Consider the following 121,896-nt stretch of genomic DNA (forward strand, 5'->3'; position numbering starts at 1 on the left):
ATAGACTGTGTCATTCTCTGCTGGCGGTGTGAATGATGAGCCTTCAGGGAACTTCGGGCCAACGCGAGTAAAGTGCAAGGGTGGGAGAGTTTTTGGTGTGTCGACCTTCAGGCTACGCTGTTGTGACCTATTGATGGTAGGTAGCATTCGGTCCTTGCTGCTCTCGAACCCGGGCTTGACCTCCTGCACCATGATTCCTCCAGCACTGTTTACAATGTTGCTGCCGTGCACACTGGTAGTGGTTTTATTCAAGTTGTCCCACTCACAGTGGAATACAAGGTTGCCCTCTCCTGTCACAATTTGTGGTGTACGATAAGTTGAGACTTCATCCAGGACCTTGGCGAGAGCAGTTTCCAACTCCAAGGCGAAATCGTAGCTCTCAGAGTGTCCAAGCCTGTGTAGTATTGTGGTGAGCTGTTTGCTTCGGAACAGGTGCCTTACAGTCACACAGAGGAGAATGTGCTTTGGTAACTTCCATTTTCCATCTGACACTGCACGGCACAGATCTTGTCCAATGGAGAAGATCAGACGCTTCACCTTTTCTGTCTCGATGCCCTCCTTGCCAGTCATTAGCACGCTGAGAAAGCGGACAAGGTCTGGAGGTAGGATGTCTTCAGGATTGAGCTCCATGTCTTCAGCTGTTGGTGGCCATGGTTGGTCTTTACACTCTCTGAAAGCCTGTAGAATACCCTGGCGAAGTTGGAGGGCAACATTTTGGTTCTTGTTTGTGCTTCCGAGTGTGAATGCTCGTGCGAGAGCATTGGAAACTGTTATGTTTGAGCTGTGCACAAGCCAGAAAGAAATGACATCACATTTGTCATGATCAACCTTCGTGAAGTGGATATGCTCCTTGATTGGGTCATTCTGTAGGCGTTTCAGTAGTTTCTCTGACCGATAATTTGAGTTCTCATATCCATTCAGTTTCAGTTCCTCGACATAGAGCAAGCGCAAGGAAGAAAGCTGTAGAACTTTATTCTGCTGGATGACCTGGGTTTGAATGTGTTCCAGTACTGAGTTGAATGCCTTTTCATGGGCGGCTGACATGCAAGCCTGCTCCTTTGGTGCTTCGGCTCTGTGAATCGCACGCTCATAGTTGTAGAATGCTGTGCGGAAAGCTTTAAAACATGACGGATGGTGTTTGGCCTCACATGCAAAGAGGTCTTTGTTTTTCACCTTTCGATGGAGTCGATAGAGACCCATTTTCTCAGCCCGTGTTTCGATTTGCTCCCATGCATTTTCTTTGTTTTTAAAGGATGGGAAGGTTGTAGGCCTCTCAGTATTGCGATGAGCATCTTTGGTCTCAACTTTCTCACAAAATATACACTCTGGCGGGAAGATGGGTTCAGCAGAACCTCCTGGTTTACGAGGAGAGTGATGCCATGATGAGGTTGATGGCCCTGGTTCTGTATCATCTCCCAGACGATGAAAGTGGCGGACAAAGTGCTTATAACACTTGCTGTGATATCCTACTCTTTCTAGGTCATCAGGAAGAGTTGCCGGGATCTGATCACATACTGATTGCATACGACATGGGGAGTCATGCGGTTGGTTGAGACGTCTATCCCGGATCTTTTGAAGCAGTTGCAGTTTTTCTGAAGCAGATCCTTTAATTTTACGGAGGGGCGTGAAATCCCCATGATCAGACATGGATGGTACATGAAGGATGCATGTAGGAGGAGAGCTTTGGGCTGCAGGTTCTACACTCCGTTTTCTTTTGGGCATGCTTGCTGTCGATGTCTACCATCACTGTTAAATGACAAATAAGAAATCACGAATGATGTTAAAAGTGCCTGTGAAAGGAGGCTCTGAGTTTTCAGTGAGGTAACAGAGGTTCTGAGTCATGTTCTACACTAGGGTACTTTTTAGCTGACTAAACCATGTTTAGTGGCATCAAAAGTGCTAATAGCTAAAACATCTAAATTCTTCCACACTAACGTTAGCTATCTAGGCCAATGAAACATTGTGCTAAGTTACTGTAGCTAGCTCAGCTGTCGTGCCTCTTTCTGGTTCAATTCATATACAGAAGTCAACAGATATGTCTCATGTTTGGCATTAACAAAAGTTTAAGTTACACCGACATTAGGAACATACTGTACATAGATGAGGCTAGCTTTAACGTTAGCTAACATGGTGCTAGCTGGCTCAGCTGTTATTCTGCCTGTTTATGATTTCATGCAGAAACTGAAGTCAAGAGTGTGAGTAACATTATAGTTAGCATCTTACCTGGCTAGATTGGAGGATGAATACCAAGAACAACACACAGATGGAATGGAAGACTGAACTTTCAACTGAGGTATTCAATAACATCAACGTTACCAATTGATACGAGCGCGCGACATTACCAATTGATACGAGCGCGCGAGCGCGCATGTTACATGGATGGAAATGTAAAATGGCAGCTATAGCAGCACTAATTTGGATCTCTAGTCTGTCATTTCTGCACTGTGATTGGATAACATAAAAAAATATGTTTGGGAGTTAACAGCAGGAGTTGGTAGATTTTACGTGGGCTGGGTGAGAAACCTTTAAATAAGCAAGTGAAAATCTCTCGCAATACAAAGTCAATGGTGGGAAGAAAAGTTGAGTGGTACCAATGTTACTGCCAATGTCCCGCCCCTATGCAAGACTCAGGAGCATCTTGTTGACATTTAACCTTGAAAATACCTGGGTTTAGACCCCTTATGTACCATGTTAAGTTATCTGCAGTATTAACGTATCCTTATCATTTGTAAAACTGATTATTTTGTAATTACAGCATTAATATGCATACTAGTATACCATAGACACATGTAATCATGTTATGAATAGTTCTATCATGATCTATGCCCTTCAAAACATGGGTCTAGACACCTTCATTTTTCAATTATCTGCAATATTGGCTGAGATATGTCAAAAATCGTTTTTTTGATAATGGCAGCAGTAATTTGCATAAAAATGGTATGTGGGACATTTTTTCAACTTGGGGCCATAGCTAGTCATTTTCTACACATTTTTTCCAATCTAGAAACACTGATAAGAAGTATATCTCCGGGGGGTGCAGGGGGACCTAGTCTTCCTACTAGACTAGAGTCGGTTATTGGAAAGCTTGGAGTTGGTAAACAGATAAAGAGTGGGTTCTTGGAAAGCTTGGAGTTGGTAGGTGGATGAGGAATGGGTTATTGTAAAGCTTGGGATTGGTAGGTAGATGAGGAATGCGTAATTGGAAAGCTTGGAGTTGGTAAACAGATAAAGAGTGGGTTCTTGGAACGCTTGGAGTTCGTAGGTGGATGAGGAATGGGTTATTGGAAAGCTTGGAGTTGGTAGGTAGATGAGGAATGCGTAATTGGAAAGCTTGGAGTTGGTAAACAGATAAAGAGTGGGTTCTTGGAAAGTTTGGAGTTGGTAGGTAGATAAAGATTGGGTTCTTGGAAAGCTTGGAGTTGGTAGGTAGATAAAGATTGGGTTCTTGGAAAGCTTGGAGTTGGTAGGTAGATAAAGATTGGGTTCTTGGAAAGCTTGGAGTTGGTAGGTAGATAAAGATTGGGTTCTTGGAAAGCTTGGAGTTGGTAGGTAGATAAAGATTGGGTTCTTGGAAAGCTTGGAGTTGGTAGGTAGATAAAGATTGGGTTCTTGGAAAGCTTGGAGTTGGTAAACAGATAAAGAGTGGGTTCTTGGAACGCTTGGAGTTCGTAGGTGGATGAGGAATGGGTTATTGGAAAGCTTGGAGTTGGTAGGTAGATGAGGAATGCGTAATTGGAAAGCTTGGAGTTGGTAAACAGATAAAGAGTGGGTTCTTGGAAAGTTTGGAGTTGGTAGGTAGATAAAGATTGGGTTCTTGGAAAGCTTGGAGTTGGTAGGTAGATAAAGAGTGGGTTCTTGGAAAGCTTGGAGTTGGTAGGGAGATAAAGAGTGGGTTCAAGGAAAGCTTGGAGTTGGGAAACAGATAAAGAGTGCATTCTTGGAAAGCTTGGGGTTGGTAGGTAGATGAGGAATGGGTTATTGGTAAGCTTGGGGTTGGTAAACAGATAAAAAGTGGGTTATTGAAAGCTTGGAGTTGTTCGGAAGATGAGGAATGGGTTATTGCAAAGCTTGGGGTTGGTAAACAGATAAAGAGTGGGTTCTTGGAAAGCTTGGAGTTGGTAGGTCGATGAGGAATGGGTTATTGGAAAGCTTGGGGTTGGTAAACAGATAAAGAGTGGGTTCTTGGAAAGCTTGGAGTTGGTAGGTAGATGAGTGGGTTATTGGAAAGCTTGGGGTTGGTAGGAAGATGAGGAATGGGTTATTGGAAAGCTTGGAGTTGGTAGGTAGATGAGGAATGGGTTATTGGAAAGCTTGGGGTTGGTAGGTAGATGAGGAATGGGTTCTTGGAAAGCTTGGAGTTGGTAGACAGATAAAGAGTGAGTTCTTGGAAAGCTTGGAGTTGGTAGGTAGATGAGGAATGGGTTATTGGAATGCTTGGGGTTGGTAAACAGATATATAGTGGGTTATTGGAAAGCTTGGGGTTGGTAAACAGATAAAGAGTGGGTTATTGGAAAGCTTGGTGTTGGTAGGTAGATGAGTGGTTTATTGGAAATCTTGGGATTGGTAGGTAGATGAGTGGTTTATTGGAAATCTTGGGATTGGTTGTTAGATGAGGAGTGGTTTATTGGAAAGCTTGTAGTTGGTAGGTAGATGAGGAATGGGTTATTGGAAAGCTTGGTATTGGTAGGTAGCTGAGGAGTGGTTTATTGGAAATTTTGGGATTGGTAGGTAGTTGAGTAGTTTTTGGAAATTTTGGGATTGGTAGGTAGATGAGTGGTTTATTGGAAATCTTGGGATTGGTAGGTAGATGAGTGGTTTATTGGAAATTTTGGGATTGGTAGGTAGATGAGTGGTTTATTGGAAATCTTGGGATTGGTAGGTAGATGAGGATTGGTTTATTGGAAAGCTTGGAGTTGGTAGGTAGATGAGGAATGGGTTATCGCAAAGCTTGGGGTTGGTAGACAGATAAAGAGTGGGTTCTTGGAAAGCTTGGAGTTGGTAGGTCGATGAGGAATGGGTTATTGGAAAGCTTGGGATTGGTAGGTAGATGATGAATGGGTTATTGGAAAGCTTGGTATTGGTAGGTAGCTGAGGAGTGGTTTGTTGGAAATTTTGGGATTGGTTGGTAGATGAGGAGTGGTTTATTGGAAAGCTTCAAGTTGGTAGTAGATGAGGAGTGGGTTATTGGAAAGCTTCAAGTTGGTAGGTCGATGAGGAGTGGGTTATTGGAAAGCTTCAAGTTGGTAGGTAGATGATGAATGGGTTATTGGAAAGCTTGGTATTGGTAGGTAGATGATGAATGGGTTATTGGAAAGCTTGGTATTGGTAGGTAGCTGAGGAATGGTTTGTTGGAAATTTTGGGATTGGTTGGTAGATGAGGAGTGGTTTATTGGAAAGCTTCAAGTTGGTTGTAGATGAGGAGTGGGTTATTGGAAAGCTTCAAGTTGGTAGGTAGATGAGGAGTGGGTTATTGGAAAGCTTCAAGTTGGTAGGTAGATGATGAATGGGTTATTGCAAAGCTTGGCATTGGTAGGTAGATGATGAATGGGTTATTGGAAAGCTTCGGATTGGTTGGTAGACGAGGAGTGGGTTATTGGAAAGCTTCGGATTGGTTGGTAGAAGAGGAGTGGGTTATTGGAAAGTTTCAAGTTGGTAGGTAGATGAGTCGGTTATTGGAAAGCTTGGACTTGCTTGGTAGATGAGGAGTGGGTTATTGGAAAGCTTGGGGTTGGTAAACAGAGAAAGAGTGGGTTCTTGGAAAGCTTGGAGTTGGTAGGTAGATGAGTGGGTTATTGGAAAGCTTGTGGTTGGTAGGAAGATGAGGAATGGGTTCTTGGAAAGCTTGGGGTTGGTAGGTAGATGAGGAATGGGTTATTGGAAAGCTTGGGGTTGGTAGGTAGATGAGGAATGGGTTCTTGGAAAGCTTGGGGTTGGTAAACAGATATAGAGTGGGTTATTGGAAAGCTTGGGGTTGGTAAACAGATAAAGAGTGGGTTATTGGAAAGCTTGGGGTTGGTAGGTAGATGAGGAATGGGTTATTGGAAAGCTTGGGATTGGTAGGTAGATGATGAATGGGTTATTGGAACGCTTGGTATTGGTAGGTAGCTGAGGAATGGGTTATTGGAAAGCTTGGGGTTGGTAGGTAGATGAGGAATGGGTTATTGGAAAGCTTGGTATTTGTCGGTAGCTGAGGAGACGTTTATTGGAAATTTTGGGATTGGTTGGTAGATGAGTGGTTTATTGGAAATCTTGGGATTGGTTGGTAGATGAATGGTTTATTGGAAATCTTGGGATTGGTAGGTAGATGAGTGGTTTATTGGAAATCTTTGGATTGGTAGGTAGATGAATGGTTTATTGGAAATCTTTGGATTGGTAGGTAGATGAATGGTTTATTGGAAATCTTGGGATTGGTAGGTAGATGAGTGGTTTGTTGGAAATCTTGGGATTGGTTGGTAGATGAGGAGTGGTTTATTGGAAAGCTTGTAGTTGGTAGGTAGATGAGGAATGGGTTTTTGGAAAGCTTGGTATTGGTAGGTAGCTGAGGAGTGGTTTATTGGAAATTTTGGGATTGGTAGGTAGTTGAGTGGTTTATTGGAAATCTTGGGATTGGTAAGTAGATGAGTGGTTTATTGGAAATCTTGGGATTGGTAGGTAGATGAGTAGTTTATTGGAAATCTTGGGATTGGTAGGTAGATGAGTGGTTTATTGGAAATCTTGGGATTGGTAGGTAGATGAGTGGTTTATTGGAAATCTTGGGATTGGTTGGGAGATGAAGAGTGGTTTATTGGAAAGCTTGGAGTTGGTAGGTGGATGAGGAATGGGTTATTGCAAAGCTTGGGGTTGGTAGACAGATAAAGAGTGGGTTCTTGGAAAGCTTGGAGTTGGTAGGTCGATGAGGAATGGGTTATTGGAAAGCTTGGGATTGGTAGGTAGATGATGAATGGGTTATTGGAAAGCTTGGTATTGGTAGGTAGCTGAGGAGTGGTTTGTTGGAAATTTTGGGATTGGTTGGTAGATGAGGAGTGGTTTATTGGAAAGCTTCAAGTTGGTAGTAGATGAGGAGTGGGTTATTGGAAAGCTTCAAGTTGGTAGGTAGATGAGGAGTGGGTTATTGGAAAGCTTCAAGTTGGTAGGTAGATGATGAATGGGTTATGGGAAAGCTTGGTATTGGTAGGTAGATGATGAATGGGTTATTGGAAAGTTTCAAGTTGGTAGGTAGATGATGAATGGGTTATTGGAAAGCTTGGGATTGGTTGGTAGATGAGGAGTGGGTTATTGGAAAGCTTCAAGTTGGTAGGTAGATGATGAATGGGTTATTTGAAAGCTTGGGATTGGTTGGTAGATGAGGAGTGGGTTATTGGAAAGTTTCAAGTTGGTAGGTAGATGAGTCGGTTATTGGAAAGCTTGGAGTTGGTAGGTAGATGAGGAATGGGTTATTGGAACGCTTGGTATTGGTAGGTAGCTGAGGAATGGGTTATTGGAAAGCTTGGGGTTGGTAGGTAGATGAGGAATGGGTTATTGGAAAGCTTGGTATTTGTCGGTAGCTGAGGAGACGTTTATTGGAAATTTTGGGATTGGTAGGTAGATGAGTGGTTTATTGGAAATCTTTGGATTGGTAGGTAGATGAATGGTTTATTGGAAATCTTGGGATTGGTAGGTAGATGAGTGGTTTATTGGAAATCTTTGGATTGGTAGGTAGATGAATGGTTTATTGGAAATCTTGGGATTGGTAGGTAGATGAGTGGTTTGTTGGAAATCTTGGGATTGGTTGGTAGATGAGGAGTGGTTTATTGGAAAGCTTGTAGTTGGTAGGTAGATGAGGAATGGGTTTTTGGAAAGCTTGGTATTGGTAGGTAGCTGAGGAGTGGTTTATTGGAAATTTTGGGATTGGTAGGTAGTTGAGTGGTTTATTGGAAATCTTGGGATTGGTAAGTAGATGAGTGGTTTATTGGAAATCTTGGGATTGGTAGGTAGATGAGTAGTTTATTGGAAATCTTGGGATTGGTAGGTAGATGAGTGGTTTATTGGAAATCTTGGGATTGGTAGGTAGATGAGTGGTTTATTGGAAATCTTGGGATTGGTTGGGAGATGAAGAGTGGTTTATTGGAAAGCTTGGAGTTGGTAGGTGGATGAGGAATGGGTTATTGCAAAGCTTGGGGTTGGTAGACAGATAAAGAGTGGGTTCTTGGAAAGCTTGGAGTTGGTAGGTCGATGAGGAATGGGTTATTGGAAAGCTTGGGATTGGTAGGTAGATGATGAATGGGTTATTGGAAAGCTTGGTATTGGTAGGTAGCTGAGGAGTGGTTTGTTGGAAATTTTGGGATTGGTTGGTAGATGAGGAGTGGTTTATTGGAAAGCTTCAAGTTGGTAGTAGATGAGGAGTGGGTTATTGGAAAGCTTCAAGTTGGTAGGTAGATGAGGAGTGGGTTATTGGAAAGCTTCAAGTTGGTAGGTAGATGATGAATGGGTTATGGGAAAGCTTGGTATTGGTAGGTAGATGATGAATGGGTTATTGGAAAGTTTCAAGTTGGTAGGTAGATGATGAATGGGTTATTGGAAAGCTTGGGATTGGTTGGTAGATGAGGAGTGGGTTATTGGAAAGCTTCAAGTTGGTAGGTAGATGATGAATGGGTTATTTGAAAGCTTGGGATTGGTTGGTAGATGAGGAGTGGGTTATTGGAAAGTTTCAAGTTGGTAGGTAGATGAGTCGGTTATTGGAAAGCTTGGAGTTGGTAGGTAGATGAGGAATGGGTTATTGGAAAGCTTGGGATTGGTTGGTAGATGAGGAGTGGGTTATTGGAAAGTTTCAAGTTGGTAGGTAGATGAGTCGGTTATTGGAAAGCTTGGAGTTGGTTGGTAGATGAGGAGTGGGTCATTTGAAAGTTTCAAGTTGGTAGGTAGATGAGTCGGTTATTGGAAAGCTTGGGATTGGTAAGTAGATGAGGAATGGGTTATTGGAAAGCTTGGAGTTGGTAAGTAGATGAGGAATGGGTTATTGGAAAGCTTAGGATTGGTAAGTAGATGAGGAATGGGTTATTGGAAAGCTTGGGGTTGGTAGGTAGATGAGGAATGGGTTATTGGAAAGCTTGGGGTTGGTAGGTAGATGAGGAATGGGTTGTCGGAAAAATCAGAGTCTACGACAGCGTTCTCCAACTGAGTTTAATCTGAATCAATCTCAGGCAGCATCGAGGAAGAGATCAGCAATCATCTATCTATAATTCCAGTAATCTCTGTGTGTCTGTGTGTCTGTGTGTCTGTGTGTCTGTGTGTCTGTGTGTTTGTCTGTGACCGCTGTTTCTCGACAACCACGGGTCCGATATACTTTAAACTTGCCAGGTATATTGCTGGGGACCCGAGGATGTGCCTTTTCAAGGTTTTAAATTAATCGGACAAGTACTTACCGAGCTATGTCCAAAAAACGCTTCAACCAATCAGAGAGCAGCGAGCTATCACGTGTGCCGAACGTGGCGATCAGACTCTACCTCGGACGGCACATTTGAGAGCGTATTCATTTATTTCACGTTGGAAAACTATGTTGCCGTTAAACTATGTTTTAAAACGAATTCAAACTGCGATTAAATTAAAACGATTCATCGTAACTGCGACGATTTGCGAACTTCCGGTCCGGCAGCCAATCACAGAACGCTTTGTTGCGTAGGCGTGGCCGATGTGAGAACGAGCGGAGCTGAGCGCGTTACGAGTACGGTTCGTAATTCGATTTCTTCCGGAGAAAATAATAATTTCTCGATTTCATATGCGCATTATTTCTCCCAATTCAGTCAGAGCGAAGGGCGGAAGCGAAGAGCGTTGTTTTTTTTGTTTACGGGCGTACGGGCGGGGTAGAGCGTACGGGTAGCGTTTTTTTTTTTTTTGGCAAGGAACGGGCACCCACGTACGGGCAATGCCCTAGTCTATCTATAATTCCAGTAATCTCTGTGTGTTTGTTTGTACGTTTGTTTGTCTGTGACCGCTGTTTCTCGACAACCACGGGTCCGATATACTTTAAACTTGCCAGGTATATTGCTGGGGACCCGAGGATGTGCCTTTTCAAGGTTTCATATTAATCGGACAATTACTTACCGAGCTATGTCCAAAAAACGATTCAACCAATCAGAGAGCAGCGAGCTATCGCGTGTGCCGAACGTGGCGGACACACTCTGCCTCGGATGGCACATTTGAGAGCGTATTCATTTATTTCACGTTTGCAAACTATGTTGGCGCTATGTTGGCGTTAAACGATGTTTTAAAACTAATAAAAACCATTTCATCTAAATAGAGGGGGGGGGGGGGGATTGTCACTGTACTCGCAAGCCGTTCGCCGTTCGCTTTGGCGTTGCGAATGGACCAACACATTTCATGGACCAAACCATTTCATGTAAAGCGTTCGCCGTTCGCTTTGGCGTTGCGAATGAACCAAAACATTTCATGAACCAAACCATTTCATGTAAATAGAGGGGGGGATATAATTTTAGATATAGATATAGTACGGGCATGCCCTAGTGGTGTCAATAACACGACGGGCATACGAGAAGGTGGTGATATGATATACAAGCAAACAAGCAACACGCAGTGGAATTCCACTTACCATTCCAAGTATGCATGGGAATGCCACAAGATAAATGTCATAGGACTGCCCTCCGCTCTCAGCGGACAAGTTCTTTTAATAGCCATGTAGTGGACAGAAGTTGTCATCGCACCTGGGGTTATAACTTGGATGACAATTTTACTACATGGGTTATTGGAAAGTTTGGGCTTGGTAGGTAGATGAGGAATGGGTTATTTGAAAGCTTGGGATTGGTACGTAGATGAGGAATGGGTTATTGGAAAGCTTGGGATTGGTAGGTAGATGAGTGGTTTATTGGAAATCTTGGGATTGGTAGGTAGATGAGGAGTGGTTTATTGGAAAGCTTGGGATTGGTAGGTGGACAAGGAGTGGGTTATTGGAAAGCTTGGAGTTGGTATGTAGATGAGTGGTTTATTGGAAAGCTTGGGGTTGGTAGGTAGATGAGTGGGTTATTGGAAAGCTTGGGATTGCTAGGTGGACACGGAGTGGTTTATTGGAAAGCTTGGGGTTGGTAGGTAGATGAGTGGGTTATTGGAAAGCTTGGGATTGCTAGGTGGACAAGGAGTGGGTTATTGGAAAGCTTGGGGTTGGTATGTGCATGAGGAGTGGTTTATTGGAAAGCTTGGGGTTGGTAGGTAGATGAGTGGGTTATTGGAGAGCTTGGAGTTGGTAGTTGGACAAGGAGTGGGTTATTGGAAAGCTTGGAGTTGGTAGGTGGACAAGGAGTGGGTTATTGGAAAGCTTGGAGTTGGTAGGTGGACAAGGAGTGGGTTATTGGAAAGCTTTGGGTTGGTAGGTAGATGAGGAGTTGGTTATTGGAAAGCTTGGATTTGGTAGGTAGACAAGGATTGGGTTATTCGAAAGCTTGGAGTTGGTAGGTTGACAAGGAGTGGTTTATTGGAAAGCTTGGGGTTGGTAGGTAGATGAGGAATGTGCTTGAAGAGAAACGATGATATGCATACCTCTCCACCTGGCATTACCAAGGTATGTGTGAAACAGAGCCAGCAACCCATCTGTGATGAAATCTTTAACTCGTACCTGATTGTGATTTCCTGTCATTTGGCAAAAGGGTTGTGTGGAAGTCCCAAAGCAGCAAATTTTCAGGATGTAGTTCACTGAAGTCCATGCCCTGATTGAGTCTGGAGAGGTCCCAATGAGACACCATGATGTGGGATATCAGAAGTAAATCTCAGACTTGGCGGAACCAGATTGGTGAAGGAGAGATGAACGACTTTATGATGGTTTTAATCACACCCCCAACACTCCCCCCAACTGCAGGTATTGCTAACAAAACGTAAAATTATCCAAAGTGGGGAAGCTGCCTAAGACCGCGGCACACAGTTACCTACTATTTTCGAAACACGCAGTGGGATCATCATATCGCCCACAACCTAAATACGAGGGATGATCAGTTTGTTTGTGGCCCAACCTACTTAGAGACATGGTAGGATGATGAAAGTTGTAGAGTATAAAGATCTAACCTTGCTATTATTGTATGTCTTGCCAATTCCATATTTCTTCTCACAGATGTTCCAGAGCATGGACTCAAAGTAGGAAACCCCCTTAAATTCAGTGAAAATGGAGACTTCCGAATATATGAATGAATGATCGTTTTTAAGGCCATTTTCCCCGGTTAGCCTTGCGGGCCCCATGACAATCATGGTTCCCTGTTTGAGGAAATGTTTTTATGGCCGGATGCCCTTCCTGATGCCAACCCTTAGTCGCCTCTTACGATGCGCAGGGATACGGTGTACCTATTCTAAACCAGGGTACACACCAGGATCACTTCCGAGCTATGATGAAATACCTGCACAAGAAAGCGCTTGCCTCGCAAACAAATACACACTGATATGGCAGTGGCATTCGGGGATGGTGATCCTTTATATTCCATAGTAAAGAACTGGCAGCTGGGTAGCTGAGTTTAAGTGTGGCAGGGAACAAGCACCGAAGATGAACACTGATTAGGTTGTCATGTTGAGGTGGCAATACCAGAAATGGTGGACCAGGTGCACGAGGTAGCACCGACGAGCATCCATCAGGTACATAGTTCAATCAATCCTCACCGACAAAAATTGGGCACGGCAAAGGTGTCAGCATGGTGGGTTCCCCGAATGCTGACAGTGGACGTGAAAGGAGCTTTTCTGGACATTTCCTGTGAGCTGCTTCACCGAGCTGTTAGCTCGACTTCCTCCAGCAGATTGTCACACTGGTTGAAACATGGATTTACCACTTTGGTCCTGAGATGACGCAACAGAGCATGCGGTGGAAATACGCAGGGTCCCCAGTCCCTCAAACCCATCGAAAATTCAAGAGGACATCATCAGCTGGAAAGGTTGTGGCCACTGTGTTTTGGGATTGTGACGGTATGATCATGGTACACTTCTAGAACAGGGAATACGATTAACGAGGACTATGATTCTGATGCACCGCAGCGGTTGTGTGATGGAATTGACCAAAAGAGGGAAACTGACCTGAGGTGTGCTACTTCTTCAGCCGAACACCTCACCACACAGCCCAACTTCCGGCGCTACTGGTGCTATCTGTGGGTATGAACTTCTGCCATATGTGGCATATACCCACCCTACTCACCAGATCTACCCCGTCCAACTCCTATTTGTTCCATCACTTCAAATACGCTCTGTGGGGGAACAGATATGAGAACGAGAACGACACTCAGTAGAGCGCATACCTCCACCAGGTTGAACAGTTTAAATGTTGTACCCCACTGATAGGCCAGATCTGGATCCAGACCTGAACCAATATCGAATGAAACTGGATCTGGACGTGAACCAAAATCTAACGGATCTGGATCCAGACCTGAACCAAAATCTAACGGATCTGGATCCAGACCTCAACCAAAATCTAACGGATCTGGATCCAGACCTGAACCAAAATGTAACGGATCTGGATCCAGACCTGAACCAAAATCTAACGGATCTGGATCCAGACCTCAACCAAAATCTAACGGATCTGGATCCAGACCTGAACCAAAATCTAAAGGATCTGGATCCAGACCTGAACCAAAATCTAACGGATCTGGATCCAGACCTGAACCAAAATCTAACGGATCTGGATCCAGACCTCAACCAAAATCTAACGGATCTGGATCCAGACCTGAACCAAAATGTAACGGATCTGGATCCAGACCTGAACCAAAATCTAACGGATCTGGATCCAGACCTGAACCAAAATCTAACGGATCTGGATCTGGACCTGAACCAAAATCTAAAGGATCTGGATTCAGACCTGAACCAAAATCTAACGGATCTGGATCCAGACCTGAACCAAAATCTAAAGGATCTGGATCCAGACCTGAACCAAAATCGAACGGATCTGGATCCAGACCTGAACCAAAATCTAAAGGATCTGGATCCAGACCTGAACCAAAATCTAACGGATCTGGATCCAGACCTGAACCAAAATGTAACGGATCTGGATCCGGACCTGAACCAAAATCTAAAGGATCTGGATCCAGACCTGAACCAAAATCTAACGGATCTGGATCCAGACCTGAACCAAAATCTAACGGATCTGGATCCAGACCTGAACCAAAATCTAACGGATCTGGATCCAGACCTGAACCAAAATCTAATCGGCTTGTTTTTGTTAGTTACCCAACTCATCCACCAAGTTTCGTCTTAATCCATCCACATGTTTTTTTCATTCTTGTCATTGACAAGAAAGTCGTTTCATGCTTGTCATTCAGCCAGTGAAGGACATATTATTTATTCCCGTTTCAAGTTATTATTTGCAGAATCAAACTCAAACTGGAGAAGACGTAAATACAGGAACAGTGATGCTGTCCATTTATTTTCTTTGTCGTTCGCTGCTTAACGCCATGTCAATATAGTTAGTGTCAGTGTCTTTTAGAAAAAAAAATTAAATCGATAAAGTGTTTGTATCGGCTTCTGTGTAGGAATTTTTTCCGTATCGTTTGTTGGTGTTATTGATGCCATCGATTTACATTTTGAAGCGCCGTCTGTAGAATCGAGAGTATTTTGGTAAGGAGGAAGAAGAAGTTACATACCGTGGATGCCGTAAGGATTCGCACGTGGATTTCACATGGCTCCCACCAAGCGGTGAGTGATCGCGATCCCGTGCGCTGTGGGCGTTTAGAACTATTGTGCACAACGGCCGAGTGGAGACTCGATGGTGTTTTAAAGGAAAGATCCTTTTGGAAAATGTCCGTGTATATATGACGAGGTTTATCCCGACGCTAGACTCGTGTCTCGGCCGCATTCTTCTTCTTCTTCTTCTTTTCTTCTTGTTCTTTTCCTGAACCGAATCCTCGATGTTTACATTGAACTTCCTGCTGCCGAAATTAAATCTGAGAATATAATTTCCTTTTCTACCTCTCCAAGATCGAGGCTCATGAAAGAGCAAGGTGACAGTCGGTGTGGGGTAACTGTTGACCATAATTGGAAACCTCCACGCATCCATGGCTGGCGGACCTCCTCTCTCGTCGTCGGCAACGTGTGGCCCTGAATGGGTTTCTCTCATCTCCTCTTCCTGTTCAGGCTGCAGTCCCCCCAGGCAGTGTTCTGGGCCCTGTGCTTTTTCCCCCAAGTCCTTCCTTGGCACAGCGAAATTCCAATCCAACTACAACTACAAGGCTTTCATCCACAACTTGGAGTACTGCTCCCCCCTCTAGACTGGCACCCCTGCCTCACACCCAGCTCAGCTTGTCGGCTTGGAAACTAAGGCCTTGAGGCTCACTGGAATATCCCACAATAACGCTGAGTCTATGGTCCAATCACTTTCCCATCACAGACAGGTCTGTTGTCTGTCTTCTCTCGTCTCCTTTCTGCTCTTTTGCACCCACAGCTCTTTTCTTGCCGCCCCCCCCCCCCCCCCCCCACACACACACACACACACACACACACACACACACACACACACACGGCACGTGTCATCCGTTTCTAACACATTTCTGGTGATATTCCCAATGTTCTGAATCGCTGCACACATCCACACATTTGTTCCTCTTCTCTCTCACCGCACCTGTGGACTCAATATCTCAATTTGTTAAGTTCCATCCCTTACAGAACATCCGGGGAGATTTGGGGTCATGGGGCATATTAAAATTGCCGATGGATTTATGGACATAATAAGTAGATGACCCTTGTGGGGAAATGTTTTTGTGTGTCATTTATTTTTCTATTCTAATTGTATTCCTTTTGTCACCCCCCTCCTCCCCCCAAGGTTAGCCGAACTCAGTGTGGAGGAATTCTTCGCTTTAGAAGGTTCATCAAATGATGAAGGGAGAGCAGACGGAGAAGATGTAATTCCAGGAAGTAGGCAAAGAATCCGTGCAATCTCCACAAAGAGATTGAAAAATGAGAGGTGAAAACATGTGCACATCTTTGATCTTGTATGTGTACTATAACAACATGTACACTATAACAACATGTACACTATAACAACATGTACACTATAACAACATGTACACTATAACAACATGTACACTATAACAACATGTACCCTCTTTTATGCCAGCACTTGATGTTGTTGCACATGTTTATTTGAGCATTTTGTATGTATACTATAACATGTACACTATAACAACATGTACCCTCTTTTATGCCAGCACTTGATGTTGTTGCACATGTTTATTTGAGCATTTTGTTTGTGTACTATAACATGTACACTATAACAACATGCACACTCTTTTATGCCAGCACTTGATGTTGTTGCACATGTTTATTTGAGCATTTTGTTTGCGAGTAAGAGATTTTGGTAAAGTCTGTGGTGTGGGTATAATATATTGTTACAGACGTGGCTTGGATGTTATTTACCGAGCGGTTTTATGGTATGACCACGTCTGCACAAGTTACCCGATTGTGCCCGAACGTTGACTAGTCGCGCGATGCTGGCTCAATAAGAAAAAGAAGACACCCGGCTGGATTACAATAACACAATACGACACCAATGTTTCAATTCTCAAGACCTCCGGAGGAGATTATATTCGTACGGAAAGGTCAGATTACAGGGGCTAGAGGTATAATCACAGAAAGACAGGCACTTAGACACACTCTTATATTAACCCCGGACAGACGACAGACAAACGGGACAACGGCTGACTCACACGGGGGTTGATGGCAGGAAAGCGGGTATCGATGGCTCCAGGTCCTCCTGGGCTCGGGGCAGGGTACAGTACGGTCCGGTCCGGTCCAAAGATGCGGGGAGGTATCGTCGCGCTGGGGGTGGCGGTGGCTTCTCTCTCCAAGCTGAGGCGCATCTGTCGTCACATCCGGCGCGGGGCCGCGTATATCCGGCGGGGAGTGACACGCCCTCGGCTCGTTAGCGCCGCCCCAGATGGAATCGGCACGTTGCTTCTCATTGGGTGCGTGGGGGGGTTACTGGCTCCGCCCCTGACGAGGAGCTGACAGCCAGCCCCTTCGGGGTAACGCCGTGGAGCGCATGGTCATGGCGGGTAACCGAGCCGGTGTGAGGACGCACACTCCCCGCCCCTCTGTTGTTGTAGTCGTAGTTGTAGTTGTAATTGTTGTTGTAGTTGTTGTTATTGTTGTTATTTGGGGAAGAAGATGGGAGGAGGTATGGGAAAGGTCCTAAACTCACTACTGATGCCATATAATCACATTCTGGTGCAACGAAGAGTCATAATTAATGGAAACGAGGCCTTAACTGACATAGAATAAGAATAACTAGGAAGATGTCCGAAAGTTGTCTACGTGTGGTGCGGTGGACCTGGGCACGACATTTAATGGGGGAATAAGGGGAAGGTCGGCTCTACTGATTGTTGTTTACATGCAATGGGACTAGGGAATGGGGGATTGGGGAAAGTTGGGGAGTATTGGAGAAAATAGGGGAATATTTACAAGCGGATATGGAGGCCAAATTCCATATTCGCAACATTGCACCCTTCTCTACCCTCGGGGCGTCCCGACCCGATAAATTTTTACCTACTTTAGTGTGGCACGCAATGTAGTTCCCTCTACTATTAACTCTACCCTGAGTGCGACAGTTTTACAGATATTCACAAATGAGTAAATATGTCCCCCTGCGACGTTGCACCCTTCTCCTCACAGAAACACACCCACAGGATAACCGAATCCGGAAAGAATTCTCAAACTAAACATACAGCCGGTAGGGAGCATTATTTACAAGATTACGCTGCTATTTACACTACGATCCAGGACCTGTTTTTGGAGGAACACATGCAGATGTTATGCATAGAGAGAGCGCGCTTGCCAGCATCGATACACCAACCCACGAGTGCTCTGTGGCCGACGGCCTTTAATAACGTGCAGAGCACCCTTTCCCAGCATCAAAAGCACCACCCCACCACCAATCGGTGCAGTCACCATTGTTCATTGGAATAAAAATAAATTCGACAACCCCTAACCCTGCAGGTGTCTCTTGCTCTTCTTGTGGTGCACTTGGTGTTAACTAAAAGTGGTTCACCTGTATGGCATAGGTGCCACGTTGACCCATAGGTCCATCCCCGGGTGGTGCTTGGCCGCAAACGAACTGCGGTCCATTGTGGGTGGCCACAAACATTGCGGTCCATATGGTGTATCGATCCCGGCAGCAAACAGCGAAAGTGCAGGCCCACAACTGCGCAGCCAGCACCTCTCTCTCCTCTCTCTCTACCCCAAAGCCAGATCCTCGGAGGTGGGAGACAAAAGAAGAACCAAGTGAGTAAGGTGGTAAGGGCGCAAAAGTGCACGCAATATAAGGTAATGCACACTGGGGGCACATGGGAACCAGGTGAGACAGGTACGTTCCTATCGTACGCCCCCCCCCACCAGGTAACCTACATGGCCCCTCCCTTACCCTTTACTGTATCCACACAACACAACACTACCCATAAACATCTACTTTACAAATCAACAAACATCCCTACTGTCTTCCCCGTTCCTCCCATATACCAAATTCGTCTTCTCTCCCTCCTAACCAATCAAATTTGCCATTTTCAACTCTCATCAAAATTTGCCATCTCCAACTCAACATCAAAATTTGCCATCACCAATTCATCATCAGTCCCTCCTAGGGAGGGAGAGATGGAATCACCCCAATGTCTCATCCACGTCGTGATGCGTCTCACAAATCCTCACAGCAATCTCATTTCCTGCACAAAACAAAGAAAACACAGGTGTGGAGTCATCATCATCACCACAGGTAAGTGGCTGCGTATGGTGCGACAGGTTCATCAATCCTAACTATCTCCTAAATGACTTTAACAACTTTACACTACCCGGGGTCTTTCTCCGGCCAAACCATTGGCCCTCTTACACTATGGGTTCTAAAAACCAATTCCCATTGGCCAAACTGTGGTGCTCTTCAATTTGGGGTCTCACTCCCCCGATTCATCTCCCGGTGCCCTCGTACAATTTCTGGGCTGCGACGTGTACCTCTCCCAGTGGGTCTACCCACCTGCACACCTCCACCACTGCAGTTGCCTCCGAGCTTACCTGCTCCTTACCCTAACCTAACTACCAGGGGAAGGCCCTCTGGCTCTCTCCCCACTCCGTGCCCTCTCTGGCACTGGGCTGCCCGATCCACACCCGGGATCCTCAGGCACCCACTCACAACTACCGGCTCCCAGAGCCCACCTGCGGCCTCACCTGGCCGACATCCTCACAGTGGTGGAGTGCCCAACCAACTACACACACTAACAGGCTACACGCCCAGCCATTTCCACAACACTAATGCACCCATTCACAACACCATTCTGCAACCGCACCACAAATGCCAATATCCAACCACAATTTACCTGCACCCTCTACCTAACACTTACACTACCCGCCCCGGGTGCTCGTGAAAGGGGTCCACTCTTCCCCCATCCACACCTTCGCACCATGCACACCACTCCGTACCACTCACTCCAACTCTCTCCACACACCTGTACCTGCACACCTGTGCTCTCACACCTGGTGCCACCTGCACCCTTCTCTCCCCAAGCGCATTCGCGCTGATCCACACACTCACTACTCATACACTGCTCCACACACCTGTCCAGTTGCACACCTGTGCAATCACACCTGTTCAATTCTCACAAACACGGCATCATCTCAGCTAACTACTCCCTTCTGAAACTTGCGCTTCCCAGTCGTCCCTTTAAACTATTGCGCTCCCTCGTCATTATCATCCATACTAATCTCCCTGCGTCCCCACTACAGGTATCAGTCACTAACTAATCTTAACGTTACCTAATGTCATCTTCTAGATCCCTACACACAATATCCTAACCCACCCGGGCTAGTTTTCACTGCCATACACCCCATAATCTATTGCTCCTTTGCCCCCCACATGGGAAGGATGGTGGATTTGCCATCCCACCACATCGGGGGTCTCTCACTACCAATTTCGCACATCAAATTTCAACAAATTAAAAATTTGCCAATCTGCCAATCACTGTACCATTACCAATCATCACTCTGCCAATCCTTTGCCAATCATCAAATTTTGTTTTTCTCTAATTTTGGGTCTAATACACTAACCTCATCACCCAGTCTACTCACTAATACCTCTTGGTGCGCCAATCCCTGTCCAAAGCCCGGCTTCGTAAAGCCAAGCAGTGGATGCTGGTTGTTTTGTGCCAGCGGCTGGATGCGTCCGGCACTCGGTGCAGGGACGGGGGCTTACCTGGGCCGAGATCCCACGCATCACCTCGGCGTGGAACCATCCAATGTCCCGATCTCGACCTGCCGGCACGTCTCAACAAAACGTGGTCGCCATGACGACCCTTTCTATCGGGCCGCCCGCTCCGCCTAGTGGAGCACGGACGCGGCCGTTCAAAGCGAGGCCCAGCACGCACCGAGGGCCCGATTCGGCTATAAGTCGTTCTCAACTCTACCCCATCTAACGTCGATGCTTCACCTGGACGCTTACACCCCGCAGCCCGTTCCTTGCTCACACATCCAGCCGTGCCCATGCTCCTCGTACCTTTCCTTACACACCCAGGTACACCCATTCCACTCACAGCCTTGGTCACACACCTGACCACCGAACACTTTGGCACACATTCGTTGGTCGCACACCTCACCAAAACACCTCTTCGCGCCCCCTCCTCAGTCACCTCCTCTGTGACAATCACAGGTGTGCTCTCATTCGCACACCCAACCACGTGCCTCACCACTAATTCCAGCGTGCATTCCCACTCACGCTCTACCATTCCAGGTGTGCATCCTTCCATCCCAGGTGTACATCCTCGCTCACCTGTCACAACTAACTCACTCTCCTTGTCACTCTCAATACTCTCACCACCACTCTTGACAACGCACTCACCCTTACTCTTGACAGCGCACTCTTTCCTCATGCACCTGTCCGTTACACACCTTTCTCGCGCACACTCTCCCGTTACACCCTCTGTAACACTCACCACAGGTGTGCATTCTTCCTTACTTCTGACAGCGCACTCTTTCCTCATGCACCTGTCCGTTACACACCTCTCTCGCGCACACCCTTGCGCACACTCTCCCGTCACACCCTCTGTAACACTTACCACACCGCGCTTCCATGTGCTCCCTCGCACACGCGCTACGACCGACTCACTCTCGCCAGCACCCTCACTCCTTGGCACACACTTTTTCCTCACACACCCCAGAGTCGGACTTTCTTGCACACCTCCTTTTTCGCACACCAGACCTGTCGCACACTTCACCAACGGCCTCTCACGAACACCCGGGTCTATCTCGACCCCCAAGCTTCTTAAATCCCCTGGCGCATCATACGCACGACCATATTGGTCACCACTTACACCGGGTCCTCTTCCTCTTCGCTTCTCCTCCATCACCTGCGAATCCCTCATCCGGTTAATGAGCACATCATCACGATCCAAACACAGACTTTGGACCAATTCTTTTATCTCCTCTTTTATCTCTTTCTTATCCCCTCTCCGTCGCTTCTTAATTTCGCTCATCCCTTCTTCCACTTCTTCTAATTTGTGCTTCACCTCTTTTATTCCCCGGTACGTCTCCTCAAGCTCATCCTCTAAGGCTACCTTGACCGTTTCCAGGTGCGTCCTCACCTGCCGGTCCTTCGTCTCCATTACCTCTATCACCTCGTCCAACCTCGTTGTCAGTCCCTCACGTACCATCTGACATTCCCTCTTTGTCGCTATCAAGTCGTTTTTTATGTCGTTTTGTGTCGCTTTTAAACCTCCTAATACTGCAGTGTTCCTTTGAACCTGCTCCGTTAGTCCTTTTTGTCCCTCCGTCAGCTGTTCCACCTCCTGCGTCAGGTCCTCTATGCCCCCTTGTAACTTTACAGTCCCCTTTCTCACCTCCTTTTCCATGTGCTCCTTACAGTGCCTCACCTCCTCGCGCACTCCTCCGACCTCCTCACTCACTCCTCTTCTGATCTCCTCTCCCATCACTTGCATCTCCTGCCCAGATGCCACCCTCATCTGCTCCATTTCCTCCCTGTGAGCATCCAGTTTGGTTTCTACCCCCATTCTGACCCCCTCTATCTGCTGCTCCATTTGTTTAACTTCCCTTTCCGCTTGGTCCCTCATGTCCCTCAATTTGCCTTCCATACTGTTTTCTAACCCCTCTAACCCATTTTTCACTCCCTCTATCTGATTCTCCTGGGCAGCCATTCTATTTTCTACCCCCGTTAACCCATGTTTCACCTCTTTTATCCCGTTGTCTAACCCCTCAAAATTATTGTCTAACTTCCCAATTTTCTTGTCTAACTCCTCAAAATTATTGTCTAACTTCTCACCGGTACCCCTCGCTTCGTCCCTCATTACCCCCAATTGCTCACTCCGAGCCCTCGCTTCGTCCCTCATTACCCCCATTTGGTTTCCCAAGTCATTCCTCAGGTCTTCACTTGTCTGGACCATGAGCGCCTTTATTTGTTCCATAAATAGGCCCCAATCCATCGGCGGCGCTGCTACGGTCGTGGGCGCGGTGACCAGCGAGGCGCCATTTTGTGCGTTTGCTACCCCCGCTGTTTCGCTCTCCTCACGTGTCTCAATTTGGTCCTGGACCGACCCTGCTTCACTCTCCCCTACCGGACCCCAGCCGTCTTGATCCGCCATAGCGCGACTTTCAAAATTCGGTTTTTTATTTTATTTTCGTAAAACAAATTCAAATTTCGCCGTTATAATTTCGCGCGGGAAACGCGCTCCGAATCGATTCTACTTGTTACCAATTTGGGCCTAATAAATTTAGTCCCGGGTTCGAATTCCACTCCTCGACACCAATTGTTACAGACGTGGCTTGGATGTTATTTACCGAGCGGTTTTATGGTATGACCACGTCTGCACAAGTTACCCGATTGTGCCCGAACGTTGACTAGTCGCGCGATGCTGGCTCAATAAGAAAAAGAAGACACCCGGCTGGATTACAATAACACAATACGACACCAATGTTTCAATTCTCAAGACCTCCGGAGGAGATTATATTCGTACGGAAAGGTCAGATTACAGGGGCTAGAGGTATAATCACAGAAAGACAGGCACTTAGACACACTCTTATATTAACCCCGGACAGACGACAGACAAACGGGACAACGGCTGACTCACACGGGGGTTGATGGCAGGAAAGCGGGTATCGATGGCTCCAGGTCCTCCTGGGCTCGGGGCAGGGTACAGTACGGTCCGGTCCGGTCCAAAGATGCGGGGAGGTATCGTCGCGCTGGGGGTGGCGGTGGCTTCTCTCTCCAAGCTGAGGCGCATCTGTCGTCACATCCGGCGCGGGGCCGCGTATATCCGGCGGGGAGTGACACGCCCTCGGCTCGTTAGCGCCGCCCCAGATGGAATCGGCACGTTGCTTCTCATTGGGTGCGTGGGGGGGTTACTGGCTCCGCCCCTGACGAGGAGCTGACAGCCAGCCCCTTCGGGGTAACGCCGTGGAGCGCATGGTCATGGCGGGTAACCGAGCCGGTGTGAGGACGCACACTCCCCGCCCCTCTGTTGTTGTAGTCGTAGTTGTAGTTGTAATTGTTGTTGTAGTTGTTATTGTTGTTGTTTGGGGAAGAAGATGGGAGGAGGTATGGGAAAGGTCCTAAACTCACTACTGATGCCATATAATCACATTCTGGTGCAACGAAGAGTCATAATTAATGGAAACGAGGCCTTAACTGACATAGAATAAGAATAACTAGGAAGATGTCCGAAAGTTGTCTACGTGTGGTGCGGTGGACCTGGGCACGACATTTAATGGGGGAATAAGGGGAAGGTCGGCTCTACTGATTGTTGTTTACATGCAATGGGACTAGGGAATGGGGGATTGGGGAAAGTTGGGGAGTATTGGAGAAAATAGGGGAATATTTACAAGCGGATATGGAGGCCAAATTCCATATTCGCAACAATATTTTGACGGTTTTCTCCTGTTTAAGCCACCAAAGGTGTTATGTGTGGGGTTTGTGAGGAGTGGTAGTGGAGTGGCTTAGTTTGAATCCAGATGGGTGTGCGAGAGTGGGATGTGAGTGTTTGTGAGTGCCAGCATAAGGCATTCTGTAACTTTGGATAGTGTAACCGACGTTTTTAAGTACAGTGAGGTGTTTTGAATTAGGCAGCGATAGGTATTTTCGACAGGTATTCTGAATTGGACATTTGAAAAAGGATAATAACAAGTCCCTAGTCCTCCCGTAGGGAGCAGGTACGGGTGCTTCTGGTGTTAATAGTGCAAATTGTTTACTTGTTTGTTTGGTGAGTTCCTTCAGTTTTTGACCAAACTCGACTAAATCTGGCGAGTGTACTCAGGTTAGTAGGGGTGACTTTGAGGGTCAGAATCATGGTCTTTTATAATGTGGAGGTTGGGGGAAGGTGGTGGTTGTGGTGGTGCTGGTGGTGAGGGTTCAAACTCTCATTGAAAGTCATGAGGGTATAATGTGCAGTTGTAGTAATTTGCTTTCAGTTACCGGGAGCTTAAACCACAATATCAAATGCATGAAATGTGTCAATTTGAAGTGCACGTTAATCTTTAATGTATATATATATCCCTCATCCTATGGTGTACAGTTGCTTATCATGATGCTTGCCCCTCTATTCAGTGTTGTAATATCTCCCTTTGTCCTTTAATCTGATATAAACAGGGGTATTTTGAGGAAAAAGAATAAGAAGAAGGATGGTACCAAATCATCTTTGTCGGTTCCATCAAAACGTCGTACAAAGGAAGAAGAGGGTGATGAGGGTGAGGCACGTGAACATGCCAAGCAATTGGAGCAGCTGAAGTCCTCCGACCCCGAGTTCTACAACTTCCTGCAGAAGAACGACAGTACTTTGCTGGACTTTGGTCCTGAGGAGGGTGCGGATGACTCCGATGACAGTGAATCTGGGGTCCACAAGCCCCCTGAGCAGCTCGAGGTAGTTTGGAACCTGTGAAATATGTTTGTACTCGTTCTGATTATTTCCCTTTCGTAATACGGATCACACACCCGAAAATTTGGTGAAAACACTTCCGTCATCGGTGCTGTTATCGTCTTTGGTTTGATCCACGATGGATCCCATTTCGCAGGAGCCGAGTGACTCTGAAAACGATGACGTGAATGAGGAAGAGAAGCCAAAGGTGTCCCAGAAATCGCAGATCATCGTCACGACGACTCGGGTGGACCGGTGGAGGAGTGCTGCCATGGTCTGTTTGATTTTCTTTGCAAAGCCACTCTGAACGGAAGAGGCGATCGTTCTTAAAACATCCGGTTTTTTAATACAAAATTCTGTTTCATGTTGTTCGTGTGGTGTCCTGAAGCCCAAAGGCCCCCCCTTGGTTGTCCCACAGGATATGTATTCTGACCACGTCTTACGTAACCTCTTAATTATACATGTTTTTAAATCTTCATTCTCCTCCGTTATTGAAGATTTTTAAAAGTGTTACCAAAAATTTTGACTTTAAAATGATGTTTAGGAAATAAATAAATAACCCCTCGTGTGTTTTCATAATTGTCTGAGTGGACTGTCTAGTTCGTTAGGATTGATCAGGCCTTCTACAGCTCTATGACATTACTTTGCACACCCTCCAAAGTTAGAGTGCCTAATAACTGCACTCACATCCCATGCACTCTCCCAGCTCAGAATCAAACTAAACCACTCCAGTCCATCTCTCCTCACAAACCCCACACGAAACAGATTGTTTCAACATTAGAAAACCATCAAAAAACACTTCTCACGACAACAGACATGAACAAAAACGTGTCACGCCATCCCGAATCTCTTGCCCGCAAGGAAATACTCGATACAAACATGCACAACAACACCAAGTGCTGGCTGGCCGACTACTCGTCATCCAGACAGTGATGCGTAACTTTTAATGGCAGGTCATCAGTCATCACGCACACGATACTTTCTTAACGGAATCCCTCAAGGCTCGGTCCTCTCTCCCACGCTCTTTAATCTGTACATTCACGGCATTCCAAACTCACCCAAGAACATACAGTACAAATAGCCTCATATACGGACAACATAACCATTGCCTCTACCCAGAGCGACATCAATACTACCACAGCACAACTTCAACCCTTCGTCAGCACCCGACAAACCTGGCTCATCATCAACCGACTAAAGGTTGCCCCGAAAAATCAAAAATTAAGATTACATCACGATGACATCCTTCAAAACATCCACCCACCGATCAACGACAACTACAAAACAAGCATCCGTAAATACATCACCATAAACTTGGCATCCTGGGCCCAAATCAGCAACCTGGGCACAAATCAGCATCCTGGGCACAAATCAGCAACCTGGAACCAAATCGTCAACCTGGACCCAAATCATCAACCTGGACCCAAATCATCAACCTGGACCCAAATCATCAACCTGGACCCAAATCAGGAACCTGGGCCCAAATCGGCATCCTGGGCCCAAATCGGCATCCTGGGCCCAAATCGGCAACCTGGGCACAAATCGGCATCCTGGGCCCAAATCGGCATCCTGGGCCCAAATCGGCATCCTGGGCCCCAAATCGGCATCCTGGGCACAAATTGGCATCCTGGGCCCAAATCGGCATCCTGGGCCCAAATCGGCATCCTGGGCCCAAATCGGCATCCTGGGCCCCAAATCGGCATCCTGGGCCCAAATCGGCATCCTGGGCCCAAATCGGCATCCTGGGCCCCAAATCGGCATCCTGGGCCCAAATCGGCATCCTGGGCACAAATCGGCAACCTGGGCACAAATCGGCATCCTGGGCCCAAATCGGCAACCTGGGCACAAATCGGCATCCTGGGCACAAATCGGCATCCTGGGCACAAATCGGCATCCTGGGCACAAATCGGCATCCTGGGCACAAATCGGCATCCTGGGCCCAAATCGGCAACCTGGGCCCAAATCGGCAACCTGGGCACAAATCAGCAACCTTGGCACAAATCATCAACCTGGACCCAAATCAACAACCTTGGACCAAACAATATCTTGGGCACTAAACCTCCACCCATCGACGATACAGAGAAATTCTCCCCAAGTCTGATCATGTTCACCTTTCACATCTCCGCTGTGGACACCACCCACAGCTTTTACAATACAAACATAGACTTGATGACACCTGCAACCTCTGCCAGGCCGCACCACACACAATAAAACACATTATGCATGACTGCGCGTGTCTCCATGATGGCAACAGCACAAATTATTCGATGTGAGGGATCTCTGGGTCGCTCCCAGGAGACTGGTCGGCTATGTTTGTGCCGCGGGCCTCTTCGAGCAGCCTGATTGTGGCGAAACGACGACAACGGCACAATCTAAATAAACGTGCAATTTACAAGGAAATGTGGACAGGGGAGGAGTCCATTTTGCCAATCGTGCCTTTATCCACATCCTATTCATTTAATATAGCGGGTTATTCATCGATCACATTCATTCACACATCGTCATCGTCTATTTTATTCATCGTCTATCACACCAATCGTTTGCCTCTTTTTAATTAATTGCACTACCACAATTTTTTGTCTGATTAATTTTCAAAAAATGCAAATCTGGAATGTTGAGGTTTACATGATATTGCATCTTGGAGGTCCGTGGATGGTACAAAACGTACTCAAAAAGAAATTGGTCAACTCTAAATATTTATTTATTTTTGTGCCAAAACGATGACCAAAGTTTTATTTATTTATTTATTTATTTAAATGTCATTTGAAATTATTTTGAAGAATGGAAAGTTCTAGTTCTATAACTTTTCAAAGCAAATTTTGCATGCACGTCCAGGTGGGCCTCACACAAGCGTTGCTACATGACGTGGTTGGCGCATTTGGCGCCGCCGTGGCGAATACACAGGACGACGAGGATGCTAAATTGGCCTCCAGGTTCAAGGTCGAGGGTAGCTCAGGTGAGTCAGGGGGTGGGGGGGGATTTTTAAAATTATTTTATCTACCCACGTGTTTTGAGACTCGTCGAAAGGCAGATTACCTTTTTGATATAAAAACAATCCAGTAGGGAACATTTAATAGCTTTACAGAAAGATTTTGAACACGAGCTCCGACACCGTGGGTGCTGTCTTGCACATGGAGGATATGATGACATTCGCTTTGAATACATGTTGTTGATGTTCATGATTAGGTTTGGTCTTGTAATGAACAGTCACAACGACTGATCAGTTTGAAAGTTTGTTAAGCCGTGACTCACGAGGCGTGGATCCATGATTTTAGGGTGGGGGGGGGGGGGGGGGGGGGTGCGTGCAAAAAATGTAATTGCACTGAAAAGTATAATTTTGCCAAGTAGAGCAAGGGGAACATTTGTTTTGTGTGTGTTTTATTTTATTTTATTTTTTTGTCCGGAATTCTAAAAACTATTCTAAATATAGACGAAGAATGCTCAATGCTATAAGAATGCTTTACTATGTCTCTCCGAAAAGACCGACTGGAAAACCCTCCCATCTACTTTCTCAGTAATCCTCTCCAAGAAGTTCTGTCGCTCAAGCTTTTGGGTCTCACTGTCTGCCATGATTTTTCTTGGGAAAACCACATTTCCAAGCTGGTCTCCAAAGCCAGTCGCCGACTGGGCATCCTCCTTCATGCGAAGTCCTTCCTTGGCACACCTGAGCTCCTCACCACATACAAGGCTTTCATCCGCAGCTCAATGGAATACTGTTCCCCCCTCTGGGCTGGTGCTCCTGCCTCACACCTAGCTCGGCTTCACGCTGTTGAAACCAAAGCTTTCAGAATCATTGGAATCTCCCGCCATGAAGCTATCTCCGAGGGCCTTTCACTTACTCACCGCAGGCAGGTTGGTGGTCTTTCTGTCTTTTACCGACTCCTCTCCGGCCTTGCTCCCCCAGCTCTCTGTGCTCTGTCCCCCAAATATTCCTAAAGGTCGCACAAGATCTGCCAGCAACCCTCTTATGGTTAAGCTGCTGTTACGTGCTCCTCCCCAAACCCTGGTCACGGTGTACCTCCGAGCCCCGAGAGCAGTCACGGCAGAAAGACGTGTTATTCTGTGTCAAAGATCAATGGTGAAACCACACCAATTGTTACCAACAAACAAATATTGTATTAAGGTCTGCTCCTGCCTCACACCTTGCTCGGCTTCACGCTGTTGAGGCCAAAGCTTTCAGAATCATTGGAATCTCCTGCGATGTAGTCAACACCGAGGGCCTTTCACTCACTCACCGCAGGCAGGTTGGTGGTCTTTCTGTCTTCTACCGACTCCTCTCCGGCCTTGCTCCCTCAGCTCTCTCTGTGCTCTGTCCCCCCCAATATTCCTTCAGGTCGCACAAGATCTGCCTGCAACCCTCTTATGGTTAAACTGCCAAAGTCTAGGCTCTCTGCTCACCTTCACTCTTTCATTCCCCTTTTCTCCCGCCTGTGGAACAAACTCCCCCACTCCCTTCAATCCCACTCCTCCCTCCAGGTCTTTAAAACAGCTGTTCACCACCATCTCTTATCTTCCCCCATCGAAAACCTTGATCTTTTCTACCCCCGGTAATTCACCCCAGAGTCCTTGCAGTGTTCATATGTTTTAATCCTCTCCCACCTCTCCCCAAGTCCTCCCGATGTCCCTGCTCTCAAATGTTGTGTTTGTGTCCTTCCCCCTCTTCCCCCTCTCTTTTGTGTCCTTCCCCCTCTCTCCCCATCTTGTCTGCCGCTCCCCTTGTTTTTTGTGTTTTGTGTGTCGGTTTGTCTTTTTGTGTGATTAATGTTAGCTTTCACGAGCCTCAATCTTGTATACAAAAAAAAAAAAAAAAAAAAGGTCACACAAGAATAACAACACAAAAACAATAGTAATCAATTGTACAACCAATATATATTTCCTATGATGGTACCATCAGGTTCGTACAATATAACTCACTGTGCTCCAAGTGAGCGAAAAGAAGAACATTCCCAATGTCTCTATTCCCAGCTTCAAGCCAAAGTTGATTCCTGTTTCAAGCCAAAGTCGATCCGCTCCAGCGATCGTCAGAACAATGTACAATCGAGACCAGAATCCCGTTCGGTTGGCAGTTACCCTGCCAAAGATGGGCGAAGGTGTCCTCGAGAAGCGACGGGGAAATCACACCTTCAGGTATGGACGCCCGACGGCTCCCAATCGGCGAACCGCAGACCTCCCACTCAAAAGCCACGTTACACACACACACACACACACACACCAGATCCACGTCTGAATGCGGTGACGATGATTAAAGCGAGGCGAAAAACCTTGAGCGATGCGCAAAGCGCGCGAGTCAAAATGGCTGACGGCCCGTTCTCGAGGCGTAACGGCACGACGATGATTCTCCTCAGAATCAACCGCAAAACCTGACACGCAGGTTGATCTGTCACAGCGATAACAACTCTGTCGCAGGAATCCCTTGCCTGGGAAACCCAAAGTTCACTCCTGCCTCTCGTTCGCCAATCGTTCGCTCCAGACCTCGAAGCAGCTCGGCTTTCTTGTTGAACTCACTCGCTCCGCCTTCTCTTCCTCCTCTTCTTCTTCGTCGTCGTCCGGTTCCGGTTTCATTTTAAAACATTGACTTTTTTACCTTTTGAAAATAGTAACCTCTATTTCCCTTAAACGACAACAATAATAGTACATGGAATCAAAAATGCTTACAGTTGATGAAAACCACAACAATGGAAGTGACGAATCCGTAACACTGCCAAAATCTAGGCTCTCTGCTCACCTTCACTCTTTCATTCCTCTTTTCTCCCGCCTCTGGAACAAACTCCCTCACTCTCTTCAATCCCACTCCGCCCTCCAGGTCTTTAAAACAGCTGTTCACCGCCATCTCCTATCTTCCCCCATCCAAAACCTTGATCTTTTCTACCCCCGCTAATTCACCCCAGATCCACTTTTTTTGAAATTCCAACTTCTTTCCTGGAAGTCCTTGCAGTGTCCACATGTTTTATACCTCTCCCACCTCCCCCCAAGCCCTCTCCCTCCCACAGTTCTCTCGATGTCCCTGCTCTCAAAAGTTGTTTGTGTCCTTCCCCCTCTCTCCCAATCTTGTCTACCGCTCCCCTTATTTTGTGTTTTATGTGTCGGTTTGACTTTTTGTGTGATTAATGTTAGCTCTTTCACGAGCCTCGATCTTTTATACAAAAAAATATATATATATATAGTGGAACCTTGACTTACGAGTTTAATTCGTTCCGTGACCGAGCTCGTAACTCAAATTGCTCGTATCTCAAATCAAATTTCCCCATTAAAATGCATTGAAATGCTATTAATCCGTTCCAGCCCGCCAAAAACCACACCAATTTTTTTTTAAATATACAGTATATATAAAAATATCTCGCGCTTTATATTTCACCTGTATGCAGCATACAAGTTGGCAGGATGGCCTGGACTGGAGGTACGCACACTTGACTCTAAAGTCTAAACTGTCCAGCCTGGGTTTGAATCCCGACCCAGCTATAACCTGTCATGGGTGAATCACAGGCAGGGTGATTCATCAATGTGTGTACCGCTAAACTGGGCGCCCCGTTTGCGTCCCATTAGTTGTTGGATGTTAAGGATCTCACCGTGTTTTCCACAAAGAGAAGGCGAGCTATCGCCGGCACTCTGAACAAGTTGTGGCATGGCATGAACATGAAAACATGAACATGAACATGAAATGTTCGACATGAACATGAAATTTTCCGAAATAACCAAAATGCGAAAACTAAAATGCATCGCTATACGACAGAGATACGTACTGTACTTGAACGGCAAGATAACCACGTGACCAGAACCTACCTGGCGGCGTAAACTCGAAATAACCAAAATGCGAAAACTAAAATGCATCGCTATACGACAGAGATACGTACTGTACTTGAACGGCAAGATAACCACGTGACCAGAACCTACCTGGCGGCGTAAACTCGAAATAACCAAAATGCGAAAACTAAAATGCATCGCTATACGACAGAGATACGTACTGTACTTGAACGGCAAGATAACCACGTGACCAGAACCCACCTGGCGGCGTGAACTCGAAATAACCAAAATGCGAAAAAAAAAATGCAGCGCTATACGACAGAGATACGTACTTGAACGGCAAGATAACCACGTGACCGGGTGGCGAAAGCTCGTAACTCGGATCTCGGCTCGCATCTCAAAGCAATAAACCGCCCGAGCGACGGCTCGTATCTCGAAAAACTCGTAAGTTGGGGCACTCGTAAGTCAAGGTTCCACTGTATATATATATATAGATATATACTCTTGAAAATAAGTAAGTAAAACTTTTAAAAATGAATGAAAAAATCATCTATTTTAATTATTGTCTCCTCGTAGAAATCCAATTGAATGAAAAGCAGGTCTTGCATATCGTTAAATAAATGAGATGATCAAAACAAATCGATGTGTCTGATGTATTGAACAAGGTTTGACAAGGAAGTGACTTATTTTGTGTGGGAAATACATGGAAGGATATACTCAAAGTTTGTTTATTTCAAATGAAAGGTTTAAATTGTCTCGTTGTAATTGTGGAAAGGTCAAAGGGTTGAAAGGTATCAATGGATCTAAAGGATGGAAATGGTCTCAAGTGTCTGAAGTGTCTTAAAAGGTTGAAGAGGTTTAAAGGGTGTAATTTAAGGTTTAAAGGGTGGGAAATGGCTCAAAGGATCTTAAAACGTCTAAAAATGATCTCAATGTCAAATGGGTCTACAGGGTATTAAAAGGTCTGGATGGTTGAAAAGAGTCCAAGGGTCTTTGTGGTTCTCAAGGGTCTAAAATGATCTAAAGGGTCTTCAAGGTCTGAGAGCTCTAAAGGATGTATCAGGGGCTTCGGGTTATAAAGGTTCTTATGGGTATAAAGGGTCTTAGGGATCCTTGGAGGTCTTGGGGATCTTAAAAGGTCTGAGGGAAGGGGGAAGGGGTCTTAAGAATCTTGGGGATCTTAAAGGGTGTTAGGGTTCTCGAGGATCTTAAGGGTGTTATCGGTCTTAAAGGGTGTTCGGGTTCTAATGGGTCTTAGGAGTCTTAAGGGTCTGCGTGGTCTTAATCGGTCTTATAGGTGGAAAGGGTCTTAGGATTCTGAAGGGTCGAATGTAATTCATACAATACTTGTGTTCTGTGTGGACAGACAAACAAATGGAGCAAAACGTAACACCCTCTCCTCTGACTAGGGTAACAAGGAACTTGTTTGTTAAATCTGGTTCATCCACCCAAAGTGTCACTTGTTATGAAGTATTTAGTATCAAAAAACTGTCTTGTATTTGCTATTTTGTGCACACTCAGCCACGGTTCTAATACAACATGCATTTTAAAGGCCATTTTCCCTGCTAGAGCAGGGGTTAGCCCTACGGTCCCCATGACAATCTTCTCCATTTTGCCCTATTTTCTGCATCTCCCCTTGTTAACCCCCTTGCCCGCATTTCTTCTTCGACCATCTTCAGCCAAGTCTTTCTCGGTCTTCCCCGTCCTCTACTTCCTTCCACATTCATTTCCATCACTCTTCTCAACCAGTTACTTTCATCCTTCCTCAACACATGACCAAACCATCTCAACCTGTTCCTCTTCACAGCATCAATCACAGTCTCTCTTCCCATCATCTTTCGCAATTCATCATTTGTCTTCCTCTCTCTCAACGATACTCCGCACATCCGTCGAACCATTCGCATTTCCACCCTTTCCAACCTTCGTTGCTGCTCTACGTTCATTACCCATGTCTCGCTCCCATAAATCATAACACTTCTCACACATGCAGCATACACCTTTCCCTTCAGCTTCAACGACACTCACCTCCTCGTCAGCACGCCACTCAGTTCCCGAAACTTCTTCCATGCACATCTCACTCCAGCAACCGTTGCCGAGTCTGATCCACCTTCTCCATTCAGCATGTCTCCTAGGTAACAAAATGTTTTCACACCTTCCAGCTTGACGCCGTCTCCAAGATGCAACTCAACATTTCCTCCATCTGCAGCTCCCTCTGTGCACACCTTACACTTGAATGTAGCTGCCACACTGGTTAATGACCCTCTCAAACCACTGCATTTTTGATGAACCCACTCAGCGCACATTGTACATTGAATTGAGTTCACTCCGACACCCTTCCTGCACAAAGCACATGGCCACTTCCCAGTTCTTTCCACCTCACCACATGCTTTACCACTTGCCATCACCTTTGTTTTTCCGATATTCACCTTCAGACCTTTCGTCTCCATACATTCCTTCCACTTGTTCATCTTCTCCTTCAGTCCATCCATACTTTCTGCAATCAACACCAGATCATCTGCATACAACAACTCCCAGGGTAAACCCTCCTTTACGTTCCGAGCCAGCACCTCCATCACAGCTACAAATAGTAGTGGACTTAGTACCGACCCCTGATGTACTCCCACTTTCACCTCAAACTCACCACTGTTCCCGTCCTTCGTCCTTACAGCTGTGCGCGCTCTTTTGTACATTGCCATCACTACTCTGATCAACCATTCCTCCACTCCTAAATTCCTCAATGCCCATGTCAATACTTCACGTGGAACCCTATCGAATGCTTTCTCCAGATCAACAAACACAAGAAACAACTTCTTCCTCTGCTCCATGTACTTCTCCTGCAACTGCCTCACAATAAAAAGCGTGTCTGTCGTTCCTCTTCCTGGCATAAATCCAAACTGCATTTCGTCAATCTTCACTTTCTTCCTGATCCTCCTCTCCAACACCCTTTCCAATACCTTCATTCCATGCTCCAATAACTTTATCGCTCGATACGAGCCACAGTCCAGAGGGTCACCTTTCCCCTTGTATAGAGGGATGAGGGTACTCAGTTCCCAATCCACTGGAATGCGGCCTTCTTTCACCACCAGATTGCAGATCTCTGTCATTCTCTTCACACCCCAATTTCCCGCTGCCTTCAACATATCTCCCACAACTCCCGTCGGCCCTCCCGCTTTTCTACTCTTCATTGCTTTAATCGCTTCAACTTCCTTCTCGGTTATCTTCTCTGCCGGTCCTAAAACTGGGTTACTCTCTATGTTGCCATCCCATTCATTCTCTGCATTCAACAGTATTTCCATATATCTCTTCCATCTTCCTTTAATTCCATCTGGGTCCACAACGATTTGTCCCACTTCATCCTTCAAGCAACTCACCCCCATCACATCACACCTCTCTCTCGCTATCTGCTTTGCAATCCTGAATACCGCTCTCTGACCCTCTTCCAAATCCAAGCGTTCTCCGAACATTTTCCTGCATGCCTCCTGCGCCTTTGCTCCCTCTTTCTTTGCAGCCTTCTTGGCTGCCTTATAACTTTCATGCTCTGCTGTTTCTGCTCCCGTACCCTTCGCCTTCTGCCACTCCTTGAACTCCTTCCTCTTCTCGTCAATCCTCTTTCCAACTTCATCATCCCACCACCATGTTTCCGAGTGCCTCGGTGGTCCTTTTGTCCATCCACATCTCACCAACGGCTCCCAACAGACTATCTTTCATTGACATCCAACCACTTTCAAGCTCAACCACATCATCATCTACCATACTCAGCCTCTCTTTTAATGCCTCCCTCACTGTCACCTCTTTCAACCTCTTTCAACTGTTCTAATAACCTGTTGTAATTGAAATGCGTGGTTTTGTAACCTCGTTCAACTTTTGCTTTGTACCCACTCGTGTACTCGAGACTGGGGTGCGGACGCCGCTGAGTATTTGTCTTTTTTTGATTTTATGTACCAATATCGATGATCAAAATTACCTTCTCCATCGGACGAGATTGATGTATTCTCTTGTGGTTTGGTTATTGTTGCAGAAAGAAAATAACAGGTAGTTAGGATTAGTGAATCGAGACAACTTCTTATTGATCGGTGGTCTGCACTTAATCTGTCGGATATTAAGGTTGTATGTGACATGTTTTGGCGAGGCCTACGGGCTCAATAATCTTAAGGTAATTTGATGTCTAATGTAACCAAATGTTTGTGTCTTAAATGTGTTTCATGTCCAAGAGATGATTAATGTTTTATAATTTTTGTAGTCTCGTCATTCCGTGCCTGTCTGTGTGTCTGTGCATGTTGTTATCAAGGCCAAACTTTGATGATCTGTACTCCTTATAAAGGAGGTTTGTCTGTGTCTGTCCTGCCACTTCATGTATAAAAGTGAAATTGTAGATTTGTTTTTATGGCGTAGCCCGTTGGGCAATGCCATCTAGAACAGTCTTTGGCTGTCTGTATGTGTGTATGTATGTTTGTCGGCTCTTCCGCTGGCTTTTTTCGGGTTTATTCCCTTTAAAATTCATTTTCTCTGCAACCGTTGGTCTGATTCACATGGAATTTTCACCATAGGAGCTGCTCTTCCTGTCTATTAAAAAAGAAGATAATCATGACATCCATAGGTCACATGGTATGGGTGGCATCTTAGAACACCGAAAAACTTTGCACCTCTTTCTCCAAAACCGCTCCATGGAAAAAATTGAAAGCTGGCTTGTAAAGTACTCCCCATGGGGAATAAGATATGCTAATGATGATGTCATAGGTGCCTCCAATATGACGTCATGAATCGACAAGTATAACTTGATCTTGATCCGTTTGGTATGAAATTTCTCCAGCAGGGGATGCGGTTGTTAGACGATCTGTCTTGTTTACATTTTTTGTCTGTTACTTGCAGAAATCGAAGATTTTTCAAGGATATTGGTTGGTCGTGTGCGTGATTCTGTCTGTCTGTCTGACGTCTGTCTGTTTGTCTGTATGTCAGTCGCCTACCTGTCACAATTTTCAACCGATCTTCACGAAACTTCACCAAATGATGGAGTTGGTCATATGTAAGAAGCCCATTGTTTTTGGGGTCAACATAGGCCAAAGATCACCAAATTTATCAAATTTCTAAAATCCTCAATTTTCATCTGATTGACTTGAAATTTGAAGAGGATTTGCATATATAGTCACTGAATTCAACCACCAATTTTATTTGGTGAATTCGACCACCAATTTTATTTTAGGTCAACTTAGGCAAAAACGTCAACATAGGGCAAATTTCTAAAATACTAAATTTTCATCCGATTGACTTGAAATTTCACAGGATTTGCATATCTGGTCATTGAATTCAACCACCAATTATTTTTGAGGTCATCATAGGCCAACAACCTATTTTAGGGATTTCGCAAGTATTGTGCTATGCACGACATATACACAAAGAATTAAGTTAAGCACCCCCCCCCGTTTTTTTACAACCTCGCACATTACAAGTTTGTTGTCGTCAAAACAGTGTAATATACCCATGATATTGCTATATTTTCTGGAGAAGTGATATTATGGTCACATAAAAACATAACAATCATGCCGTTTTCAATATTTTATTCTGAATAATTTAAGGTGAAATTTTTTGGGAATTTTAGGCATATTTGCACCTCAATTTAAGTATGGAGCTATAGGTCCATCACGGACAGTGTGGATGACGTTTATGTTTTCTAACGTACAGTCATTGTTCTGAGAAGACCTCTAGCGATCTTTGCGTCAATAACGTGTGTAGGACCCACGTGATCGGATCACTGACTCAACCCTACGTCTCATAGACCCTGTGTATCTGCATTTCATCAATGGATAATTGCTAATGTCATACCAATCATTATTTGATCTCACATACCTTAGAATATATGCCAATGTATACATATACACAAAGAATATATATTAGGGGGTGCTTACCTTAATTCGTTGTGTAGGGGTGCTTAACTTAATTCTTTGTGTATATTTCTTGTTTATTTATTTATTTGTTTATATATACTTCAAAAACTACTGAACCAAAACCAACCAAATGTTGCTTGAGGGTACCCCAAGGAAGCAGATGGAGATGACCCCGGGCAAATGTTCAGGTGAATCGAACAAAATGTTTGTGAAGTTCAACCTGTTACCTTTTTGATGAAATCCGTCTGGGAAATAAAAAAAATGCCGAGTAATTAATAATGGTAATTACACAGGCTAACCTTTACTATATCCAAAGCGTTACCGACCTACTCTACATGTTTTATTCTTTGTAAAATTCTCGATACAGAACGTCGGTTCTGCCGAAGCAGTTTGTGGGCTGGGGTTACAATCCCCGACGGGTCGTCCCTCCAACACAGGAAGTCAGAGGTGGAATTAGTAATTTTTTCATGGTTCCGGTGATGACTCGCCTCTCTTGGCGAAGTATACCGTGGGATCTTTAACGTCCACCAACTAATGATGGCAGACGGGGGACGCCAGTTTCTCGTCCATCCAATGGACGGCACACACGATGATGAATCGCCCTTCCTGTGAATCACCGGGGGTGGCGGGGGAGGGATTATTTTACAGCAATTTTTCCTGTGAGTAGTTCATGTTGTTATTCTAATTTTGAAGCAAATTGAACTTTAACCGAATATTTTTATATTCTCTCCCTGCGCAGTGTTCAACTCCCTCATTCTCTTCTGCCTGCGAGATTTCCAGCCCACCCTTGATGCGTTGCTGAGGTTCAAGACTGAAGGCCATCGTACCAAGTTTGTTTTGGCTTTGCAATCCACAACATTTGAATCCATTTTGACGCACTTTTTAAATTTGGCTGAGGCCGAGCGAAGCAAGGTCGAGGTCTTTATTCCTGATGTGTGAAACACCCTGCAACCCACGCCTGCAGAAAACGGCCTTTTTGGAATGCCGGCTGCATTTTTCATCCAATCAGCATGTAACTTTGTTTAAAAAAATTCTTCATGGGTAGGTGCTCTTTTGTTGACAGTTTCGTGTCTATTGTTCATGAAGAAAATAAATTAAAAAGCGAATCAAGGTGAAAAGGTGAGGGCCTCATCCGACGTTCCACGACATGGTCAAGGATGGTTGTGGACACCTATTACTAGTTTATAGAAAGAGAAAAAATGTTTTTGGGGGGAGCCGGAGGTGGGGGGAAGGGGGCATGGGTGCTTGTTGCTGAAATGTTTGTGACATCTATCCAAAAGAGTGAGTTGTACCATTATGCAACGTGTACTGTGAATCGGTGTGACATTGTCATGACCGCCCCAACATGTGCCATTGATTGCTCTTACAATGGATATGGGGATTTTAACAAAATCAAAATCTGTTTCAATTTTTTCCCTTAAAATAAGACGATGGACGATTATCATGAACAGCGATGGTATCATTAAACATGGAAGAATTGTATGAACAGCTCTGGTTTTCAAATCCAATTTACTGTTCCATTGGTAATTATAAAGAATTACTCTTGTGTTGCGTTTTTCTGTTCGAGATAAGTTGTGTTTTACAGTTTGATTTTCATTCTTTTTGGGTTTTCATCCAATTTTCTGTGCCAAACCGCACAAAGTTGTGTTGAATTTGTGTCCCCTTTAAAGTCCAACCTAGTCGTCTATGCCTCAGCTCCTTGGCTTCATCTTTCTCTGTTTTGACTCCAAATACTGACATGCTTATCAGAACCTTCCCCACTCAGCTTCCGCCTCGTCTCACCCACTCGCAGCTTCTCCCTTGTTCCGCCCCCTTTCACGCCACTCCTCTCCCCGCTGCCCGACACCCTTCCGGGTTCCCCTCACACCCCACACCCATCAGGATTCCTCCCCACCCCGACCCTCCCGGCTCCCGCACCCTCCACTAAAATATTTGTAATATTCTTGTACTGTAGTACCCCGGCATTTGTGGGAGATACGTTCCTGAAAAATGCCATGAATGTAGATTCGCGAATGTCGGGGCATTGTTTCAATGGGAAAAAGGGGGATGGAAAGGTTCCTGGTAGTTCATGATTCATAAGAGAATTTTTTTTTTAATCCCATGAAAAACCACGAATACATGAAGCACAGGGCCGTGAATGTATTAAGTATCTCACATTTCATGAACCGCGAATGTCGAATCCACGAATGTCGGGGTTTTACAGTACATTATTTGTATAAAAGTATTTAAACTCTTACCTGCAATTTGTTGATTTGCTGCAGGCTCGTACTACCCTCGTCCACCACGCGTTGGAAAGGAGTCCGGCACGACGTTCGCACCTACCTGGGTGATGTGCTTCAGGTGAGCCCATTCACGGAGGAGAGAGTCTGTTGGTCCTGATTTGCTGTTTCTCCGAGCACTAAAATGATTTTTTGCTTTCTACTAATTTGTGGAGACGTCACTTGGTTTTGAATGTACGACAGTAAATGGTGATTTGTCCGTAGTTGAAGCAAGAGCTTTATCGTTATTTGCTTCGAGATTTCATCAGCACGTGATCTGGTCTCCTCAGCTCTTGGCGGCGCTGTCGGAGGGCACGGTGGTTTGTGCCGTCTTGCGACACATCCGCCAGCTCGTGCCGTACTTCCTGTGCTTCCCAAAGATTTCACGGCAGTTACTGAAGGTATGCTGGAAAGCGGAACTATTGTTGGTTTGGGAGGAACAACAGTCCGATAAAAGGTATCGTGAATATCCACCATGTTCATACCTGCGCTGGGTGTCATATGGCTTCGTACAAGGAAGGGGATTTTAAACTTTAAATGGAGTTTACGAGCATCTCACACAATGCACAATGCAACATTTAAACAACGAGAACGGCACTCGGTAGAGCACATACCTCTGCCAGGTTGAACAGTTTACGTTTAGTATCCCACTGATAGGCCGGATCTGGATCCGGACCTGAACCAAAATCAAATCGGCTTGTTCTTGTCACCTACCCAACTCGTCCACCAAGATTCTTCATAATCCGTCCGTAACTTTTTGAGATATCGTCCTATATATTGTTTTTAGCCCCATCACTTGATGGTGAAGAATCACTAAAATTTGTTGGATCTGGATCTGGATTCGGGTCTTCGCTGAAATCAAATCAATTTGTCCTTGTCGCGCACCAAACCTGTCCACCAAGTTTCGTCTGAATCCGTCCATAACCTTTTGAGATATCCTGCTCGCAAACAGACGGGGTGAAGCACAACCTCCGTCTACCTTTGGTGATGCGGGTAATGACATTGATTTGTTTATTAACATGCACACAACATGTTTAAATAACACAACGAGCACTCGTGTTCCACTTTAGTTTATCTTTGAATAATTTGGGCAGGTGGATCCGTGAATAGTAACCAGGTAAGGTGTTTGAGTCTCATCGCTAATCGTAGCCGAGACCCTATTAGTTGGACCGAATTTATCTTGGGGACGATAATTGTGTATGGATGGTGCATGTGGGGGGGGAGGTGAAGGGGGTTGAATATTTTTTGTTGTATTTCTCTCCATTGCATCAGCATGGCTTGTCGCACCTGTGGGCAATTCTGATACTGTTGACTGTTTTGTTCAATGTGGTTTTATTTATTTTTCAGCACATGGTGAGGGTATGGAGTGAAGGTGCCGACACGGCGAGGGTCGTCGCCTTCCTGGTGCTAAATAGAGTCTGCCGGGAGCGACAGGACCTGTACCTTGCTTCCATTATCAAGGTAGCACCTCGTGTGTGCGAGTTTCTTTGCCTTAAGAGAGAGTACCTTTCTCATTGCTCCTGAGTTTGGGTGTTATCGGGTCCTTTGGAGGTGATCCAGGTATAGAGAAAACGGATCCACAAAGCAGGTCCATTGTTCATCGAATTCGATTTCTTTCCAAAGCTAAAATGGAATTGTACACCACTCCTTTCCTATTCCATCTGCAGGTGCCGCATGATGTCATCGCCGGGCTCTGAAGGGGGCCTGGCGATGACGCGCGCTGAAAGGGAGTACTCTGTTTTCACTCCGGTTTCTTGTTTTTTTCTCGTTTGTCCAGACGATATCTCAGCCATCCTTTGAGCTAGGAAGTTGATATTTGGGCACAATAGTGAGTACATGACGGTATTTTTTATGTTTTGATTGATCGATTATTGTACACTTTTCACTCCCAACACCGTCTCCATGTGCTGCACGGCGGCACCCTGGCCAAGCCACGCACTGGAGAAACAACAACAACAACAACAGGCATTTTAAGGCCATTTTCCCTGCAAGAGCGGGGGTCAGCCTTGCGGTCCCCATGACAATCTACTCCATTTTGCCATATTTTCTGCAGCTCTCCTTGTTAACCCCCTTGCCCGCATTTCTTCTTCCACCACCTTTAGCCAAGTCTTTCTCGGTCTTCCCCGTCCTCCACTTCCTTCTTCATTCATTTCCATCACTCTTCTCCACCAGTCACTTTCATCCTTCCTCAACACATGATCAAACCATCTCAAACTGTTTCTCTTCACAGCATCCATCACAGGCTCTATTCCCATCATCTTTCGCAATTCATCATTTGTCTTCCTCTCTCTCAACGATACTCCACACATCCACCGAACCATTCGCGTCTCCACCCTTTCCAGCCTTCGCTGCTGCTCTACGTTCATTACCCATGTCTCGCTCCCATAAATCATAACACTTCTCACACATGCAGCATACACCTTTCCCTTCAGCTTCAACGACGCTCGCCTCCTCGTCAGCACGCCACTCAGTTCCCGAAACTTCTTCCATGCACATCTCACTCTTGCAACCGTTGCCGAGTCTGATCCACCTTCTCCATTCAGCATGCCTCTTAGGTAGCAAAACTTTTTCACACCTTCCAGCTTCACGCCATCTCCAAGATCCAACTCAACATTTCCTCCATCTGCAGCTGCTTCTGTGCACACCTTACACTTGAATGTAGCTGCTACACTGGTTAATGACACGCCATCTCCAAGATCCAACTCAACATTTCCTCCATCTGCAGCTGCTTCTGTGCACACCTTACACTTGAATGTAGCTGCTACACTGGTTAATGACCCTCTCAAACCACTACATTTTTGATGAACCCACTCAGTGCACATTGTACATCGAATGGAGTTCACTCCGACACCCTTCCTGCACACAGCGCACGGCCACTTCCCAGTTCTTTCCACCTCACCACATGCTTTACCACTTGCCATCACCTTCAACTTTCCGATATTCACCTTCAGACCTTTTGTCTCCATACATTCCTTCCACTTGCTCAACTTCTCCTTCAGTCCATCCATACTTTCTGCAATCAACACCAGATCATCTGCATACAACAACTCCCACGGCAAACCCTCCTTTACATTCTGAGCCAGCACCTCCATCACAGCTACAAATAGTAGTGGACTTAGTACCGACCCCTGATGCACTCCCACCTTCACCTCAAACTCACCACTGTTCCCGTACTTCGTCCTTACAGCTGTGCGCGCTCTTTTGTACATTGCATCACCACTCTGATCAACCATTCCTCCACTCCTAACTTCCTCAATGCCCATGTCACTACTTCACATGGAACCCTATCGAATGCTTTCTCCAGATCAACAAACCTAAGAAACAACTTCTTCCTCTTCTCCATGTACTTCTCCTGCAACTGCCTTACAATAAAAAGCGCGTCTGTCGTTCCTCTTCCTGGCATCAATCCAAACTGCATTTCGTCGATCTTCACTTTCTTCCTTATCCTCCTCTCCAACACCCTTTCCAATACCTTCATTCCATGCTCCAATAACTTGATCGCTCGGTACGAGCCACAGTCCAGAGGGCCACCCTTCCCCTTGTGTAGAGGGACGAGGGTACTCAGTTCCCAAACCACTGGAATGCGGCCTTCTTTCACCGCCAGATTACAGATATCTGTCATTCTCTTCACACCCCAACTTCCCGCTGCCTTCAACATATCTCCCACAACTCCCGTCGGCCCTCCCGCTTTTCCACTCTTCATTGCTTTTATCGCTTCCTCAACTTCCTTCTCGGTTATCTTCTCTGCCGGTCCTAAAACTGGGTTGCTTTCGATGTTGCCGTCCCATTCATTCTCTGTATTCAACAGCATTTCCATATATCTCTTCCATCTTCCTTTAATTCCATCTGGGTCCACAACGATTTGTCCCACTTCATCCTTCAAGCAACTCACCCCCATCACATCACACCTCTCTTTCGCTATCTGCTTTGCAATCCTGAATACCACTCCCTGACCCTCTTCCGACCTTCCACGCACTGGAGGATGTTTATTTATTTATTTATTTAGCAGGTGTTAACAGACTGACAGCAGGATGGAGGGAATCAGCTGATCAAATTTGCACAAAAGTATGAGAAAGAGTAACGCGAAGGAAAATTTAGGAGGTAGGAGGTCAACAATTATAGAAAAGGTCACGAGTGGGTTTTGTAGAACCCATGGTGTTGTGATTAGGCAGCAGCTTTTAAGGTTTCTAGGCAAGAGTACGAGGCCCCACAAGTTGACAAATATGAGGTAAAGTGGGGTGAAGCAATGGCGAGTGCACTTCAAGCTTGGATATGCGGTTGGGGTAGAGGGGGGAGTAACTGTCTTTGGTTTCGGCAAGAGTACGTGTTACTTGACAGCTGGGGATGGATGGAATGAAGAATTGGTTGAATGATCCAGTCTTAGATAATTTGAGAGTAAGAGACAAAGGGGTCACCAACCTTCCTGCATTGGCCCAGAAGAAGACCCTGGCCTCCTGCTAAAAGATTCAAATATTTCAGATTGTTGGAATCCACCATCACCAGGGTGATAAGAGGGGGAAGCACCAGGCCAGAGCAGGGAACTGCACTTTTTGGCAGTTACAATGAAGGCCTTGTTGTACACTGTTGTTGACATTATTATGATTAGTTATCAACTTGTACTGAAGAGCTTGATGGTGATCATAACTCCTCTATCCTCGTTCTGCCCCCAGATCATGTACTTGGGATACGTGCGGAATGTCAAGTTCACCTCCCCAGATTCTATGCCCGTCATTGGCTTCATGCAGCGCTCATTCGCTGAGGTTTGTGGGTTGAACCCCAACGCTGCGTACCCACACGCGTTTCTCTACATCCGCCAGCTCGCCATCCACCTGCGCAACGCCACCGTCGTGCGCAAACGGGTAAGGTGTGCGTGCACACACCCATTAACGACGTTCTCCCTTTATCTGTCGCCATGTATCAGGTGACCCAATGTCCTTTATCTGCCTGGAGTAGCACATGACATGGAAATTTCACCCCTTGGTGAAACACTGCCTGGCAGTTATGGGACAGCGATAGCTAATAAAGTACCATACACAAACTTGATGGTGAGGCTAACCCCCGCTCTAGCGGGGAAAATGGCCTTAAAACGATCATTCATTCATTCATTCATTCACACAAACTACCTTTCATCCAGGTAGCTGTTTCATTGAACAAGTGAGTGATCAATAAATGGTTAAGTCCACCTGTCCTCCAATTCTATATCGTGTGAGTACGTAAACTTGGTAATCTTGTATGCAGGTAAATGTGAGGCATAGGGTCGTAGTGAGAGCACAGTGTGACTGATCGTGGATCACCTGTGTACAGGAAAATCTCCAGGCGGTGTACAACTGGCAGTTCATACATTGTTTGGAACTCTGGAGCCGTGTCCTCAGCGCTCTGTACGAACAGGTGGCGCTGCAACCTCTCGTGTACCCTCTGGTGCAAGTGATCTGTGGCACGGTAAGGTAAGGAAACTGTTGGGTTTGGGGGATGGGAGCCATGATTGGGGCCTGTGTGTCTGTGAATGTTCATTTTGGCATTTAAATTGTATCAATCACTTCATCCCACTGACGTCTGACGTTATTAGGCCTTCCCCCACTCAGCGGTGACAGGGTTTTGTGTGTGTGTGTGTGTGTGTGTGTGTGTGTGTGTGTGTGTGTGTGTGTGTGTGTGTGTGTGTGTGTGTGTGTGTGTGTGTGTGTGTGTGTGTGTGTGTGTGTCTGTGTGTGTCTTTGTCTGTGTGTGTCTTTGTCTGTGTGTGTCTTTGTCTGTGTGTGTCTTTGTCTGTGTGTGTCTTTGTCTGTGTGTGTCTTTGTCTGTGTGTGTGTGTGTCTTTGTGTGTGTGTGTGTGTCTTTGTCTTTGTCTGTGTGTGTGTGTCTTTGTCTTTGTCTGTGTGTGTGTGTGTGTGTGTCTTTGTGTGTGTGTGTCTTTGTGTGTGTGTGTGTGTGTCTTTGTGTGTGTGTGTGTGTCTTTGTCTGTGTGTGTCTTTGTCTGTGTGTGTCTGTGTCTGTGTCTGTGTCTGTGTGTGTGTGTGTGTGTGTGTGTGTGTGTCTGTCTGTCTGTCCAGTCCATAACTTGTTTTTTACCATTTGAGCCTTTGTCATCAAATGTTCATCGAAGCTTTATGGGAACGTGGAAAAGACAAATTAATAATTTGGTCAAATGGTCAGCGTCATATGAAATAGTAAATTTTCATCCACATGACCTGAAATTTTAAGAATTAGCATATTGGGTCACCAACCCAAATCTAGAAGCCGATTGTTTTTGAGGTAAAAAGGTCAAGGTCGCCTAAAACCGTATTATTATTATTATTATTATTTTATTTTTTTTGTATTTTCTTTTCGCTGTTTTCGTCATGTTTAGTATACGGTATAAGTCTGAATACTAAGCGGACGTGGACGACCTTTCCATTTTCAGCTTTATTTTCTGAGATTTGGACTCCCGAAAGAGCTGAATGAATGAAGGATGAGGCCAACACACCAATGAGGGAAGAGACAGATGATGTACCGCAAAGAATGGAAATAAAGGCATGATACGTCAGGGCAGGTGGACAGGGAAAGAGAAGAGGACAATAAGCAGATGAAGGATGTGGAGTGGAGATCAGGAGCGTCAATGGTTATGTTTCAATTTAGCCCCCGGTCGAGTTCTCTCAAATAATTTTAAAATGCCGTGTGCTGCTTCCTTTCTCGACGCTCAGCATTTCGGTGAAGGAGGATGGAGCATGGACGACTGGACGTACAACGATATGTTGGCACTCCGTGGAGCGGTGGGGTATAGATTTCTTTCCAGATTCCATTTGTGCACCTTGAGTGCTCTGGGAAGTTACTTCCCCCAAAATTAACGGCTCGTCTCGGATTAAAAGAAAAAAAATCAACTCCAATGAGCCTTAGTCCATGCAGAATCAAGAATGGGGGGCAAAGGAGAAATGGAGGGAATATAAAACGATAGGAATAAGAGAAGCTAATGGATAACCACCTTAACTTTACTAACCTAATAATATAACCTTAACCTAACCCCCACCTTAACTTAACCCCCACCTTAGGATAATAACCCTAACCCCCACCTTAACTTTACTTGTTATTGGTATTTCTCCATTACCCAAGCAGGAGTACGACACCAAAAGGTTATCAAATAGGCCTGCCTAGCGATGGTTTCATTAAAATACGAAATTGATACTTTTCCTCCATTTTTGGGGATTTTAAATCGTATTGTGCTAATGCAATAATTATTTTGTTTCCTTTTTATCGATTCCCATTGGCTTGTCTGACTACGACGTCAATATCCATGCTGCTTTTGATGCACACGTCTGTGTGCCTCCACTTGGACATCCATTTGTGTGTGTCGTAGGCTCATACCCACGGCCCGGTACTACCCACTGCGCTTCCACTGTGTCCGTGCCCTAAACCTGCTCACTGCAAGTACCGGGATCTTCATTCCTACTCTACCCTTCCTCATGGAGGTATCCCATAATCCTCATCTCCTGTGTATCTGAGTTGTCTCCATCTCTTTTCCAGCGGTCCGATACCCCATTATTTTAATTGCCTTTATAATTCAACTCTATTACTTTGAGGACTGAGTGATGAAGGCCATTTTGGGCACCATGTGCACACACCCCTTACCCTTCCCCTGTACCCAAAGGTTTTTGAGGATACGGATTTTAACAGGCGTCCGAGTCGCGTCTCTGTTCGGCCCATCAACTTCTCCGTCACTCTCAAGCTATCCAAGGCGAACCTTCAGGAGAAAGCCTTCCGGGTGAGATTTTGTGTACCTCGGCATTCTCACGCTGCTGTTTATTGGAGGACGTATCCATGAGGTCGGGTCCGATTTGATAATCTGAGTGATTTGCTTTGTTTTAGTTGTTTGTTTGCTTATTGAGAACCAGGAAAGTGATGTTGATCCCCTTTTGTAACCAAAGTAAATGGCTCGGTGTACGCGTCAAGGCCGGTCCGCATGTACATTAGGATCGTGTATTTAATTAATTTATTTAAGGATGAACGTATTCTCGATTATTGTGCATTAAATGTTTTATGGCTTGTCCTTCATCAAGGATGGACTGCTCGATCAATTGTATGATCTCATCATGGAGTCTCTGATTCCTCACGCGTACTCAATCTCCTTCACCGAACTCATCCTGCCCATCACAATACAGGTAGTCCCACCCTTCTTTCGTGTCTACTTGTATTGTCCGTTTGTCAAACACTTGTCTACACCGGGATTAAAGTCTGCCTCGATGTAACCGACTCCATGACGTTCCAAAAGTCAATGCTATGTTGTTTGAGGGTCGGGCCCTCTATCCACTACTGCATCACCCGAAGAAACACCTCCGGGTTTCCTTGACCAGGACGGAATCCAAACCGGTAGCTTTCATCAAATGTGGTTTCTGCTCATCTGTGTTCGCACCTGCTTCATGCAGGGCTCGTGTTGGGCTGCAACACCGTCACAATGGGTGGCATGTCCTTTGCCTGGTTGATATTTATGTATTTTACATGTGACTACAAGAGCTTCGCATTGCTGTTGTTGCTGTTGTATAGCCCAGGACAGTTATCTCGAACAAGCCCGCAGCATGGAGACAGCCAATCGATCTCACAGAAGTGACCCAGAGATCCCCCACTTCCAGCATGGTGTACCCCCACCTTCACAAAGTCAGGGCCACGACAGAGCTACATAGAAAGAGAGGGAGGGCTGGTCCATGGGGACTGTTCGGCACTCTGACCGTGACCGTGCTGCCCCCATTAGGGAAGAACGAGGAAGGTTTGGCCCCCGACTTGCGTTGGAGGGTACAACCAACGTGCAAAGGTGTTACCCGATAGTTGTTGGTGGGGGTCGATTTTTGAAATGTGCACCCATTGTTTGGACAGTCGCCGGACCACACCCACATCTGTGGCTTAACTCCTCCCACCATTGTTCCCAGATGAAATGATGTAGCCGCCGTCTTGTTTCCTGCTGGGCCTAGCATTAGGCCTGTGCACCTCTGCTGATTCTACATTGCCCGGCTTTGCTGCATCAGATTTCCATTGGCTTTTTTTGGATGGAATGTTAAATTTTTAGTGAGCCCGTACGTGCCTCCCTTAAAAAAATTTGCGTGAGGTAATTTTTGAATGGCGCAATGTATGCGCGTTAAATGTGCATAACCGAATTGGCCATAACCAGATTTTAAGCCAATTCAGTCAGGCTTCATGGCAAATGCTGTACATGGAATGCCTTCGTACAGAGTTTTATGAAAAAAGGTTTATTACCACAGAGGGAGCAGAAGGGGCGGAAGAGAAAGAGACGACAAAACTGAGGAAAGAGATATAAAACCCTGACTGAACACACCCTGACGTTCTTGAGGGTCGAGCCAAGATCTACTGCAATCTATATCCCACAGAGGATAAATAGACCTTTCCTGACGCTCCTGCTCGGAGTGGCTGCACTATTTGCCCCACAAAGCCAGACCCAGCTGTCCGTCAGATTCGTAATTGATATTGAACCCAAACAATGAAGACCATCGGAGATGAATGTTATTAAATACCTTCGACAGCATAGATGAGGAAGTCGAGAGGACAGAGGTGGAAAAAAAAAATATATTGTTGCGGATATGGGATTTGCATCCATCCATATCCGCTTGTAAATATTCCCCTATTTCCTCAATACTTCCCAACTATCCCCAAACCCCCATTCCCTAGTCCCATTTTCTGTAAACAACACTCTGTAGACCCGACCTCCCCCTATTTCCCCCATTAAATGTCGCATCCAGGTCCACCGCATCTCACGTAGACAACTATAGGACATCTTGCTAGTTATTCTTAGTCTATGTCAGTTAAGGACTCGTTTCCATTAATTCTGACTTCGTTGCACCAGAATGTGATTGTATGGCACCGTTAGGAAGTTTAGGACCTCCCAATACCTCCCCGCAGCTCTTCCTCACGGTTCAGCAACAACAACAACAACAACAACAACGGCGGCGGCGCGGGGAGTGCGCGTCCTCACTCCGGCTTGGTTGGTAGGGGGTGTTGGGAGGGCACCAGGCCTTTCCAACGAGCCGCCATCGAACATGTGCTCGACGGGGTTACCAAGTAGGGGCTCGCTGTCAGCTCCTCGTCAAGGGCGGAGCCCGGTAACCCCCGCACCCAATAGAAGCGGCGGACCGATCCCATCTGGGGCGGAGCCAACGAGCCGAGGGCGTGTCACTCCCCGCTGAGCATGCGCAGGAAGAGGGAGGTGACGTCAAATGCGCGCTGAGCTTGGAGAGAGAAGGACGCCACCTCCGAGCGCTGTGACACCCCCCCGCATCTCTGGACTGGACCGTGCTTTATCCTGTCCCTGAGCCAAGGTGCACCTTGTGCTATCAACCGACCTGTCCTTCCCTGCCATCAATCCCTGTGTAAGTCAGTCTTGTTCCGTTTGTCTGTGGTCTGTCTGGGATAGATAAGATTGTATCTAAGTGCCTATCTCTTCTGTGTCTTTTACCTCACTCTACCTTGTAATCTACCCCTTTTCTCCACCACTAATTATATCCTCCTCCGGAGGTCTTGAGAACTGTACCCCTTGTGTCGTTTCATTTATCCCAGTCGTTGTGTCCTTTCCATCATTGATTTAGCGTACCGCGATTTGGCCAACGTTCGAGTGGAATTGGGTGAGTTGGGGGTAATCGGGTAAACTGTGCGAACACGGCGGCCATTCCGCTCGGTCAAGCAACATCTTGAGCCGTGTCCGTAACAATATATATATAATTGGTGCTGGGCGATAATCGTGCTTTAGATTTATTATCGCGATAACTGCTGCTCATGCTGTGGAATGTAAATCACACCTTGAACCCGGAGATTGACGGTGCATTGATTGTATTTAGCTTCTCTCAAAAATACACCTGTATTAAATGCAACTCTATAAAATAAAGCAGGTGATGTAATATGGAATGTGTATTCTCCAAGATGTCATTTAAATGGTAAAATCATGAAACGATAAACGGCGAAACAAAAACAACGATTCAAGGCGGCGGTGCTTCCGGTGTCGAAATCCCTGATCCGTTTGAGTTTGCTTCGTCTGTGCGCGAAGTTGAGCACTGAAGGCAAAATCATCTCAGGTATCGAGAAGGTGAGTGTACTCGGGGTGCGCAACTGCACTTTAGTCCGGTGAGCTTATGTAATTTCGCAGTGTGTGTAGGTAAGTCAGTGAGTGAGTGAGTGAGTCAGTCAATCAGTGAGTCTGTAAACACTTCAGTCATTATCGCTTGAACCAAACAAACGATTTCGCTTAAACTTTGCCACAATCTTCATATCTGATGCCTCATGAAGGGGGAGGGGGGTATTGACCAAACTCTGCGCTCATTAAGGGTGTCTACAGGGGGGAGGGATTTACCCCCCTACCCCCACCTCACCCTCTAAATAGGTATTTGCTCTCTTCTCCAAAACTGCACACACTATTTCAATGGAACCTCATCACAAACTTCATCGCCCATGATGTACCAAAGTATGTTCATTGTTCACGGCATTAAAAATATCGGGGTCTGTGGGGAGTTTGAGTGACTGTTGCTCTTGATCCAGGTGCGCTTCAGGACCCGCTGTCCTATTTTTGTCACGACATTGGATTGCTTGGCATTTATGTTTTATTCGCGATGTTCCACATCAAGGACGATATTTTAAATGTCTGAAGATGATCGTCTCCGACTTTCTCCACAAATGTCCCAATTGGCAAACAGCTTCCTCAGTGAGTTCCATTAGCAAGCAGCTTCCTCAGTGTGTTCCATTAGCAAGCAGCTTCCTCAGTGTGTTCCGTTAGCAAGCAGCTTCCTCAGTGTGTTCCGTTAGCAAGCAGCTTCCTCAGTGAGTTCCGTTAGCAAGCAGCTTCCTCGGTGAGTTCCGTTAGCAAGCAGCTTCCTCAGTGAGTTCCGTTAGCACGCAGCTTCCTCAGTGTGTTCCATTAGCAAGCAGCTTCCTCGGTGAGTTCCGTTAGCAAGCAGCTTCCTCAATGTGTTCCGTTAGCAAGCAGCTTCCTCAGTGAGTTCCGTTAGCAAGCAGCTTCCTCAGTGTGTTCCGTTAGCAAGCAGCTTCCTCAGTGTGTTCCGTCAGCAAGCAGCTTCCTCAGTGAGTTCCGTTAGCAAGCAGCTTCCTCGGTGTGTTCCGTTAGCAAGCAGCTTCCTCAGTGAGTTCCGTTAGCAAGCAGCTTCCTCGGTGAGTTCCGTTAGCACGCAGCTTCCTCAGTGTGTTCCATTAGCAAGCAGCTTCCTCGGTGAGTTCCGTTAGCAAGCAGCTTCCTCAGTGTGTTCCGTTAGCAAGCAGCTTCCTCAGTGAGTTCCGTTAGCATGCAGCTTCCTCAGTGTGTTCCTTTAGCAAGCAGCTTCCTCAGTGAGTTCCGTTAGCAAGCAGCTTCCTTAGTATGTAGTGTCGAAAGTTGTGCCCACAGTGCAGTCATTCTTGTTTTCCTTCGTTAAGTTGAATTTTAATGAATAGATGTTTTTATTTTGAAGTGAACAAGCATAACATTGTCACGTGTTCAATTTCACAAGCTGACCATGCTGCTCATTTTGAGGATAACTCTCTATTTCCTGTTTCATGGACGTTTCTCCAGTTTTGTTTCTCTGCTTCCTGCTCGTGTGCAGCTGCGAAGATTCCTTTCCAGCTGCAAGATTGGCAGGTACAAAAAGCAGGTTCGCCAGCTCCTGGAAAAGCTCGAGGAAAATTCGAATTTCCTGTCGCGCAGGCGGAATGGGCGGCTCGGGGATTCCCAGTCCATGGTGAGGGACGATCGGATGTCCAGGTGGTCCCGTCTGAACGTTTGTTGTACCTGGATACCTGGATATCTTGTGTATGTTTCTTGAATGCTGTAACGACTGCCTCGATCGCTTCCATTGGTGTCATTGTTTTGCAGCTTACTCACCTTGCTGTGTAATGTTTTGATCATTCCTTGCTTTTCCCTTTCATCCTTTCATTTTCCCATTGTCCTTCAGGATGCCTGGGAGGAGCAGATGAAGACCCAGAAAACACCACTCATGCGTTACTACGAGTTGTGGAGGAAACTTCGGGATCGTGAGATTCAACTGGAAATCAGTGGCAAAGAAAGGGTGAGCTGGGGGATTATGGGATGGGCGAGGATCCTCAGCCAGGATTTTATGTTTGGAATGGAGGTCGGAGTGGGGTGCATGAGGGTCTTGGCCTGGATGTATGGAGAGCAGTGGGTTGGCCGAACTCCCGGGGTGATCTGATCCAAGTGTGGTCTACACCTTGGTGGCGTCATCACATTGTTTTCATGTTTATTTATTTTCTCTCAAAGAACAAAACAAGGATTTTTCCAACATCATCATTGGCCTTGTGTTTTCCATCTTTACATTCCAAGGATGAATCCATTATTTTATGGATATGTACTGATAGGAAATAGTTCACCAATCATGCGCCTTTCGGGTTTTCGTTTCATACTTTATTGTCCGTTCGCAAAAAGTTCCACCAGGAATGACCCAGTATCAGATTTTGGGGAAAACCATTTTTTCCATTTTGGACCCACGTGATCGAAAGTCCCAATCCCTGGGGCATGGACCCTGTGATCAAATCCAAGAAAAGGTTAAATATCCAATCAACATTGGGGGACGCATGAAATATGTAACGTTTCATTTTAAAATGTGCCCATAATCGCATTTTTTGGTATTTGACCTTTGACCCCAGTGGGTGGGCCAAGTATGATACTGCTCTGGCATCCTCTTGCCATGTGATGATCACAACTGCCATGTTTGGTGAATTTTTGCCCAAACGTTTGAGGAGTTAGCGTGACAGACGGATGGAGCAGATTACAATATCCAGTTTTCCTTTGTTTTGTGCTCACCTTGTCTCGTTTGTGAGCGACATTTATGAAGTGACGTCATAACGACCTTTGCTAACACTCCCCTGCCCCCACTGTTAACCCATCCCCATCCCCCTCTTGCCTGTTTTCCCTTATATCCTCAATTTGTTCCCCTCTGCCATCCTCCTTTTTCCACCATCTTCCCACATTCCCAGCTTGATGACACAAGTATCCCCTCAATACGGAGGAAGCCCCAAAAAGCCGGGGAAAAGGAACGGAAAGAGTTCAGTGAGCTTTTCCCATCTGATGACGAACATGATGATGATGATGGTGATGATGATGATGATGACGTTGGCCTTGTACCGAAAGGTAAGTTGGGACTTTGTCACCTAAAGGTAGAAACTATCGACAGCTGCCTTGTTTGTATTTCCTGTTGTGAAGTGATGAAGAATCAACCACCGCACATGGGAAAAATAGTGAAACGCGATGTAACCACTCAGATGTGGTGGTGTGTGGAATACTTCCGGTTCCTTTGTCTCATTTCCGTCATTTTGAACATGATGCGATCGTGTAATTTCGTCGCACCTTCCTCTCCTGGTACTCATTTCCTTCTCCTTTTTAATGTTTTATTCGATATTTGTTTTTATTTTAATATATTTATTTCCTGCGGTCCTTTGTTCTTCCCGTACCAGACAAACGAAGGAAAGAAAGCGATGACGAGGAGGGATCACGTGATTCTTCCGATGGAAGTCTCACCGATGAGGAGGAAAATGAAGTGCTCGGTGAGTCTTGTTCACTACAAAGTTACATTTTGTAGATTTTCTATCAAATTCCGCATCCTTTTTATAAACTTGTAAGAAAGGAGCCTCAAAACGAACCTGGGTAACTTTAAAACATCGAGGGAACATTACGATGGGAGGGTTGGACGTACACACAAATACGCAATTATTTTGATTATTAGGAGTAAAATATAATTGGAATTTCAAAATCCCTCAGGACTTTCAACCAGTCACACCTGAATTGAAAGGAACATTTTTTAAACTGAAAAAACTACAAAACAAAACATCTGCTTTTATAATCGCAATCGGCATTAGGGTGCCGTGTTGCTATGGATGCTATCTTGGTTGCTAGGCAACTTTTCACGGTAAATGGTAACTGGTGTTCAAATCATAATTGGTCAAACAATATATCAGTTTTCTACTTCAAAATCCATCAACTAATCAATGTCGAATAATGGTCTATTTTGATTGGCTCTTGCCGGCCATGTTAGTGATTCTTCTCTTTGGTGAACCTGAATTAACCTGGTCCTTCGATGATGCATCTGAAGTTTTTGACTAATTGGTTCCGAAGTTCTGATGGTTTTTAGTTATTTGATTATTTTTATTTTGTAAATCCAAGATGGTCACCAAACCTTTAGCCCAGTGGGCTTGATTAGAGTTTATGAACGAGATGTTTTAACTTGTAATAACCGAGTATTGGTGTAGGGAACCCTGAAAGTCACGTGATAACTGAATAAATAATGTGGGATCATGTGATTAAATGTGGGCCCACAAAGAACAGGCTCCAGGTATCTGCTTTCTTGGAAGATCATAAAAACCAACGTTTGCCTCTGAGGTAAGAAATGCTGTGTTGTCCGAGACAAACTTCATCTCTGTTCTTGGTTTTCAGATGCTGCGACGAAGAAAGTAAAGGCCACGATTGATCAGGAAGAGCTTGCAGAGCTGGTGGTTGGAGGACGGGACAACGTAGAAAACCTCACGCTCTCGGATGATGAGGCATAGAAGGAAAATCAAAATGACTAATTGCAATTATACGACAAACATTTAATTAATAAACAAACTCCATGAACCTATTTAATGAGAGTTCGCTGCTCGAGAGGATAAACTTTTGTTCTCTTCGTTGATCCCACATCCATCCATTGACCGGTTACCTTTCAATTGTTAGTTTACTAAATCCCATAGAGGATGTAAAGTGAGTATACTCATGATAACATGATGGGTTCACACAAAGTAGGTTATCAAGAGCAAAGATTGTGGGTTCATCAGGTGGATTAACTCGTACCTGGAGGAAGAGGAGCACCCCCTTTACCTTGACCTTTTGTTGGGAGACGTTTGAGATTCCCAGATCCTGAGCATCATCTTCTATCGGTGTGAAATGAGATTCCCAATCTAAGCAATGTACTATATTATTGTTTTGTTTTATGGAATTAAATTTTTACTCCAAATCCGCCATTTTGGTAAATTTATTTATTTATTATAATTTGCAATGGTCCATCAATTGAGTTCGTACATTTGTTCCTCAAAGTATCAAATCCTTCCGAAGCACCTGAAGGTTTCATCTCAGGTATTTGTAAAACATCGGGAAATCGGGACCACCTTGGACTGGTCCATTTTGATGAACATGAAACAGCAATATTCCAAGGTTCAGGTACGAGTCCCAAAAACCATCAAACAACCAATCCAAACCCCCCAGTTCAAAACGAGTGAAGTAAATAAAAAAATACTTACTGTGGTTTAAATAAAATCACCTTTTGTTGAACATCCGTATGAAGGTCACCTTTACTTGGAGACCTAAATAAATAGTCCACAATAAATCAGATGTACCAGAACAGAGTTCAGCTTTCATGAGTCACGTTTAATGCAAAGTAACAGATTTTTTTTTTTAACAGGAAGTGAATACTATAAATGGATGAGGTATGTGTATCATGTTAATTTTTATGTATTTCAGCTGGAGCTGATGTGGAATGCGATCCACCACAATTGTTGTCATGGCCTCTTGACTTGATTACGATAATTAACAAATAATATGAAAGAATTCCCATGTTGTAACCACACACCATGTTAAGGTGTAGAGAGCAGATTAATGGGTCCTTCCATGGTATGGCATTTTAATTTCAAAATAAATAACAAAAACAATCATAATATTGGAACAAAGCACATATTAAATAATAATAATAACAATATCAGCATCATGAGGAGTTGTTCTTTCCAACTTCTTTCCTGGAAGTCCTTGCAGTGTCCACATGTTTTATACCTCTCCCATTTCCCCCCAAGCCCTCTCCCTCCCTCAGTTCTCCCGATATCCCTGCTCTCAAATGTTATGTTTGTGTCCTTCCCCCTCTCTCCCGATCTTATCTACCGCTCCCCTTATTTTTTGTGTTTTTTGTGTTGGTTTGACTTTTTGTGTGATTAATATTAGCTCTTTCATGAGCCTCGATCTTGTAAACCAAAAAAAGTGTTTTACAAACATTCTGCTCTACACAGTTTCACACGATCATTGCCTGAGTTCTTCTTCATCTCCTGGAAGTTACAAAATATCACCTTCATCAATCACCCATCCTTACTAATTAATTATATATATATAGTGTGAGAAAAGTTCACTTCCCCATCTCTGGAAGCTTAGGGAAGGATGCTTTGGTTTAAACTTCCACTTAGAATAAGTGAAATTGTAACATTTTGAAAATTACGAATTATTCTCACTCAGATCCAGGTGAAAATGATGTACTCTAGTTAAAAGTAGTTTTACTCTTACTTACAGTTTAAGTTAACCTTAGAATTACTGTAGGTAACTATATTGTGATTTATATATGCTGCAGTAAGGTTTGATGGTAACTGAAGTGATTACAGTTCTTATTACAGTGGTTTGTTCTTTATACCTTTGCGGTTCTTAATACCTAATACCAGATGATACACACGAGGAGAAACGGTTGTGGCACAAACGCATTTTCCAGGAACGTAACCCCCACGATATTTAAGGGTTCCCTGGTGTACAATATTTCACTTTCATGGAACTGATGAAGGTTTTATCAAAATATAATTATTCTCTAACTTACAAAATTCTCTTCATTGTCCCTCAACGACAACACCAACTCAAAGTTAGAAATTTGGTTAAATGTTCGTTGCATCATTTTCAAATTTCAAGCTGTTACTCTAGTCCTCTCTCTGTGCCACTTTCAGGACAAATTACTTTGAGAAGATTTGACCACCTGGTTCATCGTTAAGTGAATTCGTTATCGTTAAGTTATTGTTAATTGTTATTGTTATTTTGTTAATTGTTATTGTTATTGTTTATTGTTATTGTTAATTATTATTGTTAATTGTTATTGTTATTGTTGTTGTTAATTTTTTTGTTTGTTTGTTTGTTTGTTTTTTGTATACAAGATCGAGGCTCGTGAAAGAGCGAACATTAATCACACAGAAAGACAGACACACAAAACAAATAACATCGGGAGCGGTAGACAAGATGGGGAGAGAGGGGGAAGGACACAAACACAACATTTGAGAGCAGGGACCGAGAGACATGGAGACATCGAGAGAACTGTGGGAGGGAGAGGGCTTTGGGGGGGAGGCATGGGAAGGGGGTGGGGGGGTGGGAGAGGTATAAAACATATGGACACTGCCAAGACTTCCAGGAAAGAAGTTGGAATTTCAAACAAGGTGGATCTGGGGTGAATTAGTGGGGGTAGAAAAGATCAAGGTTTTGGATGGGGGAAGATAAGAGATGGTGGTGAACAGCTGTTTTGAAGACCTGGAGGGAGGAGTGTGATTGAAGTGAGTGTGGGAGTTTGTTCCAGAGGCGGGAGAAAAGAGGAATGAAAGAGTGAAGGTGAGCAGAGAGCCGAGATTTCGGCAGTTTAACCATCAGAGGGTGGCTGGCAGATCTTGTGCGACCTGTAGGAATATTTGGGGGACAGAGCACAGAGAGAGCTGGGGGAGCAAGGCCGGAGAGGAGTCGGTAGAAGACAGAAAGACCACCTACCTGCCTGCGGTGAGTGAGTGAAAGGCCCTCAGAGATAGCTTCATCGCGGGAGATTCCAATGATTCTGAAAGCTTTGGATTCAACAGCGTGAAGCCGAGCCAGGTGTGAGGCAGGAGCACCAGCCCATAGGGGAGAACAGTATTCCATTGAGCTGCGGATGAAAGCCTTGTATGTGGTGAGGAGCTCAGGTGTGCCTAGGAAGGACTTCGCACGACGGAGGATGCCCAGTCGGCGACTGGCTTTGGAGGCCAGCTTGGAAATGTGGTTTTCCCAAGAAAGATCATGGCAGATGGTGAGACCCAAAAGCTTGAGCGACAGAACTTCTTGGAGAGGATTGTTGAGAAAGTAGATGGGAGGGTTGTCCAGTCGATCTTTTCGGAGAGACATAGTAAGAGTGTGAGATTTGTCAGGATTGAAAGACAAGTTCCACATGTTTGACCAGTCTGTGATTTTGTCCAGGTCTTCAGAGAGTGAGGAGGCTGCAGACTGCCGATCTGAGGGAAGAGGAATGGAGCGGCAGAGAGTGGAGTCATCAGCAAAGAGATACAGAGGATTTTCCAGAGAGTCGGAGAGATCATTGATAAAGACCAGAAAAAGCACAGGGCCCATCACACTGCCTTGGGGAACTCCAGCCTGAACGGGAAGGGGAGATGAGAGAAATCCATTCAGGGCCACACGTTGACTACGACCAGAGAGGAAGTCCGCAAGCCATGCATGGAGATTTCCATGGATACCATAGGAGGAGAGTTTGGTGAGCAGAGCTGGGTGCCAGACCGTATCGAAGGCACGTGATATGTCAAGGGAGACAGCTCTGATTTCCTGTTTGGCATTGAGGACCTCCATCCATTGTTGAGACAGCAGAAGCAGCATGTCCAGAGTAGAGTGACCTGGTCTGAAACCAAATTGATGATCAGAGATCAAGCCATTGGAGAAGAGGAAAGATTTCATATCCGAAGCAATGATGGATTCCATGACTTTGCTGATAATTGGGAGCAGGCTGATTGGTCTGTAGTTGCAAGGATCTGTTTTTGCACCTTTTTTGTGTAAAGCGGTAATGCTTGCTGATTTCCAGGATGCTGGCAGATGACCTTGAGCAAAGGATTGGGTGAAAAGAACAGAGAGAGGGTGAGATAGAGCGGCAGAGCAGGATTTTAGGACCCGTGGGCTGATGCCATCTGGTCCAGTTGCAGAATCAGAGTCGAGGTTTGACAAAAACTCCTCCACCTTGTCAGGAGAGAAGGTCACAGAGTCCAGGAGCAGTTTGGTTCGACTGGGAAAGGTGGGAACAGAGAGAGATGGGTTTGGGACTAAGGATTTTCAGGCAAACACAGAGTTGAGGCATTCGGCTTTGTCACGTGCGATGTCAACTGTGTGGCCATTTGAGGTAAGGGAGGGGATGGAGGGGGAACAAACACCAGAAACGGATTTGACCAGACGCCACCAGGATTTGGAGGAAGGAAACAGGTTTGAGAGTTCATTCTTGAGTGAGGAGAGATAGTGCTTCCTGGCACTCCTGAGGGTAGACACACACTTGTTCCGAGCTTGGTGGAAGGAACTGAGATTTCCTTCAGTTGGATTAGCCTTCCAAGAGGCAAAGGCAAGTTGTTTCAGGGCAACTGCCTCACCACAAGATTCAGTGTACCATGGACGGGAGGAAGGGTAAGACAACTGAAGGCGAGATGGGATAAATCTGTGCATGAGAGAGATCAGTTTGCTTTGGAAGAATTCCCAGGAAGAATTGATGTCAGAGGCAGTGGAGATGGGAGACCAATCCAGACGATTGATGGCTGCTTGAAGACCGTCCCAGTCGGCCTGAGTGAAATGCCAGACTCGTCGACGCTGAGGAGGCTCTCTGAGAATGGCCAGAGAGATGTCCACTTTGACAAGCACATGATCAGAAGAACCGATTGGAGCAGAAGAAGAGCAGCAGACATTAGCAGGGAAGTTAGTCATAACCAAGTCTAGAAGAGAAGATACTCCATTGGCTGAGATCCGGGTCGGGAAATTGACAGATTGTGTCAATCCCAGTGAGTCACAGAAGTCCTTTGCTGAGGTGCCATGACTGGTGAGAGAGGAACCCACACCCAACCAGGTAGCATGATGACAATTGAAGTCACCACATATGAGGAAGAGAGAGTTGGGATGAGTGGATAGAAGTTGGTCCATGTTGTCAGACAGTGAAATGTAGATGGAGTCATCACTGTTTGGGGGACGGTACAGAACACATATGAACAAAAGGTGGGAGCGGAGAGGAAGCCGTAGCCAGAGGTACTCTTGGGGGTGAGGAGGAGAGAGGGCAGTGCAAGGAGAGTGAGGAAGAGAGTTTTTGATAAAGATAGCCACCCCACCACCAGGCCGAGGCTCAGGTCTATCATACCGGAGGAGGGAGTAACCAGGAAGAGATATTAAGGAATCAGAGACATCTTGAAGGAGGAAAGTCTCTGTTAAGCAGATCAAGTCTGGATTGTCAGAAGCAACCTGTATGGAGAGATCAGTCAGGTTTGAGCGAAGGCCCCGGATGTTTGAGGTCCATACCGTTAATGAAGAGAGAGGGGGAGCATCGGGTACAGGACAGGGGAGGGGAGGAGTAGGGTAAGATGAAGGATGAGAGGGGGAGGTAGGGAGAGCAGTTGTTAGTGTGTCAGCGATTGCAGAAGAGTTCCAAGAAAGGGAAGGATGAGGAGGATGAAAGGTTTGAAGGTGAAGGGATGAGGCACAGAGAGGGGTTGTTTGAGGGGGGGCAGAGGAAAGAAGAAGGTTGGGGGGGGTGTGGAGGTATGAGATAGAAGGGAGACGAAGTGGGGAGGAGGCAGCTTTGAGGAGGAGGGGGGAGGAGGGAGAATTGGAGAGGAATGGTATGGGGGGAGATTTGAATGGGAGGGGTTGGGGGGGAGTTTTGAAGGGGAGGAGTGAGGGGGGAGTTTAGGAGGGGAAGGGCAAGGGGGGAGTTCAGGAGTGGAAGGGCAAGGGGGGAGTTCAGGAGTGGAGGGGTAGGGGGGGAGTTTAAGAGTGGCGGGGCAAGGGGGGAGTTTAGGAGTGTAGGTGCAAGGGGAGGGATTTGGATGGGAGGGGCAAGAGGGGAGTTTAGAAAGTGGATGATTAATGAAAGACGAACATTGAAAACAAATTGGGTTTGTTGTGATTTTCAAGTTAGCAATCCGGTTCAGAATGATGGAGGAGGGATGGAATGAATGTGAATTTAGACCATGTAGTGAGGGAGATGTATAAGATATTGAATTTCTTTTTTTTGAGGTGGAATGAGTTGGAGAGGAAATTGAGAAAAGCCTTTTAAATAGGAAGAAAAACAGCGTGTTGTAAAATACCACTGAGTAAAACACTGAAGGGGAAAGGTTATACATATTTAAATAATATTTAAACAGAACCGTGAACAATCTTATGTGCACAAAAATACCAACGGGGGGAGAGCCGAGAGGGACCACCACGAGTCACGTGAAGGGCAAACGGTGGATGGCAAGGAGTTAATGGGGGCGGGGCGAACAGCACACCTGGACAGAAAATACAGGATGAGTCAACAGTACACGTGGAGAAAGGAAAATAAATGTTTTTGGTTTTTTTTGTTTTTGTTTGGTTTTTGGGGGTGGGGGAGGGGGGAGGTGGGGATTTAGAACGTTAGACAGAGTATTATGTTCGGGGTAGAAGGGAAAAAAACTAAGAGCCAAGCAAAACACGATTAAGATAACAAACACCGACGGGGGTACAACTACAAGGCCACACACGAGGAGCAGAACACGATTAAATAATTACAAGTTACAGGAAATTCAAACCAAAAGTAACTATAATCAAAAGAATAACGCATGGACGATAAAATAACGAGTTGAAATTTGACAATCTATCTGGGGAAATGGGGGAGAAACACGTGGTCGAAGAACGAACGAATAAGAATGAATAAACGAATGAGAACAGAGAAGGAAATGTTTTTTTTTTGGATTTTTTTGAGTTGTGATTTACACAAGGAAGAGGGCTATGGGGTGAAAAGATTGGGAAAACAGAGAACGAAAGTTATTGGATCACAAAAAACACGGACCGTTGAGAGAAAAACAAAGCCTCAAGGTTGTACAGTGTTCACTGTACAACTACAAGGCCTCAAAACACGACCTGAATTAACACGATTTTCAATACAGGTATGAAAGATTTGCACCGAAAATCTTCGTCGGGAGACGATATATACACCATAAAATAAATAGTTATAACGAAAATACAAATGGGAATAATTACTTAACTTCGATTTCGATGGATAGCATGGAGAGCTGAGAATAAACGAACCCTCGCCAGCAAGACCGGAAACGGAAGCCCAATTGTTAATTAATTGTTATTGTTAATTGTTAATTATTAATTGTTATTAATTTGTTATTAATTTTGTTATTAATTTTAATTATTAATTAATTATTAATTAATAATTATTAATTAATTATTAATTTTTAATTAATAATTATTTTTTAATTAATAATTAATAATTATTAATAATAATTTAATATTATTATTATTAATTATATATTAATATATTATAATTTAATATATAATAAATATATAATATATAATATATATATATATATATATATATATATATAATATATATATATATATATATATATATATATAATATATAATAAAATATATAATAAAATATATTAATAATATTATTTAATAATATTAATAATAATAATAATTAATAATAATAATTAATTAATTATTAATTATTAATTATTAATAATAATTAATTATTAATTATTAATTAAATTTGTTATTAATTTGTTATTGTTATTAATTGTTAATTAATTGTTAATTGTTAAATAATTGCATAATTAATTAATTAATTAACGTTGTTATTGTTAATCGTTAAGTGAATTATCAGATCTAGCATTTCGTGTCTTGTTCACCACAATGTACACAATCATCACCACGATGATCATGATAAGAAATATTGTGAAGATGATCAAGATGCTCCTTGGAACCACAATCCCTGCAAAACAAAACAACAATTATAATTCACAATTAAAAACCCAAATTATTACAGATTATTCCGTACAACTTCCATCAAGAGGTTAAATGGGCAACTTTCATCAAGAGATTACATGTACAACTTCCATCAAGTGTTTTAAACGTACAACTTCCACCCAGAGATTTCATTGTACAACTTCCATCCTTCCAGCTTCCAGTGGTGTGGAACCTGTTTGGACCATTAATGGTTTGGGGTCCCAACACAATTACGACAGATCAGAGGAACACGTGACATTCGGACCTGAATCGATTAATCACATTTTATCAACTGATCAAAAAAAAATTGGAAATGGATTTAAAATAAAACTTGTATAAGCTTCGCCTCTTTTCCACAATATTGTCGCGCAACCGCCGAAATTTATATCAGGCGATCGCGGATGCCGATCACGAAAGCTTTAACTCCGAGGCGGAAGCTCAATGGCGGATACCAATATCTAACACACCGATGCACGCGGAATGGAGGGAAACAGCGCAAATCCCCGCAGCCTTAACTGTCAAATCAATCACCCGGTAAACTACGTCCAGAGATTATATACAAAAAGTAATGCAAGGGTTTATTGGGAAAAGCAAAGACTGAAAAGCACGCGCCGGTAATGAACTATTCGAAATCGGGATCCCGCACACAACAGATATCAGAGATGGGGACAAGGGAGATGAAATACGAAATAAACACGTCTTTTGGTGTAAAATGTACGCGGAGCTCGGGCTTAGCTGTCTCGTCGTCTTCCTTGGCTGCTGTCCAACACCGACCCGACCGCACACCACGAGGGTCCTTCGCTCCAAGTCCCACAAGGCCTCGCTCCAAACGCCACGCATCCCACGCAGGGCTTGCGGCTTCACACGGGGTCGACTCCGACCAAAGTCCTGCCGCGTCTCAAACCCAACTGCTCAAAACAGACTCGGGCTCTGCACTGCACTGCCAGGAATCCAACTGCTCTGGATCAACTGCGCCAGGAATGTCACTCAACTCGTGCTGAACTCGACTGTCAGGATCGCACCTCAAAACGAACTCCTGATCAGATCCGCACTCCTCACTCTGGTCTCGAAATGGCGTCCGGCTCTTGTTAATATCTCCAGCCGATGACGTCAGCTTTGGCGCACTGCTCTGCCAATCAGAGCCTCCACCGACTCACCCCTGTGCACGCCCACTGCGTCACTCCAACTCGTCCCCTACTCCGTGGTCCTTGTCTTATAGCACGTGCTATGCGAGGTGGGTAGAGGCCTCTCGGAGGTGCAAATGGTGGCGGCCAATTGTGGCAGTGTTCTCGCCTGATTTCTTCCCAAGTCATGTCATGTCGGGGGGGGTTGGGGGGGGGGGGGGGGGGGAGGCGTCATTTAGTGTTGTACTAAAGGTCCTAACTAATGTTTATGTGGTTTGCAGTGCCATAATGGACAAAGGTTTGACTACCAGGTGAGACATACAAGGGCTCTACTCATTATTCCCTACACTACTTAACACACGAATCTCCCGGTAGATTCACAATCATACATCTCAGCCGACAAAACACCTACACATGACTTATTACAGGTAGATTCCCTATCGCGACATCTCGAAGCATGTTACCTACTCAGATCTACTCTGCTCTACATATTGCTCCACCAAATTCAAAACAATATTAATCTTTGAAGTTTGCTGAGGTGATGTATGTGCTATGTCTGTGATTTATATTTGCTGTGTGTACTATGTACTTGATTTATAATTACTGTGTACTATGCACATCTATCTATAATTCCAGTAATCTCTGTCTGTACGTTTGTACGTCTGTACGTCTGTTTGTCTGTGACCGCTGTTTCTCGACAACCACGGGTCCGATATACTTTTAACTTGCCAGGTATATTGCTGGGGACCCGAGGATGTGCCTTTTCAAGGTTTCATATTAATCGGACAATTACTTACCGAGCTATGTCCAAAAAACGATTCAACCAATCAGAGAGCAGCGAACGATCGCGTGTGCCGAACGTGGAGGACACACTCTGCCTCGGATGGCACATTTGAGAGCGTATTCATTTATTTCACGTTTGCAAACTATGTTGGCGTTAAACTATGTTTTAAAACTAATAAAACCGAATTTGCGATTCATTCGCTTTCCTGCGCGTTTGTGCACGCGATGGCGATTTCTTTACCAAACTCCGGAAGCCGTTCGCTTTGGACCAAACCATTGCATGTAAATAGAGGGGGGGGATTGTCACCGTACTCGCAAGCCGTTCGCTTTGGACCAAACCATTTCATGTAAATAAAGGGGGGGGATATAATTTTAGATATAGATATAGTACGGGCAATGCCCTAGTGATTTACAATTACAGTATTTACTTTCATACCTGTATAAAAAATCGTCGGTTATTTTGTGCCACGTTTTTTGCAGCCGAGTACCTTGTTTCCTACCTTGAGGCTTTGTTTTCTCTCAGCGGTCGATTGTGGTCCAATTACTTTCATTCTCAGCTTTTCCCAGTCTTTTCACCCCATACTTCCTTGTTAAAATCTTAACTCAAACAAAAACCAAAAACATTTCCTTCTTTGTTCTTATTCGTTCGTTCGTTCGTTCTTCGACCACGTGTTTCACCCTCATTTCCCCAGATAGTTTTTATTGTTCAATTTAAAAATGTTTAAACTTTCCCCTGAAGTGCTATATTCTGTCGTATATTACACCACCTTTTTCTTCTTCTTCTTTAAAAGGTTGCTTTCAACTTGCTCACCAAATCTATTAATTCCCCCAAAAAAAATTCCATCTCTTCCAATTCCTCTTTCCTAAATTCCCTGAACTCACCAGTCACCAGCGTCCTTAAACGTATCTGACTCGAAGGTGACAAGAAGCTCATTTTGCAATAAATGTTCGTTTCCCATTAATCGTGCAACACTTTCTAAAATCCAAACTCACCCCTCCCCTCCAAATCTTCCCCATCACCCATCCCTTTCAAATCTCCCCCTTGCCCCTTCCCTCCAAAACTCCCCCGAAGCCCTCCCCTCATAAACTCCCCCTAGCCCCTCCCCTTCCAATCTCCCCACCCTCATTTTTTCTCCATTTCCCCCCTCTCACCCCTCCTCCTCAAAGCATCCTCCCCACTTCTTCCCCCGTCCAACTCTCACCTCCATCTCCCCCAACCTTCTTCCTCGCTCTCCCCCCCCACCCCCCCTCAAATAACACCTCACTGTGCCTCACCCAATCACCCAATCACCATCAAGCCTTTTGTCCGCTCCATCCTTCCCTTTCTCCAAGCTATTCTGAAATCTCTGACACACTTTCAACAGCTCTCTACCTCTTCCTCCTCTTCCACATCTTACCCTACCCCTCTCCCCCCCCCCCCCCCTGTTCTGTATCCGATGCTCCCCCTTCCTCTTCATTAACGGTATGGACCTCAAACATCCGGGGCCTTCGCTCAAACTTGACTGATCTCTCCACACAGGTTGCTTCTGCCAAACCAGACGTGATCTGCTTAACAAACTTTCCTCCTTCATGATGTCTCTGATTCCTTAATACCTCTCCGGGTTACTCCCTCCTCCGGTATGATAGACCTGAGCCTCGTGCTGGAGGTGGGGTTGCCATCTTTATCAAAAACTCTTCCTCACTCGCCCTGCACTGCCCTCTCTCCACCTCACCCCCAGGAGTACCTCTGGCTCCGGCTTCCCCTTCACTCCCACCTTTTGTTCATATGTGTGTTGTACCGTCCACCAAACAGTGATGACTCCATCTACATCTCCCTGTCTGATAATATGGACCAACTTCTATCTACTCATCCCAACTCTCTCTTCCTCATATGTGGTGATTTCAATTGTCACCATGCCAGTTGGCTGGGTGTGGGTACCTCTCTGACCAGCCATGGCTCCTCAGCAAAGCACTTCTGCAACTCACTGGGACTGACACAATCTGTCAATTTCCCGACCCGGATCTCAGTCAACGGAGCATCTTCTCTTCTGGACTTGGTTTTGACTAACTTCCCTGCAAATGTCTGCTGCTCTTCTTCTGCTCCAATCGGCTCATCTGATCATGTGCTTGTTAAAGTAGACATCTCTGTGACCATTCTCAGAGAGCCTCCTCAGCGTCGACAAGTCTGGCATTTCACTCAGGCCAACTGGCACGGTCTTCAAGGAGCCATCAATCATCTGGACTGGTCTCTCATCTCCACCGCCTCTGACATCAACTCATCCTGGGAATTCTTCCAAAGTAAATTGCTCTCTCTCATGCACAGATTTATCCCATCGCGTCTTCAGTTGTCATACCCTTCCTCCCGTCCATGGTTCACGGAATCTTGGGGGGGGGGGGCAGTTGCCCAGAAACAACTTGCCTTCGTCTCCTGGAAAGCAAATACAATGGAAGGAAATCTAATTTCCTTTCACAAAGCCCGAAACAAGTGTGTGTCCACCCTCAGGAGAGCCAGGAAACAATATCTCTCCACTCTCAAGACCGAACTCTCAAAAACTGTCTCCCTCTTCCAAATCCTGGTGGCGTCTGATCAAATCTGTTTCTGGTGTTTGTTCCCCCTCCATCCCCTCCCTGACCTCAAACGGCTGCACAGCTGACTCCGCACGTGAAAAAGCTGAATGCCTCAACTCTGTGTTTGCCTCAAAATCTTGTGTCCCAAACCCATCCCTCTCTGTACCCACCCCACCCTACCCAGTCATACCGAGCTGCTCCCGGACTCTGTGTCCTTTCCTCCTGACAAGGTGGAGAAGTTTCTGTCAGCCCTCGACTGATTCTGCAACTGGACCTGACGGCATCAGCCCACGGGTCCTAAATTCCTGCTCTGCAGCTCTTTCACTCCCTCTCTCTGTTCTCTTCACCCCCTTTTGCTCAAGGTCATCTGCTATCAGCTTGGAAATCAGCCAACGTCACCACTTTACACAAAAAAGGTGCAAAAACAGATCCTTGCAACGACAGACCAATCAGCCTTCTCCCAATTATCAGCAAAGTCATGGAATCCATCATTGCTTCGGATATCAAATCTTTCCTCTTCTCCAATGGCTTGATCTCTAATCATCAATTTGGTTTCAGACCAGGTCACTCTATTCTGGGCATGCTGCTTCTGCTGTCTCAACAATGGATGGAGGTCATCAATGCCAAACAGGAAATTAGAGCTGTCTCCCTTGACATATCACGTGCCTTCGATACGGTCTGGCGCCCAGCTCTGCTCACCAAACTGTCCTCCTATGGTATCCATGGAAATCTCCATGCATGGCTTTCGGACTTCCTCTCCAGTCGTAGTCAACGTGTGGCCCTGAATGGGTTTCTCTCATCTCCCCTTCCTGTTCAGGCTGGAGTTCCCCAAGGCAGTGTTCTGGGCCATGTGCTTTTTCTGATCTTCATCAATGATCTCTCTGGCTCTCTTGAAAATCCTCTCTATCTCTTTGCTGATGACTCCACTCTCTGCCGCTCCATTCCTCGTCCCTCAGATCGGCAGTCTGCAGCCTCCTCACTCTCTGCAGACCTGGACAAAATCACATACTGGTCAAACAAGTGGAACATGTCTTTCAATCCTGACAAATCTCACACTCTTACGATGTTTCTCCGAAAAGACCGACTGGACAACCCTCCCATCCACTTTCTGAACAATCCTCTCCAAGAAGTTCTGTCACTCAAACTTTTGGGTCTCACTATCTGCCATGATCTTTCCTGGGAAAACCACATTTTAAATCTGGCCTCCAAAGCCAGTCGCCGACTGGGCATCCTCCGTCATGCGAAGTCCTTCCTTGGCACACCTGAGCTCCTCACCACATACAAGGCTTTCATCTGCAGCTCAATGGAATACTGCTCTCCCCTCTGGTCTGGTGCTCCTGCCTCACACCTAGCTCAGCTTCACGCTGTTGAAACCAAAACTTTCAGAATCATCGGAATCTCCCGCGATGAAGCTAACTCCGAGGGCATCTCACTTACTTACCGCTGGCAGGTTGGTGGTCTCTGTCTTCCACCGACTCCTCTCCGGCCTTGCGCCCCCAGCTCTCTCTGTGCTCTGTCCCCCCAATATTCCTTTAGGTCGCACAAGATCCGCCTGCAAACCTCTTCTGGTTAAACTGCCAAAATCTAGGCTCTCTGCTCACCTTCACTCCTTCATTCCTCTTTTCTCCCGCCTTTGAAACAAACTCCCTCACTCTATTCAATCCCACTCCTCCCTCCAGGTCTTTAAAACAGCTGTTCACCACCATCTCTTATCTTCCCCTATCCAAAACCTTGATCTTTTCTACCCCCGCTAATTTCACCCCAAATCCACTTTTTTGAAATTCAACTCGTTTCCTGGAAGTCCTTGTTGTCCTTGTTTTATACTTCACACCCCCACCCCCTTACCACGCCTCCTCCTCCCACACATCTCCCGATGCCCCTGCTCTCAAATGTTGTTTGTATACTTCCCCTTCTCTCCCCATCTTGTCTACCTCCACTCTTATTATATGTTTTGTGTGTCTGTTTGATTTTTTTTTTTTGTGTGATAAATGTTAGCTCTTTCATGAGCCTCGATCCTGTATACAAAAAAAAACAAAGCAAACAAAAAAAAATGTGTGTACTATGTACATGATTTATAATTACTGTGTTTACTCTGTAGATGATTTATAATTACTGTGTGTACTTCGCCCGTGATTTACAATTGCTGCGTGTTTTATGTGCATGGTTTATAATTACTGTGTGTACTGTGCACGATTTATAATTACTGTGTGTACTTTGTATATTGTGCTGTCAGCCCGAACAGTTAACATCGCAGGGTGATGAATGGCCGTAACGGTTTTAAATTTCAAGGCGCGCAGCCGAAAATGGCGGGCGATCCGTCGCACGCGAGTGAGGGGATCAAAGCTCTTACTTGCACGGACGAAAGCCACACGGGTTTATTCCTCGAACCCACAGAAACGAGACAAGGAAAATCGACAACACAACAAATGAAAATGAAGGCAACACGATAAAAATAATGTCGAGCTAAAACTATAATTTTAATCGGGGTACCTCCACACACAGACTCAAAAACAGATGAGGGGAAAAATAAAAGAAAACAAAAGAAAATCCCCCCTTTTTATTTGCCGGCACTCAGCTATGGTCTCGATGAGCACTTTGGTGGTGTCGGTGGACGAGAGAACCGTGCGTCAAAGTGCCCGAACAATGGCGCCGATCAATCACCCAGCACACCGAGCCATGCAGCATGCAGCCAAACATCTCCCGCTCTATCCCAGGCCAGCCAGCACACACGGTACTTGGTTCCCTCAAAGAGCACCAAGTAAAGCAACACCCCTGGCTCCAACGCTGCAAGGTTCTCTGGGCTCCGAACAGTTCTCCCCAAGCGCACATGAGAAATGAGAGAGAGAAACGAGAAAGCCAACACCAGAGAGAGAGAGAGAGAGAGAGAGAGAGAGAGAGAGACCGATTCTTCTTCCTCCGCTCTCAAAGTCTCTCGATGACGTCACCCTGACCAATCATGCACTTCGGGGGTGGGGCCCGACGGCCTTCTTCACCGCCCAACAATTCTCCGCCTTTACTTTGCTGCGCCTTTTTCCTTAGCCGGTTGGTGGGACGGGCTTACTTGTCGATCGCTCTGCTCGGGTACTGTCGGAGATTATGCCAGTTGTTGTGGTTTAATGGAGCGTTCATTGTTATTGTTGGTTTTTGCATGGCCGGCTGGTTAGAATTGTAAGAACATGGGGAAACTCACAGGGGACAATCACATACTAGGGAGATTAATCTTAACCCTACCCAGTTACCACAAGCTCCACCCCCTGTGTAAAGACACAGAAACAATCTTAAGCTTAACAGTTTCCCTGCTTACTGTTACGGGGTCCCCCCCCCCCCCCGCCTTACCCCTGGTCTCGGTGGACCTCCGGACCCCGAGAGGGTCCCCGGCAGAAAGATGTTTTTATCCCTCACTGGAACCAGCAAATGAAACAGTCGAGTCAAATGATGCAACCCCACCCGGTTGTAAGCAAACCATAATATATTATAAATCCCACACAAAGAGCCATACCGCAATGGGGCAAGCCATACAGCAATGGGGCAATCACACACTTTCAAATCTTATGATAATATCCTTATCAAGCCCCTCAACCCCACACTCACGGCACCTCCCCCAATGTCTCTGCTCCACTCCAAGGCGAAGTCCCAATGTCTCTGTGCGCTCCCGTGATCGGGGAGTCGAGGCCCGATGGTCAACTGAGGCGTCGACGAGCGAGATGACCCCAAGGTCGCGTGCTCAGCCCCCAGCAGTACAGCGGTGGAGAGGAACCTCACAAAGATTCGAATTGAGGCGTCGACGAGCGAGACGCCCCCGAGGTCACGTGCTCAGCAACACAGCGGTGGAGAGGAACCTCACAAAGATTCGCTTGATGTACACGTTGCGGTTCAACCCGCGAGCCTCCGTAGAATTCGCACGTGCCCCTCTCTGGCACGGCCGTTCCCGGCAATCCACCAGGGAATAATGCCCAGCCGACACGACGAAAGCCTGTTCCCTGCAGGGTGCTCGCGTGGCCAGAATGGCGGGCGGCTTTCGCTCCAACCCGGGCTCTCAAGGTCTGGATCCTCCGAAACCTTGCTGAGAATACCCGGCGACACCGGCTCCCCGCACTCCGCCGATATTTCTTATCGACCGAACTCCCTTTTCAGGACGCAAGGTTCCCTCGCATTGTACGTTGAGCGCTCGGCCCGGAGCCTCCACCACCACGTCTCTTTTCGATCTCCTCCCACCTCCCTTTTCTTCGCTCCACCTCTTCCGGTCTCGATCCGGATTTTTTTTTCACATTGCACCAGGAGCGCTTTTAAATCTTTTACTCACAACAACCCGTTCCCTTAAGTCACGAAGCATAATATCTAGAATACTTCGAACCAACAGCAATACTCATAACCACAATCATTAGTCCGTAACACTTACGTACATCAAAATGTCTCCTATGCATCCACGGTCCATGCCAATAACTACACAAACCTATCCACGATGGCATTTCATCCCCTACCCCACAAACGCAACAATATTTTTGCGGTTCTGTGAAACAACCCCAAAGGTAATTCCACTCAACATACAGGTCTCGTAGCCCAGTTATTTCCATAATACAAGAACAGAATTGTCTCTTTTCCTTGTCGAGTGGGTTAGAATGTGATACGTGATGAAGAGGTTTCCCCCCTTTTCTCTCCATTTCCTATGGGGTAATTGTTATGTATGCACATCATGTTTTACTTTAATAACTCTGTGGTGGTGTGCGAATTAGTCGCCGTAGTTAGCCAAAAGGCGTATGAATCGCGCACCAAATCCCAACTGCCACTCGTCCTCCCCGTCTCTAAATCTTCCCTTCAGATACATGAAAAGGACAACATATTTTTTAACATATACTCAAAGGCAAAAGTTATTGTGACACACAAACAACAAACAGAATCGGTGTTAAACTTTTACTGCCGTGAATGAAATGTTATTACATGGAAAGACAAATGTTTCAAGGTGTGGTAACGATCAACAGTCCATAAGAACAGCGCACCTGGCATATGCAAATGAGCCACAACACAAGAGGGGGTTCACAAGCAAGTTCACACGGTCAGTAGCGAGTGTGTCCACCTTGTGCATTGATGCAGGCCTGGCACCTTCGCCACATTGAGGCCACCACACGTCGATGAAAGTCCTGGGGAAGATCATTCCATATCCGAGGAAGGATTTGGCGGAGCTCCTGCAGCGTTGTTGGAGGATTCGGATGACGTCGTAAACGTCACTCCATTTCATCCCAGACGTGTTCAATGGGTGACAAATCAGGGGAACTTGCAGGGTAACATCCAGGATCCAGGGTAACACATTAACATTGTTCTGATTAAGAACCATTTCCCCGAGGCGTGGCATGTCGAACTTGTTCCAGAACGATGAATAGAGGTGTTTTTCTGACTTCTGCACTTCTTAAGACTGCATTGAGTGGAAATGATTAGCGTCTGGTTGTCTGGCCTTTTAAAGTGAACATTGCTGGCCATTTTTCTCGAATATGTCATGCTTCTTGCAAACTTGTCTATCTTTCGGTGTATGTACCTATAGCGTATCTTTTGGAAAATTTTCGGTGCTAATTTTTCGTACATGTATACACAATCGTCGGTGAATGCGTATCGAGTATTCTGAGGCCTAGTACTCGTAGGCTTAGGCTACCGTACCGTCTCCGACCTTGTGGTTTTGTTTTTCTCTCAGCGATTCGTCGAATGCGCTGCAATTATTTTCGTTCTCTGTTTCGTCCCAGTCGTTCACCCCATACCTCCTTGTTTAATATCTCTCAAAAAAAAAAAAACCCAAAAAATATTTCCTTCTCAGGGCTTATTCATTTATTTGTTGTTCTTATTTGTTCCTTCGTTCTTCGTTCACGTTGTTCGCGATCACGCGGTTAGAAATGTATAATCTCTCCCCTGAACAAATATTTTCTCTCATATATTATAACACCTTTTTCTTCTTCTCCTACAAAAGGATGCTTTCGTCTTGCTCACCAAATCTATTCATTCCAAAAAATATATATAATACCATCTCTTACAGTTCCTCCTTTCTACATTCCCTAAACTATCCAGAACTCCACCCCTCCTTCAGCATCCTCAAACGTATTTTTGACTCGAAGGTCTCAAACTCATTTTGCAAAAAATGTTCGTTTCCCATGAATCGCACACTTTTCAAAATCCAATCTCACCCCTGCCCTCCAAATCTTCCCCATCCCCCCTTCCCTCCTAAACTCCCCCCACACCCCTCCCCTCCGAGACTCCCCTCTCACCCCTCCTCCTCAAAGCATCCTCCCTGCTTCTTCCCCCTTCCAACTTTCACCTTCATCTCCCCCAACCTTCTGCCTCGCTCTTCCCCCTCCTCAAATATCACCTCACTGTGCCTCACCCAATCTCCATCAAACCTTTTGTCCGCCCCATTCTTCCCTTTCTCCAAGCTATTCTGAAATCTCTGAAATCTGACACACCTTCAACAGCTCTCCCTACCTCTTCCACATCTTACCCTACCCCCCCCCCCCCTGTTCTGTACCCGATGCTCCCCCTTCCTCTTCATTAACGGTATGGACCTCAAACATCCGGGGCCTTCGCTCAAACTTGACTGATCTCTCCATACAGGTTGCTTCTGACAAACCAGATGTGATCTGCTTAACAGAAACTTTCCTCCTTCATGATGTCTCTGATGCCTTGGTATCTCTCCCAGGTTACTCCCTCCTCCGGTATGATAGACCTGAGCCTCGTCCTGGAGGTGGGGTTGCTATCTTTATAAAAAAACTCTTCCTCACTCGCCCTCCACTGCCCTCTCTCCACCTCACCCCCAGGAATACCTTTGACTATGGCTTCCCCTTCGCTCCCACCTTTTGTTCATATGTGTGTTGTACCGTCCACCAAACAGTGATGACTCCATCTACATCTCGCTGTCTGATAATATGGACCAACTTCTATCTACCCATCCCAACTCTCTCTTCCTCATATGTGGTGATTTCAATTGTCACAATGCCAGTTGGCTGGGTGTGGGTACCTCTCTCACCAGCCATGGCTCTTCAGCAAAGGACTTCTGCGACTCAATGGGACTGACACAATCTGTCAATTTCCCGACCCGGATCTCAGTCAACGGAGCATCTTCTCTTCTGGATTTGGTTATGACTAACTTCCCTGAAAATGTATGCTGCTCTTCTTCTGCTACAATCGGCTCATCTGATCATGTGCTTGTCAAAGTGGACATCTCTCTGACCATTCTCAGAGAGCCTCCTCAGCGTCGACGAGTCTGGCATTTCACTCAGGCCAACTGGCACGGTCTTCAAGCAGCCATCAATCATCTGGACTGGTCTCCCATCTCCACCGCCTCTGACATCAACTCATCCTGGGAATTCTTTCAAAGTAAATTGCTCTCTCTCATGCACAGATTTATCCCATCTCGTCTTCAGTTGTCATACCCTTCCTCCCGTCCATGGTACACAGAATCTTGTGGTGAGGCTGTTGCCCTGAAACAACTTGCTTTCGTCTCCTGGAAAGCAAATCCAACGGAAGGAAATCTCATTTCCTTTCACAAAGCCCGAAACAAGTGTGTGTCCACCCTCAGGAGAGCCAGGAAACAATATCTCACCGTTCTCAAGACCGAACTCTCTTATCTGTCTCCCTCTTCCAAATCCTGGTGGCGTCTGGTCAAATCTGTTTCTGGTGTTTGTTCCCCCCTCCATCCCCTCCCTCACCTCCCTCACCTCAAACGGCTTAACGGCTGACTCCGCACGTGAAAAAGCTGAATGCCTCAACTCTGTGTTTGCCTCTAAATCTTGTGTCCCAAACCCATCCCTCTCTGTACCCACCATACCCAGTCGTACCCAGCTGCTCCTGGACTCTGTGTCCTTTCCTCCTGACAAGGTGGAAAAGTTTCTGTCAACCCTCAACTCTGATTCTGCAACTGGTCCTGACGGCATCAGCCCACGGGTCCTAAAATCATGTTCTTCCGCTCTTTCACTCCCTCTTTCTGTTCTCTTCACCCTCTCTTTTGCTCAAGGTCATCTGCCATCTGCTTGGAAATCAGCCAACATCACCGCTTTGCACAAAAAAGGTGCAAAAACAGATCCTAGCAAGTACAGACCAATCAGCCTTCTCCCAATTATCAGCAAAGTCATGGAATCCATCATTGCTTCAGATATGAAATCTTTCCTCTTCTCCAATGGCTTGATCTCTGATCATCAATTTGGTTTCAGACCTGGTCACTCTACTCTGGACATGCTGCTTCTGCTTTCTCAACAATGGATGGAGGTCCTCAACGCCAAACAGGAAATTAGAGCCGTCTCCCTTGACATTTCACGTGCCTTCGATACGGTCTGGCACCCCGCTCTGCTCACCAAACTCTCCTCCTTTGGTATCCATGGAAATCTCCACGCATGGCTGGCGGACTTCCTCTCTGGTCATAGTCAACGCGTGGCCCTGAATGGGTTTCTCTCATCTCCTCTTCCTGTTCAGGCTGGAGTTCCCCAAGGTAGTGTTCTGGGCCCTGTGCTTTTTCTGGTCTTCATCAATGATCTCTCTGACTCTCTTGAAAATCCTCTCTATCTCTTTGCTGACGACTCTACTCTCTGTCGCTCCATTCCTCATCCCTCAGATCGGCAGTCTGCAGCCTCCTCACTCTCTGCAGACCTGGACAAAATCAGACTGGGCAAACAAATGGAACATGTCTTTCAATCCTGATAAATCTCACACTCTTACGATGTCTCTCCGAAAAGACCGACTGGAAAACCCTCCCATCCACTTTCTGAATAATCCTCTCCAAGAAGTTCTGTCACTCAAGCTTTTGGGTCTCACTATTTGCCATGATCTTTCCTGGGAAAACCACATTTCCAAGCTGGCCTCCAAAGCCAGTCGCCGACTGGGCATCCTCCGTCGTGCGAAGTCCTTCCTTGGCACACCTGAGCTCCTCACCACATACAAGGCTTTCATCCGCAGCTCTATGGAATACTGCTCTCCCCTCTGGTCTGGTGCTCCTGCCTCACACCTAGCTCGTCTTCACGCTGTTGAAACCAAAGCGTTCAGAATCATTGGAATCTCCCGCGATGAAGCTAACTCCAAGGGCCTTTCACTCACTCACCGCAGGCAGGTTGGTGGTCTTTCCGTCTTCTACCGACTCCTCTCTGGCCCTGCCCCCCCAGCTCTCTCTGGGCTCTGTCCCCCAAATATTCCTACAGGTCGCACAAGATCTGCCTGCAACCCTCTTATGGTTAAACTGCCAAAATCAAGACTTTCTGCTCACCTTCACTCCTTCATTCCTCTTTTCTCCCGCTTCTGGAACAAACTCCCTCACTCTCTTCAATCCCACTCCACCCTCCAGGTCTTCAAAACAGCTGTTCACCACCATCTCTTATCCTCCCCCATCCAAAACCTTGATCTTTTCTACCCCCGCTAATTTCGGTCCCCTTGTGTTTTATACCTCTCCCACCCCCCCCCCCCCCCCTTCCCATGCCTCCTGCCCCCAAGCCCTCTCCCTCCCACACTTCTCCCTGCTCTCAAATGTTGTGGTTGTGTGCTTCCCCTTCTCTCCCCATCTTGTCTTCCGCTCCCTCTTTTTGTATATTTTGTTTGTCTGGTTGATTTGTTTGTGAAATAAATGTTAGTTCTTTCACGAGCCTCGATTCAGTATACAAAAAAAAAAAAAAAAAAAAAAAAAAAAAAACCATGCAATTCGAACAACTGCTTGGTTGCGTTTCTTCGACCATTTTAACACTCTTTCTCTGGTTCAAATCCAAAAACTCATTCACAAGATTACCAATGACAAAATTCCATGTCACAATAACTTTTGCCTCTGAGTATATTTTTCATTACACTTTATTTTGCTTTCATTATAATTTTCCCTTTAAGTTTACATGACATAAAGACACGATACATGCCGTTCATTGCTCCACGACCCAAAAACACCACAACCAGCTAACCATAACGTCGCTTCAACCACACATGAACTGTCCACCTTGCTCCTATCTCATCTACGCACCCCACAGCTTGGAAACGTGAGGAAGGTTGCGCTAAGAGCAGCCACAACCATCTCCATTCTCCGTGCACCATGTACCTCTGAAGAAGCAAGCACCATTTGGCCATTAGCATCCTGTGGATATATAATCACTCCGTTCGCCCCCCACAAATAATTAAGCGGTCCCCAAATTCCCCCCTTCGCCTGTGAGCGGCGTGAGACTCTGGTCCATGTTAATCACGGAGCTCTGCCACGTGTCGCAGTTTGAAGACAGACTGGACAAACTTTGATGCAGAGGTCTGGTGATGTCGGAGCTAAGCTCGGATGTGCCAATCAACTGTTTGGAATGTATCCCAACTGGAATGTACGCCATGAACAGTATGGTGATGTCACTCACCAGGAAATGGTAGTATGTTTTTTTTCAATTTAAATCATGTTTTTTAAAAGTAGCATTAAATATTAAACATATTCTTTATTTAAACGTATCGCAATGTATACACTCAAAAAAAGTATCTGTCATTATGGGCCCCTTCTGATTGTGGGCTTGGCGCCGAGGTGCCATTGGAGCCATTGTAAAACCAGCCCTGGGGACCAGGTGGGTATTCCCGTCAATTTCTCCCGCCTCTGGAACGAACTCTCTCACTCTCTTCAATCCCACTCATCCCTCCAGGTCTTTAAAACAGCTGTTCACCACCATCTGTTATCTTCCCCCATCCAAAACCTTGATATTTTCTACCCCTGTTAATTCACCCCACATGGAGATTTGTGCACAGACTTTGGGAGTGTTACATTACACTCACGTTTGGCGTATCGTGAGTTTATTGCTTTGAGAGCATTGGGGAGTGATGGTACCATCATATGTATTGTTCATTTGATGCAAGTGATATTTTCATTGTACTTTCTTTAAGAGTGTTATTATTGTGTATGTAAGAGTTCGTAATACAATTACTTGTTTTGTTCTCCAATTGCATTTTTTGTGGTTTTACCATGGTTTTGTTGGAACACTCAAAATAACAAATCTTTCTGCCATGTTTCCTCTCGAGACTCTGAGGGGCACCGTAACCAGAGTTTGGTGAGGTAACACGTAAAATAAATTTTGGGCTTGTCCGGGATTGAATTCCCTAACATTCTCGTCCGGGATTGAATTCCCTAACATCCCCATATTTGACATTCCCTAACATTCCCAAATTTGACATTCCCTCACATTCCCAAATTTGACAATTTTTGTGTGCAGGTTAACAGGTTTGCTAACTAATAGTCACAATAGTGTTTGACGTGGAAAATTTTGTGACGTCCCCTAATGAGGCACATTAAAAAGATCGGAACTTAGGACGTTGGCCAAATACTGTCACTTGGAGGTCCGAGTTAATATGAAGAAGGCAGAGATTCAGACGTTGGAGGTAGAATATTTAGTGCGAGAGAGAAAATGGGAAGAGGTAGCATTAGATTGTTTGCCAGAGGAAAAAGGAAATATTAGGGTTAGGGTTAGGGATAGGGTTCTGGAAAAGGAAATATGGAACTCTGGAAAAGGGAGATGTAACTGCAGAGCCAGGAAAGATTAAAAGAGTTGGAATTGAAAGCAGAAAAGGAATGAGAGGAAAGGAAAGCAGGAAAGGAACCCGAGGAGAAAAGAGCAGAGGAAAGAGCAGAAGAAAGGAAAGCTGAAAGGGCCTTAAAGGAATGGGACATGGAGTATCAGAAGGAAATTAAACTCAAGGAGCTTGTCTTTGCAAGAGTTTAACTTGGAAATTCGGCATGTAAAGGGCAGAGACAATGTAGTCGCCGATGCTTTATCCAGAGTGAATTAACCTTTAGGATTCCTGTGCGTTGTTTGGAATTTTTGTTGCTTAAGGGATTTGATCAGCCATAGTTTTGATTTGTAGTTTTATAGGTGTGAGCATTACTTTTGGTTGTTGAAGATACTTTTGTATGGAAAGAAAGTTTTCACCAGGTTCAAACTTTCTTCCTTGAAGGTGGGGAGTGTTACGGATTCGTCACTTCCGCCCTTGTTGTTATTATATACCGTTAGGATTTTCAGTTTCAGGTAATATTGTTAAGATTTTTGTGTGAAATGGAGATGACTTTTGTAAAAGGTAAAAATAAATGTTTGTGAAGGAAAAAGGAAAACGCAGCAAATAAACCGGAAGAGGAGAGAGGAGGAGATAGGCAGGGAGGAGACGGCCATGAGAGAGATACAGGCCTGAGTCGCATCGAGACTGCGAGCGGACTTTTTTGATATTGGTCGTGAATGAGTTGAGGCTTCCCGTGAAAGGGATTGCCTGCGACATCATCCTATATTGCAATTGCAATTAAACCCGCCTCTTAGGTTTTATTACCAAGCATGAGCTATTGTTGGCGGGGAAGCAAGAGCCTCCATTACAGGCTGATCCGCTATTTCCCCTCGAGGAAGCCGTCTGTCTGGTGCATCGTGTTTTGTCTTTGGGGATTCCCATATCGACATCATCGTGTGGAGGGCCGTTGGTTTCAATATCATCTCAATTCCCATATCGACCTCTCACCTCGTAACTACTCGTCCGCCGCCGTACCGATACCTGCCTGTTCTTGTCGTTCTGCACGACTTCAACCTTCACCCCACATGGGGATTTGTGCACGGACTTTGGGAGTGTTACATGACACTCATGTTTGGCGTATCATGAGTTTATTGCTTTGAGAGCATTGGGGCATGATGGTACCATCAAAGGTATTGTTAATTTGATGCAAGTGATATTTTCATGGTACTTTCTTTGAGTGTTATTATTGTGTATGTGAGAGTTCTTCATACACTTACTTGTTTTGTTCTCCGCAATTGCATTTGTGTGGTTTTACCATGGTTTATTAGAACACTCAAAATAACAAATCTTTCTGCCGTATTCCCTCTCGAGACTCTGAGGGGCACCGTAACTGGAGTTTCGGGAGTGAACACGTAAAACCAATGAACAAATCGAAGCCACGAACCAACAAGCACGACCAGTATTCCAATACAGCTGCGGAATTATGAATTGGCCACAAGCGGAAAACAAGAAACTATGTATCAAAACAAACAAAGTTGATATCAACAGACTCACTTTCCACAATGTTCTAAAAAAAATCTATGCATCCTGAAAATGTGCCTGCCGAGATGGAGATATTCCTGATGGAATTCAACCAAGTGCACAGAATGACAACAACTGGGAGAATGATAATAGCAGGAGGATATAAAAAACAAGACCAAAAGTCTAACAGCGGTGTAGCCGGGCTTGTAAAATATTATAAACCACAAACACACATGATTAGCTTTTTAAACAGTCACTAATGCTGTTTATAACATTAAACAAAGAAATTTGGAGGAATCCAGACATCCGTGAGGTAGGTTTTATTTCCAGAACTGAGTGAAGATCTACTGTAATCTATATACCCCACAAGGGTTGGAGGTGTGCTCATTTACCAAGCTGCTAGCTAGCGCTTGCCAAGCCAGCCATTCCTTAAGGGTTTTGTATGGAGTGCTTGCTCGAATGCTTTAACCACTTGGCGATCTCTTCACAAGAAACTTGGCAAATGAACACACACCCAATGTTCTTGAGACCCGACCATAGATCGACTGTAATCTATATACCCCAAAGAGGAATTACCTTTCCCTGCCAAACTCGAACTGAGCGGGTGTTTACGCCACAATGACATCATATACAAAATGACGTGGCATGACGGTCGGACACAAAACTTCCGCTACTTTTATGTATATGAGATATATATTTAACCTCCAGTAACGTTGGTCACTACAAAGGGATTACTGTTATGATTAGATTTACTATCATAATAAAGTTACGTTATTATTACGAAAATTATATTATTAAAAAAAAAAAAATCAAGGTAATTCCTTACTTCCACTTTTACACCGCTTCAATTAAATCAACTTTCCATTCACGACATTGGGATTAAAGTGTTGTGGTTATATTTACCATAATAATATTATTACTACAAAAACGATACTACTGAAACTATACCACTGTATTAAGAAACCTGGGTTTAATTTGTCCAAAGCGGACAGTGAGTCATAACGCCTAAGGCCTATATGTACCGTATTGTTGGAAGAGCCGTAATACCGATGCTTTCGATACTTGATGATCATTTTAACAATCGGTTTGTTTGTGTTTCACACTGAATGAAAAACGTAAAGGCAGAGCATGGCGATTGTGATATATGACAGGTTCGACGATATGTTCGGCCTGAATGGCATATAAATCAAAATGGCGGTGTGCGGAGTCAGCCGCCGTACCGCCGTAATGACATCAGACGTAATCACATCACCATGTCATGTGACCAGATTTTCAGCTCTGATTGGTATACGTTTGAGGGGACGTACATCCATACATACATACATACATACATGCAGACGGACGGACGGACAAACACTGTTCGAGATGACTCTGCCCGATGGGCTACGCAGTAAGAAGAGTTGGATAGACTGGGCAAAGACATAGAAGGATCATTGGAATGGCAAAGAAGAGGTCAGCTCAACTGTGATGGAGAATCAAATAATTGTAAATGTCCAAGACCAAGGATACTACACCAATGGCTTTAAGAAAATAGTGGGACTGAATCAATCGGATAGTGCAGATTCTGCAAGGTAGAAACAGAAAGTGCGAGCCACCTCCTATTGGGATGTAAAAAACTCATGTCAGAACAGCTGTACACATAAAGGCACAAAGTGTGTTGAGTAATCCACCGGCACATCTGCAAAAGTCTCAATATCCCAGTTCCACAAAACTCAGAAGCATGAACCAAAAGCGTTCATCAAGAATAATGAAGTAAGAACCTAATGATCCCATCGAGCATGAAGCTTAACAAATCGGGGCAATACCCCTGGTGCTCACCTTGTGAAATAAAGTGTACTACAAAGACTAAAGGTATTTTAAACAAATTTCAATGGTTGCAAGAAGACAGAGCAGCATGTAGAATCATACTGACATAATCATAAGACTTTAAACAGAACAAACAAAAAAAACTTTTCGGGGGTAAGACCCCTGCCCCCACCCCGTACCTCCTCAGGCCCCAATTTTTGTTACACCTTGAGCAAACACTGGTACATCATGGGTGATTAAGATTGTGGTGAGGTTTCATTGAAATTGTGGATGTAATTTCATAGAAAAGAGCAAATACCTACTTGGGGGGGGGGGGGGGGGGGAACATGCCCTCCCCTCCACCATAGACCGCCTTAGACCCCGATTTTTTAAATGCCGGCAACCAACGTTGGTACATCATGGGTGATGATCGGAACGTTGTAGTCAAGTTTCATCGGAATTGTATGTGCGGTTTCTCAGAAGAAAGCAAATACCTATTCTTGGGGGCAACACCCCTGAAGACCACCTCAGGCCCCATTTTTGTTAATGCCGTAAACTTATTAAACAGATAATCTTTAGGGACCTAAAAAAACAAGTGCAGCAATGTGAACCCTGAAAATCTCTCCATTTACTGGGTTTAAACGAACAGCTTTCCCATCTGCATAACACGGAAGTTCCAGCTTGCTGTTGCTTCCTCCCGGGTTCAACAGCTCTTTGAAAAATCCTTCTAATGTCCTCAACACTGCACCCCTCTCTGTCACTGGCCTCCCACCCCCATCCTCATACATCCCTTCACAAGAAATTTCGAGATAATCTTCTTACAAGTTGTTGAAACCTTCTCTTCCATATTAATAACCAGAATGTCCCAAACAAATGAAGATGAAGCGATTAAGCTAACTCCTGCAATGAAACTAACTTTGAGGGCCTTTCACTCACTCACCGCAGGCATGTTGGACTGTTGGTGGTCTTTGTCTTCTAGCGACTCCTTTCCGGCCTTGCTCCCCCAGCTCTCACTGTGCTCTGTCCCCCAAATATTCCTACAGGTCGCACAAGATCTGCCTGCAACCCTCTTATGGTTAAACTGCCAAAATCTAGGCTCTCTACTCACCTTCACTCCTTCATTCCTCTTTTCTCCTGCCTCTGGAACAAACTCCCTCACTCTCTTCAATCCCACTCCTCCCTCCAAGTCTTTAAAACAGCTGTTCACCGCCAACTTTTATCTTCCCCCATCCAAAACCTTGATCTTTTCTACCCCCGCTAATTTCACCCAAAATCCTACACTTTTTTTTTTTTTGTTGAAATACCAACTTCTGTCCTGGAAGTCCTTGGTGTCCTTGTGTTTTATACCCCTCCCCCCCCCCCCCCCTTACCACACCTCCTCCCCCCAAGCCCTCTCTCTCCCACACTTCTCCCTGCTCTCAAATGTTGTGTTTGTGTGCTTCCCCTTCTCTCCCCATCTTGTCTTTCGCTCCCTCTTTTTATATATTTTGTTTGTCTGGTTGATTTGTTTGTGAAATAAATGTTCGCTCTTTCACGAGCCTCGATTCAGTATACAAAAAATTTTGGTACAACATGGGTGATGTCGGTTGTAGTCAAGTTTCATCTAAATAATGTGTGTAGTTTGGGAGAAGAAAGGAAATTCCTTTTTGGGGGGTGGGGGAGGGGGTGTGGGGAGGGGTCAAACCTGGATCCACTTTGACCCCCGGTAAACCCCCTTAGACCGCGTTTTTTTTCTAATGCCATGAACAACTTTTAGTCACAACGCAACAAGTATAATTTGTGTCAAATTTAGTCATAATCCCATGAGTGGTTTCGGAGATGAAGTTGCAAGTGTTTACGGACGGACGGTCGGACCGACAACGCGCCACAACATAAGCTCCCCTGAACTTCGTTCCAGGTGAGCCAACAAAGCATTGCGACCGCATATGGTACTTCGGTACAAGGAAGGTAAAAACGAGCATTTATTAATTGAGGTTTCAATATCCAGCGATTTCAGCTTAATCAAAACAGAAATCAAACAAATAACCAAATACCAAGACCTCAAAAATGAAGTGAAAAGATCCTGGAATCTGAAGAACACCAAAATTGTACCTGTGATTATTGCAGCAACGGGAATTATGAACAACTTCAGAGATCTCAAAAAGTTTTGTGGTTCAACGATGCTGCCCAGGTCTCAAGTGTTACTGGATGTGAAATTCTCCACAAACACCTAGGAGGTACTTTATCGTTTCAATTCTGTTTTTTGTTAATCTTTTTGAAGATTTGTGTTCTGTTAAACCTGATAAGTGTCCGTGCCATTCCCTTTGGAGGAATCTACCGACTTGCTGATATTCATATCGAGATGCTCAACATGAAATATTCTGAGTGTTTGAGTGAAGAAGAGAGAGAACATTGGTGACACATTGTCACATGCTTCAATTAAACATATAACAATAACATTTAATAAAATGTACCATAAACTTTGTGTTGATTTTACAATTGATGTGTTGGATGAACTTACAAATTTACATTTTATTGACAGAGTGAATTAAATAATCATGAAAATGTATTTTAATAATATCTGTACCTTGTTATAATCGGAAGATTATTCAATGATTAATCATGTGATAGCGGTAATACAATAAAGGTGATTGATTACCTGTGGGACAGATCTTTGTCTCCTGTTCTTCGAGAAGTCGAACACTCAGAATGGTTTGGGAAATGACACGCGCAGTGAGACGATGCTCACAGGTAAAGATCCCAGAGTCCAATGAGGTGACGTTGTTGATGAGTAGAGATGAGACGCCAACATTTATGTTTCCAGTAACAATCAAACGATTGGAGAAACGAGTGTTGTGTCTGATGTGGGATGCCCCAAGATGTAAAAAAATCTGGAACAAAAACACGAATATTTCAAATGAAATCACCAGGAATTAAGAACTTGTGAACTTGTTAATTTATTTACTAAGTGTAATTTTTTCAGATATGTATTATTTTGGCATCTATATGCGGAAATGTTTACCTGCATCATGCAAAACGATGATGCTAATGGAAGTTACAATGTATAATTGTACAATAAATATAATTACAATGATAACATCGTCAGAACGCATCATTAATACGTCCAAGTCCATGGGAAATTATACCCCACTTAACATTGTGTCCTTCTGGAACGACAACACCAAGTGAAATATTGCTGTATATATTACTGCTGGGCCAATGAGAACATTTTACTGATAACGATTTAATAATAATCATAAATAAGTAAATAATAGATAAATAAAAAACATCGTTTAGGGTGCTGGCTTGGGATCCAACGATCCTGAGTTCGAATCCCGGTCGATCGTTGAATTAACACCGGGAGGGGGGAAGGGGTTCACTCAGCCTGTCATCCTTCCAAGGTCGGCAAATTGAGTACCAGCTCACTGGTAATTGGGGCACTGCATCAGTGGCACAAATGCACTTCCAGAAAAACGATGCAACCAGCAGCCACGGGTTGCATACGAAACAACAACAAAAAGTACAGGGAGCCCCCGAGTTACAAAGGGATTCCGATCCGAACAATTGTTCGAACAGTACAAGTAAAGTCAATCGATCATCCAAAGTTTGATCAAGCGGGATAATCAGAAAGTAATTCCAAATAATTCTGGACTTTCAACTTTCAATTCAACAAAATGTTCAAGCCAGCGCACCATGAACCAGAAATGCAGCATGCACTCATAACATACGTACAAGTTAACATGTTATATCATGGGGCTGTCAAAGACTACACCTCAAATGTGCCTCTTTTGCTCGAGGCCCAGAATACAGACGAGGCCCAGAATACAGACGAGGCCCAGAATACAGACGAGGCCCAGAATACAGACGAGGCCCAGAATACAGACGAGGCCTAGAATACAGATGGCCGCCTTTGAATGTGAAAAAATTATATAACTAACGCTTTTGATGCACTCGTGTACACATGGAACGTATGATGTCAAGACGTACTTGACAGGAAGAAGGTACAGTCAGTTTTACCTGATAACCTCTGCAGCGTATGAGTGATCGCGCTTTAACTTGTACAAGCAGCTGTTTGTACAATTTAATCAAAATTGATTCGTCAATTTGTACATTTCATCATCATAATTCATCAAATTGTACAGAAATTCAATCAATTTGTGCAATCGAAAGCAATAATTGGATAATTTATATGAACTTGGAGTTTTTGGATAGGTCACGTTTCTGTGACTTTCAAAGCAAAATCAATTTGATAACACCCAATTCCGGAGCCGTTTACCGTAGTAACACGTTTTCCAAATTACCGAGCTAAATTTTTACTCCCAATGTCAACTGTTTGTAAAGAATGTTTATGCACATCTCATTGAAACGTCTATAATTCAACACTGTTTTTTGTTTATTGAAATTCACCCTAAACAAGGGTGAAACTACTCAACATTTTTGGGTTGTACACAAAATGGTACTCTAATCGGTAAGCGGCTGATGATTATTACCGAAAAGCTGCCAATATCGGCCTGTGTGGATTACCAATTTCAACCCCTCCCACCCCCCACATCTCCGCATGAGGCCTCGGCCACATGATAGCCTATGTTATCCCACAGGCAAAGTTGTATTTGTACCCTGAGTTTGGAGCTTGTAAATTAAAAGATGTGGCCGTACATAGAACATGTACACAAACTAGATGGAATTCATTGAATACAGTCGTGTTCCCGGGGGGATTAAGATCCCCCAAGGTGACGGGTGGCGAAACGAGCTTAAACTCTGAGGTGTTCAATCAAACAATGGTGGCTCTTCTTTACACACGCGGGACCGGAGGGTGACGAAGCTGACCTGCACGGTTTCCACTGGAGCATCCTCGAACCACGATAATCAAACAACACCGACACAAAATTAAAATGCAACAAATGAACAGGTTTAATAAAACAATGCCAGGTAACAAGAAAATGCACAGTAAAACTAATTCCTAAATTGAGGCGCCCCCCTCATACGGACTCGTAAAACAGCACAAGGAGATGATAAAATGAAAAATAAATGTGTTTGGTGCATTTGCCTGCACTCTGCGGTCTCTTCAAGCTGTCCTCAACACCGTCGGCCGCCGCACGGGAAAACAGGCCTTGGTGCGCAGCTTCGTTCACCCCAGCCGTCGACGTGCAGCGCTCAGGCCCTCACTCCTTTCTCGTCCCTCCTTCCACAAAGCACCGCACTATCTCCGGTCTCACACGGCATGGCACACAGCCATCACAAAGCCACGAACCAAGAGCGTCAAGAGTCCACAAGCAAGAGAGAGAGAGAATGCAAATGTGCCCGCCTGCGATCAAAGCCAGGACCAAGAGTGAGGAAGAGAAAAGGAGCATGAACTGCGACCGCCTTTCATCAGCTCGGGACACAAAAAGAGAGAAAATGGCGATGCTCTGCCTTTTCGTTCCTGGTCCTGGAACCTTCTAACTCATGTCACCCGCGCGCTCCAATCACAGAGTCCATCTCATCGCTCGATTGGCCAGACCAATCACCACCCCTCGGGGCGGGGCCCATGGCCCCTCCCGCTGTCCCCGATGATGACTCGGCTGGCGGCGTCAGCGGCAATTGAATTTCCTGGTTTCGGTGACTTTATTTGGTGTTGTTAATTACGTGCCGATCGCTGGCTGGTAGTGTGTGTAGTGTAGTGGCATAAGGAACAATGGAAAAATCACAGAGGCAATTACATACAGGGGATCAAGTGCCCTTAAACCCTACCTAATTAACATAGCCCCATCCATCGCCATGGGGGACAAATGTACGACCTTACACGACATCCGGTCTAACGGATTCCCAACTTATGTACATGGAGGTTTCTTCACGACAGTCGGAGCACACTACCTATGCAACCCTACCTGGCCTTAAGGTATTCCATTGCCTACCCCCAAAAAATGGAACAATACTTAACCTGCACAGTCAATTTGATGCAAGCCAAATTCTGTTTTTGAAGGCTTATTTTTTTTTCATTGATCCAATATGGCTGCCAGAACACGTGAGCGATTACATCAAAAATTTATATTCTCTAATATAATTGTTGCATAGATAATGCTCAAGAAATTTCAAAGTGATCAGTCCAAGTGTTGTCCCTGTTGAATTATGACGTCATAATTAAGGCAACAATGACGTCATCGCTAACAACATATTCCCCATGCTGAGTTCTTTACAATGAATCACATTTCAATTTTTTCCATGGAAAGGTTTCGGAGATAGTCGTGGCCAAAAATATTGGCACCCTTTCACTTTTTTCAAATAACTCACAATTTTCTCTCAATATAAGTTGAAATTGACGTATTTGGTCTCCACAATTCTTTATTTCACTGTTAATAGTACAGACCTTTGTTTTTGATTCAGCATTTCATATATCATTTTAAATCAGAAAATAAAAAGAAATGGCATTGACAAAATTATTGAAACCCAAGACTATATATTTGGTAGCACACAAACTAGATGCAAAAATCAATTTGATAATATTTGGTAGCACTTTAATATTTGGTAGCACTTTAATATTTGGTAGCACACAAACTAGATGCAAAATCAATTTGATAATTTGGTAGCACTTTAATATTTGGTAGCACTTTAATATTTGATAGCACAGACTTTGGACAAAATAACTGCAGTCAAGTGCTTCCGATAGCCATGAATGAGCTTCCTACACCTCTCTACTGGCAGTCCGGCCCACTCTTGTGCAAACTGCTCCAGTTCTCCCAGATTTGAAGGGTGCCTTCTCCCACCTGCTGTTTTCAGATCTCCCCGCAGGTGTTCAATGGGATTTAGATCTGGACTCATTGCTGGCCACTTCAGAACCGTCCAGCGTTTTGTTTTGAATCATTCCTGGGTGCTTTTGGAAGTGTGTTTGGGGTCATTGTCCTGCTGCAAGACCCATGACCTTCGACGGAGACCCAGCTTTCTGACACTGGGTTGAACATTGCACTCCAAAATGTCTTGGTAAATTCCTGATTTAATGATGCCATGCACACATTCAAGGCACCCAATGCCAGAGGCAGCACAGCAACCCCAAAACATCACTGGACCTCCTCCATGTTTGACTGTAGGGAAGGTGTTCTTTTCTTTGAAGGCTTCATTTTGTTTTCTGTAAACATAGAGATGATGTGCTTTTAAAAAAAAGCTCTAATGTGGTCTCATCTGTCCACAGGACATTCTCCCAGAAGGATTTTGGCTTGTTCAGGTGTGTTTCGGAAAACTCCAGTTGGGCTTTCTTATGTCTCTGTCTCAGCAGTGGGGTCCTCCTGGGTCTCCTAATGTAGAACCCCCTTTCATCAAGCTGGCGACGGATGGTACGAGTTGAAACTGTCGTACCTTGTGTCTGAAGGTCAGATCAAATCTGTTTGGCAGTTAAGGTGCTTCATCCACCATTCAAACAATCCTTCGTGGCAATCTTTGATCAATTTATTCTTGCGGCCACGTCAAGGGAGGTTGGCTACAGTGCCATGGGCCTTAAACTTCCTGATAACATTGCATACGTTGGACACAGGAACATCATGGTCTCTGGAGATGGACTTGTAGCCTTGAGGTTGTCCTTGCTTGGCTACAATCTTGTGTCTGACCTCCTCAGACATTTCTCTGGTTTTCTTTCTTTTCTCCATGCTCATTGTGGCACACACAGTGACACAAACCAACAGAATGACTCCTTTTCTCTTTTCAAACTGGTTGAATGAGTGATTTTTATATCACAGGCACCTGCATCTCACCTCACGTGAGTTCAATTCAAAAGTAAAGGAGAATCAGCTGCTTGAAATCCAATTATTTCCAAAAACTTCCAAAAGGTGCCAATAACATTGTCCGAGCCATTTTAGTGTTTCTGTGTGGAATAAGCTCAGATTTAGTAGTTTTTTTTCAGCTTTTTTTGTTTTGTTCCACTGCAAACCAATGAAATATATTTGTGGACACCAAAAGATTTTTAAATTTCAACTATTTTCTGGAACAAATGGTGAATTATTTGAAAAAGGTGCAAGGTGCCAATATTTTTTGCCACGACTCTGCAGAGGTGCGATGTTTTTCGGTTTTTCCAAGATGGCGCCAAAAGCACGTGACCTATGATGTCATAATTAACAATTTTTACAGGAAGAGGCGCTACTATGGTCAAAATTTCGTGTCCATGGGACTAACAGTTGCAAAAAAGCCTGATTTTTTTTTTATCAGACCACCATTTGACCTTGACCTTGACCTTTCGTGCATCATAGTTGTTTGCATCATAAAAATTTTTGGATGACCCGGGACATCAGACAAGTGATTTCATGAGCTTAACAGCAGCTTTAAAATTGTGGTAACAGAAAAAAAACCCACTCTGAAAACAGAAGTACAATCTGAAAACAATACCTCGGGCCTTCAGCTGCAGAGGCAGAGAAATGAAGTATTTTCTGGGCAAAGCAAAACACAACTATGAGGGTCCTGCAGTTGCTCCAGAAAAACTAACACAGGAAACTTTGTGATTCCTGATAAAATGTCTTCCGAGTACAAAGGAGGGAAGAGATAAAAGTGAAACAAACCTCAATTTCAGCAACTTCATCCACTGGTTTCCACTTCCACCAAATGGAGATTGAGCTGCTCTCATCTGGATGAACAGCAAAGGTTGAGTTGATGGTGACATTTTCTCCAGGAGACGCTTTGATGCTGGACATGTCAGCTTGGCTCGTGGGCACTAAGGAGATCAAAATAACACAACGAATAAATTTAGTAAAGTTTTCACTGAGGAATAAACTATGGTTTCACAGTTTAGAGATTTCTTAGTCGTGCCTATAAAAATAGGGTAATACCTCTGGGCGCACACCTGGTAGAATAAAGCAGGACAGTATACCACACCGACTAAAGGTATGTTACACAGTATCACCGAATTTTAAACCAATTTCTATGATTGCTAGGAGACAGGGCATCATGTAGAATCATACTAACATAATCATAAGACTTTAAACAAAAAGGAATACTTATTTTGGAGTGTAGGCCCAAGGAGCAAAGCCGTCTAGAACAGTTTGTCTGTCCATATGTATGTATGTATGTATGTATGTATGTATGTATGTATGTATGTGTGTATGTATGTGTGTATGTATGTGTGTATGTACAGTCACGTGAAAAAGTAAGTACACCCCATGTAAAGTTTTGACTTTTTCAACATATTTCAACATACAGGTATTTGATCTTCATTTCAACAATATTGATAGATAAAGGTGATATAATATAACAAATATCATGAAACATTTACATTTTGTAGTCCATTGTATAATTTAAATAAACATAAATGCAAATTTCGCATGTGGAAAAAGTAAGTACAACCTTGGCCCTAATAGGTGGTATTGCCCCCTTTGGCAGAAACAACCTCAAGTGGGCGTTTCTTATAACTGTCTACCAGTATCCCTGGTGTTGGCTTAGCGGTTAGGGTGCCGGCTTAGGATCCGAGGATCCTGGGTTCGAATCCCAGTCGATCGCTGAATTAAGGCCAGGGGGGTTGACTCAGCCTGTCATCCTTCTGAGGTTGGCAAATTGAGTACCAGCTTGCTGGGATGAATGATCCCAGTGTGTACCCTGGTTTAGTATAGGAACACCGTATCCCTGCGCATCGTAAGAGGTGACCAAGGGTTGGCGTCAGGAAGGGCATCTGGCCATAAAAACATTGCCTCAACCATGGAACCATAATTGTCATGGGGCCCGCAAGGCTAACCACGCTTTAGCGGGGAAAATGGCCTTAAAACGATCATTCATTCATTCATTCAGTCTCTGACATCGACTGGGAGAAATTTTTGCCCACTCCTCCATGCAGAATTCTTTCAGCTGTGCGATGTTTGAGGGGTTTCTTGCATGCACAGCTCGTTTCAAATCCCCCCACAACATCTCGATAGGATTTAGATCCGGGCTTTGACTTGGCCATTCCAGAACCCTCCATTTCTTTCTTTTCAGCCATTCCTTGGTCGATTTACTGGTATGTTTAGGGTCATTGTCATGTTGCAAGGTCCACCTTCGGTTGAGCTTCAACTTTCCAACAGATGGCCTCACATTATCCTCAAGCACCCTGGTACAATGAAGAATTCATAGTGGATTCTATGATGGTGAGCTGCCCAGGCCCTGATGCAGCAAAGCTGCCACAAACCATAATATTTCCACCACCATGCTTTACAGTTGGTATCAGGTTCTTGTGGTCAAATGCTGTCTTTGGTTTTCAACAAACATGTCTTCTGGTGCTGTGGCCAAATAGCTCTACCTTTGACTCATCTGTCCAGAGCACATTGTTCCAGAAGTGCGGGTCTTTGCCTCGGTGTTCATTGGCAAACTTTAGTCTTGCCCTGATGTTCTTTCTGAACAGCAAAGGTTTCCTCCTGGCACACCTCCCATGTAGATCAAATTTGTGCAGCCTCTTTCTAATGGTAGACTCGTGCACTTTGACATCAACAATGGCGAGAGCTACCTGTAGGTCCCGTGATGACATTCTGGGGTTCTTAGAGACCTCTTTCAGCATCTTGCGGTCTGCTCTCGGGCTGAACTTGCTCGGGCGGACTGGCCTGAACAAGTTGGCAGTTGTTTGGAATCTTCTCCACTTGTAGATGATCTTCCGGACAGTCGAATGATTGATTTCAAATTGATTGGAGATCTTTTTAAATCCCTTCGGAGTCTCGTAGGCACCTATAAGCTTCTTTCTGAAGGCCCTGGAGAGCTCTTTTGATCTAGGCATGGTGACGCCACACACTTCAACAACACAAGGCAAACCAAACTAAATGTCTGAGGTTTAAATAAGACAGGTTCCTCCAAGATCCTCTCTCACAATGTTCTAATCATTTGCACCTGAGCTGGTGCACCTGATTCTCATTTTAGGTATTTGAAGTAGTGATAAATGTTGGGGTGTACTTACTTTTTCCACATGCAAAATTTGCATTTATGTTGATTTAAATTATACAATGGACTACAAAATGTAAATGTTTCATGATATTTGTTATATTATATCACCTTTATCTGTCAATATTGTTGAAATGAAGATCAAATAGCTGTATGTTGAAATATGTTGAAAAAGTCAAAACTTTACATGGGGTGTACTTACTTTTTCACGTGACTGTATGTACGTATGTATGTATGTATGTATGTATGCATGTATGCATGTATGCATGTATGTCCCCTCAAACATACACCAATCAGAGCTGAAGATCTGCTAAAGCTAACATGACTATTGGTCTTGTTTTTATTTGCAAACTGAATAAATAAATAAAAAGTAGATGGTATTCATAGAATACTTAGCCTGTGCAGACAACTTAGTGCGAGCCAACTCTTCTGCTTTTGAACGATTTTTTTAAAATTTCTTTGATCCAATATGGCTGCCAGACCACGTGAGCGATTACATCATCAATTTATATTCTCTAATATAATTGTTGCATAGATCACGCTCAATAAATTTAAAGCTGATCAGACTAAGCGTTGTCCCCGTTGAATTATGTCGTCATAATTATGACACCAATGACATCATTAACCCCACCAATTCCCCATGTGGAGTTCTTTACAATGAGTCACGATTCAATTTTTCCATGGATCGGTTTTGGAGATGGAGGTGCAACGCTTATCAGTTTTTCCAAGATGGCCGCTGTACCACGTGACCTATTACATCATAATTATCATAAAAGAATTCTACAGGATGAGGTGCTCCAATGGTAAAATTTCGTGTCAATCAGACCAACGATTTCCGAGAAAATGAATTTTAAAAACGCAGGCACGCCACACGTATGCATGTACGGACGCACCTGAATGCCTAACCCTGCTTTTCGCTTCGCGAGTGCGGGGTAACAAGTACTGGAGTGCAAAGCCCGTGGTGTATACCATGACGATAAAGCGGAAATTGATATGCGAGTCACGAGAACGCATTTCAACATGACATTGTTCACCGTTTCCATGGAGACCAGCTGCTCACCTCATGTACTGACCGATTCCAGAAACAACTATTTTCTCAAACTAACTCTGCAGTCCATTCAGATACAAAGTTTTTCACTTTTAATTCAAATGTTAAGGATGAGCACTTGACACCAATGCACAGAATAAGTGCAACTACAGTAAATACAAACATGTTCATCATTTGCACTCAACAAGGAACATTTATCAGATAATTTAGAGAAGGGAAAAGAGTGGAGAAGGTAAAGAAGAGTTAAAGAGGAAAAAAAATCTCACCCGAAAGGAATAAAACGATCCAAGGGAGCATGATCGCTCGTTCAGGACTCCACTTGTTCATGTTCTGGAGAGCAAAGTAAAATTCAGTAAAACAGAGAGAGAGAGTGTGTCAATTGATAACTTCATACGATAACTCACTGGTTCATCGTACTATTAACTTGCAATTGATTGCTGGTTTCAACACCAAAACAAGTTGCTATTGCAGACCCTGAAAATCAAAAAGCTACATATATCGAACAATTTCAAATGGAGCACCTCGCCAACATTAGACCATTTACATTGCATCAGACGTGGCAATAAATGTGAATCGTTGCTCCCAGATTGTCGGCTCGACAGAAGACACCATTTGTATTTTTGCCATCTCCATCCCTACCCCATTTCGAATCCCATGTGGGCACGGGCAACTTGCTAGTTTTATACATTACACTTCATTGTTAGATTAACATCACTTGGGGATGTTAACAACCATGGTAATTAACATACCTCAACGAACGTTTTCATTTCATTCAGTGGATCATTATATAAAGTTATAAACCAGCTGAGTCCCCACCCTCTGGGTGGTTGAGTTTGCACAATTGCTGAAAAAAGTACAGTCTGTGTTTTGCAAGACTACATATGTTTGCGTGGTGTGCACCTGAATCGTTCCAGATGGTCTAAACGGTACATTCCAACAATAGTTCGGGTCCAAGGGGTTGAAAAGAGTCTAATGTCTCAAGCATGTAACAAGAATGGCCGCACCATCGTCACACCCTGCAGCACAACTCCCCCCGGAACGATACCCCAACAAGAGAGGTAAAGGAAAGGTGAATTATACTCCCACAGGATCACCTTGTGTTGGCCTAATGGTTTGGGTGGTGGGCTTGGGATCCCAAGGTTCTGAGTTCCAACCTCGCCAAACATACTTGTGAACATCCTCAAAGGTTTGTTTTTAGGCAAAAAGAATGCCAGGTAGGCCCGTTTTAATGCACGTTTATGGTTTTAACGCACGTTTATGGTTTTAATGCACGTTTATGGTTTTAATGATACGGACTTCCGCTTCCGGTTCTCGATCGAGGTGGCGACTTTTGTTCTCTCCAGGCATCAAAAGTTAAGTTATTTTTCCATTCGTGTGTTTGTCAAATTTCCACTCGTTATTTTATCGTCTTTCCATTATTGTTTGTTTCTCGTTCGTTTTGGTTTGAATTTCCTGTAACTCGTAATAAATTAATCGTTTTCTGTTTGCCCCGCGTGTGTGGCCTTGTAGCCTGAGGCTTCCCCCGTCGGTGGTTGTTAACTTAATATAAGTTCCTTACTTCGTGTTTTGCTTGGTTCTTAGATTTTTCCCTTCTTCCCCGAACTTCTACTCTTTGTGTAACGTTTTAAATGCCCCCCCCCTCCCACCCAAAAAAACCCAAACATTTATTTCCTTTTCTCCATGTGTGCTGTTTCGTGTGCTTCTGTCCAGGTGCGCTCTCGCCCCGCCCCATTATCTCCTTGCCTTCCACCGTTTGCCCTGTTCACGAGACTCGTCGTTGTCCCTCTAGGCCCTCTCCCCGCTGGTATTTTATGAATACAAGATTGCTCTTCACGGTTCTGTTTTAATATTATTTAAATGTTTAATCTTTCCCCTGCAATGTTTTATTCAGTGGTATATTACAACACGCTGTTTTTCTTCCTATTTAAAAGGCCGTTTTCAATTTCCTCTTCAAAAAAAAATTCAATCCGTTATAATAATTCTTCCTCACTACATTCTATAAACTCACCTTCATTCCACCCCTTGTCTATCGTTCTTAAGCGGATCTCTGACTTGAAAATCACAATAAACCCAATTTGTTATAAATGTTAGTCTTTCATTAATCATCCACATTCTAAACTCCCCCCTCGCCCCTCCCCGCCAAATCTCCCCCCTCGCCCCTCCCCTCACAAACTCCCCCTCACCCCTCCCCTTCAAAACTCCCCCCCCCCATCCCTTCCCCTTCAAATCTCCCCCCCCCCTACCATCCCTTTCCAATTCTCCCACATCCCCCCCCTCCTCCTCCTCAACGCTGCCTCCTCCCCACTTCATCTCCCTTCTATGTCATATCTCCACCTCCCCCAACCTTCTACTTTCCTCTGCCCCCCCTCAAACAACCCCTCACTGTGCCTCATCCCATCACCATCAAACCTTTCGTCCTCCTCATCCTTCCCTTTCTTGTAACTCTTCTGTAATCTCTGACACACTATCAACTGCTCTTCCTACATCCCCCTCTCACCCTTCATCTCACCCTACCCCTCCCCTCCCCTGTCCTGCACCCGATGCTCCCCCTCTCTCCTCATTAACGGTATGGACCTCAAACATCCGGGGCCTTCGCTCAAACCTGATTGATCTCTCCATTCAGGTTGCCTCTGGCAATCCAGACTTGATCTGCTTAACAGAAACTTTCCTCCTTCAAGATGTCTCTGATTCCTTAATATCTCTTCCTGGTTACTCCCTCCTCCGGTATGATAGACCTGAGCCTCGTCCTGGTGGTGGGGTTGCTATCTTTATCAAAAACTGTCTTCCTCACTCTCCCTGCACTGCCCTCTCTCCACCCCACCCCCAGGAGTACCTCTGGCTATGGCTTCCTCTCCGCTCCCACCTTTTGTTCATATGTGTTCTGTACCATCCTCCAAACAGTGATGACTCCATTTACATTTCGCTGTCGGACAACATGGACCAACTTCTATCAACTCATCCAAACTCTCTCTTCCTCATATGTGGCAACTTCAACTGTCATCATGCCAGCTGGCTGGGTGTGGGTTCATCTCTCACCAGCCATGGCACCTCAGCAAAGGACTTCTGCGACTCATTGGGACCGACACAATCTGTCAATTTCCCGACCCGGATCTCAGTCAATGGAGTATCTTCTCTTCTGGCCTTGGTTATGACTAACTTCCCTGCAAATGTCTGCTGCTCTTCTTCTTTTTTTTCTTTTTTTTTTTTGGTATTCTGAATCGAGGCTCGTGAAAGAGCTAACATTTACTTCACAAACAAATCGACCAGACAAACAAAATACACAAAAAGAGAGAGCGGAGGACAAGATGGGGAGAAAAGGGGAAGCACACAAACACAACATCCGAGAGCAGGGAGATGTGTGGAAGGGAGAGGGCCTGGGGCGAGGAGGCATGGGAAGGGGGGGGGGGGGGGAGGGAGAAGTATAAAGCACAAGGACACCAAGGACTTCCAGGACAGAAGTTGGTATTTCAAAAAGGGGAATTGGGGTGAAATTAGCAGGGGTAGAAAAGATCAAGGTTTTGGATGGGGGAAGATAAGATATGGTGGTGAACAGCTGTTTTAAAGACTTGGAGGGTGGAGTGGGATTGAAGAGAGTGAGGGAGTTTGTTCCAGAGGCGGGAGAAAAGAGGAATGAAGGAGTGAAGGTGAGCAGAGAGTCTTGATTTTGGCAGTTTAACCAAAAGAGGGTTGCAGGCAGATCTTGTGCAACCTGGAGGAATATTTGCAGGACAGAGCCCAGAGAGAGCTGGGGGGGAAAGGCCAGAGAGGAGTCGGTAGAAGACGGAAAGACCACCAACCTGCCTGCGGTGAGTGAGTGAGAGGCCCTTGGAGTTAGCTTCATCGCGGGAGATTCCAATGATTCTGAATGCTTTGGTTTCAACAGCGCGAAGGCGAGCTAGGTGTGAGGCAGGAGCACCAGCCCAGAGGGGAGAGCAGTATTCCATTGAGCTGCGGATGAAAGCCTTGTATGTGGTGAGGAGCTCAGGTGTACCAAGGAAGGCCTTAGCACGACGGAGGATGCCCAGTCGGCGACTGGCTTTGGAGGCCAGATTTGAAATGTGGTTTTTCCAGGAAAGATCATGGCAGATAGTGAGACCCAAAAGCTTGAGTGACAGAACTTCTTGGAGAGGATTATTCAGAAAGTGGATGGGAGGGTTGTCCAGTCGGTCTTTTCGGAGAGACATCGTAAGAGTGTGAGATTTGTCAGGATTGAAAGACATGTTCCACTTGTTTGCCCAGTCTGTGATTTTGTCAAGGTCTGCAGAGAGTGAGGAGGCTGCAGACTGCCGATCTGAGGGATGAAGAATGGAGCGACAGAGAGTAGAGTCATCAGCAAAGAGATAGAGAGGATTTTCAAGAGAGTCAGAGAGATCATTGATGAAGACCAGAAAAAGCACAGGGCCCAGAACACTGCCTTGGGGAACTCCAGCCTGAACAGGAAGAGGACATGAGAGAAACCCATTCAGGGCCACACGTTGACTATGACTAGAGAGGAAGTCCGCCAGCCATGCGTGGAGATTTCCATGGATACCAAAAGAGGAGAGTTTGGTGAGCAGAGCGGGGTGCCAGACTGTATCGAAGGCACATGATATGTCAAGGGAGACTGCTCTAATTTCCTGTTTGGCATTGAGGACCTCCATCCATTGTTGAGAAAGCAGAAGCAGCATGTCCAGAGTGGAGTGTCCAGGCCTGAAACCAAATTGATGATCAGAGATCAACCCATTGGAGAAGAGGAAAGATTTCATATCTGAAGCAATAATGGATTCCATGACCTTGCTGATAATTGGGAGAAGGCTGATTGGTCTGTAGTTGCTGGGATCTGTTTTTGCACCTTTTTTGTGCAAAGCGGTGATGTTGGCAGATTTCCAAGCAGATGGAAGATGACCTTGAGCAAAAGAGAGGGTGAAGAGAACAGAGAGAGGGAGTGAAAGAGCGGAAGAACATGATTTTAGGACCCGTGGGCTGATGCCGTCAGGTCCAGTTGCAGAATCAGAGTCGAGGGTTGACAGACACTTTTCCACCTTGTCAGGAGGAAAGGACACAGAGTCCAGGAGCAGCTGGGTACGACTGGGTACGGTGGGTACAGAGAGGGATGGGTTTGGGACACAAGATTTAGAGGCAAACACAGAGTTGAGGCATTCGGCTTTTTCACGTGCGGAGTCAGCCGTGTGGCCATTTAAGGTGAGGGAGGGGATGGAGGGGGAACAAACACCAGAAACAGATTTGACCAGACGCCACCAGGATTTGGAAGAGGGAGACAGATAGGAGAGTTCGGTCCTGAGGATGGAGAGATATTGTTTCCTGGCTCTCCTGAGGGTGGACACACATTTGTTTCGGGCTTTGTGAAAGGAAATGAGATTTCCTTCCGTTGGATTTGCTTTCCAGGAGACGAAAGCAAGTTGTTTCTGGGCAATAGCCTCACCACAAGATTCCGTGTACAATGGACGGGAGGAAGGGTATGACAACTGAAGACGAGAAAGGATAAAACTGTGCATGAGAGAGAGCAATTTACTTTGGAAGAATTCCCAGGATGAGTTGATGTCAGAGGCAGTAGAGATGGGAGACCAGTCCAGATGATTGATGGCTGCTTGAAGACCGTGCCAGTTGGCCTGAGTGAAATGCCAGACTCGTCGACGCTGAGGAGGCTCTCTGAAAATGGTCAGAGAGATGTCCACTTTAACAAGCACATGATCAGAAGAGCCGATTGGAGCAGAAGAAGAGCAGCAGACATTTTCAGGGAAGTTAGTCATAACCAAGTCCAGAAGAGAAGATGCTCCGTTGACTGAGATCCGGGTTGGGAAATTGACAGATTGTGTCAGTCCCAGTGAGTCACAGAAGTCCTTTGCTGAAGAGCCATGGCTGGTGAGAGAGGTACCCACCCCCAGCCAACTGGCATGGTGACAGTTGAAATCACCACATATGAGGAAGAGAGAGTTGGGATGGGTAGATAGAAGTTGGTCCGTATTATCAGACAGCGAGATGTAAATGGAGTCATCACTGTTTGGTGGACGGTACAACACGCATATGAACAAAAGGTGGGAGCGAAGGGGAAGCCGTAGCCAAAGGTATTCCTGGGGGTGAGGTGGAGAGAGGGCAGTGCAGGGCGAGCGAGGAAGAGAGTTTTTTATAAAGATAGCAACCCCACCTCCAGAACGAGGCTCAGGTCTATCATACCGGAGGAGGGAGTAACCTGGGAGAGATACCAAGGAATCAGAGACATCATGAAGGAGGAAAGTTTCTGTTAAGCAGATCACATCTGGTTTGTCAGAAGCAACCTGTATGGAGAGATCAGTCAAGTTTGAGCGAATGCCCCGGATGTTTGAGGTCCATACCGTTAATGAAGAGGAAAGGGGAGCATCGGGTCCAGAACAGGGGGTGGGGGGAGGGTAGGGTAAGATGTGGAAGAGGAGGAAGAGGTAGGGAGAGCTGTTGAAGGTGTGTCAGAGATTTCAGAGATTTCAGAATAGCTTGGAGAAAGGGAAGAATGGGGCGGACAAAAGGTTTGATGGAGATTGGGTGAGGCACAGTGAGGTGTTATTTGAGGAGGGGAAAGAGCGAGGCAGAAGGTTGGGGGAGATGAAGGTGAAAGTTGGAAGGGGGAAGAAGCAGGGAGGATGCTTTGAGGAGGAGGGGTGAGAGGGGAGTCTAGGAGGGGAGGAGCGAGGGAGAGTCTCGGAGGGGAGGGGTGTGGGGGGAGTTTAGGAGGGAGGGGAGGGAAGGGGCAAGGGGGGAGATTTGAAAGGGATGGGTGATGGGGAGGATTTGGAGGGGAGGGGTGAGATTGGATTTTGAAAAGTGTACGATTCATGGGAAACGAACATTTATTGCAAAATGAGTTTGAGACCTTCGAGTCAAAAATACGTTTGAGGACGCTGAAGGATGGGTGGAGTTCTGGAGAGTTTAGGGAATGAATGAAAGATGCACTGTAAGAGATGGAATTTTTTTTTTGAATGAATAGAATTGGTGAGCAAGTCGAAAGCATCCTTTTATAGAAGAAGTAGAAAAAAGTGTTATAGAATATGACATAATAATAAAGTTCTTCAGGGGACAGATGAAACATGTTTTAACAACTTGATCACGTGATCTCGAACAACGTGGTCGAAGAACGAAAGAACAAATAACGAAGAACGAAAGAGCAAAAGAACGAAGAATGAAAGAACAAATAAGAACGTACAAGCGGATAAGAACAGGGAAGGAAAAAAAATTTTTTTTTTTTTTTTTGAGATTTTAAAATAAGGGAGTATGGGTGAAAAGACCGTGAAAAACAGAGACCGACAGTAGTTGCAGCGCGATCAAAGAACCGCTGAGACAAAAAACAAAAGCCTCAAGCCAAGGTCTGAGGACACGGTAGCCTACTACTACTAGCACTACACTAGGCCTCAGAATACACGATACGAAAAAAACCGCCGATTCTGTACACAGGTATGAAAAACCAACACCGAGAAACCTATTAAAGTCACCCCAATAGGTACATACACCGAAAGAAAGATAAAGATACGCCAAAAACACAAATGTGAAAGATCACTTAGCTTCGAAAGCGTGAGCACATGGAACAGCTTCGAAAAGACGTGACCTCGCTGTGATCTCGCGAGAGCACCTTTTGGGTCTTCTGATCATTTGGTTCTTCTGATCATGTGCTTGTTAAAGTGGACATCTCTCTGGCCATTCTCAGAGAGCCTCCTCAGCGCCGACGAGTCTGGCATTTCACTCAGGCCGACTGGCACGGTCTGCAAGCAGCCATCAATCATCTGGACTGGTCTCCCATCTCTAATGCCTCTGACATCAATTCTTCCTGGGAATTCTTCCAAAGCAAACTGCTCTCTCTCATGCACAGATTTATCCCATCTCGTCTTCAGTTGTCTTACCCTTCCTCCCGTCCATGGTACACTGAATCTTGTGGTGAGGCATTTGCCCTGAAACAACTTGCCTTTGCCTCTTGGAAGGCAAATCCAACTGAAGGCAATCTCAGTTCCTTCCACCAAGGTCGGAACAAGTGTGTGTCTACCCTCAGGAGTGCCAGGAAGCACTATCTCTCCACACTCGTTTGAACTCTCGAACCTGTCTCCTTCCTCCAAATCCTGGTGGCGTCTGGTCAAATCCGTTTCTGGTGTATGTTCCCCCTCCATCCCCTCCCTTACCTCAAATGGCTACACAGTTGACACCGCACATGACAAAGCCGAATGCCTCAACTCTGTGTTTGCCTCAAAATCTTGTGTCCCAAACCCATCTCTCTCTGTTCCCACCTTTCCCAGTCGAACCCAACTGCTCCTGGACTCTGTGTCCTTCTCTCCTGACAAGGTGGAGAAGTTTTTAATCAAACCTCAACTCTGATTCTGCAACTGGACCAGATGGCATCAGTCCACGGGTCCTAAAATCCTGCTCTGCCGCTCTATCTCACCCTCTCTCTGTTCTTTTCACCCTCTCTTTTGCTCAAGGTCATCTGCCAGCATCTTGGAAATCAGCCAACATCACCGCTTTACACAAAAAAGGTGCAAAAGCAGATCCTAGCAACTACAGACCAATCAGCCTGCTTCCAATTATCAGCAAAGTCATGGAATCCATCATTGCTTCGGATATCAAATCCTTCCTCTTCTCCAATGGCTTGATCTCTGATCATCAATTTGGATTCAGACCAGGTCATTCTACTCTGGAAATGTTGCTTCTGCTGTCTCAACAATGGATGGAGGTCCTCAATGCCAAACAGGAAATCAGACCTGTCTCACTTCACATATCACGTGCCTTCGATACGGGCTGGCACCCAGCTCTGCTCACCAAACTCTCCTCCAATGGTATTCATGGAAATCTCCACTCATGGCTTGCGGACCTCCTCTCTGGTCGTAGGCAACGTGTGGCCCTGAATGGATTTCTCTCATTTCCCCTTCCTGTTCTGGCTGGAGTTCCCCAAGGTCGTGTTCTGGGCCCTTTGCTATTTCTGGTCTTCATCAATGATCTCTCCGACTCTCTGGAAAATCCTCTCTATCTCTTTGCTGATGACTCCACTCTCTGCCGCTCCATTCCTCATTCCTCAGATCGGCAGTCTGCAGCCTCCTCACTCTCTGCAGACCTGGACAAAATCACAGACTGGTCAAACATGTGGAACATGTCTTTCAATCCTGACAAATCTCACACTCTTACAATGTCTCTCCGAAAGGACCGACTGGAAAACCCTCCCATCTACTTTCTCAACAATCCTCTCCAAGAAGTTCTGTCGCTAAAGCTTTTGGGTCTCACTATCTGCCATGATCTTTCTTGGAAAAACCACATTTCCAAGCTGGCCTCCAAAGTCAGTCACCGACTGGGCATCCTCCATCGTGCGAAGTCCTTCCTTGGCACACCTGAGCTCCTCACCACATACAAGGCTTTCATCCGCAGCTCAATGGAATACTGTTCCCTCCTCTGGGCTGGTGCTCCTGCCTCACACCTAGCTCGGCTTCACGCTGTTGAGGCCAAAGCTTTCAGAATCATTGGAATCTCCTGCGATGAAGTCAACTCCGAGGGCCTTTCACTCACTCACCGCAAGCAGGTTGGTGGTCTTTGTCTTCTACCGACTCCTCTCCGGCCTTGCTCCCCCAGCTCTCTCTGTGCTCTGTCCCCCCAATATTCCTTCAGGTCGCACAAGATCTGCCTGCAACCCTCTTATGGTTAAACTGCCAAAATCTAGGCTCTCTGCTCACCTTCACTCTTTCATTCCCCTTTTCTCCCACCTCTGGAACAAACTCCCCCACTCCCTTCAATCCCACTCCTCCCTCCAGGTCTTTAAAACAGCTGTTCACAACCATCTCTTATCGGCCCCCAGCAAAAACCTTGGTCTTTTCTACCCCGGTAATTCACCCTGGAGTCCTTGCAGTGTTCATATGTTTTATACCTCTCCCACCTCCCCCCAAGCCCTCTCCCTCCCACAGTTCTTTCGATGTCCCTGCTCTCAAATGTTGTGTTTGTGTCCTTCCCCCTCTCTCCCGATCTTATCTACCGCTCCCCTTGTTTTTTGTGTTTTTTGTGTCGGTTTGACTTTTTGTGTGATTAATATTAGCTCTTTCATGAGCCTCGATCTTGTAAACAAAAAAAAACGTGTTTTACAAACATTCTTTTATCGCTTCCTCAACTTCCTTCTCAGTTATCTTCTCTGCCGGTCCTAAAACTGGGTTACTCTCTATGTTGCCATCCCATTCATTCTCTGCATTCAACAGTATTTCCATATATCGCTTCCATCTTCCTTTAATTCCATCTGGGTCCACAACGATTTGTCCCACTTCATCCTTCAAGCAGCTCACCCCCATCACATCACACCTCTTTCGCTATCTGCTTTGCAATCCTGAATACTGCTCTCTGACCCTCTTCCGAATCCAATCGTTCTCCGAACATTTTCCTACATGCCTCCTGCGCCTTCGCTACCTCTTTCTTTGCAGCCTTCTTGGCTGCCTTATAACTTTCATGCTCTGCCTTTTCTGCCCCAATACCCTTCGCCTTCTGCCACTCCTTGAACTTCTTCCTCTTCTCGTCAATCTTCTTTCCAACTTCATCATCCCACCACCATGTTTCCGAGTGCCTCGGTGGTCCTCCTGTCCATCCACATACATCACCAACAGACTATCTTTCATTGACATCCAACCACTTTCAAGCTCAACCACATCATCCTCTACCCTACTCAGCCTCTCTTTTAATGCCTCCCTTACTGTCACCTCTTTCAACCTCCACACCTTCATTCTCGGTTGGTACTTCACCCGCCGAGCTCTCCTCTCACCTTTCACCCTTATGTCGCAGACAACCAAGTGGTGCTGTGAAACAGCCTCCTCCCCCGGGATCACCTTTGTGTCCCGGAGGTGCCCCCTATCTCGCCTACGCACCAGCAGGTAGTCAACGGTTGTCGTCGACCCACGTGACGTGTATGTAACAAGCTTATTGTCCTCTTTATGGAACTGAGTATTACAAATCAACAAATCATCTCAATCAGCAAACTCCAAAATCCTTTCACCTTCTCCATTTCTCACACCATATCCGTAACCCCCATGAACTCCCTCAAAACCGTTCATACTCCTTCCCACATGTCCATTTAGGTCTCCTCCTGCCACAACAACTTCCTCATCTTTCACGTTTTCCATCAGCTTCTCTATAGCACACCAAAACGTGTCCTTCTCTTCATCGCTCCGACCAACCTGCGGAGCATATCCCGAGATGACGTTCACCAAGAGCTTTCCAATCATCATTTTCACCATCATCAACTTATCACTCACTCTAGTCACACTCAGCACACTGTCTACAAACTCCTCAGAAAACAGGACACCAACACCATTCACGCCCTCCAGGCACCCTTGCCACACAAACTTGTATTTCTGTCCCTGCCTGCCCTTCACCATTCTCACACCACTTCCCTTCCATCTCGTCTCCTGCACACAACATATGTCCACTCTTCTTCTGATCAATACTTCCACCACTTCTCCTGATCTCCCTGTCATTGTCCCTACATTCCATGTCCCAAATCTCAGAAACCGATCTCCACGTCGGGCATCAGACGTTTCGTCGTCATAAATGGAATGATTTCCACCCTTGCTTCGATCGGGTTCCCCACCTTGAGTTTTGACGAGAGGGAGTGGGGTCCCCCACGGGGTACTTCGGGCTGTACCCTGCCCATATGTAGTCGTAATTGTCATGGTTCTCTTTTTGAGGCAATGTTTTTATGGCCGGATGCCCTTCCTAACACCAACCCTTTTTAGTCGCCTCTTACGACACGCAGGGATGCGGTGTACCTATTCTAAACCGGGGTACACATCGGGGATTGAAAGGAACTAAAATGTCGAAAAGTTGTCTGAGGGTGTCAAAGTGTCCAAGAAAGGGTGTCGAAGGGTCTGAGTAAGGGTGTCAAAGTGTCTAAGTAAGGTTGTCAAAGTGTCTAAGTGAGGGTCTTAAAGTGTCTAAGGGGTGCAAAGTGTCTAAAAGGGGTGTATGGGTTTTAAAAGATAAAAGGTTGTGAAATGTTATTTATCTATTAAACTGTATATTTGATATTTTATTGTGAAGGAATTTAAATATCGCATCATCTTGTTGCTCGTGGAACCTTTAATTAAAGTGAGACAATTATAATTTACCTTGTACACATATACAGTACATAAGAGTTTACATTATACACATATACAGTCGGGGAAGGCGGGGCAAGTTGAGCATCGGGGCAAGTTGAGCCACCACCTCCCAGCCAGTTATGAATGAGTCAGACTTTGTGGTGGCGCCATCTATAGATGCCCCATTGCATAACTCCAAATTCTGCCATCTTGTTTTCTAAATTGAAACAGAAACCAGTGTTGCAGAGGGAAAAATCCAATTTTCAGCCATAAAAGTAAAAAGGTGTAAAACAGGTAAGTTCACGTTTCTTCCATATGCAGCATAGATATAATATGGATATCAGATGACAATTGTTAGTCCAGGTATGTGTCTCCATTCTTGTCATAGACTTTAATACGATGGATGCATAGAATATGTGTGTATGTGGAGACATCTCAGAAAGTTCAGACTGGGGTAAGTTGAACCAGACCCTACGGGGCAAGTTGAGCCGTGGCTCAACTTGCTCCGTAGGGTCTGGCTCAACTTGCCAACTCATGTTGGTGGAGATAATAATAATTAGCATTTATAATGCGCTTTTCCCCAAAGGCTCAAAGCGCTTACAGAATACCATATTATTACCCCGGTCATTGGATACATTGCGAGCCTGCACCACACTGGGTGTACCATCTCCACTCCCCGGAGAGCATTCCTTGCCATGCTGCCATTTCAAGCGCTCAAGACACGCAAATCAAGATTTGTGCATTACATTGCTCGGGTTGATGTACTGAATGGAGAGGAATTTCAGTTTGAAGGTGTCTTCCTGCAGAAGGTTGCTGGAAAAGTTGGATCTGACAACCCAGTGTTTGTTCCAAACCCAAAGGATGAAGCAGGATTTGAACTGGAAGACATCGTGCGTAAGCTGCCACAGCCTAAGTGCGTTGGCAGTTCTGCCCGTTGTTCTGGACAGCTTGTGTTCAATTGTGACTTGTCAGTTTGGCAGCTTAATTGACTTGATTTCTGACATGTTTTAGTTTTAGTTGCAGATCCAAATGATGAAGCTGGCATTGATGAGCAAGATATTGTGCCTTAATTGCCACAGTCTGACTTGACTGTTGGCCTTTCTGGGTGTATTTGGGACACTTTTGTTTTATTGTGACTTAAAACTGTGGCAGCTGTTTTCAACTCAATCCAGCTGCCACATTGAATTATAACCATGAACACAAGGTACATGTAAATATTTCGTTCAGTGTTGTAACAAGTACATTAAATATTTTTCAGGCAGACCAATTTTTTAGCCACGTCGCAGACGCTGCTCATAGAGTGCCCTCTGCTGTTGTTGTTGTTCTTCTTCTTCTTCTTCTTCTTGTTGTTGTTCTTGCAGAGAAGACAAAACCTCAAAGCTCCACCCATTCTGGGAACCATAGCTCCACCCATTCTGGGAGAGGCCTCATATAAACAAATATCCACCATTTTATTAACTCGCATAGCTTTGAGGCCTGTTTTGTAGGCCCGTGGTGTCTTCCTCTCTCACACAGTTTTATTTCAAATCAAATTCGATATATCATTTCATTTTTCACAGTCGCTACCAGTTTTAGACTCGGTTGAAAAAAAAACCGGAAGAAAATCCGATGAAAGTTGCCCTTTATAGAACGAAATGAATTCTCAAAGGCCTGTAACTTCAAGTCGATTGAGATATTTTTTTTTTAAATCGCGGCATGGTCAGTCATACACCGTCCGAAATAAGAGACGGGAAAATGCCGAGATATATATATTTTGTTTAAATCGCGGCGTGCTCAGTCATACGCCGCCCGAAATAACAGACGGGAAAATGCCGAGATATATTAAAAATTCGTCCATTTGATGACAATCGTCACGATGAAATATTTAATTTATACGTCGTCACAATAATGTGGAGAGAGGAGCATAGCTTCGTTCACGTGTCGCCACACACGGGAAATTGCCGAGATATATATTTTTTAAATCGCGGCATGGTCAGTCATACACCGCCTGAAATAACAGACGGGAAAATGCCGAGATATATTAAAAATTCGTCGCCACACACGGGAAATTGCCGAGATATATTTTCACTTTGCACAAAAATAACATCAAGTAATCGAATCAATAGGAATGTCCTGTGCCTATAACATCGACGTTATAGGCACAGCTGCATCTAGGCATTGTGTAACATCGACACGGCTTTTGTTTTAATTTAAAAAATTTGTACTTGTTGTACTTCAGTTATCTTTATTTGGGGCAATGATCAACTATTTGGGATACTTTTTGTTTAATTGTGACTTGAAACTGTGACAGGTGGATTGAGTTGACTTTTCTTACCACAGTTGACAATCTTGCTTTTCTATGAGAGTGACTCAATTTGTTCGTAACTGATTGATTACGATAACCATGAACACAAGGTAATAATTTCGTTCAGTGTTGGAGAACTTCACAACATTAAATATTTTTCTGGCAAAACAATGGTTTTCTACTTTAGTTATCTTTATTTGGGGCAATGATCAACTTACCCCTATGTGGTACAACTTACCCCAAAGGTTGGATCAACTTACCCCTCAGGTGGGGCAAGTTGAGCCATTTGGCCTCCGTTTTTTCAAAGGTCACAGTGACTTTCAGTGTGGGGATAGAAAGTAAGAACTAGCTACAAAATGTTTCCCAAGGATTAAATTAGAAGGCAAGATACTCATTTGTGCAAGATCATCAGTAAGTTCAGTCCTAGCATTCCAAGAACAAAAACTGGCTCAACTTGCCCCGCCTTCCCCTACATAATACGAGTTTACCTTATGCACATATACAGTACATAATACGAGTTTATATTATACACATATACAGTATATAATAAGAGTTTACATTATACACATATACAGTACATAATACGAGTTTACCTTATACACATATACAGTACATAATACGAGTTTACCTTATACACATATACAGCATATAATAAGAGTTTACATTGTACACATATACAGTACATAATAAGAGTTTACCTTATGCACACATACAGTACATAATAAGAGTTTACCTTATGCACATATACAGCACATAATAAGAGTTTACCTTATACGCACATACAGCACATAATAAGAGTTTACCTTATACACACATACAGTACATAATAAGAGTTTACCTTATGCACATATACAGCACATTGTAGCGGCTACCGCTGGGTTTACACAATCGCCTTGCACCTACCAAGGACGCGGAGCGATCACCATGCCGGGCTCGTCCAGGATGCCCGGGCAGGCCCGCGCTCAACTTGCTAGGCCTCGGCCGGGACGCCCGGGCATGCCCGGGCACGCCCGCTCTCGACTTGCCAGGCCGCGTCCGGGACGCCCGGGCATGCCCGCCCTCGACTTGCCAGGCCGCGGCCAGGACGCCCGGCCACGCCCCCTCTCGCCTTTCCCGGGCAAACGCTCCGGGATAATGTGTGTATATATATTGCTGCCCGATAAACGGGCTTTTCAGAGTACCCGAGTTGTTTTGTGACAATAAAGAAACTCGGACGAATTCCAGCTTTTTGTCGCGTCCATTCTTCCGATTGACGTGGGAGCACAGCTCCTACATTGGTGACCTACCGACATGGACACGGCAGTTGCCCTTAAACTGCCTACCTTCTGGGAGGCTCACGCGGCGGTTTGGTTTGCCCAGGCGGACTCCCTGTTCGCCCTGCGAGGCATCACGGCCGATGACACCCGCTTCCACCATGTGGTAGCAGCGCTCGGTTCAGCCACCGCGGCCCGCGCCCTGAGCCTCCTCGAGAGCCCGCCAGCCGCTGACAAATACGGCGCGATTAAAAAGCTCCTCCTCGACGCTTTCGCCCTCCCATCGGCGGAACGCGCACGGCGCCTGCTCGACCTGCCCGAGCTCGGCGACACGCGCCCGTCCGAGCGAATGGACTACATGCTTTCGCTGCTCGGCGAGCACTCTCCGGCATTCCTGTTCCGGGAGCTGTTGCTCCGTCAGCTGCCTAGCCCGGTACGCTTCGCCCTGGCAAGCACGACGATCACGGATCCCCGCGCCCTCGCCAGGGAAGCCGACAAGATCTCCGCGGCAGGCCAACGCATTGCAGCAGCGACCTGGGGCCCACCGCCGTCCGACGCAACGCCCATGGCGCCCGAGCACCCGGCACGGTCGACGACCGAACTGCCGACGCAATTGGCGGCCGCTACGCCGAGCCGACCACCTCCAGCACGACGACCGGGGCCTCCACCTGACCAAGCATGGTGTTACTATCATGCCAGGTTCGGACAGAAGGCCCAGACATGCCGACCCCCGTGCACCTTCGGCAGGCCGGGAAACGGCCGGGCCGGCGTTCATTACCAGCCATGAGCGCCGACCACACGGGCAACTTACTTTTCATCACGGACAAAGCGTCCGGACGGCGCTTCCTGTGCGACACCGGCGCCCAACTGAGCGTCATACCCGCCTCTGATCAGGACATGCAATCCGCGGTTTGCGGCCCCTCCTTGGTTGCGGCCAACGGATCGGCCATCCGCACCTTCGGCCCGCGCAACGTCACCCTCTGCTTCGTCGGCCAACGCTTTACTTGGACGTTTGTAACCGCAAACGTGCCCATGGCTCTGCTAGGCGCCGACGTCCTCTGCGCACACGGACTGCTGGTGGACGTCCAACGGCGTCGCCTCATCAACGCCGAGACCTTCAGCTCCCTGGTATGCACATTGAGCAGCTCCGCTCCGACCGAGCTGGCATGCGCCCTCCCGGCGGCAAACGAGTTTGCTCGCCTGCTCACGGAGTTCCCGGCCCTCACGCGGCCGACGTTTTCGGCCGTCGCAGTACGACATGGGATCGAGCACCACATACCAACCACGGGCCCGCCGGTCTATGCCAGAGCCCGCCGCCTCGACCCAGCCAAGCTCGCCGTGGCCAAAGCCGAGTTCGACGCTTTGGAACACCTCGGCATCGTGCGGCGCTCCGATAGCGCGTGGGCTTCGCCACTACACATCGTCCCAAAGCCAGGGGGCGGCTGGCGCCCATGTGGCGACTACCGCCGCCTTAACGACGCTACCACCCCCGACAGGTATCCGATCCCCCACATCCAAGACTTCTCCGCTCGTCTGGCAGGACGGGTCATTTTTTCAAAAATCGATCTCATACGGGGATATCACCAGGTACCTGTCAGGGCGGCCGACGTCCCTAAAACGGCCATCATCACGCCGTTCGGCTTATTCGAATTCCTACGGATGCCGTTTGGCCTCAACAATGCGGCTCAGGCGTTCCAGCGCTTGATGGACGGCGTGCTGCGTTACCTGCCGTTCCTCTTCGTTTACCTGGACGACATCCTCGTCGCCAGCATGTCCCGGGCCGAGCACCTCCTCCACCTCCGGACACTGTTCGGGCGCCTCAGCAAGCACGGCCTCATCGTCAACCCGGCCAAATGCCACTTCGGCACGACGGCCGTTGATTTTTTGGGCCACCACATCACCAAGAACGGGGCCGTGCCGCTGCCAACCAAGGTCGAGGCCATCACCACGTTTCCGCGTCCCCGCTCCATAAAGGCCCTGCAGGAATTCCTGGGAATGGTGAATTTCTATCACCGCTTCGTGCCCCGCGCTGCTCAACTCATGCGGCCCCTCTACGAAGCCCTCCGGGGCAAGCCGGCCAAGCACGACATCGTCTGGTCCGCAGCAATGGACGCGGCCTTTCAAAGCTCAAAGCGGGCCCTCGCCGACGCAACACTGCTCGCTCACCCGGTGCTCAATGCTCCCATCGCCCTCACCACGGATACCTCCGACTATGCGGTGGGCGCCGTACATGAGCAATGGGTGAACGGGGTTTGGCAGCCACTCGCTTTTTTCAGCCGGCAGCTCTGGCTGAACGAGCTCAAATACAGCACGTTTGACCGTGAGCTCCTCGGTCTACACCTGGCCGTTCGCCATTTCCGCCACCTCGTGGAGGGCCGACCCTTCACGGCGTTCGTCGACCACAAGCCGTTGGTTTACGCAATGGCCAAGGTCACGGAGCCGTGGTCGGCCCGCCAACAGCGCCACCTCTCCGCCGTGTCGGAGTTTACCACGGACATCCGGCACGTCGCCGGCAAAAACAACGCCGTGGCCGACTGTCTTTCCCGGGCCAGCGCGAACGCGGTCCACCTGGGCGTGGACTTTGCACTTATGGCGGCGGACCAAACAACCGACACCACGGTGCAAGCCCTCCGGGCGGCGGACACGGGCCTCCACCTGGCCGACATCCCCTTCGCGGACACTGTCCTGCTCTGCGACGTCTCCCAAGGTCAGCCTCGCCCCATCGTGCCCGTCACCTGGCAACGCCGCATCTTCGCCTCCCTCCACGGCCTTTCCCACCCGGGCCGGAAAGCTTCCCAGAAGCTGGTGTCGGCGCGATTCATCTGGCACGGCCTTCGTCGGGACGTCCGCGATTGGACCAGCACCTGCACGGCCTGCCAACGGGCCAAGGTCCACCGACACACCCAGGCCCCGCTGGCACGTTTCACCGTGCCCGAACGACGTTTCGACCACGTCAACGTGGATCTGGTGGGCCCCCTCCCCCCGTCACGGGGGTTCAGACACCTGCTCACCATGGTGGACAGGACCACCAGGTGGCCGGAGGCCGTTCCCCTCGTCTCCACCACCACCGCCGACGTGGCGCAGGCTTTCATCGCCACCTGGGTCGCCCGCTTCGGCGCACCGGCGGACATCTCGTCAGACCGCGGACCACAATTCACCTCCAAGCTGTGGGGCGCAGTCGCCCGCAACCTGGGGGTCAAGCTCCACCGTACTACGGCCTACCACCCCCAAGCAAACGGGTTGTGCGAGCGATTCCACCGCTCCATGAAGGCCGCGCTCATGGCCGGCCTTCAAGACGGCGGTTGGGCCGACCGGCTGCCGTGGGTCCTTTTGGGCCTCCGCACGGCCCCCAAGGAGGACCTCCAGGCATCCACCGTCGAGCTTGTCTATGGCCAGGCGCTACGCATCCCGGGCGAATTCGTGCCCGACGCTACCAGTCCCTGGTCCGCAGCTCACCAGCGCTCGGACCTCCAGGAGGCCGCCCGACGGTTTGCCCCAGTGCCAACATCCCACCACGGTGACCCCCAGTCCTACGTCCCCCCAGCACTTCGCACAGCGGAGTATGTTTTTGTGCGTCACGACGCACATCGGGGGCCACTCCGGCCGCCGTACGACGGGCCCTTCCGGGTGCTGCGACGGGACGACAAGTCGTTCGTCATCGACATCGGCGGCAGGTCGGACCGGATTGCGGTGGACCGCCTCAAGCCGGCGCACGTGGACGTCGACCACCCACCACGGGTGGCCCTTCCGCCGCGGCGAGGCCGCCCCCCGTCCACGGTGCCCCCCACTCGACCGCCCACCACCACACCGGACCCCCTCCCACGACCCGCCAGGGGTCGCTTCGGCCGGGTCATCAGGACCCCCCTCAAATTGACCCTGCCGGTGCAAGTCGATTCTGGGGGGACGTGTGTAGCGGCTACCGCTGGGTTTTCACAATCGCCTTGCACCTATCAAGGACGCGGAGCGATCACCATGCCGGGCTCGTCCAGGACGCCCGGGCAGGCTCGCCCTCAACTTGCCAGGCCGCAGCCAGGACGCTGGGCCACGCCCCCTCTCGCCTTTCCTGGGCAAACGCTCCGGGATAATATGTATATATATTGCTGCCCGATAAACGGGCTTTTCAGAGTGCCTGAGTGTTTGGTTTGATTAAAGCAACTCGGATGAATTCCAGCTTTTTGTCGCGTCCATTCTTCCGATCGACGTGGGAGCCCCAGCTCCTTCAATACAGTACATAATAAGAGTTTACCTTGTACACATATACAGTATATAATAAGAGTTTACCTTGTACACATATACAGTACATAATAAGAGTTTACCATATACACATATACAGTACATAATAAGAGTTTACCATATACACTATACAGTACATAATTAGAGTTTACCATATACACTATACAGTACATAATAAGAGTTTACCATATACACTATACAGTACATAATAAGAGTTTACCATATACACTACATAATAAGAGTTTACCATATACACTATACAGTACATAATAAGAGTTTACCATATACACTATACAGTACATAATAAGAGTTTACCATATGCACTATACAGTACATAATAAGAGTTTACCATATACACTATACAGTACATAATAAGAGTTTACCATATACACTATACAGTACATAATAAGAGTTTACCATATACACTATACAGTACATAATAAGAGTTTACCATATACACTATACAGTACATAATAAGAGTTTACCATATACACTATACAGTACATAATAAGAGTTTACCATATACATTATACAGTACATAATAAGAGTTTACCATATACACTATACTAAAGCGCGGCGTTACGCGCGCTGCTTGTGAGCAAGGAGGAAGCGGACAAGCGGTAACATATAAACGTCTTTATTGTAAGACTGCACTGTAACACTGTACTGTTCCGGCCTCCGGGCTGGGCGCCCGGTGTATATCATGAGGCCACGCCTACCCCTGGTGCGTGGCCACCACCCACTTGGTGCGTGGAATGATGTCACCACGCCAGTGGGCTTTTGTGTCCGCCACACGCGCCCCCCCAGAATTCCCGCGCACCTGGAGGGCCAGTTTGCGGGGCAGACGAATGACCCGGCCGAAGCGCCCCCTGGCGATCGGCGGCGTCCGGGGTGCAGGGATACCAGGTGGGATGCCCCTGGCTGCCCCTGGGATGGGTGCAGGACCGGGGGGCGCCGTGGCGGCGGGGCTGGTCGGTGTCGGGGGTCCGCCCGCAGGAGGGCGGCCCCGACGTGGGGGTCGGGCCACTGGCGGTGGATGGTCCACATCGAGGTGGGCCGGCTTGAGGCGGTCTACCGAAACGCGGTCAGGAGTACCGCCGATGTCCAGGGTGAAGTGCTTCGCCCCGGTCTCCAGCACGCGGAAAGGCCCGTCGTACGGGGGCCGCAGTGGTGTCCGATGGGCATCGTGGCGGACGAAGACGTACTCCGCCGTGCGAAGCTCCGGGGCGACGTGCGTCGGTGGGTGCCCGTGGCATGCCGTTGGCACCGGGGCGAACCTCTGGGCGGTCTCTTGCAGAGCGGAGCGCTGCTGTGCCGCGGACCATGGTGCCGTGGAGTCGGGGAGGAACTCGCCCGGCACCCGCAGCGGTTGCCCGAAGACCAACTCCGCCGCGGATGCGCGCAGGTCCTCCTTGGGCGCCGTCCGGAGGCCCAGCAGGACCCAGGGGAGCCTGTCAACCCAGCCGCCGTCGCGGAGGGTGGCCCGGAGCGCGGCCTTCAATGAGCGGTGAAATCGCTCACACAGGCCGTTAGCCTGGGGGTGGTAGGCCGTGGTTCGGTGCAGCCGGACCCCGAGCCCCTGCGCAACCGCCCCCCAGAGCTCCGAGGTGAACTGGGGGCCGCGGTCGGATGAGATGTCTGAGGGGGCGCCGAACCGGGCGACCCAGGTGGCGATGAAAGCCTGCGCGACATCGGCCGCCGTTGTCGACGCCAAGGGCACGGCCTCCGGCCACCGGGTGGTGCGGTCCACCATGGTGAGGACGTAGGTGAAACCCCGCGAGGGGGGCAGAGGTCCCACCAGGTCCACGTGGACGTGGTCAAACCGGCGTTCCGGCACCGTGAACGGGGCCAAAGGGGCCTGGGTGTGCCGGTGCACCTTGGCGCGCTGGCACGCAAGGCACGTCCTGGCCCAGCCGCGGACGGCCTTCCGGAGGCCATGCCAGACGAACTTGTCGGCGATCAGCCTTTGGGAGGCCCTCACACCCGGGTGGGACAGGCCGTGGATGGTGTCAAACACCTGGCGCTGCCAGCCCGTGGGCACAATGGGGCGAGGACGCCCGAGGGAGACGTCGCACAAGAGGGCCGCCCCCGCGCCGTCGAACGGCACCTCGGTGACGCGGAGGCCCGTGACGGCGGTCCGCAAGGCCTGGACGTCGGGGTCAGCGGCCTGGTCCGCTGCCATCCGGGCATAGTCGATGCCGAGGTGGACTGCGTGGGCGACGGCCCGGGAAAGGCAATCCGCCACCGGGTTGTCCTTTCCCGCGACGTGCTGGATGTCCGTCGTGTACTCGGACACGGCCGAGAAGTGACGCTGCTGCCGGGCCGACCACGGCTCGGTGACCTTGCCCATCGCGAAGATCAGCGGCTTGTGTTCGACGAAGGCAGTGAACGCCCGGCCCTCGAGCAGATGGCGGAAGTGCCTGACCGCCAAGTGAAGTCCGAGCAACTCGCGGTCGAAGGTACTGTAACGGCGTTCGGGCGGGCGAAGCTGCCGGCTAAAGAACGCCAGCGGTTGCCAAGCTCCACGCACCCATTGCTCGTGCACCGCGCCCACCGCGTAGTCCGAGGCATCGGTGGTGAGGGCGATCGGTGCATCGGGCGCCGGGTGCGCGAGCATGGTGGCGTTAGCCAAGGCGAGCTTCGCGCCCGTGAACGCCGTGTCCATCTGCTCGGTCCAGGTAACGTCGCCTTTGCCCGGCTTACCTCGGAGAGCTTCGTGCAGGGGGCGCAGGAGCTGGGCGATACGGGGCAGGAACCGATGGTAAAAGTTCACCATGCCCAGGAACTCCTGCAGCCCTCTGATCGTACGGGGGCGCGGAAACCCCTTCACCACCTCCACCTTGGCCGGCAGGGGGACGGCACCGTGCCTGGTGACACGGTGCCCCAGAAAATCGATTGTGGCGGCACCGAACCGGCACTTTGCGGGGTTCACAATCAGGCCATGCTGGCCCAGGCGTTCGAAGAGCGTGCGGAGGTGGCGTAGGTGCTCTTCGCGGGACGCGCTGGCGACGAGGATATCGTCCAGGTAGACGTAGACAAAATCCAAGTCGCGCAGGACGCTGTCCATCAGTCGCTGGAACGCCTGAGCCGCATTCTTCAGACCGAAGGGCATGCGCAGGAACTCGAAGAGTCCGAATGGCGTGATGACCGCCGTCTTCGGGACGTCCTCCGGCCTGACGGGGACCTGATGGTAGCCGCGTATGAGGTCCGCCTTCGAGAAGAAGGACCTGCCCGCCAAACGGGCGGAAAAGTCCTGAATGTGGGGGACGGGGTAGCGGTCGGGAGTCGTGGCGTCATTGAGACGGCGATAGTCCCCGCACGGTCGCCATCCCCTGCCGGGCTTCGGCACGATGTGCAGCGGCGACGCCCAAGCGCTCTCTGAGCGCCGAACGATGCCGAGTCGCTCCAGGGTAGCGAACTCCGCTTTTGCCACCGCCAGCTTCGTCGGCTCGAGGCGGCGTGCCCGGGCGTAGACCGGTGGCCCGACGGTGGGGATGTGATGGGCCACCCCGTGCTTGACGGCCCCCGCCGAGAAGGTGGGCCGCGTGAGGGCCGGGAAGCCGGCGAGGAGGCGGGTGAATGCATCCGCTGCCGGAAACGTACAGACCAACGTGGCCGGAACCGAATCGTTCGGCAAGCCGCTTGGCAAGCCGCTCGTTGAGCTGGGCAACGCACATGCGAGCGAGCTGAACGTCTCGGCCTGGACAAGCCGTCTGCGCTTGACGTCGACCAGGAGCCCATTAGCGCACAGGAAGTCCGCGCCAAGCAGTGCCATGGGCACGTCGGCGGTGACGAACGTCCATCGGAAAACCTGCCCTCCAAACCGCAGAGAGAGGCAGCGTTTTCCGTACGTACGGATGGGCGTCCCGTTCGCGGCAAGCAGCGCGGGGCCCCCACCCGCGGCGTGCTTGTCTGACGTGCCGGCGGGAATGACACTCACCTGTGCTCCCGTGTCGCACAGGTAACGGCGCCCGGAGAAGGTGTCCGTTATGAACAGCAGGCTGCTCGAACGGCCGGCGCTCATCGCCACAATTGAGCGCCGGCCCGGGCATTTCCCGACCCGTTGAAGGAGCACGGCGGATGACACCGCCGAGCTTCGTGGCCGAACTTGGCGTGGAACCGGCACCAGGTGGTGGAGCTGGAGGAGCGCGGCTGGCTCCGCCAGGCCGGTGGAGTTGACGGGTTTCCCCGCGGTGGCGGTTTTCGCCGCGGCGGTGGGCGGGGCGTGGCGGCGTTCACGAGGTGCGTATCAGCATGCTGCTGAACCACAGCGTGCTGTAGAAGATGATGCTGTGGAACATCAGCGTGCTGTAGAAGATGATGCTGTGGAACATCAGCGTGCTGTAGAAGATGATGCTGTGGAACATCAGCGTCGAAGGCCGTGACGGCCACGCCAACGCTCGCCCGCGTGTCCGAAGCGGCGAAGTACTTGTCCGCCTCGGCCGCCAATGCTCGGGGTTCCGTTAGCCCGGTCCCGGCCAACGCGAGGCGAACCTGCGCTGGAAGTTGGCGACGGAAAAGCGCCCGGAATAGCGAACCGGGGGCCTCGTCGCCCAACAGGGACAGCATATGGTCCATTCGGACCGACGGGCGCGTCTCACCGAGCTCGGGGAGATCCAGGAGGCGGTCGGCACGTGCGTCGTCCGTGAGGCCGAACGTGGCTAGGAGTAGCCGCTTGAGTGTCTCGTACTTGTGGCCGTCCGGTGGGTGGCGAAGGACGGACACAACTCGAGCGGCCGTGCCGGGCCCGAGGGAGGCGACGACATGGCAGTAGCGCAGGTCGTCGTTGGTGAGGCGCCGAAGCTGAAACTGGGCTTCGGCTTGAACGAACCAGACCTTGGCCTGGGCCTCCCAAAATTCGGGAAGTTTAATCGCCATTGCCATGGCGTCGTGTTCGGAAGGATCGCTACGGCAGATCCAACGTCGAGGGTCACCAGTAAAGCGCGGCGTTACGCACGCTGCTTGTGAGCAAGGAGGAAGCGGACAAGCGGTAACATATAAACGTCTTTATTGTAAGACTGCACTGTAACACTGTACTGTTCCGGGCTGGGCGCCCGGTGTATATCATGAGGCCACGCCTACCCCTGGTGCGTGGCCACCGCCCACTTGGTGCGTGGAATGATGTCACCACGCCAGTGGGCTTTTGTGTCCGCTACAATACAGTACATAATAAGAGTTTACCATATACACTATACAGTACATAATAAGAGTTTACCATATACACTATACAGCACATAATAAGAGTTTACCATATACACTATACAGTACATAATAAGAGTTTACCATATACACTATACAGTACATAATAAGAGTTTACCATATACACTATACAGCACATAATAAGAGTTTACCATATACACTATACAGTACATAATAAGAGTTTACCATATACACTATACAGTACATAATAAGAGTTTACCATATACACTATACAGTACATAATAAGAGTTTACCATATACACTATACAGTACATAATAAGAGTTTACCATATACACTATACAGCACATAATAAGAGTTTACCATATACACTATACAGTACATAATAAGAGTTTACCATATACACTATACAGTACATAATAAGAGTTTACCATATACACTATACAGCACATAATAAGAGTTTACCATATACACTACACAGTACATAATAAGAGTTTACCATATACACTATACAGTACATAATAAGAGTTTACCATATACACTATACAGTACATAAGAGTTTACCATATACACTATACAGTACATAATAAGAGTTTACCATATACACTATACAGTACATAATAAGAGTTTACCATATACACTATACAGTACATAATAAGAGTTTACCATATACACTATACAGTACATAATAAGAGTTTACCATATACACTATACAGTACATAATAAGAGTTTACCATATACACTATACAGTACATAATAAGAGTTTACCATATACACTATACAGTACATAATAAGAGTTTACCTTTCCCGTCTGCTCTATCGTAGTTATTGTCGGAGTAGTTTCCGGTCAAACTAAACATCGTCCGGGGAAACGTTTTCTTTTTAATCAAATAAACACTTTATCAAAGGTCGGAGCTGATGTTGAGGTGAATTGTGCAGTTTAAATCATGAAAATCGGTTCAGATTAAGAGTTTGGAGAGAGAACCGTGTGCGGGAATTAAATAACGGGACGAATTCCAGGAATTCGTCTCGTGAAGTGAAATCGTGTTTTTAAATTGGTGTCATTTCATTTTGAGCCCGAGGCAGGTACAATGGCACTTGGTGCAAGACGCCCATTTTGTGTTCAGACGCCCGCTGCCCGCACACGATTCTCCCCAAACTCTTAAGTTGAACCGATTTTCATGATTTTAACTGCACAATTCACCTCCACACCAGCTCCGACCTTTGATAAAGTGTTTATTTGATAAAAACGTTTCCCCGGACGATGTTTACTACGAATACACAAATGTACACACGAAACGTCACTCGGACATGAACTCGACGGGAAAAGAAAAACTTTCATTAAACATAAAACATTCACTTTGAATATCGATGATGATGTCGAAAAACGACATTTTACAAATTAAATGGTAAATTCACTTTAGATTACACGAGCTGCAGGTAAATGGTAAATCACATCGATACAGGTACATACACGGTATTTACCTTCTACAACACAACATGAACTCACCTCGACTCACTGACGATCAAGAAGGAAATGAAAATGAGGGAAAAAGAGAAAAAGAAACAAACAAGAAAACCCTAAACCACAACACAATGATATATTAACAGGTATTCGTTCTGCCCCACGTCAGTGTGTGACGGCTGACGGGTGCGGCAAACGAAGTCGTTGCGTCTCTTAAATAGGCGGCTTGGCGTGTCAGTGTGAGCGGCGCGTGTTCGTATCATAGACAGCGGGGCGTGTTCGTGTCAGTGTGGGCGGGGCGTGTTCGTGTCAGTGTGGGCGGGGCGTGTTCGTGCCAGTGTGGGCGGGGCGTGTTCATTTTAAAGTGTCGACTGCAGGTATTCGGTTGACAAACGATCGACGTCGCATTGCACCGAGGTATAAACAGGTATGATAATTTAGGATGAGAAACGGGGGTTGGGGTTTAACATGAATAATGCGTCTGAGTTGCAAAATTACCTTTTGTTGATGAAGTTACAGTGCACCTTAAATCACAAATATTTCATTATTTAATGATCTGAACTGAAATCACGTTCATTATTTAATCATCTTTTTAGATCACCCGGAACGAAGTTTGTTTACCTGAATTAACCTGGTCCTTCGATGATTCATCTGAAGTGTTTGATTAATTGGTTCCGAAGTTCTGATGATTTAATTATTTGATTATATTTATTTTGTAAATCCAACATTGTCACCAAACCTTTGTCCCAATGGGCTTGATCAGAGTTTATGAACGAGATGTTATGACTTGTAATAACCCAGTCAATGTTTAGGTTTATTGGTGTGGGGAACCTTGAAAAAGTCACGTGATATAACAATAAATAATGTGAAGAAATAAAACCCCACAAAGAACATGCTCCAGGTCTCTACTCTCTTGGAATATTATAAAAACCCACAAAGAACATGCTCCAGGTCTCTACTCTCTTGGAATATTATAAAAACCCACAAAGAACATGCTCCAGTTCTCTACTCTCTTGGAATATTATAACAACCCACAAAGAACATGCGCCAGGTCTCTACTCTCTTGGAATATTATAAAAACCCACAAAGAACATGCTCCAGGTCTCTACTCTCTTGGAATATTATAAAAACCCACAAAGAACATGCTCCAGGTCTCTACTCT

General features: G+C 46.4%; 2 protein-coding genes across 6 annotated transcripts; one reads left to right on the forward strand and one right to left on the reverse strand.

Moving 5' to 3' along the window:
• Positions 1-11,677: 11,677 nt before the first annotated feature.
• On the reverse strand, positions 11,678-120,967 carry LOC137417979 (uncharacterized). 5 transcript variants are annotated; one of them, XM_078783314.1, is made up of 6 exons: positions 120,780-120,967; positions 94,555-94,618; positions 90,909-91,060; positions 85,049-85,280; positions 55,954-56,016; positions 11,678-11,703 (listed from the first exon to the last, which is right to left on the reverse strand). In XM_078783314.1, exons 2-5 carry the CDS (start codon positions 94,613-94,615, stop codon positions 55,970-55,972), a joined length of 492 nt encoding a protein of 163 aa, XP_078639440.1. In that variant the 5' UTR covers positions 94,616-94,618; positions 120,780-120,967; the 3' UTR covers positions 11,678-11,703; positions 55,954-55,969. The 5 variants fall into 5 exon arrangements, 4 of the variants coding, with proteins under 4 accessions (XP_078639440.1, XP_078639400.1, XP_078639346.1 ...); XM_078783274.1 differs by lacking the exon at positions 11,678-11,703 and having other exon boundaries at positions 55,915-56,016; XM_078783220.1 differs by lacking the exons at positions 11,678-11,703; positions 55,954-56,016 and adding an exon at positions 63,045-63,185.
• Positions 14,426-55,298, forward strand: LOC137417978 (nucleolar complex protein 2 homolog). Its single transcript, XM_068103914.2, has 19 exons — positions 14,426-14,643; positions 15,767-15,907; positions 24,572-24,842; positions 24,994-25,110; positions 27,672-27,792; positions 38,199-38,289; positions 39,721-39,799; positions 40,008-40,118; positions 41,065-41,178; positions 44,388-44,576; positions 45,022-45,161; positions 47,045-47,156; positions 47,336-47,449; positions 47,745-47,846; positions 52,275-52,409; positions 52,623-52,736; positions 53,662-53,815; positions 54,139-54,228; positions 55,115-55,298. The coding sequence occupies exons 1-19, from the start codon at positions 14,627-14,629 to the stop codon at positions 55,225-55,227; spliced, it is 2,325 nt and encodes a 774-aa protein (XP_067960015.2). The 5' UTR covers positions 14,426-14,626; the 3' UTR covers positions 55,228-55,298.
• Positions 120,968-121,896: the final 929 nt, after the last annotated feature.

The sequence above is a fragment of the Myxine glutinosa genome, chromosome 1 (assembly GCF_964187855.1).
Source record: "Myxine glutinosa chromosome 1, kmMyxGlut1.1, whole genome shotgun sequence".
Classification (NCBI taxonomy): domain Eukaryota; kingdom Metazoa; phylum Chordata; class Myxini; order Myxiniformes; family Myxinidae; genus Myxine; species Myxine glutinosa.

Coding starts and splice junctions, on each gene's coding strand:
- LOC137417979 (XM_078783220.1), bottom strand. CDS start 94,615: ATGAACAAGTGGAGTCCTGAACGAGCGATCATGCTCCCTTGGATCGTT. Junction 91,061..94,554: donor GATCGTTTTATTCCTTTCGG/GTGAGATTTTTT, acceptor TGATCTCCTTAG/TGCCCACGAGCCAAGCTGAC. Junction 63,186..85,048: donor GACAAAGATCTGTCCCACAG/GTAATCAATCAC, acceptor TTTGTTTTGCAG/GGATTGTGGTTCCAAGGAGC.
- LOC137417978 (XM_068103914.2), top strand. Junction 25,111..27,671: donor GGTGGAGGAGTGCTGCCATG/GTCTGTTTGATT, acceptor ATGCACGTCCAG/GTGGGCCTCACACAAGCGTT. Junction 47,847..52,274: donor TCCTGCCCATCACAATACAG/GTAGTCCCACCC, acceptor GCTCGTGTGCAG/CTGCGAAGATTCCTTTCCAG.